At 40.5% G+C, this 144179-nt stretch overlaps 1 protein-coding gene across 1 annotated transcript; it reads right to left on the bottom strand.

The window, feature by feature from the left end:
- Positions 1–32751: 32751 nt before the first annotated feature.
- On the bottom strand, positions 32752–139175 carry LOC110578164 (proliferation-associated protein 2G4-like). The gene is given in 10 exon segments (XM_044914744.1): positions 32752–33252; positions 33254–33567; positions 33570–33621; positions 33624–34203; positions 58095–58183; positions 80058–80188; positions 132652–132762; positions 133900–134047; positions 135041–135172; positions 139086–139175. Coding segments are annotated over 10 exon segments (2085 nt in total). The 3' UTR covers positions 32752–32814.
- Positions 139176–144179: the final 5004 nt, after the last annotated feature.

Here is a 144179-nt window from a genome sequence, read left to right as displayed (position 1 = left end):
ATCTTCAAAGCTGGAAGTCAAAGAGGTGGCTGCATCTTTCCCCTCTTGAAAGCCACACTCGGTATCATCTTCTGCCTGACCACAAGGCCAACTCTGGTCATGAGACTGCCTGTTTGTTATTTCTGCCACAGTGTGTTCCTCAAGTACCATTTCTCCTCTTCTTCCTACAGTTGTTAAAGGGGCACTCTGAAAACAAAATTCAGTCTCAAAATCAAGTTCTTTTTCCTTGGTCTTCATCTAGAAAAGCCCTAGAAATATTCCTGGTTTCCTTTTAGAGCCAAAATAACAATGCTTGTTTCTTGTCTGTCTGGGGATTCAGCAGATCCCTCCCAAAAGAATGCCATCATTTTATTTAGTGTCACTGGAGAGAGAAGACTGGAAATGGTTTTTAGAAGGCCATGGCCATTGCATATGTTGGCAATTTTTAAAATGTATTTTTATATCAGGGACATTGTTAACAACTGTAGGGCCAGAGCAATTTAAAAGCTTATAAATTATGCTAGACTGAACTAACTCAACAGTGTTCCTTTAAAAACAGTCTTCTTAAGTAACTGACTTTAGAAGGGTACTTGGAGCTAGCGTTTTTAAATGGCTTTTTATGGCACACGTTTAAGATTCATTGGTTTCTCATTATCGTCTATGGAACACTAACTCCTGAATATAGTCTCAGAGATGGTACCAGATCCGGCCCAGGAACTCTCAAAGTAATATGCAGAGGCAGTGTAAGTCAAAGGGAAAGTCCATCAGGTAAGAAGGAGATGTGGTGAAGTTCCTACAGTTTTATTTATTCATTTAGCTACTTGGATAGAACCATCAGTGAAGGGTTCTCATATGAAGGTTAATTAAAGAAATCCATTTTAAAGAAAGATGGAGGTGGAAAGAGAAAAGATAACGCAAACCAAATCCAGTATGACACGGTAATAGCAGTCCAGGTGTTGCAGGTGGGGAAATCAGGACATGAAAAAGGCTCTTCCTGTAGGAGACATTTGTCTTGAAGGCATTGTGCCAGAGACATTTACTGAGTTCCTGAGTCCCTCAGACACACTCTAAGTCCTCCTCTTCCCTGCTCCCTGCCTTGAGAGTGCTATCACCAGGTGATATGGACTGGGGATATCACTGGGGTCCTGCACTCCCGGCTTCCAGCTGGGTTGGTCAGTGGTGAGTCCTGACAGGAGATGCAAGAAGTAGGGGTGCAAGAAGGGTGAGGTCAAGATATTTATTTCCCTGGTTCCTTGGCTGTAGGGTCTTCATAGGCTGAAACCAATCATTGATCTTTTCCTTGATCTCTTCAAACTTGGGGGTGTTAACAGAGTCACTGCTAGTAGCTCTGGGTTACTACACTGTATCTTTTGGTTCCCACATCCTACCCAAACCTTTTTTATAAAAAATTCCTCAAATTGATCTAATTTGCTAATTCGTGTCATCTACTTCCTGTTGGTACTCAGAGTAATTCCAGAATCTTTAGCAAATGAACACTTGTCTTAGTCCATAACAGAATGCAATAGACTAAGTGGCTTAAAAACAGCAAACATTAATTTCTCACAGTTCTGGTGGCTGGAAAGTCCAAGATCAAGGCACAGGCAGGCTGATGAGAGTCTGCTTCCTGTTTCATAGACAGACATACATCTTTTTGCTATGTCCTCACATGGCTAAAGGGGTGAGGAATTTCTCTGGGATCTCTCTTTTTTTTCTAGCTTTATTGAAAAATAAAATTATAATATATTTAAAATGTACAACATGATGACTTTGTTATATGTATATATTATGAAGGGAGTCCCACCATTGAGTTAATTAACACATCCATTCCTTACATATTTACCCCCTCATTTCTTTTCTTTCCTTTTTTTTTTTTTTTTTGGTGAGATCATTTAAGTTCTACACTCTTAGCAAATTTCAATTACACAATACAGTGTTATCAACTATAGTCACCATGTTATACATTAGAACCTCAGATCTCATCAATTTTATAACTGAAAGTATCCTTTTATCAACCTCTCCCTATTTCCCCCACTTCCCTGCCCCTGGCAACTACTTTCCTAGTCTCCATTTCTATCAGCTCAGCTTTTTCTTTTTTTAAGATTCCACATATAACTGATGCTAGGCAGTACAATATTTGTCTTTCTCTGTCTGGCTTATTTCACTTAGCGTAAGCCCTCCAGGTTCATCCATGCTGTCACAAATGAAAGAATTTCCTTCTTTTTTAAAGCTGAATAATATACCATTGTGTGTGTGTGTGTGTGTGTGTGTGTCACATTTTCTTAGTCCATTTATCCGTTGACTGACACTTAGGTTGTTTCCATACTTTGACTTTTGTGAATGATGCTGCAGTTAACATGGGAACACAGATATCTCTTTGAGATAATAATTTCATTTCCTTTGGATATATATCCAGAAGTGAGATTGCTGGGTCATATGGTAGTTCTATTTTTAATGTCTTGAGAAACCCCCATTCTGTTTTCCACAGTGGCTGTACCAGCTTACATTCCTACCAAGGGAGGACAAGGGTTTCCTTTTCTCCACATCTTCACCAGCACTTGCTATCTCTTATCTTTTTTTATAGTATCTGTGGGATAACTTTTATAAAGACACTAATTCCTTTCATGAGGATTCTACCTTCATGATCTAATAAACTCCCAAAGGCCCCCCTCCTAACACTATCACATTGAGGGTTAGGCTTTAACACATGAATTTCGGGAGGTACACAAGCATTCAGTCTCTGGCAACAGTTGACTCTTGATCATCTCATTTCTTGAGATTGTCTTCTATGAGAGTTGAATTTAAAAAAACTCTGCTTCAGAATAAGGAGTTATAGGGGAGATATTAAAGTCATCTAAAGAGAGGAGCACTAAGTGTAACCAATGGCACCTAAAAATAAGCAGAGAAGATGAGGAGGAGGTAGAAATCAGTAGGATTCATTGGAACTAAATATTGAAATACAAAGAATTGGTTAAGGTGCTAGGAAAGAAGAGGGAAGTTATCTGGATGTCTAAAAAATATTACATCGTGTGTGATTTATTACCAATATTAAAGCAAGTTACTCACTTCACATTATTGTGTGTCATTTTTAGAGACATATTCCTAACATGTTATTCCTTAAAAATAAGTCCAGTACTTTGGGACACTCTGATGCAGTGTTACTCATCCTGATGATGATAAAAATAAATACTATATCTGTGATCCCAGCTGCCAACCACTGAGCTCTTACCCTGCTCAAGATACTGGACTAAGCCCCTCACACTCCTTCGTCCTCCTTAGAAACAGGCCTTAGAAATGGGCATTGCTATTGTCCCCATTGTAAGGAAACTGGAACCAAGAAAAGCTGCAGACTATAGCTTGGAAGTGAAAAACTGGAATTCCAATCCAGAGCTCCTAGGTCCTTGCTAACAGTCATCTTCAGCCTCCTCATTCACTACCCTAGTGTGTGTGGCTAGAGCAAAACACAAACTGTGCTAACATTATTACCTTAAATGACCACCCAGCAAGCAATTAATTCACTCTCCCACTCTCCAGTACTCACACCCAACCTCAATGCACAAACCAGCCATAAACTAATTACTTCTAAATTTATATCTCTCGGCCTGACTCTTCCTAAAATTCCAGTCTCAGGTATCCAACTCCCTTCAAAACATCTCCACTTGGATCTTGAATAGACAAATCCAACATGTCCAAAATATCTCTAGATTTCACCACTTCCCAAAATCTGTTCCTTCTTAGTATTTCCCATCTCTGTGTCAACGTAGGAGCATTTATCCCATTGCTCAAGCTGAAACATAAAGCACATTCTTGATCCCTCTCTTTCCTCTGTAACCCCTACAACCCATAGCAAGTCCTGTCTTGAAGCTGACATCTTACCAGCTCTGTGACTCACTACCATAGTCCAAGTCATCATAACATTTTGTTTAGATTATTGCAGGAGTCATATGACTAGTCTTCCTGCTACCATTTTTACCTTCTCAAAGGCACTGAACCAAACACTGGGAAGAATGATCTTTTCAAAATACAAGTCAGATCAGAGTCGTTCTTTGATTGGAACTTCTGTACTTCTCAGAATCAATTCCATGGCTGCTGCTACCTCACTGTCCTCATCGCTTACCAAGTTCTGCTTCATTTACTCCATTCTAGACACACTGACCATATTGCTGTTTCTCAAAAATACCATCCGTTCTCATATTAGCCTTTGCATATGCCATTCTTTCTGCCTGGGATGCTCATCTCTGAGATCTCTCATTTCATGTAGGTTTTTTTCTCAATAGTCAGCTTTCCCTACGACTCTCAAAAATCACCTCATATTCCCTTCCCCTCACTACTCTCTATCCCGTCTCTTTACTTTCCTTCTCTTCAGGATACTATCTACTACCTGACATTTTTCCACAGGTGTATTCATTCATTTATTATTGATTTCCTTCACTAGAAATGTAAGCTCTGTGAGAACAGGAACTTAGTTGGTCAAGTTCTCTGCTGTATCCCCAGAACCTAGAAGCATGGTTCAACCATAGAGGGATGCATAAGTATTTGTATAGTTAATGAAAAAGAAAATAAGGAGGAAGGGAAGGAAGGAAGGAAGGAAGGAAGGAAGGAAGAAAGGAAGATGGACTCTGGAGCCTATTGTGGTAAGCAGAATTATTGCCTCTCAAAGATATCCATATCCTATTCCCTGGATTCTGTGAACATGTAAAGATGAAATCACAGTTGCTAATAAAACAACTTTAACATAAGTATATCATCCTGGATTGTGCAAGTGGGTTCAAAGCAACCACAAAAGTCTTTAAAAGTAGAAGGAGGCAGAAAGGGAGGTCAGAGTGATGTGATGTGAGAAGGACTGATGCAGTATTGCTGGCCTTGAAGATGAAGAAAGGGGGCCATGAGCCAAGGAAGACAGGCAGCCTCTAGAAACTGCAACAAGCAAGGAAACAGATTCTCCCCTCGAGCCTCCAGACGGGAACACAACCCTGTCAAAATCTTGATTTTAGCCAATAAAACCCATGTCAGACTTCTAACCAACAGAATACAAAAACGATAACTTGTGTTTTTTCAAGCCCCTAAGCTTGTAATAATTTGTTATAGCAGCTGTAGAAAACTAATACACCTATACACTGATGTTCTAGGCTATACCACCTCTCCAGACTTTCCATTACTCTCTTGGTGATTTGGGGCTATTCTTTGGTCAATATAATTATATAGTTATATTTTCCTCTCTCCAACACACAAAAGGCACATTCTCCATCTACTGTCTGGGTGTTAGCTATTAAATGTGATAAGCATATTTTTAAATAAAAAGAAGGACACTAAAATGAAAAATGTAGGTATATTTCCTAGCTATGTGAATTTGGGGAAATTGTTCAACCTTTCTGTGCTTCAGTTTCTCACCTATAAAATGTTCATTATAATGATAGTTCACTGTCTCCCAGACACGTAGAAGTAGATAACAAATGCTCAATAAATATTAACTACTAGTATTACTAATTAGTTGAATAGGAGAGATGTCAATCTTATTCTCGAAAACCCAAGAAGCATAGACTCTATACCATTCAGTCATATTACCATCAAATTCTATACTTTTCAGCATTTTTGTAGTCAATATCTTTCTCACGCTTTCAAGAATGATTTAACCTATCACCCAAGCAAAAATTTAAGTTTGACACTATTCAGTGTGAGCAAAGGTATGGGGGAAAGTGCACTCTCACACTCTTTTGGCCTGAGTGTTAGTTGTAAGCCAACTGACCTTCTATCTTACTTTTGCTCTTCTGTAAATTTTGTAATATAAATATAAATTATATTTATCATACAAAATTTAAAAGCTTTTTAAATTTTGTACAACACCAAAACAATTTAGCTTCACTAATGCAAGTTTAGTAATGGTCTATCAGCCTTCTCTGGAGTATACTTATGGCTGAGAAAATATAACCATGGCACAGTAGATGTTTTTGTCCTCAACCCAGACCAAGGACAAATAGTTAGACATTCCAAGGAGCACAACAAAAACAGCAAAAACAAAAAACAAAACAAAACAAAAAAGCCCTGAGAGCTTGAGGCTGTGAATATGTATAGAGAAGTAATAATCTCTATTGTATTTTTCCCGACACAAGATTGTTATAAAACTTAGTAATGAGATTCTTTCTTAAGTGGAACAAAGAGCCTATGGGTTACACTGTAACAATAAAAAAAATACAGCAATAAAAGGGAGCTAGACATTTGGTCCAGCTGTTTGAATCAGCTCGCCTCTTTTGAATAAACCAAATTCATTAGCATGTGTTCTAAGGATTTGTGAGTTCTGCAGCTGCTTCCCACATTTTGAGTTTAACACTGGATAGTGCTTCTGACAGGTTTCTGATGAGTTCTTCTGACTTTTGGAAATTAAAAAATCACCTTCCATGGGTAGTCTAATATCATTAGGGGGAATGGGACTAGGGTGTTGAATTGGTCAGCAGGAAGATTTTAAATACTTCACTCTCTATTGTTGAATTGAAAGGTAAAAAGCAACCCTTTTCTATTTGTAGATTTATTATTTTATTTACTCACTCATTCATTCACTTACCCATTCATTCATTCAATATTTATTTGTGGTCCAAACGCTACTAGGTGCTGGTGATGAAACCATAGGCAAGACAGACATAGTGGCTTCCTTACTTTTCATGTAAAAACGGAAAGGAAGAATCAAAACTAAAATTATCTTGTTGACAAGAACTAGTAAAACTTCCCAGTCTTCATTCTGTGGCTTCATATTCTTTCAATTTCATTTAAAAAACAAAATAAAAAAGATCTATACATATCTTCCAAAAAGGACATTATGGATATGTGACAAAGTATAGTAAAAAGAAACATAGGGTAGGTATTTTGTCCATTCATTAATTCATTCACTCTTTCAACAAAACTTTTTGAAGCATATACTATGTTCCAGGCACTTTTCTAGGTGGTAGGGATAGAGCAGTGAACATAACAGATAACATTCCTGTTCTACTAGAGCTTAACATTCTAAAGAAGAGTGCTAACTACTTACATTTGGGAAGATTAAATATTAATATTTAGAAAGAGAGTAAAAAATTTTAGGAAGACAGACCTCTGAGTACCCTTCCCTCTCTATTCTTACTTGTTGAAATATTGCCTTTTCATAAAGACTCAGCTCAAATACCAAGCTGGCCAGTTTCCCTCTTCTATATCCCCTTCATATCTTGCTGATTCAGAGTTCTTTATGCCTCATGTTGTGCTCATGTTTTATGGATTACAAACCTTGTCCATCTCCTAACACAGCACCCTTACATGGCATAGCCTCAATAAATTCTCCTTCAATTAAGCAGATGTAAATGATAAGATAAATTAATATCAAAATGGTTAAGCATATTTCTTCCCTTCCTAGAGGAAAGCTAAATTAGATTAATACTCCTTCAGTCCTTAAATAAAAGTATTTTTATGATAGAAGTTTCAACCTGCTTACTATGTAGTAATACTGATGTCAATTACATTTGACAAGTCTACCCAAACTCAAAAGAGTCAAAATTAAACTTTTTATCTTGTTTCTGAACCTCCTTCTATTGTTTTCCTTATATCACTTAATGACACTGAATGAAATCCTCCTGGTTTCTCAAATTAGACACTTCAGTCCCTCTTAATTCACCAAGCTCTTTTTTTGGTCTTTAGTTTTTGTATTTTATTCTGCAATACTCACCAATTCCATTTTATTATCCCTCATGAATATTAATCCATCACTTGAGTCTTTCTCTTCTCCATGGTCTCCATTGCCACTGACTTAGCAAACCTAATTATTTCTCGCTTGAACTGTTGAAGTTTCTTCCAATAATCTCCTTGTCAACATTCTTTACCATCTTTAATTTCACCTTTCACACATTTTAGGTCACTCTTATAAAAATCTTCAGTGACTCCCAAATTACATTATTAGAAGGTGTTTCATTGAGAAAGTGACCTATGGTTAAATAATCTGGGGCAACATTGGCTTAAACTCATTTAAACAGGTTTGCTGCAGGACTTCTTAGTGACTCTGATGCCTTGCTCTGTACGGTGAGTCTCCAAGAGGAAGCAAGCCTTCCCCAACATATTTGATTTGAGACTTTTTTCGTGGGGAACTAAGTCTGATATTGTAGGTTGGCTCACTCATCATCTACACCAACCCCTTTATTCTCTATATTCCTTTATTACAGAAGTAGGAAAAATTAAAATATTCCCTAGCCTTCTTGGCCGCCAGGTATGCCTAAGTGTCATTCTAGTCAAAATGATGTAGACAGAAGTCATGGAGAGTACTTCCTTTTGCCTCTTTCCCTATCTTCTCTTCCTGAGAAATGGCAGCCATCTTACACCTCTGCTAAGGATGGAAGAGCAGGAAGATGAGAGGAACCTGTTTCCCAAATGATTATCATTGCCCGTGAACCAACCCTGGATTTCTCATAGGAAAATTAAACTCCTTTATCATTTAAGCTACTCTGTTTTGGATGTTCTGTTACTTGTAGCTGAATTAAACTGTAACCAATACAAACATCTCAGAGCACTGTTTGGGAAATAATGAAAAATACAAAATCAAGTTTAGATTTCTAAGCATGGCATACAACCCACTATCTTCCATACATCTCCTTCACTTGCAACCCTTAAAAGACACTAAAATTTTTAAGTCTCTCTGACTTTATGTGATACATATAATACATATGTAATATATATAATATGTGTGTCATTTACCAGATCTGTCCACTATGGCACCAGAATCTTGACTGCAATCATTCCTTGTGTTGTTCTGCTTCAGATACTCTATCTGATAACACCTGTAAGTACTGTTTATTGAACTAACCATAGCCAGGTCTGTTGCTGTTAGTAACCTTACAGATCAGTGCACATATGGGAACTTTAGGGAATACATCTTTCCTCTACTGCTCACTCTGAAAACTATGCCTGCTACAAGTGCAAAGAAATGCCTTCTATTTCCTCCTGAGTTAAAAATTTTGTCACAGATTCTGTGGCAATAGACCCTTCTGGTCTGAGTAGTGTCTCAGAATGTTTTTCTGCCATTACCTCCATACACACAACCTCTGAGCTGTACTATCAAACCACTCTCCTGGATATGGTGGCCTAGCCTTTGTTTTTCAGTTATTTTATACCCATTAGCTTTCTCCCTCAGTCTGGCCTGCACTTTTCTTCAACCACCTCGTATATGACTCTTTGTCCTGAAAAAAAAAAAAAAAAAACCTGAGTTGCAATTTCATCTCCCTTGTGAAGCCCTTCCTACAACATCCACAGTTTCTCAAGCCTATCTCCTTCCTTAACATTTTGAACATATTGCTGTTCAAGCAATGACCACGAGTAATGTGATTTGTCATTCACGTGACTATCCATCCTAATAATCTGTAAACTTTTTAAGAAAATACATCACATCATCTGTGAAGAGAGAGAGTTTGACTTCTTCTTTGCCACTTTGAATTCCTTTTATTTCTTTTTGTTGTCTGATTGCTGAGGCTAGGACTTTTAGTGCTATGTTGAACAATAATGGTGCAAGTGGGTATCCCTGACCTTAAGGGAAAGCTCTCAGTTTTTCCCCACTGAAAATTATATTTGCTGTGGGCTTTTCATAGATGGCTTTTATGATATTGAGGTATGTTCCCTCTATCCCTACACTTTGAAGAGTTTTAATTAGGAAAGGATGCTGTATTTTGTCAAATACTTTTTCTGCATTAATTGAGAAGATCATATGGTTCTTGACTTTTATTAATGTGCTCTATCACATTGATGGATTTCTGAATGTTGAACCACCCTAGCATCCCAGGAATAAATCCCACCTGGTTGTGGTGAATAATCCTTTTAATATACTGTTGGATCCTATTGGCTAGGATCTTGTTGAGTATTTTGGCATCCATGTTCATGAGGGATATTGGTCTGTAATTCTCCTTTTTGATGGGGTCTTTGGTTTGGGGATCAGGGTAATGCTGGCTTCATAGAACAAGTTTGGAAGTTTTCCTTCTATTTCTATTTTTTGAAACAGCTTCAGTAGAATAGGTATTACTTCTTTCTTAAATGTTTGGTAGCCTGGGAAGCCATCTGGTCCTGGACTCCTTTTTGGGGGGAGAAGTTTTTGATTATTGCTTCAATTTCCTTGCTGGTTATTGGTCTGTTCAGATTATCTATTTCTTCCTTGTTCAGTCTTGGTAGTTTATAAGTTTCCAGGAATGCATCCATTTCTTCTAGATTGCTTAATTTGTTGGCATATAGTTGCTGGTAATAAATTCTAATAATTGTTTCTATTTCCTTGGAGTTAGTCATGATGTCTCCCCTCTCATTCATGATTTTATTATTTGGGTCCTTCCCTTTTTCTGTTGGATAAGTCTGGCCAGAGGTTTGTTGATCTTATTAATTCTTTCAAAGAATCAGCTTCTAGTTTCATTGATCTGTTCTACTGTTTTTCTGGTTTCTATTTCATTGATTTCTGCTCTAATCTTTATTATCACTCTTTTCCTCCTTCGTTTAGGTCTTATTTGCTGTTCTTTCTCCAGGTCCTTTAGGTGTAAGTTTAGCTTTGCATTTGGGATGTGGAAAACCCAAAAGACTCCACCCTGAAGTTACTAGAACTCATACAGCAATTCAACAACATGGCAGGATAAAAAATCAATGCACAGAAATCAGTTGCATTTCTATACACTAACAATGTGACTGAAGAAAGAGAAATTAAGGAATTGACTCCATTTACTATAGCACCAAAAACCATAAGATACCTAAGAATAAACCTAACCAAAGAGGTAAAGGATCTGTACTCTAGAAACTACAGGACACTTATGAAAGAAATGGAGGAAGACACAAAGTGATGGAAAGACATTCCATGCTCATGGATTAGAAGAATAAACATTGTTAAAATGTCTATGCTTCTGAGATCAATCTACACTTTCAATGCAATCCCTATCAAAATACCATTGACAGTTTTCACAGAGCTGGAACAAACCTAAAATTTGTATGGAACCAGAAAAGACCCTGAATCACCAGGGAAATGTTGAAGAAGAAAGCCAAAGCTGGGGACATCGCAATGCCTGACTTCAAGCTATATTACAAAGCTGTGATCATCAAGACATCATGGTATTGGCACAAAAACAGACACATCGATCAGTGGAACAGAATAGAGACCCCAGAAATGGACCCTCAACTCTATGGTCAACTAGTCTTTGACAAAGCAGTAAAGAATATCCAGTGGAAAAAAGACAGTCTCTTCAATAAATGGTGCTGGGAAAATTGGACAGCCACATGCAGAAGAATGAAACTGGATCATTCTCTTACACCATACACAAAGATAAACTCAAAATGGATGAGAGACCTAAATGTGAGACAGGAATCCATCAAAATCCTAGAGGAGAACATAGGCAGTAACCTCTTCAACGTTGGCCACAGTGACCTCTTTCAATGCATTTCTCTAAAGGCAAGGGAAACAAAAGCAAAAATGAACTTTTAGGACTTCATCAAGATAAAAAGCTTCTGCACAGCAAAGGAAACAGTCAACAAAACTAAGAGGCAACCCACGGAATGGGAGAAGATATTTGCAAATGACATTAAGGATAAAGAGCTGGTATCCAAGATCTATAAAGAACTTCTCAAACTCAACACCCAAAAAACAAATAATCCAGTCAATAAATGGGCAGAAGACATGAACAGACACTTCTCCAAAGAAGAGATACAAATGGCTAACAGACATATGAAAAAATGTTCAACATCACTAGCCATCAGGGAAATACAAATGAAAACCACAATAAGATACCACCTTACACCAGTTAGAATGGCAAAAATTAACAAGACAGGAAACAACAAATGTTGACGAGGATGTGGAAAAAGAGGAACCCTCTTACACTGTTGGTGGGAATGCAACCTGGTACAGCCACTCTGGAAAACAGTATCAAGGTTCCTCAAGATGTTAAAAATAGATCTACCCTATGACCAAAAATTGCACTACTAGGTATTTACCCCAAAGATACAGACATAGTAAAAAGAAGGGGCATATGCACCCCAATGTTCATAGCAGCAATGTCCACAATAGCCAAACTTTGGAAGGAGCCAAGATGCCCTTCAACAGATGAATGGATAAAGAAGATGTGGTTCATATATACAATGGAATATTACTCAGCCATCAGAAAAGATGAGCACCCACCATTTGCATCAACATGGATGGAACTGGAGGGGATTATGCTAAGTGAAATAAGTCAACCAGAGAAAGAGAATTATATGGTTTCACTCATATGTGGAACATCAGGAATAGTGCAGAGGACCACAGGGGAAGGGAGGGAAAACTGAATGGGGAGAAATCAGAGAGGGAGACAAACCATGAGAGACTCTGGACTCCAGGAACCAAACTGAGGGTTAAGAAGTGAGGGGAGTGGGGGGATGGGGTAACCAGGTGATCAGTATTAAGGAGGGCACATATGGTAATGAGCACTGGGTGTTATATGCAACTAATGAATCATTGAACATTACATCAAAAACTAATGATGTACTATATGTTGGTTAACTGAACAATAGAAAAGAAAAAACATCAAAACAAAAGAAAAGACATCACATCATCTTTATATTTGAAACTCCAGAATCCTATACAGTGCTTGATATATGTTAGGTCCTCAATAAATGTTTAGTCAATGAATGAATAAATGACTCAATCAATTAATGATTAGAGTTGGTAAGAATATGGTACTTGCAAAGGCCTCATTTGGCCAAGATTGAATTTCTTCTTTGCCAAAATTATGTTAATCACCAAAAAGGCTGGCAAAAGAACAAAACCTAATTCTAAAGTGACTACATAGGGGCCCCTGGGTGGCTCTGTCAGTTAAGCATCTGCCTTCAGCTCAAGTCATGATCCCAGAGTCCTGGGATCAATTCCCACGTCAGGTTCCCTGCTCAGCCAGGAGCCTCCTTCTTCCTCTCCCCGCTGCTCATGCTCTCTCTCTCTCTCAGATAAATAAATAAAATCTTTTAAAAAAATAAATAAAGTGACAGCATAGTCACAGCTTTATCACTACATATTAGGCAACACATATTATTTCATGAAATATTTATGTATGAATTATAGTATAATTGTTATAAAGATATAAAATTTTCTACCTATTTGAAAGAACATGTAAGGTAGCAGTTGCAATATAATTTCTAAATTTTTTTTTTAAGATTTTATTTATTTATTTGACAGAGAGAGAGAGAGAGAGAGCACGAGCAGGGGGAGTGGCAGGCAGAGGCAGAGGGAGAAGCAGGCTCCCCACAGAGCAGGGGGAGCCCGATGTGGGACTCGATCCCAGGACCCTGGGATCACGACCTGAACCAAAGGCAGTCACTTAACCAACTGAGCCAGCCAGGCGCCCTAATTTCTAAATGTTAAATGTCACTGGCATTTAAGTGTTCCAAAAATCAAAAATAAGAAAATACTTAGGAATAAAATTTAACTAAGGAAGTGAAAGGTCTCTATTCGGAAAACCACTAGACAATGGTGAAAGAATTTGAAGAAGATAAAAATAAATGGAAAGGTATCTCATGTTCATGGATTGAAAGAATTAATACTGTTAAAATGTTAATACTACCAAAAGTCATCTATAGATTCAGTGCAATCCTTATCAGGATTCCAATAACATTTTTTTTTTACAAAAGTAGAAGAAACACTCCCAAAATTTATATGGAACCATAAAATACCCCAAATAGACAAAAAAATAAGCTGAGAAAGAAGAACAAAGTAGGAAGCACCACATTTCAAGTTATACTATAAAGCTACAGTATCAAAATAGTACAGGTACTAAAACAGAAAAATAGACGAATAGAAGAGAATCATGAGCGCAGAAATAGACCCAAGCACATATGGTTAACTAATATTTGACAAGGGAACCAATGATACTCAATGGAGAAAAGTCAGTCTCTTTAAGTTATGGTGCTGGGATAACTGGATATTCACATATAAAAGAATGAAATTGAACCCATATCTTATACCACTCACAAAAATTAACTCAAATGGATTAATGATTTAAATGTAGGATCTGAACCCATAAAACTCCTAAAAGAAAACATAGGAATAAAGCTCCTTGACATGGTCTTGCTAATGGTGTTTTGGAGATCACACCTAAAGCACAAGCAACAAAATAAAAAAATAACCAAGTAAGACTACATCAAACTAAAAAGCTTCTGCACAGAAAAAAAAATCAATAAAATGAAAAGACAACCTATGGAATAGTAAAAAATATTTGCAAACCATATATCTGATAAGGAGTTGGTTTCCAAAATATATAAAGAACCCACATAACTCAATAGCAAAAAAACAAATTATCCAATTTTAAAATAGGCAAAGGACCTGAGTAGGCATTTCTCCAAAGAAGACATACAAAAGGTCAACAGGTGCAGAGAACATAATAAGATGTTTAACATCACTATTCATTAGGGAAATGTAAATAAAAACCACAATAAAATACCACCTCAGGCCTGTTAAAAGGGCCATCATCAAAAAGATGAGATAATAAATGCTGGCATGGATGTGGAGTAAAGGGAACCCTTATACACTGTTGGTGGGAATGTAAATTGGTACAGCCACTATGGAAAACAGCATGGAGGATACTCAAAAAATTAAAAGTAGAACTATCATATGATCGAAAAAGTACTTTTCTGGGAATATATTCAAAAGAAATGAAATCACTAACTTTTCAGATACCTGCATATACATCGACAGATGAATGGATAAAGAAAATGTGATATATATATATATATATATATATATATATATATATATATCCACTATATATATATATATAAATGGAATATTAGTCATCACAAAGAATGAAATCTTGCCATCTGCAACGACATGGATGGAACTAGAGGGGATCATGCTAAGCGAAATAAGTCAGTCAGAAAGACAAATACCATATGATTTCACTCATATGTGGAATTTAAGAAACAAAACAGATGAATACAGGGGAAGAGATGGAAAAATAAAATAAGATGAAAATTGAGAGGGAGGCAAACCATAAGAGACACTGAACTCTAGGAAACAAACTGAGGGTTGGATGGAGGGGAGGTGGGTGGTAGGATGGGGTAACAGGGTGATGGGCATTAAGGAAGGCACTTGATGTAATGAGCACTGGGTGTTATATGCAACTGATGAATCACTAAATTCTACCTCTGAAACTAATTTTAAAAAGATATCTGCATCCCTATATTAACAGCAGAATTATTTACAATAGCCAAGACATGGAAACAACCTAAGTATCCATCAATGGATGAATGGATAAAGAAATACACACACACAAAGGGATATTATCCAGTCATTAAAAATAGGAAATCCTACCATTTGCAACAACATGGATGGATCTTGAAGGCATATGCTAGGTGAAATAAGTTAGAGTAAGAAAAATACTGTATGATCTCATATGTAAAATCTTAAAAAAAGAAAGAGAGAGAGAACAAATTCATAGAAAAAGAGATCAGAGGTGGAGTTGGGAGGAGATTTGGGGAAGGTGTTCAAAAGTACAAATTTCCAGTTATAAAATAAATAAGTAGTAGTGATGTAATGTACAACATGATGATTATGGCCAACACTGCTATAAGATACATAAAGTTGTTAAGAGAGTAAATTCTAGGAGTTCTCATCTGAAAGAGAAATTTTTTCTTTTTTTCTTTCTTGTTATTGTAACTATATGAGGAGATGGATGTTAGCTTAACCTAACATGATAATCATTTCACAACATATGTAAATCAAACTATCCTGCTATACCCCTTAAATTGATGTATGTCAATTATTTCTCAATAAAACTGGGAAAAAATGCTAGAGGATATGATACTGAGTTGCCCTTTTTTATCTCTCTGTGATAATAAAGAAGACAAATTACAACATGTTAATTTGAATAGAAAAAAAGTTAATTGATTTTAGCATAAGAGAATAAAAATTGATGTCATTGATCACACACACAAAAGGAAATGGCCCCCCAAAATAACAATACAAGTAAAATCACATCTTTTATTGTTACAAATAATCACTTAAGTTCCCACCTGCCATACAAGCAGGAAGTCCAATATTCTCCTGTCAAGGCGTCCCTGCCAATTGTTCAAGAACTCCTGAGAGCTTCCAAAGGTAATTACCTTCTCTTCCCTTTCCAGGTGCACAGAGAACTCTGAAGGTCACCACCACCACTGCTCCTCACAACACATGGTGTCAGTGTCAGTGCTCATCCTCACACAGTGCCATAATCCATGGGCTCATGTCCACTCTAGGTGATGTGATGCCATGTCTAGGTTCTTTGGTCCCATCCCCTCAGTGCTCCAAGACTGTAACTCCAGTGGACATCTTTCTCAGTTCACATAATTCCCACTTCTTAGGGCACAAGTTGGCATAAGAGGACCTAAATCTATCCCTTCCCCCCAAGGAGGTAAGGCCTAAATCATCCCTACACCTAAAACCATCCCTACCTCTGTCAGAGGATGAAGCTTCCTCCCTGCTACCCAAAATAGAAAATGTCTCTTTACACCCTTTTTTCCTGATCATTCAGGTTACCTTATCCACGTTATAGAATGAATTTGTCTCCCCCACTCCCCAAATTCATATGTTGAAATCCTAACCCCCATCGTGGTAGTATCAGGAGGTGGGGCCTTTGGGAGGTAATATTAGGTCATGAGGATAGAGCCATCATGGATGGGATTAGTGACCTTATAAAGAGACCCCAGAGAGCTCTCTTGCCCCTTCTGCCAAATGAGGACACAGAGGAAAGACAGACATCTATGAGGAAGCTGGACCTTACTAGACACCAAATCTGCCAGCATCTTGCTCTTGGACTTCCTAGCCTCTAGAACTGAGAAATAATTATCTGTTGTTTATAAGCCACCTAGTAAAGCAGTCCTATCTATAGTATTGTGTTACAGCAGCCTGAAAGACTAAGACAGTGCCCAAAGCTACCTTTCTGAGAAAAGCTAAAATTAGTGATTACCATGTGATCATAGTCCTTGTATAATCTAGGTGCTAACAGGCAACTTCTGTAGGTAAAGAAATGGGAGGCAGGAGGTTTCAGGCATGATATTCCCCAGGCAGGACATCCAGCTACATAAAGAGGAACATCAGGCCTTTGAGGCAACTGTGTTTTATTTCCATAGAAGACAAGAGAAAGAGAAAGAAGTATATCAAGAGAAGGTATCCAGACTAAGAAGAGTCTTCTTAGGGCACAAGTTGGCATAAGAGGACCTAAATCTATCCCTTCCCCCCAAGGAGATAAGACCTAAATCATTTCACAACATATGTAAATCAATGAATATGAAAAGACAACCTATGGAATAGTAAAAAATATTTGCAAACCATATATCTGATAAGGAGTTGGTTTCCAAAATATATAAAGAACCCACATAACTCAATAGCAAAAAAACAAATTATCCAATTTGGTGCAGTATAGGTAGGCCCGGACACATGAGGCAAGAGAGTGATTTGGGGCAATGTTCCTGGCTAATTGTCCCTTAAAGACTATGCATCTTTAGAGAGATGAGGCCAAACTCGTTGTTTAAAATCACTGACTAATGTTCTTATCAGCATCTAGTTTTCCCTGCTCAAATCTGATTTAAATTGTCTAGAAACAGAGATTGTTCAGTGAGATCCTAAAATATATGTCATTATATGAGATTTGCTTGTTGGACATTTTTGCTTGAAAAATAGAATCTTTTCAGTTGGTAAAGTACAGAATGGACTTGCCAATATTTTACCCCCTGATAAACATTGGTAATTTTACTATCTACAAATAGAGTCATCAAGACAGATGCCTTTGGGTGATTGAAATCCCTCTGTATGAAATGTTATTTACTGGCTGAAGAGTCTTGAAACTGATTCTATTTTTCTAAGTCTCTCACAGGTGAGCCATCACCACAAGCTACAGGCTATGAATGTGTGTAAGGGGGTCTTTTCCATTCTTCTGAAATTGCTCTTCACAGTTGATGAGATGTATTGTGCCAGAGAGACCCTTTTCCCTACAAATCTTCCCAAAACAGATTCAGAACCAAAAATAAAAATTAAGACACATAACAACGTTCTCTCCCCCGCCCATCCCACTCTCCCTCATTTTCCCTTTCCCTCTTGCTCTTTCTTCTCTTTTTTTCCTTTGTTTTCTTCGGTGATTCTGTTAGGATCTTTCTCCTTTCAAGTTTACTTAACCCTGAAATCCTATAGAAATTGCCTGTGAAAGTAGGGAAGTTGAGATCTGTGTTTTAATACTTGTACCTGTAGAAATAATTCTAGCAAGACAAAAGCTCTCAGAACCCACTAGGAAGCTCCAGATGAACTGTATTCTCCTTGAGGGTTGTGACTGTACTTAGAGTACACTTTTCTTTGCTACCCAGAATCCATTTCTCCACTTCTGGTACTACTTTCACTTGGCAAGTTTCTTGGGTTGCAAGAAACGTAAACCAACTCTGCTAACTTAAGCAAAAAGAATTTTATTTGAAAAGTAAATGGAGGAATTCCCAGATGAAGCACTTGGCTTGAAAAGTCCAGAAACCAAGAAAACTCTGGGAGTGTACGTCCGGTATCCTGAGAACTAGCTCTTCAGGCCACCATTACTGAGGATGAATCAGCAATTCAGGTTTTTTGCAGTTTGGCTCAGGATTGAAATTCTAAAGAGAGAACATCCAACTGGTTGTGCTTGAGCCTGTGTGCAGTCTTTATAAGGGAAATCAGTTCACAATCCCTCCATATTTTACCTAATGTGTTCACAAGCCCTTGCAATTCACAATCCCTCCATATTCTACCTAATAGGTTCACTGTAGCTCCCCAACATAAAAGGGGCTGCTGTCGCTAGAAAAGAAAGGAACAGATGCTGAGGAGCAAAAGGGGGGGGAAAGGTAAAAGACACAAGCTCCAGGTGATCTAAATGCCTCTTAAAGAGGCTTCATTGTGTCATATTTTTCTGGCATTCCCCAGAGCACCTAGGCACGAAGTACAGAACACAGAGTAAGAACTCAACATATATTTAACTGATGGGTTTCCATCACCACTCACCAGACTATTACCTGCATGAGGTCAGGGACCGTGTCTTTTATGTATGACTCTTATGTATCCTCAATGCTTAGCCCAGTATTTTGAATAGAGGGCCCTTAATAAATATTCGGAAAATGAACGAATGAATAAATGAATTTTTTAAACTATCCCCAATAGCAAGATTCATTCACTTTCCTTCCTCTTTTCAACTTTTTGCCCCTTTCCCTACTCATTTTTCTCATTGATTCATCTCCTGCTCTCCTTAGCTTTAGCTGGAGCCAGTTTTTATACCAGAGACATAATACTCCAAATTTTAGGGACAAGAAAATCCACAAGACCCAAAGAGCTTTACAGGAGCACCGTGTTAGTGCCAGTCTGGATTATTCCAACATATTTCCTATCATCTGAGCAAGAGAATTTGGAATAATACGTTTTTTAAAAATCAGCTTGTAAGCAAATTGGAGACTCTTTACAAAAATTTGCTCTCAGCAATGCACCACAGGCAGATCACATTCTCCATATGCTTGCAACAATCTCAAGATTCAGAAAAGCTGCTTATTATGGGAGATAGCAACTTAGAAAACCCATTTTGTTGGAAAAAACTCCAAGCCAGAAATACCCTATAGATCTAATATCTGAATTTGGCCTTTAATGTAGCCCAACTTTGCTTTAAAAAGAAACGAGAGAGAGATAGAGACAGTAGTAATAATAATTGTGTTCTTGATAGTTCATTTAATAGTTCAAACCTTAATTATATTTTGTCATTTGGAAAGGTACACACTCCCAAGGAGCATTCTCTCCACAGAGCTGTTAGCTGGCCTTCCGGTCACAAGGAGCCTAACTAGCCCTTTTGTACGATTAACTGAGTTCAGTGGATACTGTTGCTGCTACTTGGCATGGCCCTGTGTTTTGACAATGCAATTTCGATTTATGACAAAATTTGCTAACATACAGGGTGAGGTCGTAGGGGAAAGGTCAAGCGAAAGCTTCATTAGAGGCCTCAGTCTTCCTCTCCTGTCTTTTGAAGGAAAGCATTTGCTGGACAATATGGGACTTAATTCTCTTTGCAAGTTTATTGTGTAGTGGATTTGGTAAATAAGTCGTGGGAGCAAAAGGTGAAAAACTTAATAGCTCTAGAGGACTAGTAGAAAGTACTAGACTATATCAGAAATTCTTGAACTTTAATGTGCATACATGTCACCTGGAGATTTTTCTTAAAAATTCAGATTTTGATTCGATGAGGAGGCCTGAGTGTTTGCATTTCTTTTTTTTTTTTTTTTTTAAGATTTTATTTATTTATTTGAGCCAGAGAGAATGAGAGAGAGAGAGAGAGCACATGAGAGGGGATAGGGTCAGAGGGAGAAGCAGGCTCCCTGCCGAGCAGGGAGCCCAATGCGGGACTCGATCCAGGGACTCCAGGATCATGACCTGAGCCGAAGGCAGTCGCTTAACCAACTGAGCCACCCAGGCGCCCGTGTTTGCATTTCTAACAAGCTCCGGCATGGAGCCGCTGCGAAGGAGGGAGAACCTGAATGATGAGTTCTGATCCACCCAAAGCGTTATAATTCAGTCTGCTTAGAACATTCTCCTTTCTTGCTAAAATTTTTGACACATTGTCCTCGCATGCCCCAATTTTCTTTCAGACTTCGGACTGTGAAAATTAGCCGATTCAAAGCATTTCCTCTTCAATCCATCATCCCTGCATTTTTTGATTTCCAGAGTTTCACATCCCACCCTCATTTTGTGTGAGCTATGAACCTAATATTATGTTAGTTGTTCTTTTCACAATTTCTTTCCTAATAAAATTATCTTCACCCTCAGATACACGTAAGGTATCCTTTAAAGCATTTGCTCTTCTATTTACACACACACAAAAAAAGGCGGGGTGGGGGGAAGTGGCGAATACAAGAATAGTCCACTTTTTCCATTAGAAGAGCCATAATAATTTGATTGTTTTTAAATTTCAACCCAAACCCACTGAGGACAAAAGAATCTCTGCTCAACCTCTATTTCTCCCCTCTTTGACAACTCACTATCATGCAGTGGCACTTTTTCATCTCTGTTCAGAAATGGAGATGACATTCCATCCACCGTGAACTTCTTTCCCCAGTGCGAAAGAGTCATTTCAAAGAGGCTCGTTAGCTACTGCCAGGCTCCTTGCGAATGCTGGGCAGAGACCAAACACTCGGCCAGAGCTGCTGCCATACCAGCTCGCAGCACATCCTTGGGAGATTTCCCCCAGTCCTCCTGGGACCAAAATAGTTAAGTTCATGGCTCCTCCTGCCCTCTGTACTAGAGTGGATTGATAGCACACTGCTTTTTTTCTCCTCCAAAGATGACGTCTGTCACCAGACAGGGGGATCAGAATTGTAATCCTTCTTAGATTCTGTTGAATTGGAGTTTACTGCTTTGACCTTTGCAACAATACATATTTTTTTGAATGACTGCATGTTCCATTTCTTCGGGGGATTTGAAGCGATGAGGGCCAAGGAGCTAGCGGTGGAGGGGGGTGGGGATGCTGGAGGAAGGATCTAGAGTGATGGTGATGTGGTTTTTGACCTTCTAGACCAGGGATTTGTAATCTTGTGACTGAAGATATCCTGTGGCTATACAGATTAACATTGCAGAGGTTAAAAGGCAAGCCTGAATTGCATGTAGCAGGGAATGAGGGAGTTTTTCAAGTCTAACCAAGTGCCATATTGAGGACAATGATATCATCCATAATGGCTGTCTCTGGCACGCCATGTCAGCCTAGACTATTTTTCCTCCATATTACACCCTCTGCCCACTAAAAATCTCACTGGGCTTATCCACATCCCAGGATGGAACATTATTCATCAGATAAGGAGCCATGGGATGCCAGCAGAGGTTGAACGAGGCGTAGACAGGCTGCCCATAGATGTTTTTGTTACTATGACTGGGTAACCATAAGCCAAGCTGGGGAACATAAAGCCACAACATAGCACTACTAATTGCCTGTGCTTCTTATACTTCGTGATTTTTCAGTTCCGACTTTGTGGAGAAAAATACCGGCATCCAAATTCAGAGTCAAGGTACATTTGTAGGTGCCTCTCTGTGCCTAGCACTGTTCGAGGCCCCAGGAGGCCTGACAAGCGCAAGAGTGGGTCAGCCCCGGGGAATTCACAAATCTGCCTCAGTGCAATTATCTCAGGCAATTACTGAGCAGGGTTTTCTTATCTGTTGCAGAGAAAATGATTTCTACCTCACAGGGTTGTTATGAGGATCAAATGATTACATAAATAGGTAGATAGACAGTGATATAGGTAGATATAAATATACCTTAGAATAGTAATGTGAGCTATTAATATTATGAATGCTGCATTTAATTCTTGAAGGCAGACTTTGTCGCGCTAATGTCTTGGTCTGTTCAGGCTGCTCTAACAAAACACCCCAGAGACTAGGTGGCTTGTAAACAACAGCAATCACAGTTCTGGGGGTTAGGAAGTCCAAGATCAAGGCACAGGCAGATTTGGGGTCAGGTGAAGACCTGCCTCCCGGAGGGCTATCTTTTTGCTGTAGCCTCTCCTGGCCAGGGTGGCTAGGAGCTCTGCAGGGCCACCAATCCCATTCATGAAGGCTCCACCCCCATGACCTAAGCACCTCCCTGAGGGCGGCTCCACCTCATAATACCATCACATTGGCCCTTAGGATTTCGACATGAATTTGGAAGGGACACAAACATTCAGACCATAACAGCCTTTTTCACAAATGAGAAAGCTGAGCCTGAGAGAGAGAGAGATTGCCGAAGAATTACATTAACTCTTTCAAGCCATTTGATGTCCTGGAGTTAGTAAGTCCAAAGGAAAAAAGGAGGGCCCCCAAAAGGAATAAAGGACTTTGCAGCAGTGCCAGTAGTCGCTGAATATTCCAGAATCCCAACTTAGCAGGGATTCCTTCCATTGGCCATGTGCAGCTTCTGCTACTCACTAAGGTTTGGTTAATTTGAAGAATACAGCAACTCAAAGGAAATTCCCATGTGTTAATACCTGGGGTATCATCCACCCAGTTTTTTGGGGGGGGAGTATTTTTACTTGTATGAATTTATTTCATAGAAAAACTCACGCAGATTTGCAAAGTTATGGGTACAGGATGCTCCTTACTACTTTCTGATCATTATCAAAACAAACATAGATACCAAGAAATAACCTAAATATCCATCAAAAGGTAGCAGTGTATATTCATTATGGTACTTTTTCTCTCCAGCTTTATTGAGATACTATTGTCATATAACATATGTAAGTTTAAGGTGTATGATATAATGATTTTTGTACACGAATATACTGCAAAATGATTACCACAATGATGTTAGTTAACACCTCAATCCCCTCACATAATTACCATTTTGTGTGTGTGTGTGTGTGGTGATAACATGAAAGACTGATTTTTTTAATCTCTTTTTTTCGACCCATCTTGATATCAGGTCCTATGTTCTCTGATGATCAAAATCTTGTGAAGAGAAGTTACTCGGGGAAATACATAAAATGTATTTCTGGACCCGGTCTAACTGGGCTTTGTTTTTTGTGTGTTTATTTATTTTCCTTACCCTGCTCAGTACCAACTCACAGACTAAGTGTCAGCTCTACTGAGGATTTCTATATTTGCGAAAGAAGTCCACAATTTCAAAATAAGTCCTGGAAAGATGGTGATATAAATAGGCCTTCAGAAACTTGGGGAAGTTAGAAAGGAGAGACACATTTGTGGCTAAAAATGTCCTCGTTGGAATGCTGGCAGCAAAGTAAGAGGTAAGGTTAGCAATGAAGGAATGAGCACTAGGTGGCCAGTCTGTGGTCGTTTCTCCTCTTTATTCAACAGATGATGGCTGAGCTCCTACTCTGGGACGCTGTGCTAGGATTGTATTGAGAATAAATGAGAGAAATAAGAAGCTGAAGGAGAATGGGTCTCCTTGAAGGGGGGAGGGAACCTCTTACCCATATAACTCTTATAATATAGGGTCCCATCCTTCCAGTTCAAAACCCAGTACTAGCCCACCATTTCTCCATTCCTCTCTAAGCTTTAACCATCCAAACCAAGCTTCTTACTCTCCTCTGTGATGCTGTTCAGCATGGGACACTGACTTTGGCATGCCCCTGGCTGGAGGGCTAGTTTGGCCAGCACTGAGTAGTTGTGTTACTTCGGGCAACTTGCTTACACTCACTGAACTTCTGTTTGTTCATCTGAAAAGTAGGGTTTATAATACTCACTTCTTCGGAAGATTATTAGGAGCGTTAAAGATGGTTGATGTCAAGAACTTAGAACAGAAATCAGGTATATACTACATGGTGTACACAGCACACTTGTTCATATATCCATCGTAGTCAGGCTTTTGGGTTATTAACAGTAACAAATACACTTACCTGGAATATTATTCAGCCACGAGAAAGGAGGATATCCTGCCATTTGGGACACGATGGATGGACCTTGAGCACATTTTGCTAAGTGAGAGAAGTCAGAGAAAGACAAGTACAATATCATTTATATGTGGAATCTAAAAAATTCAAAGCTGTAAAAAAGAGAGTAAAATGGTAGTCGCCAGGGGATGGAGGCTGATGGTGTTTAAAGGCACGAACATGTAACGAGTAGTAAATAAGCCATGCAGAGCTAATGCACAGTATCATGAATATAGACAATAATATTACAATTATGTAAATAGTGATAAATATCACTACTGCAGCGATCATTGCTTGGAAGTGAAAAGCTCCCACACGAAAGGACAAATCGAGTGCCCTTCAGAGTCAAAGATGGCAATGAATATGTGTGGCTGGCGAGACCAAGAAAAACTGTCATTTCTCTTTTCCTGCGTTAGCCTCACCGTCTGCAAATTAACAGACCAGCTGGAGAAGATAATAGTAGCTCAGCTTTGCTATGATTCTAAGAAACGCCCTGGAGGAGCATCTACTTCTCAGACTCAAGCTTAGGGAAATCCTGGTGAGGGTGGGTGGGGAGGAGGGTTAGGGGGAGGGTCAGGAAGAGGGGCCGTGTGTGGCCTCTCCCCTCGACAGGCCCCTCACAGCACAGCTCACACTAGCCAGGACCCTCACGGCAGTTCTGCTCAGTACTTTGCAGAAATGAGTTCAAAACATGGGCCAAGTAGAAAATCAGCAGATATAAGCCAACGCCGGGTCAAGTAAGACAAAAACTAACGGCTAAGCGTGGCGAGTCAGGCCCGCTCCCGAAGAACAGGGCCCTCAGAGAAGGGCAGTGGGAACGCGGGCCTTCCACGGCGCCCTTCCCGGCGTCGCAGGGCCAGCTCACACCCCATCACCCCTGCCTCTGCCACCCTTTCAGGCATTTGGGGATGCTCTCCCTTTTACTGTGATTTGAAATGATTCCGTGACTCAGTTCTATTGTTGTTCTGTGTCCGGTGAGTAATGAAACATTTTTAACAGCATCTTTTGGGCGCCTTTTCCTTTGATTTTTTCCAGCTTAATGACATTATTGGGAAGGCTTTGGGGACTCTTATGCAGATGTACTTCCTGGCGAAGTTGCTGCTTCAGGAGAAGTCATTACTTTTTGTGGGGCCCACAGGCACTGGAGAGGCTCTTACAAACAGCTTCCTGTGACAGTTACCTCATGAAAAATATGTTATATGTCAAATTAACTTCACAGTGCAGACCTCAGCTAAGCAGGCCCAGGACATCTCCCTAACGGAACTTGAAAGGTACCCAGAGTTTTAATTAAAATCAAGACTGTAATCGTGCTTAGTTTACTCCTCAGAGATTATCCACAAAATAATAGGAAGCGCTCGCCTTCGGTTTCTGACAGAATAAATGAAACTTGATTTGTTCCTCCCTGTAATGTTTATTACCGGGGAAACTACATTTTAATTGTTGTTGACAAATATTCTGATTTATGGGGTGCATAAAATGGAATGCAGTCTAGATAGCATGTGTCTACTTAACTTTTCCTTTGCAAAATTTTGCTTCGGGAGGCTGTGCTAGCTGTCTGTCATGGGTATTCTTTAGGCCAAAGCATATTAAAGTAAATCACCAGATTGGATCTTGACTAGTAAAAAGAACCATCTGTTAGGGAAAGATGTAAGCAGTGGGAGATAGAGGCGGTACTTGCCAACACAGGGAGGGCAAAAAGATCAACTGGAAGAATGGCAGTGTCCAGGGGATTCTATCCAGAAGCTGGTTAGCTTTCCAGCCTCCAAATCATGCATTTTTAATTCATCACATGGCAAAAAGACAGGTCAGACACTAATTGGCACCATAAAAGAAAATTTGTACCATACCAGGAACTGTTCAGTCAAGGGGACTTTGCGTCCCAGTCCACATGGGCCATTTTGTATTCTGTTTAAACTTTAGAACTGAAACTGGAGGATGCAGAGGTGGCTCGAGAATCTATTTAAGTCATAGATTCCATTCAGGATGCTAGTTCATCACAAGAAAAACATTTGGGGGTAAATATGCCCATGACCCTTTTCCAAATAGAGTTAGAATATAGTAAATACTGGCATGTATGGAATGTCCCAATTTACATATATGTATGTAAATTATGTTATACACATACACACACACATAAAATTTTTCAGGTGTTAATGACAAAGTATTTACTATCATCTCAACAACTGCTTCTGAGAATGGTCATTTTTTATGTGTGTCCTTAAGGAAACTAGAAGAACTATTGACTAATTTTAATGCTATGTGTTAAATGTACATTAATGTATTTGAGAACTATTAAGATGAAGAATCTTAAGGCTCACAGTATTTCTTCCCACTAGGGATAATTAAGCCTCAATAATACACAAAAGTATTGCTCTGTTCTTCCGGGTCCTTGTCCTAGAAAAAACAAAATGAATGTTAATGGAGGGTCCTCTTTGCCCTCGATATGGCTATGGATGATTACGTACTTTGCTTTCAAGATTTTTCTTATGGCTGCTTTCTCGAACTTTATATCCCAACACGCTTTGCTTTTGTTACATTTTTAGCTCGAGAAGCTCTTTCAAGCATAATTAAATCATTTAATGTTCCTGAGTGTTATTTTCCTCCTTAAGAAATGCAATTTCATGTCATTTCTTTAATTTGAACTCCTATTAGTGTTTCTGCCTTAGAATATACCTATCTTTATGAAGCTCCTGCAGGTACATTTCCAACACCTGGGATTTTAAGAAGTTAACCCAATACTGCCCCTCTGCAGGGCCAACCTTTGCTCCCACTAGTGTAGTTTCTTTGGTACATTTTGAGACAAATGTCACTGCAGAGACTCAGCATTACATCTCAGCCAGCTTCTCCATCCCCGTCTCCTGGGGAGAGAACAAGGTGACAATCAAGCCTTTCCTGAGGTGACTTTGGTGGAGTTCAAAGAGAAAAATGGATTTTTCTCTTCTTCTTTAGCCTTGAAATTTTTCAAATCTTATGGAAAATCTGGAACAGAAAACGAGAGCACTTTCATCATAGAGGCACGAGAAAATGGTTGGGGTTCAGAGGGGCCATTGCAGAACCTGGAGGAGAATTTGGGAATGACTGCTCAATTTGGCAACTTTACCAAAAATGGAGTGGTATCAAAAATAGTTGCTGTCTTAGTCAGCTCAGGCTGCCATAGCAAAATACCACAGACTGGGCAGCTTCAAGAGCAGAAATTTATTTCTTCCCCATTCTGGAGGCTAGACGTCCAAGATCAAGGTTTTAGCAGGTTCGGTTTCTCCTGAGATTTCTCTCTTGGCTTGCATATGGCCACTGCTCACTGTGTCCTCACACAGCCTTTCCTCTGAGTGTGTGCATCCCTAGTCCTCTTCCTCTTCTTCTGAGGACACCTGTCAGATTGGATCAGGGTCCACAAATATGACCTCACTTCACCTTAATTACCTCTTTAAACACTTTATCTCCAAATACAGTCACATTCTAAGGTATGATGTATTAGGACTTCAACATATGAATTTTAAGGGGACACAATTAAGTCCATAACAACTGCAAATACTCTTAAGTGTGGTGAGAGCAGTCAGTGTGTGGGAAATTGATTAAATATGCCCAAGATGCAGAGCACCCCACCAGACAACAGGAATAAAGGAGGGCCCATCCTTTGGACTTGAAGTATTTTATTTCTGAGCCCTGAATCTATGGGATTCACAGCCCAAGACATTATCCTTCAAGAAAGAAAAAGATTCAAGAAAAGGATAATCAAAGCTAAGTAACTGTTCATAGGTTGTTCCTGGTTAATCTAGCCTCAAATTCATTCTAAGCCCAGTATTAGAGCACTGGATAAATCTTCTCACGGCGGCTCTAGACCGTGAGCTCCTCTGAGGCAGGGACTCTGAGTCACACATCCCTTGCGTCTCTCATGCCCAACGAAGGACCTGACACATTGCGGGGGGTGGGGGGGGGAGATGTGTGAGAGTTTCCTGAATGGAGGCAAAGCCCTTGTTAGCAGAGCAAATGGAGGAGAGTGTGAAGAGCCTCAAGTCCTGCTGATTTCATTATATTACGTAGAACTACCTGGTATTTCTCTCAAATTAGAGCTTTTTCTGCCAGAGTGGTATTTGAAATAGAATGCATGACAACCGTGAATAAAATCAAGAATTCACTTTAAAATTCAATGTATTCATTCCTAGTGTTTACTCAGAAAATATTTGCAGAACATATTAAGGTATTAAAAGTTTCAGAGGGAATTAACAGCCCCTTGAGGATATCAGTGGCCTCATGGAAAGAATCTAAATATTCCTCCAAAACTCACAACCCTCATCAAACTTCAACATACTACTTCTTTTAAATTTACATCCTTTCTTAGAGTAATATACACTATGCACTTTATTCTCTTGCTCCTATACCTTTTTACAATTGTGCCAGATGGAAATTTCCATGAAGCTTCTAATCTTACCCCTATTGGTTTTATTAAATACTAACCATTTAGTCAACTCACCCTCAGACAAATAATTTTTTCTTGTTAATGATCTTTGATTTTTACATATTAATGTGGCAATAAAGGGAATCTTAGATGTTTTAGGTATACCATATTAGTTTTTCAGTTGAAGACTTCACTGGTAAGCATCCTATGGAACCCATGAGAGAATGAGGCCCATCCTTTCTTTCTTTCTTTCTTTTCTTTCTTTCTTTCTTTTTCTTTCTTTCCTTCCTTTCTTTCCTTTCTTTCTTTTTCCTTTTTTTTCTTTCTTTCTTTTCTTTTTTTCCTTCTAACATAAATTTTGTCCATTACTTTATTTCTATAATTCCATGAGGTCAAGCTTCTTGAGAGTTTGCAAAGTGAATAGACAATATAGATATCAAAATAAAAGTACTGGATTCCTTGACATTTACATCAAGGTCCTAGTTGATCAGAGGTTTGTCCTTTAGACTCAAAGTATTTTCTTAAAAGAATAGCTGACGTAAACCCTGGCTCTACTCTCCAAAGCTTCTTTTATTTCTCCTAAAAAGTCAAAACACCTTCACACAGATTTTCTTTTATCTTTACAGTATCCCTCTCAGGAAAACCAATTGCTGTGCCTCTGTTTTGTGAATGGAAACACTCAGGAGATATCCGCAGCTTTCTTACAAGACACAGTATGCACAAAGCTGGGCTCATGCTCCAGGTCTTTGTCACCTTCAGGGGCAGAGCTGACTTTAACTGCTTAGAATGGAATCTTACTGAAGGCACCTGTAACCTATAGAGCTCCTGGCACTTGGTGGGCACTCAGAGCAACACAACTTGATATGCAATAGATTTCAAATCAACTGAGCTTCAATTAAAAATTCTCTACAGTGGTTCAAGACCACTTGTAAGGAAAGCCCTCCTATGGATATTGTTTTCATGATAAAAAATTATCAGGCAGATGCCGAGAGATATTGAGCATGTTTTCATGCGTCTGTTGGCCATTTGGATGTCTTCTTTGGAAAAATGTCTGTTCATGTCTTCTACCCATTTCTTGATTGGATCATTTGTTCTTTGGGTGTTGAGTTTAAGAAGTTCTTTATAGATTTTGGGCACTAGCCCTTTATCTGATATGTCATTTGCAAATATCTTCTCCCATTCTGTTGGCTGTCTTTTGATTTTGTTGACTGTTTGTTTTTCTGTCCAAAAGCTTTTTATCTTGATGAAGGCCCAGTTCATTTTTGCCCTTGCTTCCCTTGCCTTTGGTGATGTTTCTAGGAAGAAGGTGCTGTGGCTGTGATCGAAGAGGTTGCTGCCTGTGTTCTCCTCTAGGATTTTGATGGACTCCTGTCTCACATTTAGGTCTTTCAACCATTTGGAGTCTGTTTTTGTGTGTGGTGTAAGGAAATGGTCCAGTTTCATTCTTCTGCATGTGGCTGTCCAGTTTTCCCAACACCATTTGTTGAAGAGACTGTCTTTTTTCCATTGGACATTCTTTCCTGCTTTGTTGAAGATTAGTTGACCATAGAGTTGAGGGTCCATTTCTGGGCTCTCTGTTCTGTTCCATTGATCTATGTGTCTGTTTTTGTGCCAGTACCATACTGTTTTGATGATGACAGCTTTGTAAGAGAGCTTGAAGTCCGGGATTGTGATGCTGCCAGCTTTGCTTTTCTTTTTCAACATTCCTCTGGCTATTCAGGGTCTTTTCTGGTTCCATACAAATTTTAGGATTATTTGTTCGATTTCTTTGAAAAAAGTTGATGGTATTTTGATAGCTCAGCATCAGGGAAATCCAAATCAAACCTCAATGAGATGTCACCTCACACCAGTCAGAATGGCTAAAATTAACAAGTCAGGAAATGACAGATGTTGGCGGGGATGTGGAGAAAGGGGAACCCTCCTACACTGTTGGTGGGAATGCAAGCTGGTGCAGCCACTCTGGAAAACAGTATGGAGGTTCCTCAAAAAGTTGAAAATAGAGCTACCATACGATCTAGCAATTGCACTACTGGGTATTTACCCCAAAGATACAAAAGTAGGGATCCAAAGGGGTACCTGCACCCCGATGTTTATAGCAGCAATGTCCACAATAGCCAAACTGTGGAAAGAGCCAAGATGTCCATCGACAGATGAATGGATAAAGAAGATGTGGTATATATATATAATGGAATATTATGCAGCCATCAAAAGGAATGAGATCTTGCCATTTGCAACGACGTGGATGGAACTGGAGGGTATTATGCTGAGTGAAATAAGTCAATCAGAGAAAGACATGTATCATATGACCTCACTGATATGAGGAATTCTGAATCTCAGGAAACAAACTGAGGGTTGGAGTGGTGGGGGGTGGGAAGGATGAGGTGGCTGGGTGATAGATATTGGGGAGGGTATGTGCTATGGTGAGCACTGTGAATTGTGTAAGACTGTTGAATCACAGACCTGTACCTCTGAAACAAATAATACATTATAAGTTAAAATTAAAAAAAAGAAGAAGAAAAAGAAGATAGCAGGAGGGGAAGAATGAAGGGGGGGGAAATCAGAGGGGGAGACGAACCATGAGAGATGATGGACTCTGAAAAACAAACTGAGGGTTCTAGGGGGAGGGGGGTGGGAGGATGAGTTAGCCTGGTGATGGGTATTAAAGAGGGCACGTTCTGCATGGAGCACTAGGTGTTATACGCAAACAATGAATCACGGAACACTACATCAAAAACTAATGATGTAATGTATGGTGATTAACATAACATAATAAAAATAATAATAATAATATAAAAAAAAGATTAAAAAAATTATCAGGCAGAGCCACATTTAGCAATCTGGAGAAGACAGTTGGGAAAAGTATTCATCATCTCTGCTCTACAAGGAACAAAATAGTACTACTATTTAAAAGATGAAAAAGACTTTTTCTCTCACTGTAGACAATTTAGGTGTGGCCCACCACAGGAGTCTCTATGTTCAGTGGCTTTTGTTGACACTATCTCTAGATGAAATTTATTTTAGAACCATGTGAACATAGAACCTTAAGGTTATAAGAGGTCTTAAGGTGCATCTTATCCAGGATTCCATTCAGTACTTGAATTTCTTCCATAATATCCCCCAACCGATGGTCACTCACTCTTTGCTTAAACACTTCAAATGCTGTTAGAGATTACTTCTTTGAACATCTCTGACTGATGAGGGACTTCCATAAGTTCCATCATCATACAATGAACAGAAATGTCTAACTTCAAGCTATTATTCCAGTTCCACCTGGTGGGCTCCCAGAGAACTGATCTAATACTTCTTCTACAAAATAGTACTTTTAATAGTTGGTGTTACAGATCCTGTCTCATTTTCTCCAGGCTGAATAATCTCAGCCTTAATAGGACATGGATTCAATTTACCACCTCTCTTGTGGTCATACCATTGAACGTATACATTTTAATATTTATTCATCGACAGATACTTACTGAATGTTTAGTGTATGCCAAGATATCTCCCAACGTGTCCATGTCTTGTGTGAAGCCAAGAACCTAAAAATCAGGCTGTGGTCTATAGCTCTACTAATAGAAAACAAAATCTTGGTCAAGTCATTAGTATCTTCCTGGACAATTTCTATCAGAATATCATTTCCCATTAAACTGGACACCATACTTCTATTAATATCACGAAAAACTAAAGTGGTTTTGTTTCATTTCTATTTTTGGTGGTTGTTGATTTTTTAGTGAGAAATAATGGTGGTCATTGTGGTACTAGTCCCCAAATCTCCATGGCTTAACCCATAATAGTTTGGGTTTTTTGTTTTGTTTTGTTTTTTTGACTCCTGATTTTATTATTCAATTTCTCTTTTCTATTTAAAGTAGTCTTTGGTGGCTGGGAAGCCTGGCCTCCCAAGACCAGAGTCAGTTGGAGCTGGTTGTTGTTGGAAGGGGTTGGGTGGGGACAGGGATGGGGGCAGGGAGACACTGCTCTGTTGGCAGTCCTGGGTGGAGAAGACAAACTGCACTTCACAGAGCCTGGGGTGTGGTGGGAGGGGGATGAGGCAGGAGCAGCAAGCTGGGGAGATGGGACCCACCTCAGTCCCCAGCTTCATTCTCTTTAATGTTTCCCCACTGGTGGCATTCTCTGCAGTCTTGGAGGCCTTCTTTTTTTTTCTTTTTCTGGGTTTTCTGACTTGCAGAACTCTGGAGGAGGGCCTTTAGCTCTGCATCCTGGACCTCCATCTCAGACTTGTAGAGGTCAGGTTCAAAGGGATCACTGGTTATCCGCATGGGGCCATTGGGCATGAGCAGGACTGTAAATTTAAACTGGGCAACAAATTCACCCTCCTTCTCATAGAGAACATTAAATGACTGCAGCAGTTCATGTTTGGCATACTCCACCACATCCATCCGGGCCTTCTTCTCATCTTCACATGCTCTTAAAGTAAATGGCATGGCATCAAAACGCCTTTCAACCTCACTGAAGAAGGCACGCGAAGTTTTCATTTTCAGGCCATACTGTTTAGAAGGGTCTCATTTTGTAAATGGTGGTTCTCTGCCCTGCATCCTTGGCCTTGCCCTCTCCTGAGCTGACAAGAACATCCACAGCATATACTTCATGTACCTCAAATTCAGCTTTTTCATGGTCCTTCTTCTGCTCGTCTGTGGGATTCTGGATAATGGTTTTCTCTCCATCGATGACATGCTGCTTCAATTGATGGGACAACATACCTTCTATTGGTGTGCAATTGAACGAGTGGGCAACTTTGTTCCAGGCTTCTGTCACTTGTGTGTTCTGGTTTCCAGGTTTGACCAGGCGTAGGGCAGCTTCAGCACAAAGGTAAGCTGCTTAATGACATCTGCTTTCCGCCCTGTTACTTGGGTCCCCTGAGCTACATCAACCACGAAACCACGAAAGTGTGAGCCACATTAGCGATGAATCCATCCAAATGGACCCCAAGGTCAATTTTTACCAAGTCACCTTCCTTGAGAATATAGTCCTGGTGGCTCTTCAAAGGAGAGAAGTGACATACACAATTATTTACTGAAATGCTGGTGGGAAAGGCAATACCTTTCTTCATTTCTTTTTCTTTCTTGAAAATTTTCCCTGTCTCTTCCATAATCATGGCATCACCTTTCTCACACAGGTTCAGTACCCACACACCTGCGCAGGATGCTTCCACCAAAGACCGAAGTACCTGGTTGGCGATGTCACCCCCCATCTTATACTTGGTCACGACCAGGTCCTTGGCGATAGTTTGCTCCTGCTGCTCGTCCTCGCCCGACACCTTCCCACCACCACCACTGCAGCCTCGTTCCCCCTGAGCCGCCGCCTCTGTCTCCCTTCCCAGCCAGAGGCTGTGGCTAGAGCCCCTTCGATCCGCGAGGAGAGCGCGAGCGAAAGCGCGAGTTAGCAAGGGAGTGGGCGGGCGAGCGAGAGTGAGAAGCTCCAGCGCGCAGGCTAGTTTGGGTTTTTTCTCACTTCTTAGGTGACATGAAGTTACAGATCAAGAGGTAAGGGCAGGGGAAAGACTCTCCTCAACATTCCTTCACGGACCCGGGCTTTGGCACTTCCTAGGTCCTCAGAGTGCCCCCACTGGGTCTAGCCCTAAGTCAAGGGAAAAGTGAAATTAGGGAGAAGACTTAGTGCTCTCCCTTAACTGCCTTGGCCCAGAGGAGAAACACATTTTCCTGTGTTCCATTGGCAAAAAACAGACACAAGGGAGGTTGGGAAATGTAGTTTAGATGAGGCCCCAAAAGAAGAGAGAAACTGAATTACGTTGATTACAGCAGTGTCTACACAGCTTTTGGGGGGCAGCTGTCTCCCATCATGGCCTTATATAGAACTCACTGTCCATTCAAAACCTAAATCTCTTACAAAAAAACCATATGAATTGTACTGTCCTGAATTTGTGCAGTTGGTTTATTAGACTCAATAGTTAATTTGTTAAATTTCTGTCTGATTTGATTCTGACCATTTGTTTTGTTTTGTTTTCAACCTTTATTCTGTCACAGGTTATATTTACTATCACTCTGCATTCATATCATCTTATCATCTGTACATTTCATAATATTGTTTTTACATCCTCATGAAAAACATTAACTGAAAAGGTAAATGACCTGGCCTGGAGCAAAGGACTATGGCACACTATTAGAAACCCCCTTCCATGGTAACAGAAATGAGCATTCTTTGTATTTAGTTATTGTTATTCTTCCAATTATGAAGCCATTTAGATAGATAGATGATAAATATTCTTCTAATTATGAAGCCATTTAAATAGATGATAGACAGATGATAGATGATATAGCCGTGTTGCTAAAATACGTATCGCTTCCTCATTCCCTGTTTGAAATCCATCATTCAGTTATTAAACAAACAACTGTTTTTTGTTTTGTTTTGTTTTTTAAAGATTTTATTTATTTATTTGACACAGAGAGAGAGAGAGAGACAGCTAGAGAGGGAACACAAGCAGAGGGAGTGGGAGAGGGAGAAGCAGGCTCCTGGCCGAGCAGGGAGCCCGATGCGGGGCTTGATCCCAGGACCCTGGGATCATGACCTGAGCCGAAGGCAGACGCTTAACGAGCCACCCAGGCACCCCCGAACAATTGTTTTTACCCTTTACTGTGGGCTAGGTACCTTGCTAAGCTTTTGGTCCATACCTGCTTAATCCTCACAAGTACCTGTAAGGTAGTTATGCTCATCTTACAGATTTAGGGAAATAAAGAAATCCAGCCAAGCTCAGTAGTTTGGAGTCAAAATGTAAACTTTGACGTCTGCCTCTGGAGCCTACTTTTGTATATGCTTCCCTACCTTTCATACCTCAGGGGGTCTTCTTCCCTGTTCTCCTCCCTCTCGGGCCGGAGATGGGTTCAGGTAGGGAGAGATGCATAACCTCAAGAGTACATATTGCAATTATTCTCAGGGACCACTGTTATGTTATCATCACTCATTGTTTTCCCAAGATCCAGTGTCAGACAAACCAAACCACGGGTTTCTCCATATCCGGTAGATGTTTTTGCTGGCCTTTTCTCTTGGCATGCTTTGGCTCTGTCGGCCACTCCTGCTCTCTTGAAATACTTCCTTTCCTCAGCTTCAGCGATACCTCACTCTCATTTCCTTCCCTGCCTCTGGCCATTCCTTCTCGTCTTCTCCTCTACTTAGCATTAAATGTATTCCTTCCTATTCCTTAAAGTAGGAATTCCTTCCTATTCCTTAAAGTAGGAATCTATGCCCCATCGTCTCATCCATGCCTGTAGATGCATCACCACATACATACAGATAAATATAAATGTACATATACTATTTCAGACTTTCCTCTGAGCTCCAGACCCACATATCCTGCCCTCCCTTGGCTCACCACACTCGACAGTCCAAAAGCAGACATGAGCTCCCTGGCAAAACTGGTTTTCTTCCAGGGGTCTCTTAACTTGCTGAACAGTACCCATATGCACACCAGAATCAGAGAATCACCTATTGCCCATCACCATCCTGTCATTATCTTTACATTCACTCCCTTCTCTCCATCTCTGCCACTTCTACCCCAATCCAGCCCTTTTGTGCTATCTCTTCTGAAATAGCCTGCTGGCTAGTCTGCCTACATTCATTCTGGTCTCCTGACAACCCCACGCCCCACACTGCAACCAGAGCGATCTTGCCAAAACCTAAATCTATTTACATCTTCCTCTGCTTTAAACTCCTTGATGGGCCATCATTGTTCCCTGACTCCTAGCCACACTGACCTGTCTCAGCCCCACTTAGATGCTATGCTCCCTCCTGCCACAGGACATTTGTACATGTTGTTCCATCTCTCTGAAGTACCCTTTCTCATGACCATCCTACCCCTTTTCCTGAAATAATCATACTCCTGCCTCACCTCAGAGGAAACACCACTTCCCAGGAAAGACCAGGTCAATTTCTCTGTCATATGCTCACACGTACCTTCTTCCCTTCTTTTATAACAGTTACTTACCATGGTTGTCATTTTACATTTATTCTGGTGATTCGTTGATTGTCTTCTTCACTAGACCATAAGGTCCTTAGGGGCAAAGCCCGTGTCTCCTTTCGTCCCCCATACTGCCAGTGCCTAACAGAGTGCCTAGCACATTTCAATGAAATAAATGAATGACCCAACCCATTCTGTAATTCTAATCATTTGATTCCCAGGAAACTGTCCTGATTTAATGAAAACTAAAATATCCACTTTGTTATTAAATTATATCTTCATGAGAATTCATTGTGCGTAGGCCAGGACCAAAATTTCACCTAACCACTAGAAGCATATTCATTCGTGTGCATGAAATCTACCATATTACTTCACGGCGCTTGATGAAATACAAACTCTGGAGCTGGAATGTTTTCCAATAGTGAGCTATTAATAATTTAACAAAATTAATTCAAAACACTTCACTCAACAGTGAAACAGAGATGAGGAGGAAATGATGCGTGTACCAGTCTTCCAGAGTTGAATTAAGTATGGCAAACAAGTAAAAAGGAAAAGCTGCAGACCTTTGTTTAGAGTGAAAGTCCCCATTTACAATTTAATATAAATTCTATGTTTTTCTAAAGATATTAAAGAGCAAACATCAGAGACATAAATAAAAATCTTTGCTTTACACAGGTGAATGATTTAACATGGTAATAGTCATTTGTCAGGCCTCAGAAAAGAAAAAAAAAAATTGAAGGGAGTTTTTTTTTTTTTCTTCAGCATGAAGCAGTAATCAAGTCAAAGAAAAGCTTTCAGTAATTATTATTATTAGGAATAATCATCAGGACTACAAAGTGAGGCAAACAATCCACAGAGCATAGAATCAGCTCCTACCCAGAGGGTCCCACGATTTCCACTAGAACAGCATGGGAAGCAGGCGACATTTATTAGAAAGACAGATGAGCCCCTAGTGGAGCAAAGTTTCCCAGTCGAAATCTTACTTTGAATAGGGAAGCCAGCTGAATCCTCTACCCCACACCAAGAGCGAAGAGGAGAAAGATGGTGAGCAAGCGGCCGTCATCATTATCCAAATGAGGAAGAGAGGAAGGGGAAAACAGGTGTCCAGCCATCAAAATGTAACTCTTGCCAAGGAGAAGCCTTGGAATGTAGGCCAGTGGTCCCCAAACATTAGAGCATCACAATCACATGAGGGCTTGTTAAAATGCAATAACTGGGACCCACACCCAGAAGTTCTGATTCAGTAGGTCTAGGGTGGGCCCAGGCATTTACACTTTAACATGTTCCCAGGCAATACCCCTGCTCCTGTTTGGAGGACCACCCTTTGAAAACGACCCTTGGAAAACTATATGCAAAACATCTAATAATAATGAGCGCATACGCTGCGCCGAAGGTTTTGTATATATCTCATTTAATCTTTCTAACAACGCTATGGAAAGGGGAATAAATATCCCCAACTTACAGTGAGGAATCTGAGGCTAAGGCATTAGGTGACTGGCCAGCCTAGTGAGTGGAAAGGCTCTTTCTAAAGCCCAGTGGTCTGTACAGTCTTCTTGGCTCTGGGATTTTAAGAATCTCTCTTCAACCTGGTCACTACCAACCCCAAATAAGTCATCATTGACAACCACGCCCCCAATAAAAAATTAGAAATCACTAAATTGACTTTCAAAGTCTCTAGCAGTGGTAAACCCACAAACACACTGTAGGGTGGTTTTGGGGAAACATTATCGGTGCGGCCGTAATACACTGTGAGAGGAGTAATAGATGATGTTGCAGACAGCAATTGGATGTATGTGCCAGGCCCATCGATTAGTCAGAAGAGAAATGGAATAAGAGAATAGAAGGCTCCCAAAGAATCATATTAGGCACTGATGAGAGAAGCATGGACCTTACCACAAATGAGTAACATATAGTGAAGGTAACCAGCAAGCCATCATGACCCTGGGGAGAAGTTTGGATGAGGAGAGTTTGGGAGAAAGGAGCTCAAAATCAGAGATCAGGACATGAACAACACTGCCCCAGGGAATATGGACCCAAGCAGGAGCCAGGGGACAGCACTAGAGAGGTTGCAGAGGTGTGGCTCTCCCATGTAAATGAATTCTTCTCATACTACCCCCACCGCCCTCCGAAGTAGCCTCCATCCTAGAGACAAGGCAGTAGTCAGGAGAACAGCTTTGGAGTGTAACAGACTATACCTGAGTGATAGTGGTTACAAGCATCCTCTATACCTCCATTCCTCATCTGTTTATAATGGACCTAATAACTCCTGCCTCCAAGGGTTGTAAGAATTAAATGAGATAATGTATGTAAAACATTTGGTCCCTGGGGCATCATACCAGCTCAGAATCTACTAGCTCTTTTATTATTGCTCTTCTTGCTTTGTTATCATCAGCATTAATATTGTCATCCTCGGCGTACCTGGGTGGCTCAGTCGGTTAAGCATCTGCCTTCGGCTCAGGTCATGATCCCAGGATCTGGGGATGGAGCCCCTCTTCAGGCTTCCAGCTCAGCGGGACATCTGCTTCTCCTTCTGCCACTCCCCCTGCTCGTGCTCGCTCTCTCACGCTCTCCCACTCAAATAAATAAATGAAATCTTTAAAAAAATTAAAAATTAAAAAAAATATATTGTCATCCTCAAGGGAAGAGTAGTTATGTCAAAGGGAAAATTTAATGGCCCAGATAATCTTCGGTGATCAGTTCATGGGTATTCCTCCTGTTAATCAAGAGCTTGACAGTCTGGGTCATGTGGTTCTAATGACAGAGGTGCTCCTGATAGAATTAGCAAAAAAGTAAAATAAAATAAATAAGGCAGCATTTGGTGCCCTACTTTTCTCCAGTACGGTTTACATGTTCTCCTAATTAAATTTTTGAGAAAACTTCGTTCCACAGCCGTGCTGGGTTTACTCAGATGTGCTACAGAATGATTCACAGCCTTGATAGAAACTTCTCTGTGCCGAGTGCCAAATTCCTTGATGTAGGTGCAATATGAGAATTCATTTATTATTTTACCCTAGCTTAATTAATTCCACTGCCAGCTACCTGTTGATGATGGAGGTGTATTGACAATGCTGAACCAAGTTCGAAGCCAAAGAGTTTTAATAACATGTTTACTGCTGGGTCGTCAGCCGCTTTTGATTAAACTTCAGGAGGATTTATAACCATCTCTCTCCCAACATGTCTGTAACCCTTAAGGGATGTCTGATACAAAGCAAAGGTCATGGGTTCCAAAAGCCCTTGTTCTAATAAATACGTTCGACAGCTGATCCTGAACATGCAGCTGCTTCTCATCCTTTCTCCACCCTCCCCTCACTTCCTTTTTTACAGCAATCTCCAACAAGGAGAAAAATTAACAGGAACAGAATTAATGGTTTAATCTTGCAAGAGAAAAGCGAGTGTTTAGGACGTCTCGCTGGGGTGAGGGGCTTTCGTCTTTGCTGATGACCCAAACGTGTCTGCCAAGGAGAAATACGGTGTCCAGTCTCCCATTGAACTGCCACAGGAATGGATTGGCTGTGGCTCCTGGCTTGACAGGTGCAATAAATATTAATTAGTGTGCTTGGCTACGGAGGGAGTGATGATATACACTCGTTCTTCTGAAGCGTTAAATTGTAGCGTTAGGCTTGATAATGCCTCATCTTCTCCATCACGGCGGGAAAACATTTTGAGTTACACGCGTCCCTATATAGGCAAAGGAATAAAGGTTTATCTGTTGTCTGGAATTTTCCATGTGCAAAGAGTGGGGCCTAAGACTGATCGTGAGTCAGGCACCAGGTATTCCATGTGTGCATGCATGGGTGTGTGTGTGTTTTAATCAGCATTTCATGTGGCACAAGCCAATTTCTATAATGTTGTTAAGGGATAAAGCTGAAACATTTTGCTATTGTCAAGATATTTGATTACATTGGGAATGGATTTGAAAACTCCTTGTCTAAAACAACTGCCAGAAATATGCATTAAATATTAGAGGAACCGTGTTTATTAGATTACAGAGGAGTTGGTAGGTTTATGGGATGTTCCCCAGTGTGTGTGAATAAATACCTGTAACAGCCTGGGAACTGGAGATGGCTGTATTCAGGAATTAAAGATAAAATGCTCTTAAAATTCAGCTCTAATCGGAAACAAATAAGACAAAACAAAACAAAAAGCAGGCGAGGAAGCCACAAGATAAGCAAATTAACATTAGCATTGATTCTAGGCTTGCAACAAAACATGTTTTCGAAATGGGTATGTTTAGTTGCTTACACCTGAAGTTAGAGCAACACAACAGCATTTCACCAAGAAAAGAGGTTCTAATTAAATACTGATATTTTCCGAATCCTTAATTATAGTGGCTTACAGTTCTGCCTAAGGGCTTCTCTAGGAGCTAATTTGCTGGAATATTACCATTTACACTTTTTCATTTGTTGAAGATCGCGTTCCCTTGCAAACTGCCTTTTTTAAGTTTGTCGTAACTTCGGGCACCTGGGTGGCTCAGTCGGTTAAGTTTGTCATAACTTCACTTGCCATCCTCTTCTGGGAATGTTTCCTACCCCCCGTATAGGAAAGACTAGCGAGAAACTTGGCAAACAAAGTTTCATTTGGGGTGGAATTCTTCCCCCTCCTGTATGGCTTAAATGTGTTGATATCTGTTTCTGTTCTGCAGCTGCAAAGAAGTGGTTTTTGGCAATGGGAATGCACGTGTGTTTCTTATTCTCTCCTGGGGTTCTGGGTCCTAGCCGCACATCCCCAAGCAAGCATTTCTGGAGCTACAGAGAGCACAGGGAAGCAGCGCTCGATAGGCACTGAAATATTAACTAATGATGAATTTCCCTGAATCAGCAGGCACCTGGGAACTGGGACTGGACCATTTCTGCAAAAATAGGCCCACCGGGCAATCTCCCAGGACACAGCTCCAATCAGTGGGACATACCTTCCCTGATTGCCTCTACTCCTGCAACATTTACACCTGCTTACCTAGAGAAGAACAGTCCATCCTCCCCCCAGGCCCTTGGAATGGCTTTGACTACCGCCTGGAGGTGGGCTCCACAACTCTAGTCCTCTGCATCTCCTGTCTACCAGACCCTTAAACGCAAGGGACCACTGTATGTAGACAGCTGATGGGGAGTAAGAACTAATATGTGACTAGTCACCTCTTGTCCCCAGCATGGAGTCAGACCTCTAGAACTTTATCCTTGGCAAGGTGGACCAAGAGGTGAATAGGGAAGCCAATGGGATAAGAGCAAGGCATATTCTTCAGCCTCAAGTAAAAATGTGCTCCCCTATAATCCCCAGGACTGCAAGATTCTGTCTAGCTGTTAGGAAAATTCATGAAAATGACCAGGTTTCTAACTGTCATCAAAATACAGATAATTAATGAGATTCTTCAAGAAGATTAGAATGTGGATGCCATGGCCCCATGATTGAACACTGCCTTACTGCCTTATAATGTGTCCTTCCTACGTTGAAAAATTTCCAAGTCCAATGCCCTCGACAAAAATCAAGGTATTTCCAAAGGCAAAGCAGGAGATAGTATTCAGACCCCTACTGGGCCCATGAAAATGAAAAGTCCACAAACTGAGTATTGAGAAAAGTATATCAAAATTTGAACAAGCTTTGATTCTTGGAGCTCTGGAGATTCTTTAAGACTTTTTCATACATAAGATGCCAAATCTGCTCTAGTCCTGGGCTACGATGTAATGATTAGAATCACTAGGGTTCCCCTAGGCCTGGCTAGGGGGCTCAAACAGAAAAACATCTAGTTAGATGCAATTATGCTTTTACCCAGAAGAACAGAAAAGTCCCTATTGAAACCTCTAAAAATATCTTTTTTCTTTTTTTTCTTTTATTATGTTATGTTAACCACCATATATTACATCATTAGTTTTTGATGTAGTGTTCCATGATTCATTGTTTGTGTATAACACCCAGTGCTCCATTCAGTACATGCCCTCTTTAATACCTATATATCTTAAACACATGTCTAAATAAGGAGGATTTAAAATAAAAATGATAATGGAATTTGGAACTAGACAGATCTGGGTTTAAGTAGGGATTCACCAGGAGTTATACAGTCTCAAATCACTTGAGCCTCAATTTCCTCATCTGTAAATTGAGTACAGTGGTACTTTTCTCAAAAGGCTATTAGGAGGATCCAATGAGATAATGTTTTGTAATGTTTGGCAAAGTGCTCAGTGCTAATAAATAGATGCTATACATAGTAGTTACATGATAATAATTATTATAATTATTGCCATTAAATTAGATTTCAAAATCTTCACCATGATCCATAAGGTCCTGCATCATCAGATTCCTCTCCACAGTCATAGAATGTGGTAGGCGAATTACAGCGGGTGAGAAGACTCCACACCCCAATCCCCAAGACTGTGAATCTGATGAGGTATCACGCCCGTGAATATGTTACAGTGAATATGTTTAAGGGGCTAAACAATGGACTCTAAAATAGGGAGAGTAGCATGGATTATCCAGGTGGGTCCAATAAAATCACATGAGCCCTTAAAGCAGAGGCAAGCAAGGCAGGCAGACCAAAACCTGAGAAGGACTTAATCTGCTGTTGCCAGCTTGAAAATGCAAAGAGCCACATGGGTAATGTGAAAAAGAAGTGCCAACCACCAATGAGGATCCTGAGCCTCAGACCCTTGACTGCTACCTTGATTTCTGCCTTGACAAACTCTTAGCAGAGAATTCAGCTTCTGACCCCCAGAAACTGTGAGATAATAAACAGATGTTGTTCTAGGCTGCTAAATTTGTGGTGATTTGTTATGGCAGCAATAGAAAACTACTATAGCCATCTACTCCTTACCCGAACAGACATTTCGAATATGCCATGTTCTTTCTACTTCAGGGCCTTGCATAGCCTCCTCCCTCTTTCCCCAGCTTTTCACCTCACTAACACTTATTCATCCTTTCGGTGTCAGCTCAAATTTCACCTCTTCACAGAAGCAGTCCTTGGATTTCTTATCTAAAGTGCGTCCCCCGCCTCCAGTGATCACCACCATTTACACTTTTTTTTCAAGACCCTATTGATCTCTTCCCAAGTCTTTGTCGGAATTATCTTAGTTGTCTTTTTTCTTGTTTATTTTTCCCTACTTAATTGTAAATGCAGCACATGCCATGACTCAATAAATAGTTGCTAAATGAACATGGATTAATGCTTTACCTCACTAAATCCTTATGGATTATATCAAGTGAGGAAGATACTATTATTACCCCATTTTACAGATGAGGAACCTAAAAAGTAAAGAGATTAACTCCAAAGATCACACAGGCCCTAAGTAACTGAGCTCATGGATGACAACAGAGTTCACATTCTCAATCTGAGTGTTCATGCCCCTCCAATGTAAGTTCGCCAAGTAGGAAAATGTCAACATCACAGTGAGCCCACAGATGTTATTCCCCCAAAGTCAGATATGTAGAGCACTCTAACAGGCACTTAAATTCAAAACTCTGACTCTTGACATGGCAGTTGAGGCCTGGTCTCTGTATTAGTGTCCCGGGGCTGTCAAAACAAAGCGGGTGGCTTAACGCAACAGGAATTTATTATATCGCAGTTCTGGAGGCTAGAAGTCTGAAATCAAGGTGCCCTCGGGGCCATGTTCCCTCTGAAGCCTGCAGGGGAGAATCTTTCCTTGTCTCTCCTTAAATTCTGGTGGTTTGCTGCAATCCTTGCTGTTCCTAGGCTTATAGACCCATCACTCCTGTCTCAGGCTCCGTCGTCATGTGACATGCTGCCTTTGTGCATCTGGGTCCAAATCTCCTCTTTGAATAAGGACGCCAGTCATTTGGATCAAAGGCCCACCCTACCCCAGCATGACCTCATGTTTACTTAACTAATTACACCTGCAATGCCCCTATTTCCCAACAAGGTCACATTCTCAGGCACTGGGGGGTTAGGATTTCACCATGAATTGGGGGAGGAGACACAGTTCAACCCCTAACAATCTCAAAACTACAGTATGTGATTTTGATGTTTATCAGAAGGAGGTATGTTCTCCAGGTCTGTGGTCCTGCTCCTCTCTCTGCTCATGCATGGCTGCCCATCACCCGGGGAGACCACGGCAGCCGAGGTCAGAGGCTGCCGCTGCTGCCATGGGGGCTGTGACAGGAGGGAGCAATTAGGGGAAAGGCTTGTTTGTGAAAGCCAAGCTGTTTCCTCATTACTTTCTCTCTGGCTCCCTGCTTCATCTTTGCTCTCTGCCCAGGCTCTTGGATAGTCATTTATGGGAAAGCCTGTGACGGGTGTGGAGACTGGTGAAAGTGTGAGCACTGTCTTGGACATCTGATTTGGCAAATGACATTTTTACAAAAGCATTTGCAGAAATCTGGTTGACTCCGTCCTCTCCTGACAGTTCTAACTGGAGACAAAAATAGAAAGATGTACAGCAACCACCAAAATTAATGGAGCCAGATGATTAAACCCTAAAATACCCGCTCCTGACTCTGCAGCCAGTCACAACTCATATATGTTTTACTGTACTAGCAAGAGACCACAGCACAGCTTGAAGTGTGACTTTGAGGTCACTGAACATGGGGAATTCTCCAACTGTTTCGCAGCTACTGCAGAGTATGTGTGTGGAACCTGCATATTTGCAGGGGGGAAAAATCTATGTTTTAAAATTAGCCAGTCAAAATTTTCCAATAATAGAAAAATGTAAGATGAAATATGCTTCAGGGCATCCACTACATATTGGGACTAGAACAAAGGACCTCTGGCTTTCAGTAAAATATGTGTCATGTTCCTTGAGCTGTTTGTTGCCACTCATCTCAGGCTTCCCACTAGGGCCCGTGGCTACTAGAAGGAAAGCAGTAAGAATAAAACATTCTAACATCCAAACTATGTTGCTTTTTAGGGAGTCCTGGCATTCTGGTTCAAGTGTTCCAAAATAATAATAAGATATTTTAAGTTGGTATGGCTAGGGGACTGACTAGCAAAGAGAACAGACTCTGCCCTTTGCAGTCCAGGGACATGTATTAACACTGTAGTGCCTGGATCTTCGGGGAGGTCTGAGGAGTCCAGGGCAAGGAACAGGGTGGCCACAGAAACAAAGGAGCATTCTGGGCACACAGGGCCATGGTTGTCTATCAACTGATCTGTTGTATCAATGTGAATAAGTAAAGAACAACACTCTACAAATGTATACTGTAAAGTTCACCTTGAATGTAATAACCTTTAGACACAATTTACCATGAAAGATATGAGTAGGGATTTTCTTTGGGGTAAGCTGTGAATTCTCCGAACTGTCCCTTGCTATAACTCCCCAAGGTCCTGTTAAGCCACTGCTCTGTGGCATTCTTTTACCTGGACTATAGCCAACCTCAACTGAGGCAGAGGATATGTCACTAAATAATTAGCCCCCCACTTGCAAAAGGAGGGGTTTTCCCAGCCATTTCCAATGCAAGGTACAGCACTTTTACTGGAAGCACTACTTTAACAGGAAACAAATATATTCAAAGACATACATATGAACAGATTTTCTGCTCGATAGATGATGCTTGCTCAGAACTTAGCTTTAGGTGTCCCGCAGTAATGTCCCATTACACTCTGTGATGTAGCTGTCACAGGTCAGAACGGAATAATGGTTAATTCCTAGGGTGAGGAAAGAACAATTGGAAAATCCATAAACTGTCTCTGGTTAGCTTAGAGGAAGCAAAATGATAGCCATGAGAATAATCCATATTCCTGAATTCGTTTTCAATAATTAAAACTCAAATATCACATTTAAATAGAATTTGACTTTTTGGATTGGCTTTAAAAATTGGATGACCTGGCCACCCTGGGCCTGCTTTCCCATTATAACAGTCACAGCAGTCCCAATTCATCACAATCCCCACCTACTTGACTCATTTCTATTACCTGTCTGACCAAGGGTATTTCAACTTCTGACCCTTGATTCTGTCCATTGCCAAGGCCAATTTCTTTCCGTAAGGAAAAGCCTCCATATTGATTAAAAGTTTTCAGGACATTAACCTGAATTTTCTTAGCCTTGGTCACTGCATGTGAAATTCAATACTCAAACTATCCCAAAACGTCTTCAATTGTTATTTAAGTCAGATGCATTTACTTAAACAAGCAATTAGCCTTGGCATAAAAGGCTGAAAAGAAATGAAGTTCATGAATCTGCTACTTGTTCTTCCCTAGATGATGCCATTACTCATTGTCCAAGTGTAGATGTGTAGAAATATTGTGCCAATTCTGGTACCAAGGAGATTGGAGATAGGAGTGTCTAATGTTTCAGAAAGCTCAACAGGACAGAAAGTGGGGTTGGCTAAGAAATGGCAAATTTTCTAAATGTCTACTGTGCATACAATGCTCTACCAGGCAGGTTGTGGGCTTGAGGGGATGGATAGAGACTGAGAGAATGGACCCCAAAATTATATAGTGTATACAGCTGACCCATGAACAACGTGGGGGTTAGGGGTGTTGACCCCCCGCACAGCTGAAAATCCACATATAACTTTGCCCCCAACCCAAGCTTAATTACTAATACCCTACTGTTGATTGGAAGCCTTACAGGTACATAAACAGTCGGTTAACACATATTTTATATGTTTTACGTGTTATATACGGTATTCTTAAAATAAGGTAAGCTAGAGAAAAAAAATGTTACTAAAAAATCCTTTTTTTGAGATTTTATGTATTTATTTGAGAGAGAGAGAATGAGCGGGGAGGGGCAGAGGGAGAAGGAGAAGTAGACTCCTTGCTGAGCAGGGAGCCTGAGGCAGGGCTTAATCCCAGGACCCCAGGATCATGACCTGAGCCAAAGGCAGATGCTTAACTGATTGAGCCACCCAGGTGCCCCACTAAGAAAACCTTAAGGAAGAGAAAATACATTTACAGTACTATACTGTATTTGCCTCCAAAAAATCTATGTATATATGTGGACCCACATAGCTCAAACCTATGTTGTTCAAGGGCCAACTGTATATTAGATATATGAATATGAGTAGACATATATGTAGCCTATTGGTTGGGAAATCAATGACTGGCATTTAATGTACAAGTATAATTTAGATATTTTACAGCTTAAATTTTAAATAAGAAAGGCAAATTCACTGTGTTATCTCAAGGCTCTTTATAAAAGATTCATAGATTGTAAAATATATGCACAAACACACTGAAAAAAATTCAAAAGTATTTAGTCATTTTCACCTCTCTGCATGGAAACAACAACCAGTGTTACTTGTATTCTCTACGAAATCTGATTTGAGTTTGCCAAAAGGGAAAAGATGTTAAATTAAAAGTCCATACGTATTTTACCATTGTCTATGGTGAAGGGGAAAGGAAGACTGTGTAGACATTGCTCACAGGCTTCCATCTCCCTTCTTTTCTCCAAAGCCCTATATTTTCCCTACCTTGCAGGGCACCCTCCCAAATCCAAGACCCAGCACATGTCCTCCCCTTGGGTGTCATAAGCCATGAATTGGAGCTGAAGTGACCGACTGCTTCTTCTCTTGGACAGAAGCCTTATCCAAATGCAAGGCGTAAAAGAAATAAATTTGTAAAAAACAAACACTAATATCCAAGCACTTACAGAGTAAGCCTTTTCTTTCATAACTTAAGCAAGGACTTGACTGAAACAGATATTCTTGCTAAATCTGAAAGAATGGCCAGAAAAAAAAAGAAAAGACATTTTGGCTCAGTTGTTTTGTAAAAGATTGGGGAGGGATAAGTTGCTGTACAAGTACATTCCTTAATTTATTAAATAAATATTTATTGAGTACCTACTGTGTGCTAGGTTATGTGCTAGATACTGGGGTTATAAAAATGTGGCCCCTGACATAAAGGACCCAGTCCAACAGGAGTCAGACATAATAAATGCTAAAATAACAATATGTACAATATGGAAGTATTTCAGAAAAAAAGCCAAAGTGGATATATTAATTAGCTACTGATGCATAACAAAGCACCCCCAAACTTAGACTCAAAACACCAACCGTTGATAATTGCTCAGACGTCTAAAGTTCAGCTGGATGATTCGGCTGATCTCAGCCTGGCTCAATTATGCATCTGTGATCAGATGTTGGCTATTTAGTCCAGGATAGCCTTGGCTGCAGCAACCTAGGCTGACTTGGTTCTGTTTCACGTGTCTCGCTTTCTAGTAGGATTCCCTGGACATGTCCTCAGAAAAAAATGCAGAGGATCAGGGGGGAAAGAAAGCAGAAACTGACCCATGCTTTTCTTTTCTTTTCTTTTCTTTTTTTTTTTTTTAAGCCTCTGCTTGAGACAAGTTTGTTACCGTCCCATTGGCCAAAGCAAGTCACATGAACATCAAGCCCAGTGTCAATTTGGGAAGAAATCATCAACTAACAGAACAAAAGATATAGACACAGGGAGGCCTTTTGATTAGGGTCATTGATGCAATCAAACTACCAGTGCGGAAAGAAGAAAGGGTATGTGGGACTGTTTTCCTAGGATGAATAGAATTTTTCAAAGCACAGACAAGGAAAGGGATTCCAGGCCTAAGAAGAACAGAAGCACAGTCTCTCCACCATAAAGAAGAGACAGGAAGAAAGAAAGGAACTGGAAACTAGGAGACCAGTTAGGAGCTATTGCAGTTGTACAAGTAATAAATAATAGTAATAGTAATGAGGACTTATAATAAGGTGGCAGCAGCAGGGAAGGCAAGAAGGGAAGGGATTCAGAGGCATCCAGAGCAGAATCGACAAGAATGAATAGCTGTCAGAGTTGGAAGAGAGAAGAATCAAGTGGGAGCTGAAGTATGTTGAGAATCTGAGTTGATGACAAGGCTAGTAAACAGGTCATGAAACAGGAGCAAGCCTGGGGGCAAAGAGACAGGACAAGTTCTGTTTTTGCTGTGTTGGTTTAGCAGTATCTGCTATGACAGTGAGATCGAGTAATCTGCCCTATAGGGAAGAAAATTTTCCAAGATTAATGACATGGCTCAGGGCAGTTGTGGTCAATTGGAAAGAGCCAAGAATATGGAGCTAGAACTGCTGGAGTCCCAGCTCTTCCCCTTATTAACTGTGTCAAAATATGAGGATAAAGCAGAGAAGAAAATGGCAACACAGGGGTTTACCAATTGTTCATTTACTGATATGTTCTGAATCCTTGTCTTTGCTTTTGCTTTAGTGCAGCCTCTTCCCTCAGTCTGCATCTCCTGTTCATTTTCAAAAACCAGCCATGCCTACAAAATTCTAGGGGAAATAAAAAAGATCGGTGCGTCCAGAGGGACATGCATTTCACCTACAGGTTTCAGAAACCATTTGGGATTTTTTTTTAATATCAGTGAGCTCTGTTCAGATAAGCTACTGCTGTAATTTTTTTTCTTTAAGCCTTTAAGTTACTGTAATTTTAAAAATAACCTCAGCTGTTTTGCATTTATATTAAGACTTATTTTTGCATTATTATTTCATCAGGAAAAACTTGACTCAAATAACTTTTAGATATGATTTAAAAAAAGGTTACTGAGTTTGTAAATGTGATTAGATTGGATTTGGATACTAAAAAGTTTTCCAGAGAAACATATGTACAATTTTATGTTGAAAGTGTACAGAAAAGCAGAGAGCCATTATACCAAAACTGACACCACAGACCACCTTCATCAGCATATCTATTACAAAAATTGAGGTTAACTCTGGAGCGAAGAGAGCACAGAATTACCGAGGAGCCTTTGGAATAACCACATTTAGTCAGGCCAAACACATTCCTGGACAGGACTGAATTTGAGCTGGGTTTGAGAGAACAGAGCATAAGAAAGAGAAAACAATGCAGAAGAACTGGCAAGGGAGATGGGCTGTCCTGGGCTGTACGACCAGCAAGCTTTTGCACCTGGAATAAAGAGTTGAGTTGAGGGCAGAATCCCGAGGCCACTGAAAACCCCTAAACCTGCATATGAAGACCAAACTCATTAGAGCTTGCCTTTATAGCCTTTCTAGACCTGTCCCTTTCTTCTCCAAGCTTCTCTGTCCCTACTCCAGTGAGATGGCTCCACCTCACTACCCTTCCAGCCTACCATACTTCAGAACTAGGGTTGGCATATGCCTATGATTGGGACTATGGCTCTCAATGGTGGCTATGTGGTAGTGTCACCTGTGAAGCTTTGTCAGCCCTGCTATTTGTTTTTAATATATCTGTCCTCCCTCTCCAAAAGACAGAAGACAGATATATTAAATTCCTTGGCATCAGAGTGTACGTTTAATGCAAGTTTGTGGAGAGAATGGTGAAGAAAATCAACATTGTTTTGAGCGTGATTTTAATGAACTCGATAATGATTGACACCTCCCTACAAAAACATGATACATAGGTCACAAAGAGAGACGTGCATTTCTCCTCCTTGTGGCAGATTAATGACTTTTTGAAGGCTGCCACCTTTTGGGAGGCTGCGCGAAGGATCACAGGGACAGACTATGTAAGATGATAGGTCAGTGATTCTCTCCCAGTCTTTCAGCATCTCTCAGAAAGGCTTGCTTGGTCTGTAACTCACTTACAGTCACTGTGAGGCCTTGCTCTAAAAGAGGGACATTAGGCTTCTGTTGTTCTCCCTTTTGAAGGGGCTAGCATAAGAATAGCCTTGTGAGCAGGGCCAAACTGCCCAAGTTTGGTCGCCAAATAATCTGTGTAGGTACTAGCTGTTGATAGTCGTTAGGAACAGAGGCTGCAAACATGAGCACAAAGACAGCCCTTCTCACTGGAAAGAGGGTGTTGCCCAGGGTCCCCAGAACCACTCTCAGGTTCAACAGTTCACTAGAAGGACTCATAGAATTCAGAAAAACTGTTATGCCCACTATATGGTTAACTACAGTGAAAGGATACAGATTAAAATCAGGCACAAACTCCCAGTTGTCCTCTCCCAATGGAGTTGCACAGACAGCACTTCATTCTCCCAGAAACAATATGTGACAACACACATAGAGCATTGCTAATCAGAGAAGTTCACCAAGCTTTAGAGTCCAGGCTTTTATGGGGAGTCACGTAGGCATGAAGGACCCTTGTGGCTGACCCTCGTTCCTCAGCTTCCGGGACCACCAGAGGTCAAACTGATATCACAAGGTCCAAGACACTCACCATAAATCACATTGGTGTAGTTCAAGGCTACAGGTAAACAAAGACACTCTTGTCAAGTAGAATATTCCAAAGTCTTAAAGGTTATCTCTCAGGAGACAATCAAGGGTCAGACCTTTCTTTGGAAAGTGCAGGGTTTGAACATCCCAGGCCTGCTGAGTCAAACCTTTACAGCACCCAAGGGGAACAGCTCAGGATATACCTTCAAGGTCACTCACTGGAAAAATCCTTGTCTTTCCAGGAAGGGAAGGGAGCTCTGCTCTGGAGACACCACATTCTTTATTCTTGCAGTGAAGGCCAAAACTGAAGTCCATATATACATATCTTTGAGTTCACAATTTTATGTCTGTAAAGCACAATACTTTGCAACCCCACACGTAATAGAAGAGCATCATGTTTATGCCAAAAAATAAGAATGAAAACCCAAGTCTTTCAACACTGTCTATGCTAACAGACCTTCTGCTAAACATTTTGAAAAGTCAAGAAATTATCTTTAGCCTTGAAATAGTCTTTGGCTTTCAGTATTTTTTTTCCTTCTTCCATACATGTGACCATCAGATCTTTTTTAATGTATACATCATAGAAATATACAGAATTGAACTTTTGGAAGGCCTCAAAGGCAAGTCAAAACATCTTAATACAATTCTTGAGAGAGAGACTAATATAATATACATAAGACAATTCATTCCCTCAGATTATAACCTAGTCTGTGAAATCTGTGTGGCTTTTTAATACAAAACTCTGAAGACCTTTATCCATTTTTTTGCTGCTTACTTTAAAGTGCTTACAAATTAGATCTGGTGCTCTTTGATCCACGCTGATTTCTTTGCTTTTGTGTTTAATACTTCTACCAAAGGGCAATGGCAGCTTCTAGATATGCTAAGAATCCTATCTTTTTATGGATTGAGAGGAACACAATCTGCAACAGAGAACTGAACAAAGACTGGAAGTTTGCTTTGAACCTGGGTCTCTCCTACACTGTACCCAAGCCCATGCCAAATGTGTACAGGTGTACACCACATGAACAGATGAACAAATGTGATTATAAGAGCTCTTAGGACGCACCTGAGCCCATAATGCATTTCTCCCAAAGTGGACTTGTGCATCTGTTATGAACTTGAAGTATTTGTTTACTTGCCAACAAAAAGCTACTTAAATTGCTAAGCTTGTATCCTAGTAGGTCTTACGGTTTTAGAAAGAAAAAAAAGAAAGAAAAAGGATAAGATGAGATGACATGACAGGAGGGTCACCATGTGCTCAATGCCTTCCTGGGAGTACAGAGCTCAGCAAAAGAGGCAGAGATTTGAGGTGTCCTAACTTCCAAAATATTACAGTGATCATATCACCATCCTTTTGTTCTGAGAAACGCATTGTTACTTAAGGAGAATGGCAAATTGTGAAGGCTGTTTAATGTAGCTTTTGTAATAAGGCTTACTGAAAGCAAAAAATACATATATATGTGTATTTGGAAAATAAATATGGGAAAGATGTTCCCCACTCCAGACCCTGGATCTTATTAAAGATATTCTGTTTATAGGGTCCTTCTCCTTCTCAGTAACACCTATGCCCTAGATTCTTGCTCCTCTACCCACTTTGCAGTCTCCCAAACTTGTTTTTCTATACACTCCTCCAATTTTTAATTCACTGAACAAATGGCTTTTAGTGCCCACTCAATCAGTCCCTGTCCCCCTGGAGCTTCAATTCAAGTGGGGCAAAACAGATCATTAACATAATATATGCAAATTAAGTATATTCAAAGGTGCGGATTGCTACAGAGAAAAATAAAACAGGTGAAGGGGATGAGAAAGTGCCAGAAGGTTGAACCAAAACTTTCCTGTACCCTGTCTGTTTTCCTTTGTGCTTCTTGGCTGTACTAGCTTGGCTTGATTTGTCACTGGGAGAAAGTAAATCCTTTTCCCTTCTTCCTTGCCTTTCCACTAGCGTGTACAATGTGCTAATAATAACTGAGATTTGTTGTATGATTTCTTTTAATCCTCAAAACAATCTATCTGAAGAAAATAAGCCTCAGAGAAGTGAGTAACTCAGTTAAGGTCAAGTAGCTACTTAGTAACAGAATAGGAATCTCCAACCCATGTTCTCTGAAACCAAGTTGCCTAGACTTTCGTACCCATTGTCACTCCCATGGTTTGACACCAGAAAGAAAAACTAAAGGTATGAATATCGGGCCAGGTAGGTGGAGGAGAGAATGTCCCAGGCAAAATGGCAAAGGTATCATTCATAAGGCAATAGGGAAACTGTTTTAGTGCCTACTGTGGGCACTCAAGCGATCCTTTCACAACTCCTTATTGAGTGTCTATGATGTGCAAGGTGCTAGGAGTCATCATCTACTTTGCTTGCAAATGAGATATGTTAATTCAAATAAATAGACAGTGGCAGGCTGAGGAACACATGTTTTAAATAAGAACAGGATATCATATTAATAATTATCTCTTGGATCTATTAACCTTAATGGAGTCTTGAAAAAAATATTAATATATGGAAAAGAAGAAGAAATAAAGGACACAGGAAGTGTAAATAAACTAAATTTAGAACTAAGGGTGGCATTAAGTTTTAAATCAGAGTGCTCACCATTACCTTAATAGTGAGTTCAGTAAGGTGAAGGAAGGCAATAGCATTAATCACTGTAAATTCCTCCTAAAAAAACTTAAGGAGAGAGCTTGTGGAAAGAGCTGTGGGATAATGAATCAAGCATAGGACTTAAGACTTTCCTACTGACTCTGTCATTTAGCAGTTTTGTGACCTTTATCTATAAAATGAAGTTAATAATCCTTACCCAGCGGGGCTGGAATTGCATAAGGTCACACATGTGAATGTGGCATCAAGTGAACATTTTCACCAGAACGCTTGCAACTGCAGGGGACAGAAATGCAACTCCAAAGGTTATTTATTGGCTTGCATGAGTTTAAAAAACGCAGTGCTAGTGCCTTAGGTATGCCTTGAGGCAAAAACTCAACTGATGCCACCAAGAGCCCAGCTCTCTCCATCTCTTGGCCATGCTCTCATTTGGGCTAACTTTATTCTCAGATTGGCTCTTCCCTTGAAGGACAAAATGGCAACTGGCAGCTGCAGACTCAAATCTTCAGTTACAGAGCTCTTTTGCCATAATTCAACCCCAGCTTTAATAGGGCTCTCCTTGGCCGGGACTGGGTCACGGAGCTATCTCTAAACCATCATTACGGACAAAGCAATTCTGCACTTTGATTTACCTGCTTTGGGTCATATGCCTTGCTTGGGAGCCAGAGATAAAGTCAGCCTCAATTGATCTACAAACACTAAGGGAGAGAAGGGTAACATCCCAGCGGAAAACCCAAAATGCTATTGTGCGAAGAAAGAATATAAGATCCCCAAAGCAAACTAAACCCACCAGTATGGAAGATAAGTTAGTATTGTTGCATCTGGATCCGCTGGACTTGGGTATCATGTCTCTGAATAGACCAGAAATAGAATATAGAACCCAGCTCCTGTGCTAATCATGTTTTCTAAATAATGTTTCTTTTGCGGGAAAATGTAAAAATAATACTGCTTTCTCCGAGCACAGAGAACCCACTCAAATAGCCTTGTGCTTCAGAAAAAAATCATCACTAAGCAAGAAAGATGCATTTCTTGCTTGGCTCATGAGCTGCGAAGAGGATATTGGAATATTAATATTTAGTGCATGCACCTAGAAATGACCCTGTACACATAAATATACCTTAGCATCTCCATTTATAGCTATATCAAGGAAAAAATTAAATTATGATGTACTGCTGTGAAGAAATGAAATGAAACACCAGACATATATTAAACTTAAAGAATAGAAATGAACCCACAACACAAGAAAATTTGGAACCCCACATACTCTGCTTTCCTTAATATGGATCTCTGTGTGTCCCTGTCTGTTTCTATTGACTAGTTATGAACTGGGTGATATATAAAATTAATAGCTTTTTACCTTTCCCTTTGCCTAAAGAACTTGATAATGCAAGTCTCCCCCATCTTAGATACAGCATCTTTCTCTTCCTATCACTCAATTCCTCCCTTGTTTCACAGCCAAAATTCTAGAAAAGGTAGACTGCACTAGCCCTTTCTACTTTCTTGCCCTTGCCCCCATTCAAGCTCATGAAAACCTAGTTTCTGTCTTTCTCAGTAATGAGCGTTTTCCAGGTTCAACAGGTCCTTTCCAGTCTTTACCTTATGTAATGTGTCTCTAGTGTTCTCCGCTTCTGGAAACTCTCCTTCCTTTATTTCCATCTCATCAGTCTCCCCTGGTTTCCCCTCTACTTTTTTGGGTGCCTCCTTCCCTCCAGCTGCCCTTTACATATGGCTTCTCTGGGCTGGTTCTTACTCTACACATTCTCCCCTAATCCCATGTTTTCACTTGCCCTGTATATGCCCCCAAATCTTTATCTCAACACAGAGCTCTACATCAAAGTGCCACTGGACATCTCCACCAAATTGTCCCACACTTGCATGGACTATTAAAAAAAAGAAGACCAGGAAAAGAGCCCTGGAAAACAGCCATATATAAAAGATGCAATGGAAGAGAAGAACACCTGAGACCGCTCAGAGAGGATAATGAAAACCAAGAGTGAGGGATGTCCCGACAGTCAAAGCAAGAGAGGTTTTCTTGAAAGGCAAAGAGGGCACAAAACTATTACATGCACGATAGAGTAACATAAGGACTGAAGACTATCCCTTCAAATTAACAGCTAGAAGCTCCTTGGTGATCTTGATGAGAGACATTTCAGTGGTTAGGGCAGCAACTAGACTGTGGTGGGTTAAGGAGCAAATAAGAATGTAGATACGGAGAACATCAGCCTTTCTTTGAAGAACTCAGCTGAGGGAGTAGAAATCGCTAAATGAAGATGAGGGGTAAGGGAGAAGTTGTCTATTTGGTTGGTCGAGTGGGTGGTAGTTTTTAAGCTGGGAGAAAGCTGAGACTGTTTACTAAAGGGAGTAAAAGCAGTATGGAATTAGATATTGGCAATCCAGGAATCAGAGAGAGGAGGGGGGATGGTGGTTAAGCTTCCCACCACTGCTGTGTTCTATCAAAAACACAGCTTTGTGTGGGCTTCGCCCCCTTCACTTCTAGTGCTTTCAGTAATTGCTTATTGTGCACAGGTTAAAATTTAATCTTCAGCTTTGCATTTAAATGATCTCCTCAAGGTCTGATTTCATCTCTCCCACATTACATCCCTCAAGTCCTACTCAGAATGATGTTGGGAGATTTTCCTTACTTCTTTCTCTTCTCTCTTAAGACCTAGCTCAAGTTCAGTTTCCTCTTACTTTTCCCCCAATTACCTCAGTTCTCAGCAGTTACCCCTTTTATGGTACTTCTGTAGGATTTATATGGTTCTTCACTTTTCCTGACTTGTGTCATTATTCACCCACTCACGTACACGTTCCTGCTCCCTAATCAGTTGTCAGTCCATGAAGGGCTTTGCGCATCCAACAGCCAGCAGAATCCCTCGCTTAGATTGCGAGGCCCTTGTCTTAGGGGCAACTGTGATAGAGGGGTCTTGTAAGCATTGGAAAAGGCTGAAATTGACTCTATGAAGGTCACCAGTGACCTTGTGGGAAGAATTGATGGGTAGAGTAGGAAGCAGCAGAAGCCAAATGAGACATAAGACACATTAAGATAGCGAAGGGGAATGCACAATCCTAAAAGGGTCTGAGTCTTTTGATAAATAGTTATTGAGCAACTACTGTGAACAGAGCACTGTCTTGAATATGAAGATAGAGCAGTGGACAAGGCAGAACATTTCTCTACCCTCAGGGAGCTTATAGTCCAGAAGAGCAGATAGACATTAAACATGTAATTTCAAATGTGACAAGTGGAAGAAAAAGGAAAGAGTCCTAGGAGACAGCACTGTAGCCTGTACATTCCTGGTGGCTTGAGCACAGCCTGATGTGCAGTGGATGCTTCCTGACTGAAAGGAGGGAGGGAAAAGAGAAAGTAAGGAGGGAGGGAGCGAAGAGAAAGGATGTAAGATAGAAGGACAGAAAGGATGGAGAAAGGATATTAATTATGAATCCAAATACCTCGTACATTATTGATGGTTGGGATAAAAACTTCCAAGCTAAAAACAGGTTCAACCCATGTGTTCACAAAACCGTCATTAGGTGCCTACTGCGAGTGAGGCACTGCGATGGGGTTATTTTCCATTTATTAAGGTGAGACATCTAACAATAAGATCTAGATTGTGGTGAAAACAAAAGGAGGGCTTTGAACAAAATAACTCCTAGAATCTCTTGCTTGCTTCTCTAAAATCCTGGACCTTGATCATCAACTCTATTTAACAGGGTCCCACTAACATTAGCTTGTTGCATTGAACTGCTGAATGCTGACGTGAAGGTAAGTTTTATCCCAAAGAATCCTAAGTGGAACAGATACACTGTAGCCACTCACTCACTTCAGATTTTCTGTTTGTGGGACACAGGGGTATACTTCCATCGTTTCTAAAGAAGACCCGAATTGGGGATACTTCCTGAATATCCACATCTGAGAGAAGAAAGGATGACAAGTGAGAGACACCTCCAATTGAGCAGCGGCTGGTAAACAGCTACCATATCAACATGTGACACTGGATCATGTGTCACATTATTTGTCATTTTAATGCAGTCATATAACCACAAGATTACAAAGTTAAATTTATGTAAATCATGTTTTGGAAATTACTGGAGCAGACTGTGGGGGCTGTTTGTACTCAATCTGCTAATGAAAGGACCCATCTCACCAACAGAAAATCAAATGAAGGAAATATTTTGCTGCACTTCCTTTGGTCTGTTTTGAAGATGTAAAGGATTCTGTTAAGAATGTTTCCCCCAAAGGCTTTAATTTGGAAGAGATGGGGAAGTGAGAGAAGTCTGTGTTCATCCATTGTTAAAGAGGCCACCTTGGGAGCTGGGGAATGTTCCCTTTGGTTTATGGTCTATTCGGCGAGGCTGGTGGTATTTCTGCTCCCAACTGATTAATCTATCAAACCCCCAATGTTTTCAAGGAACCACAGACTACTCAGGCAATCGTTATGAGAATGATGTCCCTGCATTATGAATCTAACATTCATTTTCATAGATGGCAGCATGACTAACGATGATGCTTTGCATTTCTATAACAATTTACCGTTTCCAGACCACTTCCATATTGATCATCTCATTTGATTCTCACGACAACCCTGTGAGGTGGTCTGGAGGGCAGGAATTATTGTTCTTATATTTCAAATGAGGAAGAGAACTCAAGGCTCAGAGGGGATGTCACCTCCCGGTCTAGTAAACAGTGAAGTCATAACTGTAATGTAGATCTTCAGATATTGATTTCAATGTTCTTTCCATAGACAATTCCCCAAAATTGTTTCTGAAGAACCATGGTCTTGAGAGTTATGCTCTGAAAACAAAACTATTTCTGAGTATATATATATATATATATACACACACACACACATATATGTACATACATATGTATTAATATACATAGTAATGTATGTAATAGACACACGTTATATTCCTTGTATCAGCCCAGGCTCATTGCAGGAGACAGAAACCACTCTGTTTCAAGCAGAAAAGGAATTTAATACAAGAAATTAGATGATTACAGGATTTTCAGAAGGGCGGGAGGAACAGAAGTTGGGGCTGCCCCAGGCTGCTCAGCTCAAGAACCCAAATGCAGTGTTGCTACAGTGCTCACGTCTGGAAGCTGTGACTGTCACATGACCAAGCCCAAACTGCCGGTAAGTAATCACATCCCTGTGACCTTGCTTATCAGCATCAACAACAGGAAAATAGCCTACCTCCACTTTCAATTTCCAGATTTCACAGGAAGGCAGGTGACTGGCAGAACTGAATTCTCATCCAGAACTTCAGTTGCAAGGGAGGCTGGAAAATGTCGTTTTTCAAATGGGGTTGAGAGCGCCAATCACAGTCTCTATCATACCCCCTTTAAAAATGTATGGTGCTCATTAACATTTTAAGGCTATAAGGAAAAATCCTGCAGTAAAGGAAACTATTAAACTTTAACCTTGCTAAACTCAGCTTTTCCCCAAATTATTTGACCATAGAGCTCTTTACCCGGCAGCCCTTCATTAAGCAGAACACATTCAGGGGAGACGGAGCATCTAGCTGCGGGCAAGCATCACGCGGCAACCGCGCGCACCAACAAGTCAGCCGAGCAACCAATCAACAGGAACCCAGCCAGTCTGTGTCCGCAGCAACCACTATGGTGGCTGATTCCAATCTGCACAACAAACAAACATGTCGGACAGAATCCCTTTCCTTGCAGTGATTACAATGTAGTTGAAGAAAACACCTATAGGCCTAAGCCCCAGAAATTTAAGACTCCAGAATTGATGCTAAGTAGGAAATGAGTTAACACTACAAAGTGCTGTAGACAGAAATCATTGTCTATCGTTGAGGGTCAAAGCCAGCCAACAATGCATTTTTTTAAAGATTTACCCATCTATTTTAGAGAGAGAAAGCTTGCGAATGCATGTGAGCCGGGGGGAGGGGCAGAGGGAGAGAAGCAGACTACCCACTGAGCTCAGAGGCCAGGGCCAGGACCCCAGGACCGGAGACCACAACCTAAGCCAAAACCAAGAGTGGGGGTCACCTGGGTGTCTCAGTGGGTTGAGTCTGCTTTGGTCATGATCCAGGGTCCTGGGATGGATCCCTGCATAGGACGTCCTCATCTGCTGGGAGTCTCTTTCTCCCTCTCCCTCAGCCCCTTACCCACACTCATGCTCTCTCTCTCTCAAATGAATGAATAAAATATTAAAAAAAAAAAAAACACAACCAAGAGTGGATGCTCAACCAACTGAGCCACATAGGCGTCCCAGGCAATGCAAATTTTTGAAAGCACCCCAGTATTGTTGGGTGAGCCAAGCACTCTCTGTTGACAGGCCCCACACCCTCTATTGTCTCCCATCTGCCCAAATCACAAGGTTCTGTTTCTCTCTGGCACCTGTGGGCATTTAAGTTTGACTCACACAGGTGGACACATGCAGGTGAGAGGACTATGGACCAGGTGGGGTCTGGACTGAGCTCTGAAGACTGAGGGGGATAGCACCCTCCACAGTACTTCTCCTGGACTTCTGCGAAAATATTTGTTACCTATGTGAGTGAACACAGTATGGTTAACAAGTAAGCCTGAATCAACCCTTTAGACCTCCCTGGGAGATCTGAAATGTGCCTCCTCATAGTGGAGAAATTTCAGATGAGAAAAGAGTATTTGAGGCAGGCCTCAACTGTGATTAAGGGGAGAGGGTGCATGCTCCCTTAAAGTGAAGAGGGCTTAGAAGGGGAACCCAGGATATCCCTTGTCGTTCATCATGGAAAGAGAGAACACAGGACATATAATGGCTATTGTGTCTCATTGTTCTAGTGGGGCTTCCACTATGAATAAAGCAATCTTTCCTGTATCCAGATTCCATTTTTAAGCAGTTTAAGTAAAATTCTTAAAACAGAATTCATCATGCACCCAGATTTGGAAATCTTATCCTGTAACAATTTGGGGATCTTTTTCTCCCCTCACACTGCCCCCACCCCCGCTTTCTTCTTTTGAGGAAACCTAATACTTGCAGTCCATTTTTTTATGCTTTCAAAAGAAATGCATGTTTAGGAAGCTTTTAAAAGCCCTAAGGAACATTAATTAGGGAACATAAAAATGAAGGTTTTCTTAAAGACAGTAGTATTACTCAGGGCCATAAGAACCATCTTCAGGAAACTGAAGAGAAATTGTGAATGAAAAACCCTTCAGTTACAATCTTTTTGTACCATGTTGTTAACATTATTTTCAAGGAAATCACCGTGTAATAAGAAACTACGCACTGTAAATGTTGTAATCTAGAGGTTTTATACCATAATCGCTAGTGAAATGACAACTATTTGAAAACCAACTATGCCATCCATTGTCTTTGTAATGGAGAGTTAGTGTGTATTCAGAAAACAAACAAAAAACCCCACATATTCATTCATCACCACCTTCCTGGAAGTTAATTAGTATTGCTTTCCCTCTAATAGCAAACACACGCATATCAATAGTAAAGGGTATCCCCGAGGGACTCAGAAAGTGAAGGGAAGAAGGGAAGACCTGGGCCCAGGATGTGGAGCTCTGGTGTCCAGAGCCTATGTGGAACACATCAAAACCAACAGCCCTCAGATGTCAGCTCTTTGTTCATTCAATAAATATTTACTGAGTACTTACTATGTCCCAGGCACAGAGGTAGGCACTGGGATACAATGGTGTATAAAAGAGATGTGTGCCTGCCATCTTGGAGTTTATAATCCAGTGGGCAAGTTGGACTATCAAATGATGAACAAATGGGGGTAAAAGAATTTTACCAAGAAAGGGTCAGAGGGACAGTCCGCTAAAGGAACTAACATGTGCACTAAGAGCTAAAGGACTGAACTTCCTGAGGAGAAGCCACAGTGAAGGCCAAGGCACTGCAGTGGAAAAGAGTGGCATGTTTTTTCAAGTCCTAAAATGAAGCCATTCTGAGCAAAGCAGATAAGAAAGGGAGATGATGAAGCCAGGGAGAGGACTCACGATAAAGAGCCTTGGTTCCATTTTTGGAAGGAATGGGAAGACACTAAAAAGCTTTGTATTAGTCAGCTCAGGCTGCCTTAATAAAATACCACACACTGGGTGGCTTACGCAACAGACATTTATTTCTCACAATTCTGGGACGGGAAATCCAAGATCAAGGTGCAGGCCAACTTGATTCCTGGTGAGAGCCTTCTTCCAGTCTTGGAGATGGCTACCTTCTCATGGTAGGCTCACATGTCCTTTCCTCAATGTGTGTGCATGGAGAAAGGACAAACTCTCTGATGTCTCTTCTTATAAGGACACTAATCCTATCAGATCAGAGACCCACCCTTATGACCCCATTGAATCTAAATTATTTCCATAAAGATCCTATCGCCAAATACAGTCACAATGGGGGTTAGGGTTTCAAAATATGAATTTGGAGGAGACATAAACATTCAGTCCATAACAAGTTTATAGCAGAGAAATAACATCATCTGATCATTTAACTTCATTTTTTAAAGGTCACTTTGACTACTATTTTGAGTGTGGCTCATTAGGAAAGAGAGAAGAAATAGGGACCAGGAGTCCTGAACAGAGACAACAATGGTGGTGGTGATGGTGTGTAGGAACAAAAAGAACTGATTCACAAGATGTAAAAAAAAAAAAAAAAAAACTTGCTTAGTATTTTTGAAAAAAATAAAATGTGGGGTATTAAGAAGGAAAATTGGAGCAGAAGGCAACTTATATTATCCACTTTTAAGTGACTTTTTAAAACAATACCAGTAAGTGATTTAAGGAGAGAGACAACCTGTCCCCATATGGTAATGCTGCAGAATTGTTTTGATCATTAGCCTGATTTCTTGTATTATCATTATGATACATAGTCATGGGGAAATCTAGGAAGGTTGCGAGGTTCAGTTAAGATCGGCAATTAAACATACAAATGTTTATTGAAATATGTACTAGGTTCCTATTGCTGCATAACAAATTTCCACAAAATTAGCAGCTTAAAACAACACAGCTTTATTATCTCACCATTTCTGGTAGATCAGAAGTCCAGGCATAGGTCAGCTGGGTCCTTTGCTTAGAATCTCATAAGGTTGAAACCAAGGTGTCAGCTGGACTGGGTACTTTTCTAGAGCTCAAGGTTCTAATTCAAACTCACATGGCTGTTGGCAGAATTCAGTTCTCTGTGGTCATATGGAGGCCCCTATTGTTTTGCTGGTTGTCAGCTAGGGGTCACTTGCATCTTCTAGAAGATGCCCTCCTTTTAAAGGCTCACCAAATTAGGTCAGGCCCACCTGATAATCTCCCTTTTGCTTAACTCAACTAATTAGGGACACTGATTGCATCTGCAAAACCCGTTTTGCCATATAACATAACATAATCACAGGAGTGATATCTCATCATAGTCACAGGTAACTATGGGATAGACATCGTTTCTACCTCATATGACTTCATCCCAGTGCACAGTCTTTGATGGCAGCATTCCTTATATCTCTCAATATCCCGGCAACATCAACTCCACAGGCCCTGGGTATTCCAACTGTCACACTGTCCTGCCTCCTTTGTCAGAAAGAGCAGATGTCCTCTACCCTCTAGCCCCAGCCATGCTGCAAGTCCTACCTCTCTGATATGGCTTCCAAACTCATACATCTGTGTGTTACTCCTAAGAGCTAACCCTGAAATTTCCACAGCCTGCTGTACATTTCCGTATTCTACAAATGTTTATTGAGCACCTACTATGTACCAGCTGGAAACACAAAACTGAACAATACATAAAAGACCCTGTTCTGATGGAGCTTACAATCTAGTGGGGAGAGGCAGGAAATAACCAGATAAATAAATAACAACCAAAAAACAAGATCAATTAGATAATAGTAAGTGCTAGAAGGAAAATAAAACAAGGTGAAAAGGTTGATGGTAACAGGAGAAAGAAGGTCTCTTTGGGGGAGATGATATTTGAACTAAAACCTGAATGCTGAGAGGTAGCCAACTTGGGGACAGCTGGTGGAGACGAGAAGGACAGGGCACAGGAAAGCATTCCTGCAGAGGTAAGAGAGGCTGCAGTGAACTTGGCATTGGAGTAAAGGAAAAACATCATAACTGCAGCACAGTGAATGAGGCAGAGAGTGGAGTGAGGAAGTCGCAGAACTAGGCAGAGGACAGATCAGGACGGATCTTATAGGCCATAGGAAGATTATGAATTTTAGTTCCTAAATTATATCAAAATTATCTCAAGCATAATCTGCCCTCAAATTATTCCTGTTAAATTTCCCATCTCTGCCAAAACAGATTTTGCCTCCATTCTGCCTATCACTTGGCTCAAAATTTAGGATTTAACTTGACTTCTTATGCCCCTTCATCGTTTATAATCAATCAATTGTGTTGATTCTCCTGTTATCCTTTCATCTCCTCATCATTTTCAGTCCTAACATGACCACTCTGCTATAGACTTTTGCCACCTCATGCTTGGACTATTGCAGTAGCACCCTAACTAGTCTTCTAATTTCTATTTCTCCTTGTACCAATCCATCAAACATGATTATCATGGTTATTGCCTTAAATCATCATATTCATAATGTTACTCCCCTATTTACAAGCTTCCAGTGGATGTCTATGATGTCAAGGTTCAAGACCACAGTCCTTGATAGGAGAGGGGAATTCAAGGCCCTAAGCCCCTCTATAACTTGAACTTAATGTAAATTCAAACCTTCTCTCTCCATATTCCCTTTTTGTCTCTCTTCCAAACACAGCTTGCTCACTTTCTCTTTCTTGCCTTTGCTCACACTGTCTTCTTTGCCCCATCTGTACAAATCCAAAGTCAATTCTGTAGAATTCAGTTCAGCATTCAGCTATTTCCTCCCTCTCCGTCTCTAGAAGAGCAGTTTTCAAAGTGTGCCCCTGGGGTCCTGACATCTTGTCGGGGGATCTGTGAGGTCCTCCTTTTCCAACTGCAGAGCTGGTGAGGCCAGATTTCCTCCACATACTTCAACCAAAGCCACATATCACAGCAGATGGACTGTAGAAGCAGAGAGTAAACCAGACATTAAGGAGGTTTGCAAAAATGTAAAACAATGTCACTTTTCCCATTAAAGATTTTCTTTTGAAAATGCCAAATAAAAACAAATAGAAGTGGACTTAGATAAGGTGAGACTTTATTCAGAAAGACTATTGCAATGAGGAGAATGGTTTGACCTCAGGAACTGTAAGTGTCTCAACATCACATGGAAAGAGGCTGCTCTTATGTAGGGAGGGGTAAGTAGGAACTTCAGCGGGGAGGAGGGTGAGAAGATGGGAAAATCGGGACACTTCAACAAGAAATGTTTCTTTTTGTACTTAGCCAGTCTCAGAATGAGCTGTTGGGGGGGGGGGGGATGGTGGTCCTCACTCTAGTGCATTAGTGCATACTCAAATGTGGGGAAAGCCAAAACTTAGGGTCCTGTAGGAAAGAGAGAAACCTGATTAAAATTTGGTCAAGCTGAAGTTCAGTGGATAAGTAATAGGTGATTGTGGGTGTTTGGTAAAAAAATATAGTTATTTCTCTCATGAAAATAATTTTATGTTTACATGTAATGGGTTTATTTTCTAATAAACTAATACATATTTTTAACATCTCATTTTTGTATTAAATGTCAATTTTGTATGGTAAATATCAGTAGATAAAACCCATATAAATAAAAGCTCTTTGGAATCCTCAAAATTTTTAAGAGTATTAAGGAGAAACTGAAACCATAATGTTCAAGGAACTCTGCTCTAGATCACTCATAACTGTGCCAATTAATCATAGAACAATGATACATGACTTAGAGATAGTTTAGTTCAATCCTTCCATGTTATACGTGGATTGACTTAGGGAGGCTATGTGACTTGCTCAAGACCACAGTTAATCAAAATCACCAGTAAGATAAAATACTGACCTCCTGATTCCTAATCCTATGTTGACCCTATATGGCTATTTACTAGTGGCAAATTCATTTTTCAGATGTGTGTCTATGTTGTACCCAACCTTTCAGAGCAAGTCTCCCTTGTACTTCTTTCATATACTTCAGAGCACCTGGCACACAGCCCTAATAACCACATGATAGGTGCTCAAAATTCTTGTTGGACAAATGGATCCAGGAAGGAAGGGAGGGAAGAAGGGAGAGGGAGGAAGAAAGGAGAGAGGGAGGGAGGGAGGGGCAGAGGGAGGAAGGAAGGAAGGGAGGGAGGGAGCCTTTCATAGACACACGGCCTTGAAACCATTGAAGTCTTCCAACACCCACACCTATACCAGTCCTATACACATTAATCTCCTAGTCATTATTTCCAGACTCTTGGGGCCACAGAAATATGATCTAAGAAAAATTTCCCAAATTTTCCTGAATCGTTTACTCTATAGCCTGAGCTATCCAAAGGAAGGCCCACAGAAGTAGCTGGCTTCTCATCATCTTGATGTGCACAGTCCACCACAGGCCATGGCAGGAATGTCGCTGATGCTTTGCTCTGTCCCACTTTGTTGCCCACACACCCTGTGACTTCACAGAGTCCTGAGTCCTGCAGAGGTTCAGTTGGAAAAGGGAGCCGGAGGAGTGTGTCAATGCAGACAAGAGCACCTTCAGTCCGGGGTTGCTGGAGCAGAGCTAGAGGGGGAGCCAGGGTCAGGAGAACAGATGGCAACTGCTAGAACAGCTTGCTTTGAAAAGGCAAAAGAAACAAGAAAGGCTATCGATCTTCTAAGAAAAGGAAAGAAAAGCTGAAAAAATAATTGGGGGGAAATCACTTCTAAATCATTCAATCACTTAAATGAAAAGAAAACCATCCCTTCTTTATTTTAAGGAACACAGTCTTGCATAGGCTGTAGTCAGACATTTTTCTGTGGTCCCAGGAAAGTTATCCAGACCTCCGCTCTAGAAATTAGATTGTGAAGGTCGGAGTCTGTGGGTGGAGTGGTATTAGCTTGGATCCAATTGTTGACCACTTCATGACCACTAATGAGGGCTTCAGGGCATATCCATAGTGTGTAGGAGGTGAGCCATTGGTTATTTGTTTTCCTCAGTCAAGTCTATGCCAACTTAATTTAGCTGGAGATTAATTAATCCTGCTCAGGGTGCTGGGAAACTCTACCCAGAGTTTGCAGATCTAACTCATTCCTCCACCATCTTCACTCAGGTCACACAGGATTCCAAAAGCTATCTCCAATCCATACAGGTGCCCCTCGTCCACTGCTGCCACCCGGGATCCAAGCTACCACTGTTGCTCACTGCATCAGTCAGGACCAGTCAGGAAAACAAAGTCCAGGCTCTGATTCAAGGGAATTTAAATCTAGAGGGCTAGTTATAAAGGGGCTGGAAGAGCTGAAGAGCCAAAGAGAGAAGGATGGTGCAACCCAGAGATTAGCAAGAGCAGGGAGGCACTGTTACCTCCAAGACTGAAGGAACCCAGCAAGAGAGGGCACTGCTACCATGTGAGAACTTGGGAAGCCAGGGAGAAAGATGGACCATGGGGAAGAATGCCTTGAAGGATCCAGGCCCAGAAACAATGGGACTATCCAGTGGGTCTGTGCAGGGGGGCTGTCCTAGAGGAGCTGACACCAAAAAGGACCAACATTGCTAGGGATGCCCCCACAAAGCAGGGAGAGACAAGAGGAACTGTCCTGGCTTCTCCCTTCCTGCAGCTCTGCAATCTCCTCCACCGCCCTGTGTTGGTTCACCCCACCCAAAAGCAAGTTTGCCAGAGAGTTTGGGAAATATACTTTGTTTTGCACGGGAAGGATGAAGAACAGATTTCAGAACAAATAGGCAAATGAGCAACACATTCACCATCCCCATGGAAATTCCCTCCCAACTGGTCTCCTGGCACTTATCCTTGCCTTTCTCCCATCCTTTCTCTACACTGAGATCTCTATAAATTGATTTTCATCACTTTTACCCTTCAGCAGCTTTCTATGGCTTGCAGAAACCCCCACTATGGTCTACAGGGCCCTGTGTGGGGCTCCCTCTGCCAATCTGCCCAGCCGCATTTCAAGCCACTTTCCCCCTCAATCACCAAGCTCCAACCCCAAGTGCTGTCTCTTAGTCCCTGCAGGGCCTCCACACCTGTCCTTCCATCTGCCTGGAAATATCTATTCCCCCTGCTTCAGCTAAATCCTCCTCATCCTATAGGTCTCAGCTTAAATGTCATTTCTTCAGAGAGGTTTCGCCAGGCTTTCCCCATTTCAATGAGATGCAACATTTTCGGTCTTAATCAATCCCCACGCTTTTCCTTCATGGCATTTCACATAATTTATAAGTATATATTTACTTATATCTCTGGTTTTTTAATATCTGCTCTCCACCTGTCTAGAAATGCAACAACAGGAGGTATCTTCCTGAGCACTGTCCCCGGGACAGCTGCTGCATCTAGCACCGTGCCTGGCACGGACAGGTGCCCGCTAAAGAATGGCAGAGGCTGAACGCAGAGGGACGCTATGATGAGGACACGTTATTTAATTCAGATGTTTTTCCAAGATCCATCCAATCTCCCTTCCAACCCTTCATTTAGAAACCCAGGAACTAACCACCTCCAAATAAATTCTCCCCAATGGTAAATAGATTCACAAACCCACTGTTGCTACGCTGAGCTTCAAGGATACAGTTTTTTGACTTCCGTGTTTAGAAGGACAAAAAGTTCATTGTGTCCTTTGGAGAATAACTCTTGCTGAGAAAACAGGAGAATTCTGAGGCCTCCAGTTACCTTTTCATGACAACATGTGAAAAAGCTTCTCCCTTTTTATTTCCAGTCAACACTAGCTTGTCCTTATTTTTTGGTGTGGCTGTGATTCTGTCATGCTTTGTAATGCTCATTTAATAACATAAGGATATCACAGTATGTTTATATTACTCACAAAAGACCGTACCATTCTTTCTGGATGTGTAGCATATTTTTTAAAAAAGCTCTTTTAAGTAGGTTTTGTTTTTCATGCAGGAAAGGCTACTGGTAGAATACGAGTCAAGGACACATCCATGGTTGTAACCATGGCCCCTCCTTGTGGCAAAACACATGCAATGACTCCAAACGCCATCTCTATTTTTTTCCTCTCCGTCTAACCTCTACCAGCAAACCCATAGAGGAGCATGAGACCCAGGCAATCTTTGTCTGGCATTTTAGCTATGGTTTTGTCCACATTCCTCAAAATTTCCCAACCACCCTACCCCAGACATTTCCTTCATGGGCCGGCCCTTGAATCTTTTCAGTTCCGTCTCATTATTTTTCATCCTACCAAGCTCAAGGTGTTATTAATAGCAACAACAAAAAAATTAAGTATGGTGTGCACACTAATCTAAAATTTTGAGTTGGCAATTAGTTGGAGCGAAATGCAATTAGATGTTTTCCTTCAAGTCCTAATTTACATGCTGGAAAATATGGGCAAGCTTTGCAAGTAATTGCAAAAATAAACCCTGCTTTCTGTGTTTGTGTGTAAATATAAAGCTTCCCAGCACACCTGCCTTTGCCTAAATAGAATAGAGTCCCAGGGGTCTTCTTGCTTTATGATCACTGAGATATACAGCAGAAAAGAAACTGATCAGCCTGTAGGTGAAAATGTGTTTTCTCTCCAATGCAGAAGCTCGTCGTTAATTGGCATTGACTTTACCATGGAGAGCTGGGGTGTATAAACTAAGTCTGACAGATCTTCATGTAACCCCATGAGGTGATTTAAGGCTCTTCAGAACTCTAGCACCCCTTTTTGTGCACTTAGAGTAATAGCTCATGCAGTTCAATCCATTAAACATTCCAGGAGCATCTACCGTGTGCAAGACTGTTAGGACCCTGGAGGGTACAAATTGAAAGAGATACTGTTGACATCTTCAAGAAGTTCCCATCTAGTAGAGGTGATAAGGCACAGACACAAATACCACCATGAGATGGGCTCCATGGGAGGTTGGGTATGGTGTACTGAAGCAGTAATGCCCCTGGCAGGTGCACCTCAGAGCTTGAGAAGCGATGAGGCAAAAGTGAGGGTGTCTCAGATACCATGTCTGTGCCCCAAGGGAGAACCTAGTTTCAGCTCAGGTCCCAATCAAGAAGCTACTCTTATGATACAAGGGTATGGCGGGGGACTTCCCACCTCTGCAGAAAAGCAAAGTACAGAAAGGGGAAAGGAGGGTAATTTTGCAGAACATGAGAGCAAATGAAAACTCAAGGACTACAGGTTTTCTGCAGATATCATTAAGGGCTCTGATAGAAGAAAGAAACATTTTAGTGCACATGAGGGACCAAAACAACAAGGGACACACAGAAAGAATCCAAGAGCCAGTAGAACTAGGATGATACACAAAGGAAAAAAAAAATATCCAGCACGGAACAGAAACCTTTCTGTTGGCTACACTACTGAGCAGTTTATCAATCCCTTAGTGAGGAGAAAATTGACCAACATGAGAATCCCCCTATATATAATGTATAATTCCTTATTTATAAATAATTTTGTCTCCTAACTCCACATAGCTCTCATTGCTTAGCATGGGTTCAGTTATTATCTACTTATTTATACCCCCCATATTGTTTCAAAAATAATTTTATACACATTTTTATTACCTTCATAAAGTCCTAAGATGAAGATCCCCTTTTAGATATTATCATATACACAGAAATTTAAACTGGGCAGACCCCACCCAACTGCAGTGATCAAGACTTTAAAGCTCAGAGCTTAAAAAACGGAACAAGTAGCCCACTGCCCTGAATTTTACGAAGTATCAAGACTTTGTTGTGCCTCAGCGTACTATAGATGACAAAAATGCGAAATGTTGCTAAATGTTGTGCCTAAGATAAACACAAAGCAAAGAAGCAATTCCAATTGGAGGAATCAGGGAGAGCCTCACTGGGGGAGACCACTTGAAAGATGGGCAGGAAAGGAAGAAGAGAGGACTTCCTGACATGAGGAATGGCATGTTCAAAGGATGGAAGTAAGAAGTTACCTGGCTGTATGCACAGTTTCTAGAAAAGAAGAAAACAGAGAAATGCTTCATCATTTATGTCCTCCCTTTTTTTTTTTTTAAGTCTTTGTTCTTTTTACATGTAGGGAATCTCCAGAGATGAAGGATAGCACAGTTATGTGCTATGATAATGTGCTGACAGATAATGAGATGCTAACGGAGCCAGCCTCACACTAGATGGAGAAGGTCCCCCTGCATAGAGTTATAGGTTATGAAAGGATTTCAGGGAAAACATTCTTCTTAAAAACATCCTCAACCCCCTCTCTACTCATTTCACCTTAAATTTCTCTAATGGGAGCACAATCTTTCATTTTGCAATGGGTAATAGTGCTTTAAAAGCAAATACTCTTAGAAGAGGCTACAGAATAGCCATCACTCCCATGGAAGTGTAGATGACTGTCATTGTCTGTCTATTGCATGTGGCCACATTAGCTAGAGAGAGAAGAAGGAGACAACATAATGCAACTTCAGGCTTGAAAGGTCCAGGTTCAAGATAGGACACAAGCAAGGGTCCAGAAGACGATCAGTAGTAAAAATGGTAAGTGTAGCCAACTCTGTGCTTATATGGGAAACAGTTCTAGGTGCAGAGATGTCCCCCAGATACCTGACTGAGGAGGGCAGGGAAATTTTAGTCATTGCATTTTGGCGTAGGCCTCTAATAATCACAAGCTTTCCTATAAAACCCAGCACAAAGGTGTCCATCCATGCACCTCAAAATCACTTCTATGATCTCTGGTTTCAATGGGATCTTTTTATTCTACAGGGAAGGCCAATGCTGTGGACTGCTGAAGAATTATTTAAAGGAGGACCTTATTTTTTAAACATGGGCTTATTTTAATTGTCTTTTTTTAATAGTTAATGGGAATGTGTGCTGAGGTTTGGAGGAGAGAGAGCTGGCGCAGAAATGAAGACAATGAAGCGTCGCTGCACAGGAGGGGCTTCGAAGCAAGAGTCGTGCGATCAAAGTGGGGCTTCCTTTTCGTGGGAGAGGGAATATAGGTTGAGAAAACCAAGAGCTGCTTTTACAAAGGGAGCATCACTAAACGGACAGGGGAGCTTGGGAGCTGTCAACTACAGTGCCACACTCTGCAGGAGACGTAAGGAGGGATCACAGGTGATTAGAAGTGTTTTGAGCTAACTGACTCTCCCAGGTAAGGTCAAGCTTAGCAAGAAGACCCCTGCCAGACTATCACTCCAGCTTTGATCTGTGCTCAGTAAGCAGCTGGCATTGTGACCCTTTATCAAAAGCATGCGTGAGTGGATGAAAAGATAAAGTGGAAGACGGTAGGTAGGAAGTATCCAGGTGTCCACAGTTAATTGCATTAAGCCTCACTTGTCCATCTGTGCATTGCAGGGGGTCCTTTTTTATTTTGTATACAGGCATCATCAGCACAGAGCAAAGGCTGGGGAGGTCTACGCTTCCTTCATCAGTGATCTGGAGACTTACTTATTTCCAGACATCAACTGTATTGTTACATGGTCACCACATTCTCTTATGTTCCCTGCTGGGAATGTCTTTTAATAATGACCCACTATTCTAATAGGATGCTTCCTGGTTTGTTTTAAGTTCATTCAAATCAACAAGCAGGTAAGAAATTGCAAGAGCCTCAATGGTTAAAAAAAAAAAAGATATTTCCAAGAAAAAATAAGGGAGTTAAAATCCACAGGAGTTAGTTATTAATTGGATTTGGCTGAGGACTAGGGGACTGTGAATTGGGTGACTAAAGAGAGGATGGTGCCACCAACCGAGGTGGAAAGTAGACTGCCTGCAGAGCTACGGTGCCTAGGGGACACCATCTTAATAAAGAAAGGTCAAGCTCTGCTATGGCAACAGATAACCCCCAAATTTCAGTGGCTTAACAGACTTTTAATCCTGGCTCATATTACAGCCCAGTGCAGTTTGGGTGGCTCTTCCAGGAAGCTCTTCTTCAAGGAGTGACTCAGGAATCCAGACTCCTCCTATATTATGACACTGCCATCTTGGAGAACTTTGCTTCCAGCCATGAAGACAGGAGAGAAAATGTATGGAATCGGTGCATATCATTTTCACTCACATCAGACCATGGGCTAGTGCTCATTCATTTGATCTCAAACTAAATGCAGAGGAAGCTAGCAACTATAGTCTAACTGTGTGCCCAGGAAGAGGAACACTTCCACAGATAAGCAACTAGCCTGTCTCTGCCACAGACATCCCAGTGACAGTAGAGTTGGTAGCTGAATACACCAGTCTAGGGTTCAGGGTAAGAGGCATGAGACTGAGCTGGAAATGGAGATTTGGACATGGTCAAGTCCTTAAACCTACAAAAATCTATGAGATCAGCCAATGAGAGTATATATCATAAGAAAGAAAATCTGAAGAACACCAGCTTTTAAGGAGCCAGAGAAGGAAGAGGCACAGAGAAAGATGGCCAATATGGAAAGTCACCAGGGACAAGGTGAGGAACACAGAAACTAGAGTAAATAATTTTCTTCTAGTAATTAAGAGATGTATTCAGCCTTCGTTGAAGGGAAGCTGGGTAATAGCGAAATGACCATATTTACGGAGCCAAAAACATTAGCTCATTCTCATTGAGAATTTTTATTCCTTCTTTGTAATAGAGGAGTGGCTAGAATCTCCAATTTACAAATGGGGAAACTGAAGCTGAGAGAAGTAAGTTGCCCCTGCTATACATCTAGATCACACATGAAATTCAGGTATAGACAGATAGAAACAAAGGTTCAGAAAGATCAGGATCCCTATTCCAGATGATGCTGCCAAGCTTCCTTCATTTATTCAGTAAATATATAATGAGTGCTTCAGAAACATTGTCCCTGCTCCCAAGGAGCATTTTTCCAAGAAATGGGAAGCCAAGCACAGAGGTCTTCACCCTCCAACACCAGGCTGGGGGAGCTAATTAGGAGCTATGCTCCCCTCGACACATACCTCCTCGGCCAGGCTCTAAAGTGGGAAAAGTTTCAAATCTGAATTTGATGGGCCTTCAATATACTTGAAAAGGTGCTTTTCCATTTTTGAGAAGGTGTTTCCCCCATCTTTGTTAGCTGAGTAGTTTAGTAATTAGGTTCTTTATCATTTGTCAAAATGGAGCAAGAAGAGCTAAACAAAGCCAGACGTCAGTGACCTGTATTCCATCAATATGAACAAAATGGATAAGGTGACCCAATTTTCAAATCCCTTCCAAGGTAAAGAGCTCCATCTTTTCACACACACAAAAGAAGTATTCTTCTTTTACATTTATCTATTTATCAACTTACATGGTATAATATTCTTATTATAATAAACCATAGAATTTAATGTATTCTATGAGATCATGAGCATGATCATGTAATGCAAATTATCAGGGGAAAACTACAATATTACAATGAACTTAACTGGTTTACTATTTTACTTTTTAATTTCAACTTAAGTGCACTCTTTATTCACCTATAATTGTCAGTAAAATTAAATTCTCCTTTCCAATTAGACTAAAATCAAAATGTTTAGCTGTTGAGCCTCTCTGAGCTCTCTATAAATCTCCTCTAACAGGTAAAATAACAGCCATATCTGGCACCCTCTCAGTCTCCAACAGTGTTATTACACATTGTACACAATAAAAAGATGGTGACTTTTTTTTTTAATTGTCAAAGCCCAACTATAGAAAAGATGTCTTGCTAATGATATTTTTTTCCCTGTTAATACTAATGAACCTCTGAAGCCAAGTCTTTCCACTGTTACACCCCCAAGCCCTAATCTAGTGTCGGGGATATAGTACCTATTCAATATTTAGTTACTGAATGATTTGAATAGATAAAAGCGTATTATTTACTAAAGATAAACTAAGACATATAAGGACCTTGCTATCAAGAAGCTTATGTTTATGTGGTGAGGGATGGGAAATGTAAACAAATAAATAAAATAATTTATTCTGGCATAGCTACTAGTATACCTTTGATTAAAAAAAAAAAAGTCCATATTTATACCACTGAAGGTCATTCTCTTTAACCAAATGAACAACTTCTAGAAGAATAAGCATGGTATGATAGAAGTGGGCATCCCACCAGCCAATTCTGTCTGCTCAAGCCTGGCGAACCAACTTGACCAGCCTTGCATTCTGTCCCTTTAAGAAACAGATGATCCAAACCACTCAGCTCCAGCAAAACAGCTACTAAAATAAATAGCCTGGGGACAGGGTGTTGCCTGTCTTCCACAAGAGGCTGAAGACTCTACCAGGACAAAGCTTAATTTCAAGTATTCTGCAGCGTAAAAACTAAAGACTAATGTTATCTAGGTCTATAGATGCAAAATTGTAATGGTTCACTTAAGAATGCTGTTCCGGGTCAGCTGTATGCATGCCCATCTCAAATGTCTTGCACACATAGTTTTAACTTGTCCCTATCTGATTGAAGGTAAACAGTAGCCCTGGGCAACACTGAAAATCAAGACAAGCCTGAGATGCCTAGCCTCCTCTTTCTGTACCCTGCTCTATTATGCTCACATACTCAGTGTATCAGAAAGGGTTTGTGCAGGAAAATGGAAACCACTCTAAGTATTTCAAGTAGATTGCATTTAAATTCAGAGAGCTAGGTGTTTTTTAAATCGTTGGAAGGGCTTGAAGAATGGTAAGCAATGAGATCAACTAGAACACCCAAAAAAATGATTTGGGGGATAACAGGGAGGTTTGGGTTTAGAAATTTAATTTTCAATACAGCCTGAATAAAGCAGACTTTATTTTCTCCAAGAACAAAAATTGCCTATCAAAAAGTCTATTCTAAAGCTCTTAACCCTTTTAAGGAATTGTGACCTCAAAAGCAAATTCCTAAAATTGAGCAAAGTCTGTTCCATGGGACTAAATATTATTTACTCTAAAAACTTTATTTGGAATTTGAAAATAAAAGACATAAAGTTAATATCCAGCATTGAGAGGACTTTTTGAAGTAGAAGAAGCTTTCCAAAGATCAAAGATAATATAATAATTAATCCCAGCCTTTGTCTTTTGTTACAGTATAGTGTAAGTCTAGGTACTTGGGGGCTGTACTGTCTCCTCCTACCTTTTCTAAGCCCTCAGAGTCTGTAAGTGGTTTACAGGCCACAGGTGGCAATATGACCCACTACAGTAGCCCTAGATCTATGGTCTGCTTTCTCACAATCAAGAATTTGACAGTCATTCAAGTATAGAATCACTCTATACTTTAAAGTTGGAAGGGAAATTTTTTAACTATAATAAAGTACAGTTTAGAGCTTACATGCTTCTAGCACCAAAACCTACTCTATTTCTCTATTTTTGTTTGTCCTAAGTACTGATGGTTTCCAATTCTCTTTGAAGCTCTGCCCATGCTGGCATTTCCCGCCATTACAGATGCCTATGGCCATCCTTTGCTTTCCAGAACGGCATAAAGAATCTGCTCCCTCTTCACATGGTGCTTGGCCCTGACTAGCTAAGACAGTGATCATCTCCACAGCTACAGAAGCAAATCATCCTTGGGGGCTTTGATGCTCTGTGCCTTTTTTTCTAAGTCAAAAAAAAAAAAAGACATCTTACTCCCTTGACTATTTATTGCCCCCAAAAGGATTGGTTACTCATTAAGCAGAGATTGGTTTTTATACCTATCACTTGGTTTTTCTGTTTTCCTTGCTTTGTCAATATTTGTATACAAAAATGGTGCAGTCCTTTGCTGCGTAAATATATTCCAGATCAACGTCCAAAGAACAGGAACATAGTGGACCATCCCTCTGACACAACAGTACTCTGAATTTTTGATCCAGGTTCTACTTTCACAGAGGAAACACCCCATGACCTTCTTATCCTTAGCATCTCCTCAAAAGAACAATGAGAATGAAGAATTAGAGCAGAACCAAATGACATTTAACATGATAATAATACAGGGATTTTCTAAAGTGACCAGTCAAAGTAAAACCTTTTTTAAAAATCTAATTATGTATTTATGTAACAGCAGCCACCAGATGCCGTGACTCATCCCAGACCACAGTAGGGAGGCACTGATAACAAAGCAGCTGGTCTACAAGTTCAGAAATTCTACCCACATGTAAATATGTAAGACTCGAGTTTTATGACAATGGTAAACAGCATGTAACTAGTCGAGTTGTTATCATTATTTAAAGCAACAGAAACAAATACTGGGTAACTTCAACAAAAATTATCCAGAGAGAGGAAGAGAGGGAATTCATTGAGAGGGAAATGACAGAGAAACCAATGTGTTTGGAAAGAACAGGAACCAGGCAACATCAGTGACAGGCAGCAGGAAAGAATGGACGGTGTGTTTAGTGAGCTATCAAGAGGTATCTTCTGATGCAGCCACTTGCTTTTGGCCCGCTACACTAACTAGTGAAATTTCAGGAAGATGTCTAACCAGCTTTGTTCAAGTCACATGCTTACCCCTTGGCCAGTGAAGGGCTGGCGCTATGATGGACAATGCCACCAAGGAGAAGGGGAATTGAGGCTATGCTGGCAAAAAACACAGATGCCACAGGTACATGAATATATGTGGCTACCAGGCTTCAGAGTAGAATGCAAACCCAACTCTGCCAAAACGTCAAGTAACATGATCACCTTGAACAAGTGGATTCATAGCTTGTTTGTAAGTAACTCTTACTAACCCTTTGTTGTGGACTGAACTGTATCCCCTCAAAGGTCCTATGTGAAAGTCCTCGTCCCCTATGTGCCTGTATTTCAAGATAGGGTCTTTAGAGAGGGAATTAAGGTTAAATGAAGTAGGAAGGGCAGTGCTGGAATTCAATAGGGCAAGAAAGGAAGAGGCACCAGGAATGCGCACACACATGAGGAAATGCCACATGCAGACACAGAGAGAAGACAGCCATCTTCATGCCAAGGAGAGGGGCCTTCAGAAAAACCAAACCTGCCGACACCTTGATCTTGGACTTCCAGCCTCCAGACTGTAAGAAATACATATCTGTTGTTTAAGTCTCTGGTATTTTGTTATGGTAGCCCTAGCAGATTAATATAGCTTGTAACATTTTTTTAATAAAGTCTAGAGATTTGTGTATCATTTTCAAAAAAAACTGATGAGAAGACAGACCTCCTTTGATCATGTCATGACCCCCACAGACCTCCGGGTGGTTTCAGACTGTACCTTGGAGACTGCTCCAAGAATGCACGTTCAGCCAAGTTGATTTTCTCCGAGAAACTGCTCCAACCTTACTTTCATTTAAACCACAACACATCTTATAAACTAAATAAAACGAACTGTTGACAATTATTACCAGAGTCATTTTCCTCAAAGATGCTCTTGGTCTAAATGAACTTTTCACAGCCCAAGTGTAAAGTATGCCTTAATTTAATTCCATTTTGCAAACAAATACCATATGCTATTGTTTGCAACACACTAAACTAACCTCTGATAATACAGAGAAAAATGAGATGCAGTCCCTGATCCCAAGGAACTCAGAATGTAATGGAGGAGACAATGTGCAAAAATAATTAAAGTGCATTGTAATAATATTTATATAAGGTGTTACAGTACCATGTTTTTCAAACTAGAGTATTATTATTCTACAAGGGTATAAGAAATGATGTCAGAAAATACCCAAATTCATAGTGTACATATGGTTTGTTATCCCACAACATCAATTGTAGTTGAAAACTTGGGGGCTAAAATTGTTACTTAACTGGTGATAGATAAATATTATTTTTATAATTGAGTCTACAATGCAAAATTCAAGTTGGGATAGCAGATCCTGGGATCTACCATCAATCACGTGACCTTGCTATTGAAGCTTTGTGGTTAGACATTTGTGAAAAACACTGAGAGGGACCCAAAGCTTTCATTCCTTCCTCCCCGAACTTCTCTGTATCAACTGATAATGTAAATTTTATGCCTTTTAATCTTTGTGGAATTAATGAGTACAATACTATGTTGGCTTTTAATGATGTTACCCTCAAGTGATTTTTTTTCTGTAATTCAATGTACCTTGAAAGAAGGAAAAAAATTCCCCTTGCCCTACTACATCGAGGTCCCCAAAAGAATATTAAGAATACATATACAGATGAACATTCAAATCCTATTGAAAATGTACAGACTTCTTTGCAGAGTTTAGTTTTTAACAGAGAAAAAAGTCTTCTCACTAGAAGAGATATCTATTATATTTATAAGGATACATATCTAATAAGCATCTTACCTACCAAGATAAAATGAATTTGGCTAGCATCTAAATGCATTTAGATACTTCCCCAGGCCAAGGACAAATAAAACATTATCTAAAAGGAAATGACTAACAGAATTTGCTATCTGAAGTCATACTTTCATCATACTTATAAATGTATTAAAATTACATATTAAATGAGATTGAAGTTAAAATAGTTTCATCTGAAACAAAAAACTTACTAAAAAATAAAACAAAGTGAAATTCTCATTTCTGAGCTGTTTCTCTCTTGTGCATGATCCCTTGTTGATCTCCTGATAGTCTACATTTCCAAGTCTGAAAGTCTGTCAATAGACAGGTATTTATTAAATACTAATTGGGTACAAAGGCCAGTTCCAAGAACAGTGGGGAAATAAGAAAAGCAATATAAGACCTGGTCTCAGCCCTATAAGAGGTTCAATTGGAAAAGCAAAACCCACCCTCTGCTTCTTACAGTCTCTAATGGCAAAATTCTGAGTTCAACAGCAGATCATGTCTTTGACTCTAGATGGAAAGCAGGTTAATGGAGTTCCAGAGAACCAATCAAGACAAACCTAGTAAACCAACAAGTTTACAGCTGACATGATCGCAATGCCCAACTTCCTTCTGCACAAAGAGAGTTGCATTAATTAATTTAAGGGAAAAGATGTATCATACAGTTTACAGTTTATATTTTTATAAACTGCCCATTATTTACTAAATTAACCAGCAAATTGTTCCAGGAATTCTCCTTTGTGGATGTAAGAGCAATGAGAATAACTTCTATACTTACATTATTCTTATTTGTTACTCTTGTTTTCTTCTTCGTTACTTCCTCAGCTTGCTTTACTGGCATCCTCAAACATTCAAACATCATTGTCTTCCTGCAGCTGAGTTCTAGAAATACCAAAGGAAGTGAACAATCTGAAAACACAAAGGAAAAACACAAGCTGAAAATACGGGAGTCTTCTCAAAAATGAACTCAATAATCTTGAGTACCATTAAGCCAGATGACGTAGATAGTGGTAAATTTTTTGCTGTGGTATACACTAGTAACCATAAATTGATCCTTTTTTTTTTTTTCCAGAAAAGTACTGCCACAAAACTTCCTAAATAATGGTCCAACCATTACTGATGCATTTAATGGGAAAAAATAAATTGTTGCATAAAGTTTTTTTAGTACATGCATGTTGTGTTGTTAGTTCTGTATGGATATAGGTGATGTTATAGATCATAAGGTTAAACCAAGACACAACCGTGGGACTAGGCAAGATGAAGAAGCACACAAAGAGAAGAGAAATAAGAAATGAGCCATGAAAGAGGGCACGTTCTGCATGGAGCACTGGGTGTTATATGCAAACAATGAATCATGGAACATTGCATCAAAAACTAATGATGTAATGTATGGTGATTAACATCACATAATAAAAAAAAATGAGCCATGATTTTCAGACCAGATGTTTATATTTGAGCTAGCATGTTCTTAGAACATAACACGTCATGAAAGATTCTCCTGGGAGGCCAGACATATTTGGAGGGGGAATATTATAACCTCGAGCAAACAATAAACTGTGATGTGGCAAATTTCCTTCCTCATCTATATTTTAGGTCATTTTTGTACAATGTGAGAATAAATTTAGTGGATCCTATCTGGGGGTACCCTTACTAGTGGATCCACAAAACACAACTTGTCACAAGGGTAGAATGAACATCAAAAATCTATTGTACAGACTGTAAACTTTCTTTCAGAATTCACTATCTTTCTCTAAAAGCATCCACCTCCTCCCTCTTACTTGGAGCACTTATAACAACAGTATCAACTCTCTAGATTTGACTCTTGACTTACCCAAGATTACTAATAATCTTAGGAAGTTTACTTAACGTCAAAGGTTTTTTGTGAAGATTAAATATGATGTGGTACTAATGTACTTAACATACAGTAACTGCTTACTAAATGTTACAGAAAGAGACAAGGAGTAAGAGGTATGTGATGATATAGATAGATAGATAGATAGATAGATAGATAGATAGATAAAAGATAGATGATAGATGAGAGGTAGGTGACAGGTAGATGATAGATGATAGATAGATAATAGATAGATAAGAGAGAAGGTGCTTTTATTCAATGTTTACTTTCAAAATAATGGTTTATATTACATGGAGTCACAAAGATGTTGTTACATGTGTGAAGTCATAGCTTAAATTTAGACATTTTATAGTTTTTTTTTAAAGATTTTATTTATTTATTTGACAGAGAGATACACAGCGAGAGAGGGAACACAAGCAGGGGGAGTGGGAGAGGGAGAAGCAGGCTTCCTGCTGAGCAGGAAGCCCGATGCGGGGCTCGATTCCAGGACCCTGGGATCATGACCTAAGCCGAAGGCAGACGCTTAATGACTGAGCCACTCAGGCGCCCCTATTAAATTTAGACATTTTAATTTGTTTTAAATTAAAACCTTAGAGGTGTTGGTTAATTTCATAATAATGCCTGAGAATCCTGTTGAGTAGAAATGCTGTCTGGTTGTCTTCTCTTTGTTCTTAGATAAGGGTTGTCTTCTCTTTGTTAGTTGAAACTTAACAATTTGAAATCAACATCTTGCATTGTTTTGAGCATTTATTTTTCAAATCAAATTCACTTCTTGGTTGGGTAGGTTCTAACAGTGATATTAGACAAATCTCAATGTATTAAAACTGCCAGGAATAAATAATTCATGTACAATTTAGAGCAAAATAATCTAGATAAATACTTTTGCTTGCAGTTATTACAGAATAACTAGTACCAGATTCGCTTCCTGCTAAAGACAATTCTGTACCTAGACAAAGTATATAAAAATACCCCAGCACAGGGGTATTTTCCTTGAGAGGAGGGAAACACACAAAGTGAGGCCCAGTGGAGATTGGCAATCTCCCTGAGCCGAGGAAGCAAGGATAGAGTTCCAGGTGGCTAAAGTGACTGAAATCGGTAGGGCTAGGGAATGGAAAGAGGAAGTCACACAGATAAAGTGAGGCTCACAAGTAAGGTGAGGATTCATTGTAGGCTCTTGGCCCAGAAATTATATTTTACCAGCTACATGGGCATCCTTTAACCCAGTTAAGTTGACACATAAAATTAACCATCACAGGCCTCCTCTGTGACTCCTCTACTTAGAGATAAACTTACTCCAGGTCAGGAAATCATCCAGAGACTACGGAGGCAAACAGTTTAGAAAGTGCTTTTACCAACATTTCACCTCATACCTCAGCAATCTCGTAACCTCCGTTTTAGGAATGAGGGAACTGAGGCTGAGAGAGATTGATAGGGCTTTCGGCATGGTCCTAACTCTGCTGGTTCTGATTCTGGTCTCTCTTCATGACACCACAGCTTTGAGATGAGGAAAACAATGAGATTAGTGACCTGGGCTGGTAAAGAAGGAGGAGACTTGGGGCAGATCATGACAAGGCAGCTGTGAGCAGTTATGGGAATTCCCGACGGGAACCGTGTCAGGGAAGACAGTAGATGTGGTATTTCAGATAGAGGACAGGAACCTGCATCTGCAACCATCCGGTCTCTTCTCTTTTAAAGTTCACTTAAACTTTTCTACTCACTAACAACAGAAGTGATGTGGGTTCATTTTATTAACTTGCATAAATTGAGGAAAACCTTATAATAGTCTTTCTACTAAACTCCAGGATCATCCTACACCAGAGCAAGGTATTCAAAAGTTCATCATATCTGGCTGAGTTTTAAAGATTTCAAGAGCATGTTCCCTGGGATTTGCTTGGCTATGCACTACCATGCTTCTCTAATATACTTGTGTAATTATTATACAAATTATTGATTTTGCAGGATTCATATTCTCTGCAATTTCTCATTGATTAGTCCAGGGTTGATTTTATTGAAGACTAAACAAGGACTTCCAGGAATTGAAGAAGCCCAAAAATGAATGCAATTCTGGATTTCATTGTATCTACTGAGCCTGATGTGGTAACTTTGCTAGCATTTGTTAGTAGAAATTCCTAAGTACCAGCACAAAGCTGGGAAGCTTCTGGCAATTTTAAGAAAGATTTTTAAGTTCCATAATAACAGTTTATTGAAAGCACCTCTGATTTTCTTGTCCTGCCCTTTTTTATGGGGTTGGTTGTTTTGCTAAATTAGGTTTGAGGTTCACTCGCTTTGTTATAGCACAATGTTAATGAGGCCAAAATGCCAGGCTCTGTCTCTGTAGTGACAAACTGTGCCCCTAACCTCCAGGAGTTTCCCTGGTAGATGAAAGCAGGGAGGATATTTCTACAAAACTGGAAAAACAACATTAGGGCCTGAGCACTGAGATGGGCATCACTTTCATTTATATAAAATAGCAAATTGTTCCCCTCCATTAAAATAGAAAAACCCAAAGGAAATTATTAGTGTCACAGAAGAAATGAAGTTGCAAAAAAAAAAAAAAAAAAAGAAAGAAAATTAGAAGGTCCAAAAATGATTAACAGAGAACCATACCCATAATTTAAAAGATGGAAATTTTCAGCCATTTGGCTTGAGATGCCCCAGTGATTACTCGGCATAAATGTGCTAAACAGTCCAGGTTGCACATTGAGTAATTAAAATCTGATTAGTTCTTATCGGGTTAGCAAAGGGTGCTGCTTTTTACCCCCCAAACAAATTGGCAATGCACCTGAACATTAAATTTAATTTGTCATTTTGCACATTTCACTGGCTCTATTATAACATACTTAAAAGCACATTTGCCGCTCTGTCCTTCTTTGACATCAGTTCTTTCCACACTATGTACACTAGGTAAATACTAAAATGTAGACAGGACAACGTACTTTTAAAATTCTCTCATTTAAGCACATCACAATGAGCTCATTGTAATTCATGATATCAACATTGCTTCTTCTTGGCAGTCACTACCAGCAAAAAATAATAAAATCTGAATGAACAAATTACTGTTTAAACTGCAGTATTTTTGATAATTAGCAGATAAATATGGGGGGAATCTAAAAAGGGAAAAAGGGGATTCAAATTTAAATAGGGTTTTTTAATGTTTCCCCCATTGTGCAAAAGTCCATCTTTAATTCATATTACAGTGAGTAATTTGTAATGCTGTGTCAAAATAGATATGCAAAAAGGATATGCATTTGAATTTTAAATCTGATCCCTAAGTTTGAATTTAATATAGCACCCTAACTGAGTCCTGTATGTGGAAGAGGAATTTTGAATCTGTTTTGAATGTCACAAGGATCAGCAATCATGCATAGTGTTATCATTGTTCATTATCTACCATGACTTGTGAAAGGAACATGAAATGGCATTAATCATTATTTTCTACTACTAATAATATACTTTTGATGCAAATTTCACCATTTTTTAACTATCTGGCAGGAGGAACTTCTCCTTCATTGCACCTACAAACCACCCCTTCTCCTTTATTCTTGATTTGCAGCTGGAGGCTTTGGTGACTGATATTTGTGATAAAATGCATCCCCCAAAGGAAAGATTTAGACCTGCTGACATTAAAGAAAAATTGAACTCCTGATCCCAAGCCCAACCTAGAATCATAAAATCACTGAACCTCAAGGGACCTCAGGAGTTATCTAATCCAGCCCTCATTTGTCAGATAGGGCAATAAAGGCCCATTTGGTAGACTGACTTGTCCAAGGTCACCTGGCTTATTAAGGGCAGATAGGGAAATGGAAGCCAGAGCTCCTGACTTCAGGCTGAGTGTTCTTCCCACAGCACAAAATGAGCAGAATAACATCACCTTTAGAAGCAAAGGCTTTGGGATCAAACAGACATAGGTTTGAATCCTGATTCTGCCAATTATTGCTTTAATTTCGACATCTGAAAAATGTGTAAGCTAATGGTACAGACTATGTCATGTCATTGTGAGGATTAAAATGATATAATGCACATAAAGCACTTAGCCCTAGGCCTGGCAGAAAAGTAAATATTCAATAGATATTAACAATGGATATTGTCCAGATAAATAACTTAATGTCTCCCACTCTCCCTCCCCATATAAATATATATATAAGCACGACAGTGGAATAGGACCTTGTTGACTTACCTCTTGAACCCTGGTGATAACAAAACAAGACCCAGGGGCACCTGGGTGGCTCAGTCATTAAGCGTCTGCCTTCGGCTCAGGTCATGGTCCCGGGGTCCTGGGATTGAGCCCTGCATCAGCCTCCCTGCTCAACGGGAAGCCTGCTTCTCCCTCTCCCACTCCCCCTGCTTGTATTTCCTTTCTCATTGTGTCTCTCTCTGTCAAATAAATAAAATCTTTAAAAAATAAAAAATAAAATAAAAATTAAAAAAATAAGACTCCATGTGAGATGTGAGGAAAACTGCCATAGCATGACAACAGTTTTCAGTTCCCCTGCATTGACAAAGCAGCTTATGAACCACAATGGAATGCATCATCGTGTTTCAACACTAAGAGACAGGCAGAGAAGACACTCTTAAATCCAATTAATAGTGAAGCAAATGGAAGCTCAGAGAGGTAATGAGTGACTTGTCTAAAGGTTATACAGTCAGGAAGGATGAAGTTTGGCTCTGCCTCTGATATCTCTTTGGATGCTTCATCAACAAGGAAAAACAAGAGATTCAAAGAAGTCCAACATCACATCAGATGTAAGTTAGATCTTCACCCATGTGTCTTCTACTGCCTAAAATGATCCCAGTGATCTTATTTGTCTACCCATCCAACTCCCAACACAAACCTGTCCCCTTTAGCACCACTGGAAAATGAACAAACATGGTGATGGGATATGAGAAGGGAGCTGGTGGTCTTTACCCAATCCAATGTTGCATGTGCATATATGTGTGTGTGTGCACACATGTATGAGTAGTCAAGGGGGAAGGAGAGGAGACGAGGAGAGAGACAGATTGACTAGGAAGGCTAATTGCTTAACTGGAAAAGTTCAACTTGTCAGTACCAGGATAAGAGTCCTAAGTACTATTAAGTAGCTAGAGCCTAAAAGTCAGAAATGGAATAAGGAGGCCACTGTGGCAGCTGCCATCTAGAAGGGGCCCTAAACCCTCATTAGGGATACAGACGAGTGTATCCACCAGAACTCTCCCTAGTGAGAACACAGTATGTGCTGTGTAATTTGAGAAGGTCTTGGGACATGGGACTCCACAAGAGCCTTGCTCCAGTGTTGCTGTATTAATCTGGACTTTTTGGGTTCAAATAAGATGGCCATATAATTTATCCTCTCAATCAGGACTCTTCTGAGAGTGAAATAAAGCACTATTCATAATTATGCTGAGACAATAGGTACAAACCAGGGCTGTCCCAAACAAATGAGGACGTATGCTCACCCTAATTTGTCAGAAATTAAATCAAACTAGCTTAATCAAAAGGGCATTTATTGGTGCCAATGTATGAAAAGTCCAGTGATAAGTCTGGCTTCAAAGATGCCAGAACCCAGTGATTTTGTCAAGATTCAGCCTCTCTCTCACTCCATCTCCTACCTCACAGTGGTCCCTAGCACCTCTAGGCTTACATTGTGCATTCTACCAACATCAGCTTTTCCTTCCCAACACTCTACCAAAGTCCCTGGACAGGGTTTCATTGGTCCCCTTGGATCACAAGCCCATCCTGATCCAGTCCCAGTGGCCATGAGGAAATGGAATAGACTGATCAGTTAAATCCAGACCATAAAGCCACCTCTGGAACTGGGGCTAAGGGAGAAGAAGAGTCATCCACCCAAACCACATGGACAAAGCTCAGGCAGGAGATGATTCCCCAAAAGAAAAGCAAGGCATAAATTTGCAAGAAGGGGGATTCCACTGGGCAGGACTTTTGTTTGGCTAATAATAATACACAATATTTTTTGTAGGATCCCTATGCACTAGGACTCATGTTAATGTTGCTATATGGATTATCAAATTCGTTAAACTAAATACTCTTATTATAGATGAGGTAACTGTGATACACAGAAATTACGTAACTTGCCCAAAGTCACAAATCAAGACATTAAGAGGCCAAGATTGAAAACTAGGCAGTTGGATTCTAGAGTCTATGCTCTTAGCTCTTACCCAGGGTGCCATCCCCTGCAGACTGTGGAAAGTACATTGGGTCAGGTCTTGGAACAAGAGAGAAAATGTTCAGAGCTACCACCAGTGGCCCTCTGCTTCCAACATTTTTACAACTCTAGAAAAATGTTGAACAATTATTTGATATTACTAGGGTGAAGTTATGCTCAAAAATGCTCCTGCCCAGAGCCTTGTATGTTTGGTTCAACTTTGAGTAGATTAGAAGAAAGAACCTAATACTGAGACAAAAACAGACACATAGACCAATGGAACAGAATAGAAAACCCAGAAATGGACCCTCAACTCTATGGTCAACTAATCTTCGACAAAGCAGGAAAGAATATCCAATGGAAAAAAGACAGTCTCTTCAACAAATGGTGTTGGGAAAATTGGACAGCCACATGCAGAAGAATGAAACTGGACCACTTTCTTACACCATACACAAAAATAAACTCAAAATGGATGAAAGACCTCAGTGTGAGACAGGAATCCATCAAAATCCTAGAGGAGAACACAGGCAGCAAGCTCTTTGACCTTGGCCACAGCAAATTCTTGCAAGACACATCTCCAAAGGCCAGGGAAACAAAAGCTAAAATGAACTATTGGGACTTCATCAAGATAATAAGCTTTTGTATGCAGAGAAAACAGTCAACAAAACTAAAGGTAACCTATAGAATGGGAGAAGATATTTGCAAATGTCTTATCAGGTAAAGGGCTAGTATCCAAACTGTATAAAGAACTTATCAAACTCAACACTCAAAAGACAAGAATCCAGGGGCGTCTGAGTGGCTCAGTCGGTTGAGTGTCTGCCTTCGCTCAGGTCATGATCCCAGGGTCCTGGGATCGAGCCCCGCATCAGGCTCCCTGCTCCGTGGGAAGCCTGCTTCTCCCTCTCCCACTCCCCCTGCTTGTCTCGCTGTCTCTCTCTCTCTCTCTCTGTCAAGTGAATGAATAAAATCTTAAAAAAAAGAAAAACCAAAATGAAGAATTCAGTCAAGAAATGGGCAGAAGACATGAACAGACATTTCTCCAAAGAAGAAATACAAATGCCAATAGACACATGAGAAAAATGTTGAACATCACTCAGCATCAGGGAAATACAAATCAAAACCACAATGAGATATCAGTTCACATCTGTCAGAATGACTAAAATGAACAAATCAGGAAACAACAGATATTGGCAAGGATGTGGAGAAAGGGGGACCCTCTTACACTGTTGGTGGGGATGCAACCTGGTGCAGCCACTCTGGAAAACAGTATGGAGGTTCCTCAAAAAGTTAAAAATTGAGCTACCCTATGACCCAGCAATTGCACTACTAGATATTTATCCAAAGGATACAAACACAGGGGTTCGAAGGGACACATGCATCCCAATGTTTATAGCAGCAATGTCCACAATAGCCAAACTATGGAAAGAGCCCAGATGTCCATCAACAGATAAATAGATAAAGAAGATGTAGTGTAAACACACACACACACACACACACACACACAGGAATATTACTAAGCCATCAAAAAGAATGAAACCTTGCCATTTGCAATGATGTGGTTGGAACTAGAGGGTATTATGCTAAGTGAAATAAGTCAGTCAGAGAAAGATAAATATCATGATTTCACTCATACGTGGAATTTAAGAAACAAAACAGATGAACATAGGGGAAGGGAAGGAAAAATAAGATGAAATCAGAGAGAGAGACAAACCATAAGACTCAACTATAGGAAAAAAATCTCAGGGTTGATGGAGGGAAGGTGGGTGGGTGGATGGGGTAACTGGGTGATAGACATTAAGAAGGGCACTTGATGTAATGAGCACTGGGTGTTATATGCAAGTGATGAATCACTAAATTCTACCTCTGAAACTAATAATAAACTATATGTTAATTAAATTGAATTTAAATTAAAATTAGAAAAAAAATAAGAAGAAAGAACCTAAGAGTGCCTGGGTGGCTAAATCAGTTAAGCATCTGACTCTTGATTTCAGCTCAGGTCATGATCTCATGTCCTGGTATCCAGCTCTGCACTCAGTGGAGAGTCTGCTTGAGATTCTCTGTCTCCTCTCCCTCCCCTCTCTTCCCCTCCCCCCCAACTTGTGTGTAATCACTCTCTCGCTCTCTTTTTCTCTCTCTGTCTCAAATAAATAAATAAATCTTTTTTAAAAAGAGGAAGAAGAGGGGCGCCTGGGTGGCTCAGTTGTTAAGCGTCTGCCTTCGGCTCAGGTCATGATCCCAGGGTCCTGGGATCGAGTCCCACATCGGGCTCCCTGCTCGGCAGGAAGCCTGCTTCTCCCTCTCCCACTCCCCCTGCTTGTGTTCCTGCTCTCGCTGTCTCTCTCTCTGTCAAATAAATAAATAAAAAATCTTTAAAAAAATAAAAAATAAAATAAAAAGAGGAAGAAGAACGAGAATGAGAACAAGAACAAGAACAAGAAGAAAGAACCTAGAACCAGTCAAGAGAAGCATCCTTTCTATTGATTTACGGCCCCAAAGTCCTGATATAAATTACCTCAGTACCTTACAGAGTCCCAAGGCCCTGCAGTCAACCAGCTTCTTGGAATAAGGGAAACTGGAAGCAGCTTTATGTCTGGCTTCAGCTGTATCTCTAGACTCCCAGCAGGGAAGTCACTCAACACAACTGAGAAGGTATGCTCCAGTAGTGGGTCCAAAGAATTCAAAACGTCTTCTAATGACAAACAACAACAAAAATTTACCTCAAAGAATGGGGGGGGGGGGAATGGGGGGTGGTCCTTGCAGACTACTTTTTTACAGCAAAGAATTTCTAATTACAGTTATGCAAAAGGCATTTTAAAGATTCCAGAAATAATTTGGTTGTGTTAATGCGGAGCATTATTTGGCAACTTGTAATGCAAGTGTATTTAAATATATTTGGCCATGTTTACTTACACATTCCTAAATTAGACCTGAATAACTAGCTGATAGATACATAGTACAAAACAGCTTGTTTGTAACAGGAAAATTGTTCAATCTATCTTCCTTTATAACTGAGCTTCCACAGCCTTGATTTATTGGTATGGTGGTTCAGGAAATTTGTCCCACATAGAGTTATAGGGAATCACTCTCATTTGTATGCTAACTGCTTTTGATTTTTTTTTTTTTTTTTTTAGCCTCATCAGTGGCCTTGATGATTGATTTTTAGTCTAGCTAAACCAGTTCGTATTATACATATTCCCCAGTAGGAAAGAGATTAGCTTAGCAGACAGTACACTTCATGGCACAAAGAAAGTTCTGGTTCATTCCATTGACATTTGAAAGTTTCCAAGGAATACACCACATGAGCAAAGCTTCAGGACTTTTGAAGGAAATATTATAACAACAACCAAAAAGAAAAGGATGGCAATTTGAAAGGATAAGTATATTCACAGTAAAGGTACACACAATAGCTACACAATTATTCAAGAATTTAGGCTCTGGGGTCAAGACTCTGGAATTTGAATCCTGGTACCACCACTCACCAGTTATGTGACCCTAGGTAAGTACATAACCTCCTTAAATCTGTTTTCACACCCAAAAGTCGGAGCCACTAACAATATGAACAACATTGAATTGTTTGAGGAATAAATAAAATGATGCATGTGTAACATTTTTATCATGGTTCTTGGCTCATAGGAAGCCCTCAGTAAATACCAGTTGTTAATTGTTAGAGTTGCAAAGTAAATAAACACAAAGATATCTCTCTGGCCACCAAATACCTAAGAATATAAAGGGAATGGAATGCAGAATCACCCAAACAAGATCGACAATTTCCATTTAGCTCTCTGTGATTTCCCTGCACACAGGTTAGAATTTATTCTGTTGACTATGTTCAACCCACATTTGTCACAGTGTCCCACTCAAGGAAGGAGGTGGGATCATTATTCCAAGCTCCTTTCAATTGATACAGTAGTCAATTTTCGTTCATTTCAGAGATTACCTTCCTGACCCATATCATATCAAACCCTGACCATGTAAACAAAGCCTTTGTCCTATGCATTGCCTTCTGTATCTTTTGTTATCAACAACACCACTGATTCTCCTCCAAAAGACTATTAACTAGTTGCAAAATCTGATGGTGGGCTTCACATTTTACTTGAGGCAAGAGCTAGACAGTGCATTTCCCATTCTTGTCCCCCAGGGAAAATAGGAATTTAGGTTTATGGTATATAATAGACATTCCTGTGGTTTCTGTCCACTTATCCATGCTCTTTTCCTTGAGGACAACCACTGGATTTCTTTTTGGGAAGTCCTTCTAGCCCTTTGCAAATAGTTACGAGGACGCTGTCAATCAAGGTGCCTACCTCTCTGGACATATGATCTGTACTAGTTTCCTAAAGTTATTGAAACAAATTATCACAAACTTGGTGGCTTAAAACAAGAAAAACTTATTTTTATAGTTTAGGCAGACCTAGCTCAAAATCAAGCTGTCAGTAGGGTTGGTTCTTTCTGGGGACTCTGAGAGAGAAACTGTCCCATGCCTCTCTCCCAACTTACGGTGGTTTCTGGCAATCCTTAGCATTCCTAGGCTTGTAGACACATCACTCCAATAACTGCCTCTGTGGCACATCACCTCCTTCTTTGTGTGTCCATGTCTTCTCCTTTTCTGCCTCATATAAGAACACTCTCATTTGATGCAGAGCTCACCCCAAACCAGTATGGCCTCATCTCTACCCTACCCTAATTACATCTGCAAAGACCCTTGTTCCAAATAAGGTCATACATTCTGAGGTTCTGGATGGACATGAACTTTGAAGGGATACTACTGAACCCATTCCATGACCTAGGTCAACCCAACTCTCTTTCTCTGGAAAATCAAAAGATTTGAAACAATTTGCAAGACATTCATTCCACCAGCAGAATCCTGAAGAGACTGCCCACTACTAGTTCTTATTACCTACCTCCCAGAAACTTCCCTAATCCCCTTGTTGCATGGCTGAGCTATTCCAAGTCTCCTTCATTCTGCACATTACCCAAGATGCAACCAATCAACTGTCATGTAGCTTAGCCAGGTAGAATCAGTTTCTTCTACTAGAATCCAAAGGAGTCTAAATCCAAGACTGCAACATCTAAACCACCTAAGTCCTGCAATGTAGAAATAAGAACAATGGGATGTCAAGGCCTGTGTTTTACACTTTCCACTAACTAAATATTCCTTTGGTCACAACTCCTCCACCCATATAATTTAGATTTTATTTCTGGGAACTTTACCTGCTCTTCATAGTAATTTTTCTAGAAGTCTTAAAAGTTTATGCAAGTGTGTAGGTGATAGTTCCTGGCATCCTCCCAAAACCTGAAAATGCTGACAGACTGACTAAGCTAAGAAGTTATCTTGTAATCCTAGGGCAGACTAATTAAATCCTACACATTGACATTTTTGGCTTAAAAAAATGATAACTGCACTAATTAGCCTGTTAGAAAATATTCATATTTCATTGTGCCAAATGAGAGGGGATTCCTTATAATTGTTCCTACAGGATTGCAAGTGACTGCTATGGACATGATTTAATTGCAGGAAACGTCATTACCTTCTAAGTCCCATCACCCACTTAAGTACCATAGAAGTCCCCACCCGAACCTGAGGAGGAATCAGAGCCGGATGGGCTTTCAGGAATCAGGGCTCATTACCAGTGTGCTTCAAAGATTCTAGGAATATAATGAGTCTTTGCAAGTCAAAAGAATGTGGCCTCTGACCTCCTACTGGATCCCACCCTGTCTTGGGACACAAGGAAGCCAAAATGCAAACAAACTAGTACAAAGAGTGAACAATTAAAACATTGCAAACTTTGGAAGACACCAACAAAGTTGTATCACGTGTTTATGAAGAACATTTGGAGCTTTTGGAAAAACATTTATTGAAATAAAATCCCTAAGGATTTACTAAATGTCAGGCAGTGAAATTAAAATATCAGTATAGCACAGAGAGGTCAAAATAGAATTAATAACATGGAGGCAAATTACTCAATTCAACAACAATTTGACCCATCTTTGGGGATGCCTACTATGTGCGAGGCACTGTTGTAGGCCCAGCAGGGGCTACAAACACGAAAAAGAGGCTCTGGCCCCCAAAGAGTTTATAATCCAGTAAGAAGGGTAGGAGAAGAATACAAATTCCAGAAACACAAGAGGGGAAAAGTAAATTCTGTAAGAAAACAATAAATAAAAATGCTAAAAGAAAAAGGATTTCATCAGCTGCAAAGATTAGGGAAGGTTTTCATAGGAGTAAGTAAAAATAGGGCTGGTCCCTGACTGACACATATGTAGAAAAGATTAAACAGATGGAGAGTTAACCCAAGCAAAATCATACAGATAGGAAATCCCACATTGTATTCAGAGAACAGAAATTAGCTTATTTTCCCTAATATATAGGGCTCCATCAAGAGGGAGACATGGCTGGAAAAGAGTGGAGCTACCCCAAGGAGGGCCTTAGAGGATAAATACAAGGTCTTTTTGATTCATGGAGGGCAAGGGGGAGCCATGGACAGTTTCTGCAAGAGAGCAATCTGTTCAGAACGGGTTTAGAAAGATTACTCTGCAGGCAACATAAATGATAAATGAGAGATCAATCAGTTGAGAATGTGACTCAGTTTTAAGCAGAAGGGTTGGAAAGAAACCAGGAAGGAGGGTGGGAGGACCCACGTGCAAAAGATGAAACAATGTCCACACCCAGAGGAGAAGTTCTCAACCCTGGAGGCATGGTAGAATCTCAGGAGCACTTTATTAAAATACCGAAAACCAGGTTTACCGCAAACCAATTAAATCAGAACCTCTGTGGTGGGGCCCAGGCATTGGGATGCTTGAAAAGCTCACCAGGTCATTCCAATATGCAGACAGTCCTGACACTGACTTCAAGGCATAGTCCAGGAACCTGCAGGCCCAGCATCACCTGGGATCGTGTTGGCAATGTAGATCCCCTGACCACTCCACTCAGAATACACCACAAGATGCCCAAGTGATGGGCCCATGCACATATAAGTTAGAGAGGCACAGGCAAGTGCTTCTGGGGGAGGCCCTGAGATGCTGCTGCTCTAACCAGCACACAGGTAAAGCCAAATCAGTCCACAGACCACACTTGAGAACATATGAGCCATGCCAACTCTGTGTATGGCCAAGCCACTCACTAGGGCTTCTGCTGTGTTCCTGTGGTCCATTTTCCTCCCCTTCGCTCTACTTCCTAGTGTCAGACCTCATCCCCACCTCTGCACACCTGTCACCACCAGCTTCACAGATGTCAAGAACAACTCCAGGAAAACAGTGTTGGCTGTTCCTCAAAAAGCTAAACAGAATTACAATATGACCCAGCAATTCCACTCCTGGGTATATGCCCAAAAGAATTAAAAGCTGAGACTCAGACACTTGTATGCTGATATTCTTGCAGCATGATTCACAATAGACAAAAAAAAAAGGTAGAAGCAACCTAAATGTCCATTGACAGATATATACATGTGAGTGGGACTCCTGCCCTTCGGCTGGACCACAGGCAGCCGACTGAGGACCTTGTTAATCCGGAGTCCTGTCCACCCTGCCTGCCAGGGGCTTTGTTCTCCCCACTCACACTGTTCACACTGCTTCCAATGCTAGGAATCATCCTCCTTTCCTGTATCAATGTTTTTTTCAGAAAAGGAAAGCACCGTCTAAGCAGCTAAAGTTCTCCACTGTCCGGCCAGAGAAAAACACATTGTTTCCCCAGACTCAACCGTACCGGCTCCGTGTGTTTCCAGATCCTCCTGCTGCAGTGAGACAGGCTAATAGAGAACACCACTGAATCGTTCCCTTTCTGTTTTCCTTGATAATTTACTAAAATAAAGGATCGATTAGTGTCTGATCTGATCATGTAAAATGAGGGGCGCCTGGGTGGCTCAGTCGGTGAAGCATCCAGCTCTTGATTTCGGCTCAGATCATGATCTCAGGGTTGTGAGATCGAGCCCCACATCCGGGTCTGCCCTGGGCGTGGAGCCTGCTTAAGATTCTCTCTCTTTTGGGCGCCTGGGTGGCTCAGTCGTTAAGCGTCTGCCTTCAGCTCAGGTCATGATCCCAGGGTCCTGGGATCGAGTCCCACATCGGGCTCCCTGCTCAGCGGGAAGCCTGCTTCTCCCTCTCCCCCTCCCCCTGCTTGTGTTCCTACTCTCGCTGTCTCTCTCTCTGTCAAATAAATAAATAAAATCTTAAAAAAAAAAAAAAAAGATTCTCTCTCTTTCCCTCTGCCCCTCCCCACCCCACCCCCCCTAAAAAAATAAAAATGTAAAACAATTCTGTATCAATGTAAATAAGATTATCTACTACAAATAGATATTCAAAACATATATATATATATATATATATATGATGGGTTACTATTTAGCCTTAAAAAGCAAAGAAATGGGGCGCCTGGGTGGCTCAGTTGGTTAAGCGACTGCCTTCGGCTCAGGTCATGATCCTGGAGTCCCTGGATCGAGTCCCGCATCGGGCTCCCTGCTCCGCAGGGAGCCTGCTTCTCCCTCTGCCTCTGTCTCTCTCTCTCTCTCTGTCTCTCATGAATAAATAAATAAAATCTTAAAAAAAAAGCAAAGAAATTCTGACACATGCTACAACATGAATGAACCTTGAAAACATTACGCTGTGTGAAATAACCCAGACACAAAAAGGCAAATATTGTATGATTCCACCTACATGAAATATCTAAAATATGCAAACTCACAGAGACAGAAAGCAGATTAGAGGTTATCAAAGGCTAAAGGAGGAGAGAATGGAGAGTTATGGCATAATGGTTACACTTTCTGTTTGGGGTGATAAAAAGGTTTTAGAAACAGCAGTGATGATTGCATAATGCTATAAATGTGATTAATGACACTGAATTATACACTTAAAATGGTTAAAATGGCAAATTTCAGGTTATATATATTTTTTTGCACAACTAAAAAGAAGACAAATTCCATCCCTACCATTTACCTGGGGATTCTGAGGCCCCTACTCCTGGTTCCTGGCCCTACTCCTTACTCCTGGACTGCTCCCATCCTCCCAAATGGGCAACTCTCTGGTCTCCAACCTAAACTCACACTGACACCAAAGAAACCTTGATACCTCAAATCAAAACATGTGGCATTTATCCCCAGTCTCCAGGTATGTGGGTTGTCACATTCCCTTTGGTTTATGGTAGGATCAGCACTCTCTGCCAGGCCTGCTGCACTGTCCCTTCTACTCCCAAACAATCCCAAATAGGTCCAAGCTCTTCACTCCACCTTCCCAGAGGGTACTTAGAACACTCAGCATCCCAGCTTTTATGATACTGCCAAAAAGACTCACATTCAATAAACTCACTCCTAGGGGCAGGAAATTAAAATTCTATTTCAAACAACATTAGAGCACTCTTAATACCCCGAACCCATGAGACCTAAAATGACCAATATGAATGGAGTGAAAATATGAGTCCTCCCAAGTACATTTTCCCCTTGAAACTGAAAGGATCCAGCTCGATGTTTGGTACAATGACAAATTGTTCCGGGCAGATTTTCCAGAGTAATCCAAGATCCCTGAGTCCCTCTACACAAATTGTCTACTGTGGTGACTTAATTTCATGTTTTTAGTTTTAAGGAGAAGGGATTTGGATAAATGTTCTAATGCAGTAATTAGCAGTTACATTAATAGCATTGATTTCCCATTATGTTGTCCCATTATTCTAATTATATTTCTCTTTAAACAATTTTTCAGACTGTAATATTCTACTTGGATGAGCCTGATACCCTGGATAACCTCCCCTCTCCATTGTGCACCCAAACTGATAATGAGTCCTGTGCTATTTAACCTCACATCACACTTTTTTTTAAAAAATCACTCCAAAGAGCCCTGGGTAAATATTCTCTCTTGAGCAATTTCCTCCAGGACCCAGAACCAACATTGCAATAATCAGAGCAGGTGGTCATTTGGCAGAGCTCTCTACACAAAGCTCCTTGACATCCCACTAATATGCCTGAAATCCCACCCTTGAAGAGCCCTTTTGGGGGATCTTCAGGGGTTTTTTCATCTTCAATAGTTGCTGAAAAGAATAAGCCATATCAAGCAACAACTTGGAGAGAATACCATTTATCCAAAGCATATGAGATGCACCAGATGCTCCCATTGAGCTAACAGTCACACACTACTTACTCTATGTTTGTGGCCACTATTCTAAGGGACTTACATATATTAACTCATTTGCTTCCCCAAACCTCTGGGTGGTAGATACCGTCGTGATTCATATCTTACAGATGAGGAAACTGAAGCTCATACAAGATCATCTAGCAAATAAGGAATACAGCCAGGATTCAAACACAAACAGGCTGGCTTCAGAATGTGTGCTTATAACATCTGCTCTTCTGCTCTTTGATATATTTATTATTCAGTCAGCTCATGAGGCAGGTATTTTATACCTGTTTGGACAGATGAAGGAACTATTGATCAGAGAGGTTACATAATTTACCCAAAGGCTCACAGTTCAAAAGTACCCCAGTTATGATGTAAACTCGGGAGTGTCTGACTCCAGAGACTTGTTCTTTCCCTTTTGCTGCCAAGAATATATCACAACATCCAAGTATGATGTCTATTTAAGAGCCAGACCTAAACAACTGAGAAATGAGAAACAAGGAAATAGGTCACATGGTCTACTAACTAAGGGTTAAAGTATGGCAGAGCCTACTAGCTAATTGACAAACCTATATGCTCCTCTTCCTAGGCACACACTGCATTTCTTAGCATCCTTTGTTGTCAATGTGACCAAATGACTGAGTTTTGGCCAGTAGCATTTGGGTAGAAAATCTTGTAGCGCCATTCTACCTCTTTTCTCAGACCCCAGCTGAATGGAGAGGCTCTGAGAACCTAGAGGGAGGAGGAGCCCTAAGAGTGAAGAAGCCTGGGTTCCTGCCTGGCCATGTGGAAGGCTGCCCAGCTAGGAATAGACCCAAAGGATTGTGGCATCAAGAAGTAAACTTGTATTGTTTTAAGCCATGGAGATTTCAGATTGATCTCTTCTAGCAACTAGTGTCAAATTAACTAATATAATAGAGAAGTTGAATGCTGTCATCAAAATCTTAAAATGTGTGTTCTTGATTTACAGTTGGGTTTTGGATAGAAGAGGAAAAAAAATAACAACTCCGATCGCAAAGCTCGAGATCATGTGATATATATCCACAAAACTTTTGGTTAATTTGTCCCTGCAGTAACTTGGAAGGCAGCTCACATGCCTCCTGGCTTTCACTCCAAATGAAATAAGCTGCCGTTGGAGGTTTTGAGAGCAGAGTAACAGACTCTGACCTTAGTAGGCGAATCACTATGTCTGTGGTGTTGAAAACAGACTGGGGGTCAAGAATAGGAGCAGGAAAACCAGTCAGGGGCTGCTTCCACTGATCACAAAGAGTGAATTCTTGGGACAAAGGCTTTCCTCCTACAGCCCAAAGATGCTGGGTTCTCCTGAAGAATGTTTCTGAGCCACCAGGCCAGACAAAGTTATTACCACTGGTTCTGAGAACACTATTGTTTTAAATCGATGACTAATTTCAAAAAATAAATTGAATATGAATAAAGAACATGTACAAAAGTATTCAAATTCTGTCTTTGTTAAAATTTTTTCTCATATTGCTTTAACATTATGTTCACGTTAAGAAAAATTCTGCTGATGCCCCATCTACGTTAGGGGTTCTTAAATACCTAATTTTTTGCCTGTAGAATTGTGACTTCTCTAAATCTTGGATGCATAAAAATATAAATATTCCTTAGAGGTCTGTCAACTACAACAGGGACTGAGAGATTTACAGTTGACCTTCTTGAGTTCCCTTCTACCACCAAAACTCCCCAGGGTATTAGCATGATGCCCATCAAACCAGGTAGTAGGAAAAACTACCTTTAATACTTCAGTTTAACCTTTCTCTGTCCCAGCCCTCATGTAAGCCCAGAAAACACATTCCTGCATGGGCACGCTACATTTATTTTTCAGTTACAAATGGCTGAACCAAGTTTATTGTCTCTCCGCCTATAGTTCTTATCATATACTAGAAAAATCCTAAAAGATTCACAGGCCAAATTCTGATTTAACCAGTGGTTAGGACCACAGCCCCCCATGCACTGGGTCTGCTTAATTGCCTAAGCCAGGGAGGTAGGCTACTTTGTCCACAACTTGTTTCTGATCCATGTCATTACTGATATTTACATCTTAGAAGCTGAGGCTCTTGTGGTAGGAGTTGTTTGAAAACTTTTTAAAAACTAGAGTGGATGGCCCAGGAGCCACAGTTCTCCTCAAATGGAGGGAGGAAGGACTCTCTTCCAAGTCAGTATTCAGATGCCGCTCACACTCGCCACTGCTGACATGATCCTTTGAAGGTACTGAGAAGGAAAATGCAAAAATGGGACACCCACTGTTTTCCTGTTTGCTGAGCATCATTCAAAGGTAGAGTCAGTCGTTACTGAAATAACTTAAACTGTGGAGAAAATATCAAAACAAGCCTATTATGCTGGGACCCAACCATTACAGCCAAGGAAATAATACAATAAATCCTTTGAAATGAAGAAATATAGCAAGAGGTACTTGAAAACTGAAAGGTGTTTTGTCACCAAATTGCAGCATTAATAGTGCTTTGATGCTCCTTGCTGAACTGTATATTTCTACACTCAAAATGATTATTAGGAAAATCATACTTATTTTATACAACTCGTTAACAAAAAGGAAGAAAATAAGATGACGTTTTAAAACCACAAATCTCCTTTATAACTAACTGTGAATCTGAGGATATTGGAAGAGGGAAGCAAATGGAAAGGGAAAGAATAATTCTAAACCGTGTTACAATCTTGGGTGTAAATGAACTATTATCTCATCAGTAGAGGATAAGTACTATTTGGAATATGATGCTGCAGGCTGGCAATATTCCCTTCCTGATAATGAAAGGAAACTAGGAATCATAGAAGAAGTTATTTCTTTTTTCATTATCAGCAGGACCCTGGTGTCATTTCTATATACCTATGGTATTTCCTTTTTTTTTTTTAACCAACTTTTCTTCCCTACAGATATACCCATTTATCCCAACTAATGAAATGCCACTTGAATTTACTCTATTTAATAAATACAACACGTTCAAAGAATCAGAAGGAAATTGGATACTCACAGGCACACTGCTCCCTAGGTAAGGCCTAGCTGATCACCTGCACCATTTTCAGACCCTCGTAAATGCTTGCCTGCTGTTCTACATGTCTGTTTACCCAATCTTATTTTAATTTGTTAAAGGAAGTTGGAAGTCATGACTCAGCTATAACGTGGCAGCATTTGAGTATTTAAAAAATGCAAATCTAACAGCACACCCCTAATGAGATGTAGCAAGCTCATTTTTCTTCATATCATTTCTAATTCAGTCCTGTTGGTTTAGGGGAGCATTTATGTGGTACATGGTCATGTTTAAACTTTATTTTATTACTCCTAAGCTACTCCCACATTACTAGTGAACTTAAGGACTAATTCTGAAATCTGTTGGCTTAGAGACATATGTAAACACTTGGGAAAATATATTTTTTCTACATAACCACTGCACTGAAAAGGGAGAAATGTCTATGCCTGTGCTGTTCTTTTTTTTTTTTTTTTTTTAAAGATTTTATTTATTTATTCATGACAGACAGAGAGAGAGAGAGAGGCAGAGGGAGAAGCAGGCTCCCGAGGAGCAGGGAGCCCGATGCGGGACTCGATCCCAGGACCCTGAGATCATGACCTGAGCCGAAGGCAGACGCTTAACCATCTGAGCCACCCAGGTGCCCTGCCTGTGCTGTTCTAAAACTCCCTGTTCTGCCTGTGCACACAAGTGACAGCTAGGTTTCAGAGTTCCCAGTGTCTTCAGACATATGCGATGCATCTTTCTCATCTAAGTTTTCTTTCTAAATAATGCATAATTCCATCATTAATCATCAGGTGGAAGACCTCCCAAAGGGTACATAGTTGTCTTAATTTGGATCTCAGGTAGAGGTAGTGTTGGGGAGGTGATCTCAGGAAACACCATGAGCAAATGAGGAGAGCAAGAGAGGAAAGGAAGGAAGGAAGGTGGGTAAAAGTTGGGTTAATGAGGGATTACTCTGTGGGCAACTGGGACTCTGTCCCATAGGGGAGTCTCTGAGAGATTGTGTAGAAAACACCTCAGAATTGATGAAGGGCAAGGAAATAGGTTATTAATCTTTCTAAACCTCAGTGGTTGAGAATTGAGGGTTGCTCCTCATTAACTCCTTAGTGCTTCCAGCCTGCCCTGTGTTCTAATGGAACACACCTCAGTAGCCAGAGAACACCCTAGGGCAGAGAGATGCAGGAAGCCACCAGTAAGTAAAAGAACTTCTGTGCTGCTGACATCCAAGAAAGGCAAGGGAATATGGACCAGGAGAGCCAACAAAGGTTACCATGCTCTGAAGCAGGATGATGGCAGACTTGCTTTGAATCCCTGCTTCCCTTTACTCATGGGGTGACTTAGATCCATGACTCAAGATCTCTGAAGCTCACTTTTCTACAAAATGAGGTCTCTGATGCTGATGTCTCAGAGTTATACTAAGGATTCAGTATAATGATGTGATACTTTATGTAAACTCCCAGCACAAGACTCAGCATACAGTAGGTGCTCAATAAACACTAATGATGATGATTATAAGCTTTATTAATTATGATGCACAATAAATACCCTCTCAACTGCTGCACCTCCTTGCAGAGGGGAAGAAACTCCAGCTGCAGAGCAGGGTGTATAACAGAGAAATAAGTTCTCATTGAAACTCCTCATCTAAACTTACTTCTTACACTTGAAAGAAAAAAAAATCATGCCATGGAGTCTGTGGGCTTCAGATATCCATGTTATTCTGAGGGAGATGTTGACTCTGATTTCTATTAACCTTAACCCTGAGACCTACTTTTGCTCCTATCCCTCGAGCAAAGTTATGATCCTCTTGGGCTAATGGTCCCACAAGACTGAATCACACCAGTCACCTTCGTCCCAACCCCTCGACCGTCCTTCCTGTGAGGTGAAAGAGACAGAACATAGCTGTGATCAGGTAGTCTTAACTGTTCATTAAACAAAAGAATAGAGCCCTTAAGTTCTAGCAAATGTCTGTTGATTTTGTATAATGCCTAGCTTTTCATATTGTAGTCCTACTTACTTTGTTTCCCATCTCTATTAAGAGAAAACAGTAGAAAAAAAACAAGTTCATGCTCCCAAGGTTATTCTAGTAAAACAATGTCTCCCCGAATCTGGGTGCTATTAACACTTTGCAATGTCAGTAAAGCCCTCATCTGTATAGACGAGAGGGAGATCCAGCCCTTTCTCCTCTTTGAATACATAGCTAAATATCCCTAAACTCTTCCTCCCAATTCTGTACTCACAAATAAACGTCCCAGGGAAGATTCAGAAATGAGAGCAATATGTCATCTTTTATCCCTGTAAGCCCCACTCCTGACATTTCAGAGAAACCATAGATTGCAGGAAAGAGAGAAAGAGGGCAAGGAAGGGAGAATCATATCATCTATGAGTTTATTGTATTATACATTTATTTGCATTGGAGTCAATCATCTTTCTATTACATCTGGTACCTGAATAGTACTCTTACTTATGCATATTATTTTACGTAGGAAGACCAAGGTGAGAGAATTATTCGTATGGCCCTCCATTTTACAAAAGGAAATGGAATGGTTAATGAAAATCTACACACTTGGTGAACTTTCATATCTCATTCTGATGTGGCCGCATGTCTGAATGGCAGCTGCATTATAAATAGTTGGTGCTCTGTTCAGATGCTGCAGCATCTAATGAATTGTTGCCTCCATAAACTTTTTATGTGTTGCGCTGTAGAAATGAACCAATTAAAAAGTTTTGCCAATTTGAATCTTCCACATAAAGTATCTTCTGCAAGGAGATAAATGTCTTTGATGCCTTTGACTGCTTGGTGAGCTCAAACTTTATTCATATCGGCCTTGTGATATCTTTAAACATGCATTCCTGTGATGTTTTGCTGTTACATTTGTACTAAATGAGTATTTGGACATCATTAAACAAGAACACTTGCTGAACTTTTTCGCTCCCCCTTTTGTAAAATAAAATTTCAGGACATACTTTTTAATTTGTTTGGGGCCTCCTTTTTATTAAATTTGTTTGTATCTCTAACTCTTCCATTCTGACCTCTCTGGCATCATTGTGGAGAAATGCTTTGAGAAAAAGCTGATAGTTATGTCTCGTGGAAGCCAAAGTTCTCCTTGCAAATTAAAATTACATTCCACTTTGCTGAACACTAAGAAAATCAGCTTTGGAAAATTACCTCGGCCCTAAAGATTGGGCTGCCACTTACCAGTCAGACCCTGTTCCTTAATGTGCATCTGTGAGCAAACATGTTTGGCTCTGACTCACGCTGGACTAAACAAAATCTCATTAATAGACTTGGCCTAAAGAAGCACTTGAAAAGACAGCTAATCATGTTCTACATGATGGGAAATGTCACGCAAAATCAGAACAGAGGTGAATTTTTGGACCAGTACTTCCATCAGAGGACTGTCCCCTCTTCCAAAAAAAGAGTTTAGAATGTGTCAGAGCTGGTTTCCAACTGTTCCCGGCACTCAACTGAAATTATGAACAAGCCATTTTTAAGATGAGGACCAAAAGAAGAAAGAAAGAGGGGAAGGTGGCAGCTTGCATGCAACAGACAGAAAAGGGGCAGTAGCTAGGGTCCAGGCACTGTGGCAGGCACTGGAGTTAGAGATGTGAAGGGGAAACCAATCCCACCTTCCAGGGGCTTGCAGATGAGGGGAGAGACAGATCAACAAAATGAAACAAAACAAAAAAAGCAATTAAAAACAGCAAAAATGTTGCTTGAGTTCGGACTGAAGCAAGCAAAGCTCTAAAGTCAGCTAGGGGGAGGCAATGTCTTCAGAGGATTGACATTTGTTTCAAGAATGACTAATTCAGTGACAAGTGTGGCAAGGGCATGGCAGTCTGAAGGAATACTGCTTACAGTTTCAGTATTACCAGAGTGGAGGTTTAAGATGCTGGGGGGGCTATGGTGAGGGAAGAGGTGAGGCTAGGTAAGTAACATGAGGCCACTTCAAGAAGGACCTGAAGGCTTTGAAAAGAAACTTGGATTTCATTCTGCAGTTAGTCTAGAGCCAGTTGAGATTATTGTGTAGGCAAATAGCTTGATTATACCTAATTATTAGAAAAATCTCAAAAAAAAAAGAAAAAGAAAAATCTTTCTGTTCTTAGTATAGAGGAAAGATTTAAGAATCTCAAGAATATAATCAAGAGGGCCTCTGGGAAGGACAGGATCCCTACCACAAATACAGTGATGCACTTCCTGGGCTGTGCCTTTTAACATTCCCCAATAAAGGTCTATGGCGAGAGGCTCTACCTAGATCACTGAAAGCAAACATTATGAGGTGGCCAATTGGTTCAAGTTAAGGCTCTCTGATGGTCCAACTTAAACCCGAGAATAAGCTGTAGATTTAGACTTTCAACCAATTCTCATAAATATTATTTCCTAACTTAAGTTTTTGATAAATTTTGGACAGCTGTGAATCAAAAGTTATACTCCCTGACACCTTCCTGGCACTCACAGTTTCCTTGTAGCTGATTAAGGACTTACACATGCTCTAACTCCAGTGCCATACTATCTGTGACCGATGTAACCTTCCCAGTCATTTCAGACTGTAATTCAGTGTGCCTCAATACATTTAAAATGGTGAACTCTGGATTTCCTTCCCTACCAAATCCTGATCATCCAGGATTGTCTTGCCTTTATCTAATCTCAACTTCTCAACAACCCAGTCAGTCCAAATTGTTTTCCTTGAGCACGTCTGGCAGGAAAAATCGAGAAAAAAACACAAGGAGACAAAGCTCAGACTAGTACATGTCCCTATTTATCCATGCTGAAAGAAAGTCAGGTGAGGAAGAATTTAGAACCTCCATGGCACTTAGACATGGACGTTACATTGGCTAGGTCTTTATTACTCAGGCTATATTGTTGGTCTGTCTAGTAACATAATGCCTAAGACATTGGGTAGTTTACATGCAGTAGCTAGGTAGTAGAAACAGAAGCTCAGAGAGATTAATTAGCACCTTGTAAGCAGCAAAGTCAGAATTATTGCCCAGGTCTTCCTGAAGCTAAAGCCTGAGACATTCCCTTATGCCATTACACCATCTTGAAAGTAATGTTCCATCCTAATTTAGTTTCAGCTTTCATTCAGGACTATAACTGAATTTCATCAAAAATAAAATATATATATAATGTAAGCAAAAAATGGATTCAAACTTCTCAGGTGTATCCCCACACCCAAGTTCCCAATGCTTGGGAACATGCTAAGCTTTTTGGTATTCACATTTTTTAATGTTTTTCCCCCAAACTCTTTTTCCATTTTTCTAGATAATAAGTCAATTCCTATACCACTTTCTTATTTAAAGAGTTGGGCTTTATGTGTGTTATGACAGTTAAATATTCCATCTTCTTATAACTAAGTATAAAAACCAATAAATGGAGGTATGAATTTTCACAATTTCACATGAGAATGCATCTGCCTCTGGTTTCATCAATTTATATGTGGTTATTTCCTATCACAAATAGGTTCTGAGCTGTCAGGATGATCCTTTCTTCACACATCCCCCAAACAAAAATTTTGCACAGAGCTATAGATACCCCCCAAGAAGCATGAAAAATACAGGTTTCCTGACAAGGAAGAAAACATGATAATTGATGACTGAGATAGGCTGCCCTTCTCTGGAGGTTTTTAATTACCACCTTTCATTTACATAACACTTGAAACTTTTCCAAGAGCTTTCAGGTACATTATCACATTGTTTTCTCAGCACAACCCTGCAAGGAGAGAGCAAATATTACAATCATCACTTTCAAGAATAAGCCACCAAGAATGAGAGAGGTGAAGTGATTTGATGAGCACACAGCTTGCTGTGGATGGAGCTGGTGCTAGAACTCAGGACATCTAACTCCCAATGTTATTTTTTCTACCACGCTTCCATTATCCTACTGGCTAAAAAGATCTGGTGTGACTTCTCCTAAAGGCCTAAGAAGTATGCAGCTAATATCAAAATCAGTATTATAAGCATTTCTATCATAAGCATTTGTCATTTTTCCATTAGACATGTCAAAAAAACTAGTTTTTGCTAGAAAAGATACAAGGGGTGGGATTGTGGGTATCCATTCCAGCAAAGCCTGCTGGCTTTGGAGTCAACTCAATCACTTGCTAGCTAAGCATCCATAAACCTCATTTTCCTTATCTATAAAATACGCATGATAATAGAACCTTTCTCATGGGAGTTATTGTGAAGATTAGAAGAAGTGATGCATGTAAATAAAGCATTTAGCATCATGCCTGGCACATAGTAAGTGCTCAATAAATGGTTGCTGCTATTTTTAGAGTTGTTGGTATTGTCACCATCATCATCATCATCATTATTATTATTATAGATCATGGTGAGCGTAATTCTGAACTCTGTGGGTAAGAAGCTCCAAATACTGCCAAGATGTCATTTGGGGGTTATATTGGCCTGTACTTTTCTGGCCCTGACTCAAATAATGAGGTTTGCAATTTCATTGACTGGGTGTGCTAATTAGAAGCTTTTTAAAGATTTTTCTTGTCCATTGAGGCCACTAAATAATCTCCATATGGGTCAAGCTCTGTAATCACCCCGTTGCCTCATTGATTATACAAGTCAGCAGTTGGAGCCATGATGGAAGATCTATGGTGAACAGAAGGAAAAGAGTCTAAAGACCCAAAATTGAGCTTGTCTGTGGACTGGTTCATTCTTTCATCACACTCAAAACTCAACTTTTATCTACATGATAATTAAATAATAGGACATTTTCTTAACCAGCATCTTGCCCATTTTTAAATATATCTTTTATTAGATGGTAGAACTTATAAAATATTCATCAACACAAGCTACTGCAGTTTTTTTTATTTCTGCTGACCTAACCTCAGAGCTGCTCAAGTGGAAATTAGATTTTTTTTGTTGTTGTTAAGTCGCTGAAACTGTCTGCATTTGCTAGATTTCCTAAGGAGCAGGAAAAAAAGTAATTCCGTAGGTTTAATAAGGGCAACATACATTCTTATTCCAAAAAGACACACAGAAAGGGGGCAGAAATGCTATTCAGTGAGGATAATTGATATTGCAGCACAGCGTTCTGCCTAAGCTCATTGTATTTTGAATGGGTGCACAGGTTCTTTGAATCCCTACCGAGAATAGCTTGTGTGTCTTTCACATCTTACCTTGAATTAAGGAAGACTTTTAGGGACCTTGTGAAATGTAAGATGCTTGTGATGTTAATCAGCAAAAACAGACATCTGATTGCACTTTCAAAAAGAATAAGAGAGAGATTTTGTGGTTTTATAGATTTGGTTCCTAACTTAAAAGTAGGAAAACCTAATAACTGTGCTTTATCTGTACTGTTTTCAATTCATGCACATATTCCCTCTTCTTTTCTTTCTTCTTCCCTTGCAACCTTTTGCTCCTTTATTTCTCTCTTAATTAAAAAATTCAAGTTTCCAGAAGGTTATTGGTTTGTTATTGAAAGCTTTGCTTGTTCTTTTATGATGATTGTAATGCCAGGACCTCAAAGTACCCTCTCCATAAGCCCATGTCTCCCCTCGGTATCCTCGTTTTGAGGTAAGCTTTGCTGCAGATCCTTGGAGACCCTTTGGATGAGTGTGTTCATCAAAACACTAAAAATAGACTAACACACTCAACTTCACCAAGCAAGTCTCTGACTCCTCTACAGTGAAAGAGCAGGCCGCTCACCTCCATGACACTCCTCAAACCCGCCCAGACCCTCAACCACGATACGAGCCCAAGCTTGGTTTCCCTATTTTAATTGGGGTTTTAATTTCTCTCAAGAAAGAAGAAGGAAATCAGCATAGCATTTATGTCACTGAAGGGAAGGCAACTTCTAGCTACACAGAAGAGCTTGAAACTCCCCCTTATGTTAACAATTACTGCACCAAGTTTTCTTGCAAAGAGAGGTGTTTCCTGCCCACCCAGACACTGATTTTATGATAACTGAAATTTATATTATTGATTTTAAGAAAGCTGAACCATGTGAAAATAAAATGTAATACATTGGTATCCTAATGGTTAAGTCTTCTGTTTGTAGTTTAAGGTCCTCAGGGCCACATACCAATAATCTGCTTGAAACTTTTCTATCTCTGAAGTAACCTTAGCAACGGGGTAGTGTCAGAGTGATCTTTCCACTGACATACTTTCCATTGATTGGAAGGTTTATCTTGGGTTTGAGACAAAACAGAAGTGGTGGTAACTGCCACACCCTATTGGTAAAGCTTCCCTTTACCTGTTCAGTCACCTGTTCTCATGTCACTTTCTCTCCCTCTCCCCTCCAGAACCTTCCGAAATGGAGAATCCATGCACGTGATTCCCACTCAGAGAGCTACAAGCATTTCGAACAGGTTCAGACTTACTACACTGGGTCAAAAACCCAGATGCCCTCCAAGCATTAGCTCGGTTTTATCACCAAAAACAATGGGCCTGCAGTGATTATGCCCTCCCATTGTCTGAGTGGGATTGAGGGGATAACCCCACTTCTGTTCTACAAAACCTCTGAACTTGACACACCAAGACTAAATTTGGTTCAGACTTTGTTCAGATGACCTGGGACCATTCATCTTCATGTCCAAGAGGAAATCCTCCATCCTATGTACCGTGTACACTGATAGTCATATTTCTTTCTTTTCTAAAATGCTTCTAAATCAATGGATGCCTTATAATCTGTGCCATCTTAAAATCCCTGAAATTGGGTCCTTCTTCTGGTTAACTTCAGAGCCACCTGGATCAACACCCAAAGGTCTCATTGTCTCCCAGGATTTTTAAGCCCTTCATGCTCCTATGATGAAGACACTCAACCACTCTGTAAATTCAGTCTCACTTTTGGACTCTGTGGCCAATCCAGTTTCCCCCAAAAGCTCCCAGCAAATAGAAGCCATCCTTATTACATTCAATTATGGTAACTGAATTCTTATTTGTCTTATTCCCTTTGGCAACATGGTCCCACCATCACCTGCTTGTTCTGCAGTTCCTGTAAGTCAATAAATGTACCTCATCTCTACTGAGTAGCCATCAGGTGTTAGGTGTTTTCAGGCACAGGAAGAAAAAAGAGAACTTCATTGAACTTTTTTACATTTATTTTTAAATGTTTCTCTTATTTTTATTTTGAATTGATATGGCAGAGGGTATTAGAATCTTTTCAGCACTTATGTCCTCTTAATAACATAAGTCTTATCCCTCTCTTTTGCCTATTATCAGATCTTCATGGCATCCCAAGCTACTGGTCTCTTGCGGCACTCGCTATTACCTACATCTTGGCCACAGCAGCCCTCACTGTACTTGGTTTGGGCTTTCTCCTATTTCCTGCTGATGACCACTGTCCCATCCTTTGCTTCACTCTTGGAGGTCTGTTGGATTTTCAGGACCCACACTGGCCATCTTACCTTGGGCAGCCTTCGTTTTGAGGGTTATTCATTGTTTCCTGATGAGGCTGAGGGAGGGGGCTCAGTGTAAAACTTAAAAGTACAGATGTAGAGGTGCCTGGGGTGGCTCAGTCATTAAGTGTCTGCTTTTGGCTCAGGTCAAGATCCCAGGGTCCTGGGATCAAGTCCCACATCAGGCTCCCTGCTCAGCGGGAAGCCTGCTTCTCCCTCTCCCACTCTCCCTGTTTGTGTTTCTGCTCTTGCTAACTCTCTCTATATATATATCAAATAAATAAATAAAATCTTTAAAAAAAAATACAGATGTAATGTCACAGAGACTTTGGGTAGGCTATTTCGTTTCTCTGAACTTCAGTTTTATCATAAAATGAGGATAATAGTAGTAACTACCATTACTGTTCTATGAGGATTAAATAAGAAAATGCACATAAATATCTGAACACAGTTTCTATCATATAAAGTATCCTAACCAGTAGCAATTATTAACTAGTATTAAGTGACTTGCCGTAAGACAGAGAGTAAGTTGGTACAAAATTCTAAGCACTAACCTGCGCTGCTATATTTCCAGAGATGACCTAATGGTGTGGATCTGTTGTCTAAAGTAGGAAGTTCTCTGTTCTGAAGCTCTCTGGTCACTGAAAGGGCACAAAAGGGATTTTGGAAGGGCCAACTCTGGGTCTCCCTTCCCTTTCTCAGGACAAAGTTGTCATGGGAGAGAGTAATTAAACTTCCTTTGTATTGGTCACACTGAGGAAAACTTGGATCTGTTAGAGAAAAACAAAGTGGCTCAAGGAAATAAAACTGTTCTAATCATCTACGCTCTGTGACAATGAACCAGATCACTGCATAAAATGACATGCCCCCCATCACTGAAAGTGTTCAAGCTAGGATCAATGCTGTAGAGCCTGATCTTTAAGCTTCTTGCCAACCCTGAGATTCTAACAATCAGGAAACAAGGCAGCCTCTCAGAGTTCATTCATTCATTCAACATTAACTATCAAAGAATATAGCATGACTCCAAGTTTTGTTTTGGTTTGGAGATGTCAAAAACATTTCTTTAACCACAGCAGAAAAGAAACCATGGAGAGAGTCTCTATCTCAAGCACCAGAAATTAAACTATAATTTGTATAGTTTTAGAGAACAAAGGAGCTCTTCTCTGGATGGCCAAATAATTAAAATCTAGTAAGTTCACCATTGATTTATTTACTTCTGAGGTGATTGACAATAAGTTCAATTTACGAACTACAACTATTTGCTACAGTAGCCTTGTTTTATGAGTTTCCATCGTTATCGAAGTCAGACATGCTTTACACAACTTAGTGTCTGCACAAGTCTTTAGCTGGGTAAAGACAGATTCTTTAGTAAAACAGCTTAACAGTGGAATTCATATATTTTTACATTGTGTAGCAGGAAATATAAAAAAGAAAATTGTCACTTATGATAGAGGAGAAAAATAGTTCAACTTAATCCTACCTGGGTATTTCTCCTTAGTTAACTGGTAGCCCAACAAGGCTTTTGTTTAGTGCGCTGGGTCATAAATAGAGCTTCCACAACAAAACAAGAAAGGATTCTCAGCACGTTTCCCAAAAATAAAGTACTTTTATGGCTAAAATATTTGCACTAAATTTTCCTTTAATGGAAAGCTGATTTCATTATTAAAGGGATAATCAGATTCCTAATTTCATATTTTCTTTTTCCAAAGAAAGAGTTTGTGGCAGAGGTGATTACTATCTTTACTATCTTCAAAGATCCCTCACCCCTTCTTTCGTAAGTAGTAGAATCCCTGACCTTTATCTGCATCCTTGGCCACTGAGGATGAGACCCACTTCCCAGCCTTCATTCCAGCTAGGTTTCCAAGTGACTAATTCTTTCCAATGGAATGTGAAGGAAAATGATGTGTTCAACTTCCAGCTTGTGCTTTAAAGGAAAGGGTTATGCCCACCTGTTCTCCTTCTCTTATTGCCACTGGCTAGAATGCCAGAAGCTCATGCAACCATCTTGGACCACAAGATACAGTCATGAGTGAGCAGAACAGAGCAATAAGCCGAAGTCCCTACAATGACCTATAAGGCCCTGTGTGATCCAGTCTTGCATAACGTCTCTGGCCTCAGCTCCCACTGCTCTCCCATTGATCACTCCTGTATAGCCACACTGCCATCTTTGCTGGTCCCAACAAGCCAGACACTCTCTTGCCACAGGGCCTTTGTATTTGCTAAACACTGTCCCCAGGTATCCTCGTGGCTTGCTCCTTCACTCTCTCCAGGTCTTTACTCAAATATCCCCTTTCCAGTGAGATATTCCTGGACCACCTTGTCTAGAATTCCAACAGCATCCACACCCCCAAATCTTGCCCCTGGCCCGCCCCTTGCTTTATTTTCCCTTATAGCCTTATATAGCATGCTATACATGTTATTTTTCATCATGTTCAGGTACTTGTTGATCCCACTAGAATATCAACTCTCTGAGAACAGGGATTTCTTCTGTTGTGTTCATTACTGGTTCCTCGGTATATGGAACAGTGCCTGGAATATAGTAGGTGTCTAATGAATCTGTGTTGAATAAATGAAAGGGATAGAAGGGGTCCAGATCCCTGACACTGTGGAGCAGCCATATGACCTTAAGCCCAGACAGAAGTAAACCGCTGTTTGTTTGTTTGTTTGTTTTTTAAGATTTTATTTATTTATTTGACAGAGAGAGACACAGCGAGAGCAGGAACACAAGCAGGGGGAGTGGGAGAGGGAGAAGCAGGCTTCCTGCCGAGCAGGGAGCCCGATGTGGGACTCGATCCCAGGACCCTGGGATCATGACCTGAGCCGAAGGCAGACGCTTAACGACTGAGCCACCCAGGCGCCCGTAAACCGCTGTTTTAAGTTCACTGTTACCTTCTCCTTTTTTATAACAGCCAAACCAATACTCAGTTAATACAGAGACAGTCATGCCCTCCTTCAGCAGAGATGAGATGATGCCCCACTATGGCATCATGCTCAACCTCCTGGTGACACTCTTCCCAAAGGGTAAACTGGTGAGCTAAGACAGATGAGGCCCCTACCCTCAAGGACTTCACATTTTCATAAAGGGAAGACTTTTGTCACATAATCACACCAACAAATATCAAGTGACAAGTGAGCGGTGGCAACGAGAACCAATAAAATCTGACGTCTTAGAGGAGCCATGACAGAAAGATCCAGGGGAGGGCTGATAGTCGGAGGGGGAAAAAGCCTCTCCTTGGGCAGGTGGAGTGGGGACGATCTTGCAGGCAGGGGAAGAGCAAATGCCAAATCCTTGTGGTGGGAGGAAGTGAGGCAAATATTACAGACTGGGGGAGGCCTGCTGGCTGGAGCAGACAGTGAGGGTGCGATGTCTGAAGGACCGTGAGAGGTAAGAGCTGAAGAGTTTTTATTTTTTCTTACAAACAACATAAGCTCAAGACATGTTTCAGGCAGGAGAGCAACATGAATGATACCCTCCTCCTGGCTTTCACAAACAGCCCCAGAACCACAGTGCCTCTCCCCAGCAGAGTCCCCCCAGCGTCCTCTGAGATGAGGAAAGACTAGAAACCTCCAGAATGGCAGCCTTGCTCCAGTCACAGCTCTTTTATTCAGCGCCTCACAAATGAGTTGCAAGAACTTGCCCTGGAGACAACGGGATGCAAATGCAGATGACATGGAATTATAATAACAGAAACATTATGAACAATGCAAACCAGTTGGGCACCCCGTGGAGAAATAATCCCCGCGCTCCTTTCCGAATTGTCTTTATGGAAATTTCATAAAATTTGCCATTATTAAAACTGAGTAGCAATTATTTCTTTCTTTGGTTCATCAGTTGTGGGAGGAAAATTAATTGTGTTCTCCTTCTTTTCTGGAGTTCATCACATGGGAAGGAGGCAACAAGGACTGACAGTCCTGGGGCCTCTGTTGACGGAAAGAAGGCGAGCGAACTTGGGGGACATTCTCACTGATGTGGCATCAGAGGTGGGAGCGGTTAAGAGAGTGGTGGCAGCAGATGTGGCCACGCTAACAAGTGCGCTCAGGAAGCCCAAGTCATTACGGCATGTTGACATAACATTTGCCAGCTTCACAGGGGCCATCATCGTAAATTAGATTTAATATTGATCAGGCCGTTCACAATCAGGGCCAGGAGAAAATTGGACTCGGAGTTCTTAGTCAAAATTGGCTCTTAAGATTCTGCTTTCTAATTAACATAGAAAAACAGAAATCCAGGGCCTGTCTGGCTGACCCAGTGTGACAATAACTGTTCTCCTGTTCCGTGAGGGCAGTGTGGAAGTGACAGCCGTTGCCACTCTTTCTATTTTCCCTCCCAGGTCACTGCTGCTCCGCGGGAGGTGGGGCGGTGGGGGGTGGTGGGAGGGAAAGGGTGAGGGTGGGCTCTGGGAAGGAGACCCGGGTTTCAGAGTACAGATGGTTGTGTTTCTCTTCTCAGTCTTCCTCAGAAAGCTGAGAAACTTTTTTAAGGAAATTCGGTTTGCCCTTGTCTAGTTTTTAAAACAAGCCATGTTTTAAAGTTCTTTCAGGGTTAGGAATTTGGAGAAGTAGTTCGTAGTACCTCCCACTACCACTGGCCTAGGTTCACCCTTTGAGGCAGCATGGTGGGCGAGCCTGGGTTCGAATCCTGACATTGGCAGTTGGCACTCTCTGACCTTGGACAAATGATTTGACATCTCTGAACTTCAACTGGTTCTTCTATAAAATAAAAATAATAACAATAGCTCCCTCAAAACGTTGCTGTGAGGACTAAACGGAATAATGCATTTATTATACATTCAGCATCAGCTCTATTTTGCAGTATTATTGTTATATGCTAATTATTACCATTATTATGACATGATTTGTCCTGTTAGACAATATTAATACTACCACTAATAACAATAAGAATATGACATCTAATTTTTTACTTTAAAAACAACTGGCCAGCCCCGTATCAGTCTCCCTGCTCAGTGGGGAGTCTGCTTCTCCCTCTCCCTCTGTGCGTTCACTCGTGCTCTCTCTCTCAAATAAATAAATAAATATTTTTAAAAAACAAAAACAGCTGGCCAGGACAATTCCAAAGCAAGTATCAGAAAGCAGCCTCCAGGCCTGCGCTTCCCTCTCTGGACTCCAGCTCTAATCCAGAGGCTTGAAGAGTCCTTGAGCTTCAAGGTTCTCTTTTTTCGCACCTTTCTCCTATGAACTTCAGGCGGACCTCACACTTCTCAAGGCTTTAACATCCCCCTTCATGGACTTCCTGGGCAGGAACTTAATGGAATCAGAGATTCATCTCATTTATCTTTGGATCTCTGACGTCTTATGCAGAACTGAGCCAGACCACAGACGAGGCAAGGGAGGGTCCTGGGGCATAAATCCTACGGTGGCAATTGCTCTTGGGCACCAACTGCACACCTTCACCAACCCAAGAGGGAGCAACACCTCCTTAACTTTTGTGCCCCTACGAATCTCACTTGTGTCCCCTGGCTTCTGGCATTGCTAGTTGCTTCATCAAGATGACATGAATGAACAAATGAAGACAAGGATCACCCAATGGTTCTCTTGTCCAAACTGCCCAGCCCTGGGCCCCTAGATGCTGCTGCGCCTTTGCCCTCCTGGATACACATGGGAAGGGAAGATTTTGAGACAAAAAAGATTTTAGGACTCTACCGTGCCAACAATAAATGCAAAAATACCCATTTCTTAAAACCTAAACAGCAATTGCAGGTTTATCTCCCTTGCTCAGAGTTCCTACTCTAAGCTTCATGGAGTTGTTGGTCTTCAGAATTAACTGTAAAACTCAAGTCCAGCCAGAAACATCTGCTGCCATTAAGTAAAAGGCTAACCAGGGAACTGAAAGAAAAAACAGGTCCCAGGGCTCGGCTCCCCATTTATTAATTCACAAAGTCTGCTTCCTCCTGGTCCCTCAAATGATTTTCAAGAAGACGCAGGCAGGTTTACATTCCTGTGGGATTTTGTTTTCTGTCCCCCAGGACTATAACTTGCACAAGAGACACCCTTCTGGAGGGAAAAAAAAATTTATTTCCTCTTGACTGTAACCCCTCATTCACTTCCAGCCTCTGCCTTCAACTTGAAGAGCTTTCTCTCCTTGGAGAAATAAGGCACCCAATCCATCTCTTGCATTTCCCATTTTAGTGAGTTTTTCTACTCTTGGGCACCAAACTACAGCTATGAAATCTGTTTATGGAGTAAGACCATGCATTAAAAATTTTCGGAATTTTATCGTTAAGTATAATGCACATGATAAAATATGCATATATGAAAAGGTAGCTAGAGGATGATAAACCACCAAAATCTCAACTGTTTATTGTGCATTTACTATGTGCCAAACATTATTTCATTTTGTCCTGCTACCAATTAACTCCATTCTCTCTCCTATAAAATGTGCTATGTGAACTGCTTTTATGCTATCTTCTTTAAATTGGAAGGTATCCATTGCAGTGCTATTTGGGTTATGGGTGCTCTGAGAAGCCCAGGGCCTGACTTAGCTACACACAGGGATGGACAGCTGTCATTTTTTTCTTACTCAACATCCATCCCCATTTCTGGAAACACCGCCCTAATTTTCTTTTGAAAACCACCTCTCCCCCTCTCGCAGAACACGTGCACCTGGTGGGACTGACCCTTCAGTGGTTTCAGAGAGTGGGTATGGATTTCTGGTCTGGCCCATCAGCATGGCGCCATGTTTTCTTAGCCCCTGTGGGCATGCCATCTGTGGGCATGTGGTTGAAGCTCAAATGATGAAATTTAGACCCAGACTACCAGCTGGAATTACAGGAGAAGAAATTCCTTTTCTGCCCAGGATGGCTACCAGCTGGAAATTACTGAGCAGCCACTTTGCCTTCATGCAGGAAGGCTCTGCCTGCAGAAAGCTGACCTGGAGCTGGGGAGAAAGATTCCTTAACACCTTGTGTGCCCTTCTGGAGCCATTTATGCAAGAAGTTGGACTTTAGAGTTACATAAACCAATTTGTTCTCACTCAAGCCAATATGTGATATATGAGACACTCATCCACAGTAGTCACTAAAGCAATGATTTAAATCAATTGGGGAGTAGTGACTTCCATAATAATGCAACAACTTGGCCCAGACCAGCTACTGCCACTGCCCTCACGAGCAGATCTGTCAAGCACGCACTCAGGAGATCAGTCCAAATTGACCCCCACACAGGCTACTGCACATCTCCTCATTCATTATCCCTGAGTATGTCAGGGTAGGGTGGAGTAGATCCTGTCCCCTTTCAGAGAGAGGAATGTCAGCTCAGAGAATATCAGGTTTTTGATGATTCCCTCCTGATGGGACTGACCTGCACATAAAAGAAAAAACAAAAACAAAAAACCCCACACAAGTTTTTTGGCCTCTAGTTAAAAACTTGAGTGGCAAGAGCAGGACCCCAAATCTGGGGATGTTTGATTTTGCCCTCCAGAATGGTGGAGATTGGGTGAGCTGCACCTTCACAACCAGGAGCCTCAGAGGCTAATGAAAGTTGAAATGAGCCAGGAGCCAGCGTGCTGGGCAAGGGGAAGCAGAGTGACTGGGGAGAGTGGCGGCAGTGGGGAGCCTCTCCCAGGCAGCCATCTCTAATTGTATGAGCAATAAAGCTGACACTGCGGGGGACGGGAGGCTTGGCACTAGTCGAATGTTGCCTAAATGAGACTGCTCTGAGTTTTTAAACTTCTCACTTGATCAATAAGACAGAGTCCAAAGACAGAGGTGATGCTGAAACGGCATTTACATAAATCCTTAGCCCATACAGCAGATCTGTGAGAAAGTTCCAGAAGCACAGTGATAGTAAAGGGCACAATCGCACCCCCTAAAGGACCTGCAGGCAGACGTAGCTCAGCCTCCTCTGATGTGTTTAGCAAATCTCTGGTTCTATTTAGGTCTTCCTTTAACTGGGTGTCTTTTCTTTCTCTCTGCTTCTTCAAACTGAGGCATCTCCTGATGAACGGTGTTAGGGAGAGGCAATGCTGGATCAAGTAACACATTTTTAATGATGTGAAACAAAGCTTTAATCACCACAGTTATTTACAAAATAATGTCTTCCTTGCATTTGGTTTAATAGCACTTTGTCCACAGCTTTCATCAAAACAGCTACCCATCTGACTTATTGGAAGATTATATTAAATGTCAGAAGAGCTCCCCAGACTCATAAAGTGCTTCCTCGCCAATGAGGATTTTAATTTTGGATGGGGAAATAATAAATACAATAATTATTGAACACAGTGACATTAACTGATAAAGATTCCTGCTTCCCTTGAATTATCAATTTCACATTGGCATAAAAAACAGATTACTGACAATTTAATCCCACATCTGGTGACCTTTAAGTAATGTTGTAACACTTCACAGCTTTGTCATTAGAATGTCATCAGCCTTCTCTCTAAAGGAAATGATACCTAAATGCTTCATGTTAGAACTGTCTCCAAAGTTTGCTAACGTTTAATATCTGGTAACAAGACCCAAATGCACCAGGCAACTTTGTCAGTAGTAATTTTTAAAATAGTCCTATTATAATTTACCATATGACAGAGATTACGTAGAGTCAAAAACTCATAGAACCATAATATCCATTGTGTCCGCCGGGAGACAGGCTCACTGCCGTACCCTCCTGGTGGGGAGGAATATTGGTATCAGCGTTGGGGGTGTCAGCTGGCCAAATCCATCAAGACTTTAAATACCGGGCGCCTGGGTGGCTCAGTTGGTTAAGCGACTGCCTTCGGCTCAGGTCATGATCCTGGAGTCCCGGGATCGAGTCCCGCATCGGGCTCCCTGCTCAGCAGGGAGTCTGCTTCTCCCTCTGACCCTCCCCCCTCTCATGCTCTCTGTCTCTCATTCTCTCTCTCACAAATGGGTAAAATCTTAAAAAAAAACAAAAAAGACTTTAAATACCCATCCGTTTCCACTCAAAATCCCACTTCTAGAATCCCAATCTATAAAAGTATGTACACATGGGCACAAAAGACTGTTCATTACAGTATTGTTTGTAGGATCAACCATATACAAAACTACTAAAAAACTAAATCTCCATTAAAAGAGGAATGCTTAAATAAATTAGTACACCTGCACAACGAGGTATGGTATAGCCACTAAAAAAGAATGAGCTGCCAAACGTACTGACGTGGTAAGTTCTTCATGCCATACGGTTAACACTCCACATATGACGTGTCAGGAAATCTTCTTGGACTCATTTCAGACTATGGCCAGATTCCAGCCACTTCTCACCACCTCTCATGCTACCAGCCCTGATTCAAGCCACCACCACCTCTCACCTGAATGATTGCAACCACCTCCTAACAGGTCTCCTGCTTCCACATTTTCTCCAGAAAAATCTACTGCGGACATAGCAGCCAAAGTGATCTTTTCTAGTGTAATTCAAATCAAGTCTCTGCTTGACGTCCAAACCTTAGAGGGACTTCCCATTTCACTCAACATAAAAGCTGAAGTTCTCACAGTGGCATGCAGGCCCTATATGATCGACTCCTTCCACCCCAACCATTACCTCTCTGTCTTCATAGCCTCTATCTGCCTCCCTCCAATCTTTGCTCACTCTGCTTTAATCTGACTTTCTCTCTATTCCTCAGTCAGGCAGAATCCTCAGGACCTTTGCACTGGCTGTACCCTCTGCCTAGAACACACTTCCCTAGATACACACATGCTTACTCCCTCATCTCCTTCAAATCTTGGTTCAAATGCCACCTTCTTAATAAGGCCCATCTTGACCACTATATATAAATTTGCAAAGCGTCATCTCCCTGGCATTTCTAATCCCATTTTCCTTGCTATCCTTTTTCTTTCTTCATAGCACTTATTATGTTCTAATCTACTGCATAATTTACTTATCTGCTATACCAGTTCCTTATTGTCCACATCCTCCCACCCCCACTAGAATGTAAACACCATATTGGGCAGGGATCTTTGTTTTGCTCAGCAGGAGTACCCGGCATACAGCAGATGTTCAATAAATATTTGCTGAACAAATGCATGAATGACATAATAAATAATTTAATAATAAATAATTTACTAAGCACTATCTCCTTATAAGCACTAAATTAAGTGCTTTACATCTACTAACTCATTTAACCCTTCTATCAATGCCAGGTAAAGCAAGAAGAACAGGAGGGGGAGGTGAGGTATTGTAATTCCCATTCTGTAGCTGAAGCAAACTGAAAACCAGAAGGTTAATTATTCACCAAGGTCACATTCTAATAAGCAGCAGAATGAATGGAGGAGGGGGAGAAGAGTGAGCGCAGATCTGTCCACCTACCAAAATCTTAACCACTTTGCCCTAAAGCAGCCCAACCAATTAAAAAGCTACCTATCCACTCAACCTCATGCCCCACTCACTTCTGGATTACTACAACACCAACTATTTAGATGAATGTCACCAAATTGAGGAGTGTTTTAACTTATATACATAAAAATTAAGTGTGGCCCTGGGTAAAATGATGGATGAGGTCATAAGTCTTTAAGTTTCCTTTAAGCTTTGTGACTTTATGATTAAGTTCCAAATCACATTTTGCTTCTGGGAATGGTGTATTGGTTTGTTTATTTTCACTGTGAGGCACTGTATGTCTCCCCCTTGCCCAACTTATTAGCTTTAGTCATAAACAGCAATCAGTGAAACGTGAGGTTTTTTTATGAGATAGTTAAATCCAGTGTGGGACTCTTTGGTATTTTGGAAATTTTTTAATGTCAGCATATTTGCTTTCAGATCTGTGAATACGATTTTGTTCTGGAGGCTCCTGTTTTATGAGTGAGATTAATTTTAGTTAGGTCATTGCTAAAAGAATAGACCATCTTAAATTTAGTATAATATGTGAGGAAATAATTTCTCTTCCATAAACTAAACAGGCTCTCATTTAAAAAAAAAAAAAACTGATAAATTATCTAGGACCTAGGTGGTAAAATTAAATCGGAATATTTTAAAGAGAAAAACCCTCCCTGATTTTTATAATTTTTATAGGATCAGCAATGGTAATGTTACCCTCACAGTTCTCAATACTGATTTGGAGACTTCATCGTGTGGGTAACAAAGCAGATCCTGTGGGTGCCTCGCCCGTATCTTTCTGAGCCATACCACTTCCTACCCGTCAGCCTGATTTCTAGTGGCTAGCATCTACATCCTTTGCCTGAGAAGTTTCTTTGGCCTCCTGAGCCTCTTCTGTCCAAGCACACAGGCTTGACTTGCCTGACAATACATTATTTATCAGCTGCCTTCCTTTTCCTATCTTAATTCTCCACTCAACAACCAGTGTTTCGTGGGATCACCTCCCAAGTAATCTACTTGCATTTGAATCCTTATTTCAGGATCTGCTTCTGGGGGAACCCAAACCAAGACAGTTGCCTTTATTTGGGCCTTAGCTGTAAGTCTAGTGAATTTTTATTATTATTATTATTAATTCCTTCTTCAGTGAATATTTTTTGAGCACCTACTATCTTCTAGGCATTGTTCCTACTATTGGGTTTTCGGCAGTGATGATATAAACAAAGACCTCTGTCTTCGTGGTGTTTAATTCTTGTAGGGGAAAAATAATACCCAAAATAAAAATGTACTGTAAGGCAGATTATGATGAGTGGTATGGAGGAACATGAAGAGAAGGACTGTGACAGGGAATGCCAGCCACTGAGGTGTGCAGTGAGAATAGGAGGGCAGTGAAGGGCCAAACAAGAGGGTAAAATGTAGACAAAGACCTGAGGAGAGTGGAGAGCAAACCAGGGAGGAAAAGCATTAGCCTAGGCAGGAGGAAACAGGTGCAGAGGAGACCAGGCCTGGAATGTTCCAGAACCAGCAGGGCTACTGGAACAGAGTCTGGAAGGGAGAAGATGACAGAAGATGAGTCATCTCTGCTACCGTTATTGTTTACCATTGTTATTATTGTCTGTAGTGCTGCTTACTAGGTTTCTTTTGTTTCCACATTTTATCATGAAAATTACAGAAAAGTTGGAAGATTTTACAGTGAACACCCATATACTCACCACCTGAATTCTACCATTTTGCTATCCTTGATTTTTCACACATCTATCCTTCTATCCACCTATCAAGCCATCTTTTTAATGCATGTCAAAGGAAGTTGCAGACATTTAACATCTGGTCATTATATAGATATCATTTGTAAATCCAACAACACCCTTGCAAGGTGAATGTTATATCCCCACTTTACAGATGAGGAAACTGAGCCTCAGAGAGGTTGGGTAGCTCACTGGAGGCAGTACCACAAACATGGGGCTGAGTGGAGATTCCAATCCAGGTTTGTTCAATGTCGATGCTCCTATTCTTTCCATTGTTAACACGTGCTGCTCTTGGCCAACAGATTCATGTTGAAGAACAGACAAAGAGTAGACAAGTAGCTCTGCTCTTCTCTAAAGGGGGTTGTTTCCCTTCACTATTTCCTCTTCATCTGAATGGCGGAGAGCCAGTGATATGCTGGTAAATATCTGCTGGTTTACCAATCAGCTCTGCGGCTGGGGGTGGAAAGAAGGAGGAAGCCTGGTTTGCAACATCTGCCAATTCCTGTGGTATAAATACTCCCACCGATTTCAAGCCACCTACTGATTTCAAGCTACCAAACTGACATCAGGTTGCAAGATCTTGTGAGCTAATACAAGATGGCTCCAGCACAACACTGCGGACTTTAAAAAGTCTTATTCTGTAGATGACAAACATCACTGGCCCTTAGGACCAGCACCAGATTCAGGATCAACACCTGATGCCTGTCCCCACTGAGTACTCAGTAAATACAGGTGGTGGTGGTAAGGTTAAAGATCTACAGCTTTCTACCCATGCCCACACACAGAATCAAACCTCTGCACACATGCACATGTGCACGCACGCACACACACACACACATACACACATGCACACACACACTTTCTTCCCAGGTGGATAGTGATGCATTTAAATAATGAATACATACACACTTGTATAAAGCAAACATCCCCACAAAAAGTAAGCACACCCCTGTCTCCATGTCATTTCTAGCATTGGTCCATTGTTCTTGCTTTTCTTTTTGTCACATCCCTCCTGCACCTCCCTGCACTGTTGACCATGCTTTTCTTTGGCAGGAGCAATCACGGTGTGCCCTGATGTCAAAGAATACCTTTTTAGGGGCGCCTGGGTGGCTCAGTTGGTTAAGCGACTGCCTTCGGCTCAGGTCATTATCCTGGAGTCCCGGGATCGAGTCCCGCATCGGGCTCCCTGCTCGGCGAGGAGCCTGCTTCTCTCTCTGACCCTCCCCCCTCTCATGTACTCTCTCTCATTCTCGCTCTCTCAAATAAATAAATAAAAAATCTTTAAAAAAAAAAAAAAAAAAAAGAATACCTTTTTACATGGATTGAGGTTATAAATCACATAACAAACACTCTACCCTTGGAAGCTTGCCTTTTCTCCTCCTTCCTGAGCTTCCCCTTCAGTTAAAACCAAAAGGTCTCTTACCTTCAGAGCATTTCCCCCGCTGCCCTGATGAGGTTCTGTGTGTTTGTTTCCATCATGCCCTCATGCCACCTGAAAGTTGACTACTCTCCACCTTCTTCACCCAAATTTCCCTCTGCACCTTTCCCCAGGGGCCCCACACCCCTAAAATAACATTGCAGAACCTCAGAACCAGGTGAAGGCATTTGCATCGACTTTGGTAGGTGGTTCCAGGTTGAGTTTTGCAAAGACAGGCTTTTCTGTATGGAATCCTTGTCATCTCCTCCCTTCCCCACCACACCCCCCTCTCACCCCTACCCCACACATACATACTTATTCCTGCCCACTGCAGGCCACATCCCCAGCAGGCTGTAGAGCAAATAACAATCATCTCTAAGAGAACTGGCACGAACAAGGTCTGACACTTAACAACTTCAAAGCATTTTTTATAGTATGGCAAATCCCATTACCATGCAACAAAGAACAGCTAATTGTTAAGAATTAATAATAAGAAATAAGTATAGATAATGGTTTAGCTGACACTGTCACATTTTAGTACAATATGTTCTGAAATATTTGCTCCTTTGGGTTGTGAATGTGCTATTTTTGTCACTAATAGGCCTATAGAAGCCTAGTGGAAATGAGTTTTCTCAAAGAAAGTTGTGCATTCTGAGATTTCTCTGATAAGGGGAAGGGGTCAATGTGCCTGTAGTTTCGGTGCTTCATTAAAATTCTGCTTCCGTATAGCACAATGTGAGTAATATTAATTTTCTAAACATTTGTGTACAGCAGCTGCTAACTAATTTCCATAACAGTGTTCCTATTCTACAGACATTTTAAAAAGGGGAAAAGAGATGACTACTGACTTTCTGCCAAAAGGAAAGGCTCATCCAAATCCACTTCTGAGTCATTCCAGACCAAAAGAAGGATGCCATTAGGAAAGCTACTTCTCGTTCACGAGGGTGTCTGGAATTGAACATCCCCACCTTAGAGCCAGGGCTGGCGCACCTGGAATGAACTATGAGCTCATTCGCTGGGTTCATCTTGCCTCTAGACACCTTTGGATGGCCCAGTTCATGTGACCTAGACTAGCTAACAACCTGGGCTTGTCCGCAGCCCCAGTCACCATGGGCACCAGATGCTTCCCCTTTCCTCTGGTCCATTCCACGGAAGTCCCAGTGAGACAGGGTGTAGCTCAAGCTGTCCACACTGCTTCTGGAGGGGCAGCATAGCTGGGCACTGTGGACCACGTGTGCTTCAGAGGCTTGCTCTTAGACTATTCTCCCCCCACCCTCCTCCAGAAAACCCTGGGAACGGTTCTGACTCACGGTCAGGATATAATTAAAATGTTTTAGTTATATACATTCTCAGGCTGGAAGTTCCCCTCATCTGCCCTCTGCCAAGAGGAAGAGCTAGGGCTAACCTTATCTTCCACCTCTCCTTCCCAAGTGCCCAGCAATCCCACCACACCGGTCTACTTGGCCACTCTCCGAATAAACCATGTTGAGTCACTCTTCAAAGTCTTTACCCAAACTGTCACCTCTGACTGGATGGCCCACCCACTTCAATAGTGGGAAAATTTTACTCTTCATCCCTTTCTAATCTCATAGACTGAATTAAACCCTCCTCAGCTTTTGCCCAAACCATCAACTTAGCACTTGTCTTGTTGGTTGGTTGGTCAGTTGGTTGGTTACATACAGATTTGTTTCATTTGTAACTCTTGGAATGCAAGAGACTGGGTTCACTCATCTTTATATATGCTGTGCTCATGACATTGAAGGCACTCAATAAATCTTTGAGCGGAAGTTACCTTCAAAATGTACCCGCACAAGGATATATAAAAATATGTGACCATAAATTTTGTCAAGTCATATACACTCAAAGTTAGAGTCACCATGGGTAAAACTAAGTAAACTGCAGAAAGGAACAGAGGTTCATACAAGGATGGGTCAGAAATGGCATCTAACTTCATGCTTGTCACTTTCCCCTACACTGTCCTCTCCTCAGCCTTTCTGATTTCTTCTCCCCACAACTGAGTTGGCTCCACTATTCTCATTCTGTTCCCTTATCATGAAATCATTCCTTCCCTCTTTCATATTAAAGCTCACACAGCTGGTCCCCAGAGACACTGCTTTCTTAAAAACTGTCAAAATCATCCTAGATACAAAATTGAAACAATAAACCAAAGTAAATGTGACCCAATGGTGAAAACTCCACATGTGACAATAGTCAGAAATGCAAAATTATGGTTCTCAGGTCTGCTATCATTGAAGATTCCTTGACTAAATTTTTTTTTGCCTTAACTCTTAATATGTTACTAGCCTTAATACACACTAAAATTGGCAGGGACACTCTGCAAATAATGTCCCTTGGAAGCCAACTAAGTAACTGGGGACATGTTAATATTAATATCAGAGCTTCAAATTCATCAATAGAGTCATGACAAAACTAGGTCCCAAGTAATAAAAGTAAGCGATGTACTTCATAATTCATTTGGTGAAATCTCCATCAGTGTTGACTGTTAATTGAGAGGTGATGGATTATTTTGTTTTTTAATTGACTGCCTTTTTGGAATACATAGAATGTAAACACCCATCTTAAAAGCACTCACAGCGTGAGTGAGAAAGAGTGGAGAGCTGAAGAATGGGGGTCCCAAAGAGCTATATTCAAAGGACCAGGCATTCACTTGGCCAAGAAGGTGCCTGAAGGAGAGATGGGTCAGCTTCATGTAGACTATGAAGGAAATGAGCCCAGAGACTGTGGAAAGAATGTCCTCAACCCAAAGTGCTTCTCCCAGCCGCTGGCATAGGGTAGACAACATGCATTTGCTGAATGAACAAATGAATTTAGGGTTAAAAAAATTAAAATTTTTCAGGGTATAAAATGTAGTTACTTTAGTAATAATTTTTCAAAATTTTGCAAGAAAAGTTTATTAAGCATTCATAAATACCTAGACAGAAACAATATTAAGATGACAACTAAATACATTCTTTAAATTCTGTTCAACAAAAGACTGTTGAGAACTTACTGTGTCCCCAGGGCTGTACACAAGACTCTGAAGGATACTAAAGTAAACTGGGGGCAGCCCCTGCCTTCTGGATGACTGTCTAATGACAATCCCTCAAGCAGGCATGGCAGTAATACATCTTGGGTGATAAGAGGAACAGTCCCTGCCCAACATTTTATCCCCAATACCCCTCACAGGGCCTTAAATTACACTATTAAAGATTGATTCCTTTGGGTCTTGAAGGTTAATTGAGTCTCTTAGCAAAAAGTCAAACACTGGGATGAGTACCTTCTTAATCCATTACCACCTGAGATTAGACCCAAGCATCAGGCTGAAGATGGAGGAGCAATGAGGAAGGATTTTCAGAACTGAAGAAATGAAAAAAGGAGGCACCTAAAAGCATCACTAATTCACTTTATTTGTAGTTTTCCTCATTTTTTCCCCCATCTCCTAACCAATGGAGACTGGTACAGAAAATTCATACCAGACTGTATCAACATCAGCAAATGCCTTTTCCACTTCCTTATAGCTGGGTTTCTGGGCTCAACACCTGCATTTTCTATCCTAAACCAGATCTAATAATAACAGGCAGTGCTACATGGGTGCTTAGCTTGGACCAGCCAGTATTCTAAGAGCTTTACAAGCATTATCTTAGTTAGACCCTATTATGATTCTATTCCCATCATACAGGTGAAAACTAAGGGTCAGAGAAGTTAACTAACTGGTTCCAATCACCTAACTTTAAATTGCAGAGCCGGGATTTTAATTTATTTAAATTCAACTCCAGAGCCAAAATTCTTAAGCTCAATACTATAATGCCCACAATTCAGGCTGAAATCTTACAATAACCCTATAAGACTGACCTAAGAAGCAACGGTCCCATACTACCCTGGGTTCAAGGTCCAGTTCAAATTTGGTCCAGTGGAAACTTGGACCGTAGTGTCTTCGTTGAAAAATAAAGTTAATAAAATGTAAGATCATGTGAAATAGAGTTAATAAAATATGTAAGATCATGTGAAAATCAGATAAGTTTATGAAGGAAGTGTTTGGCACAGAGTAAGGATGCCATAAATAGTAACTATAAGCTATAAACTGCCCCTGGGTGCAGCTTTGTTCTGGTCGTGCTACTGTTGGCCTGTAGGGGTCACTCAAGCCTCCACTCCCTTCATTTCACATCATGTAGTTGTCAATGGTTCTCAACCTGTACATTTAAATCTCCTGGGGAGGGGCGCCTGGGTAGCTCAGTCGTTAAGCCTCTGCCTCGGGCTCATGATCCCAGGGACCTGGGATCGAGTGCCCCTCACCAAGCGTCCCGCATTGGGCTCTCTGCTCAGCGGGAAGCCTGCCCCACTCCCCCTGCTTGTGTTCCCTCTCTTGCTGTCTCTGTCAAATAAATAAATAAAATCTTTTAAAAAAATAAATAAAATAAAATAAAATAAATAAATAAATAAATAAATAAATAAATAAATCTCCTGGGAATATATACATACATACATATATGCGTATGTGAGTGTAATTTATATATACTAAATGTATGTATGTCTGTGTGTGTGTGTCTATATATACACACATATATATGTTTGTGTGCCTGCATATATGTATATTTGTATATGTGTACTGTGTGTGTATGTATATAAATATATACATACATGTCCAGGGGTAGAGCCTGGACATTTATTGTTTACAGCTTCCCAAGTGCCACTGCAAATGAAAAACTTCTAGAAAGGGCAAAGGCCAAGGATCCTTGGAGTTGAAACAGCAAGGAAATGGATGTTTCTTGGTAAGAAATAAAACAGTTAAAAGTTCTAGTGCCCAAGTGACATGGGATCCAACACTGGGATTTGAATAGGAGCCCTCTCTTGGCTTGTCTTTTTTATGTAGGCTCCACACCCAGCATGGAGCCCAACATGGGGCTTGAACCCAGGACCCTGAGATCAAGACCTGAGCTAAAAATCAAGAGTTAGCTGCTTAACCAATTGAACCACCCAGGCTCAACCCATCCCCCACTCCTCGGCTTATGACTAAAAAAATCCCAGCCATACTCAGGCCCTGGACTCTGAGTTTGACTCTGCCCTCAGTCACCACCTTCCCACAATCTAGATTCCCTGACAGGAGGCCTTGATTACCACTGGGACATGTCCCTGTCCCTCATGCTTTCACTAGCCGTGGTTAGAGGCTGAGGTAATCATCAGATGCCATGCCTTCACCCCCATAGCTGACCTTCCAGCATCAGCCCCAACATGCAGGACAGATGTCCCACTTCTACCCATCCCACAAGCATGACAAGGACTGGCAGCTCAGTCTTGCTTCAAGTAAAGTCCCCTTTAAATTCTGGGCTGAGACAAGATTCTTAGAACAAGAGTCTCTTTCTCCAAAAGCAAAGATAAACTCATATTAGGTTCTGTTGAGGACTATTACAGCTTGATCATGCACTCACAATTCAAAATCCTGACCTTGTCCACCCTGAGTTCAGTTGACAAGGCCATTAGACTCCCCAGAAGGGCCTGCTGCCCTCATAATGTAGGAGTCAAATATTCCCTCCCCTCGTCCCTCTCCAGGTTCTTCAGTTCCTCATTCATTATTTTCCTAAACTATGAAAGACCCACAGAGAAAAGCATGCTCACCACCCACCCCCTGCCTTGTATTGGTAATCCAAACAGTTAACAAATTGTCCAGATGCAAAGAGGAAGTTTACATTTTTTTCATAAGATGGCCCCATTTATACACTTGTCACTCAAAAGAGGCTGAGCATATATATTCACCAAACTTGGCAGCATTTCACTCTGTGACTGAAAACAAACATGATACATTTCTCCTCCAGAGATAATCTTGGTGATGTGTGTAGGCCACTGAAAATGAGAATGTTATGACTTTAGTACTGTGATAATATATGGTAGTAATTATATTAACAAGGGAAATTACATCCTTTTTCAGCAATTTTGGCTCATACTACCCACATGAATAGTGGGGAACAGCAAAAAAATGCTGAAATGGTGCTAGTAATAAGATGGGGGAGCAAGATTTGCTGAATTTAGAACCTACTTTAATCACTTTTTAAAAATGTACTGAGCTCCTACTATGTGCCAGGCACCATGTGAGCCCAATGGGTAATGCATCTGACACGGCTCAGAACTTAAGGTGCTTACCACATAATAAAGGAAATAAGACATGCACATAAATCACTGTAATACCAGGTGGAAAGTGAGAGGTGATAAAAGAGGTATAGAGTTCTATGAGGATTGAAAGAGGAAGCTATCACTTCTGGTTGGGGAAGCAGAACTCCACAGTTTTCCAGCATTGAGATAAACAACAGCCAATTAACACTGAAAATTCTGCCCAGTGACCCAGCTCCAGAGAACAGCCACCAGAATGCTCCACAGCTGAGTAACCATGAAAACAAAGCCCATATTCCATGACTCCAGAAATCCTTCTGTAGAGTCTTTTTGCCAGAACTTATAAATGTATGGATTGATGAACTACAAAAGAGATTAAATGCATGAGTAAAACTCCATAATTCATTTTGAAATTTTATTGGAACCATATTCAAGATATGCACTCTGCTCCACCAATTCGATCGGCTTTTGTTTCGTTCCTCCCATGTGCAAGAAGATATAGGGGATTCCAAGAGAATGAAGACACAGACAAGACCCTGAAGGAAATCAGAATTTCATAGAGGAAAGGGAAACATACAACATAATTGTAAAGATGATCTGCTGCTTTATCAACATGATTTGCTGGAAGGAGTATGTGGTTTCAAATCACAGACTTGAGCTGAATTCCTACTTTGCAGCCTACCAGCTCTGTAACCTAAAAAAGAATTATTGACTCTCCACGTTCACATTGTTTTATTTGTATGGTATTTAAATCAAAGGACTGTGATAGGGATTAAACAATATAATATCATGAAAGCATTTTGCATAATGCCTACAAATGTCTAATGAATCTGTTGAATAATGTACGTCAGAAAACTGGGAAGGGTCAGAAGACAATTATAAAGAAAAACTTAGTTATCCTTAAAGAAAGAGCTTGTCTCTGAGTTGGAGGGACTAGGAAGTCTTCATGAAGAAGGTGTCATTTGAACAGGACCCTAGAGGGAGTGATTTGTCACTCTAGAGTCTACTTTGGCTGGTATGGATGGGGTGAGTATGGCTATACTGAGATATGACATTAGATTTTTAGAAGATTAAAAATGTATGTGAAGCGGTGCCTGGGTGGCTCAGTCGTTAAGCGTCTGCCTTCGGCTTAGGTCATGATCCCAGCGTCCTGGGATGGAGCCCCATATCGGGCTCCCTGCTCGGTGGGAAGCCTGCTTCTCCCTCTCCCACTCCCCCTGCTTGTGTTCCCTCTCTTGCTGTGTCTCTGTCAAATAAATAAATAAAATTCTTGGCTGATTGATTCATTCTAGGCAAATCAGGAATTGAACACATATAGTCCCCCAAATACCAGACCACATCACTGAAAATGCAATGGTGCACATAAAAAGATAGAGAGGTTGAGGGCGCCTGGGTGGCTCAGTTGGTTAAGCGACTGCCTTCGGCTCAGGTCATGATCCTGGAGTCCCGGGATCGAGTTCCGCATCGGGCTCCCTGCTCAGCGGGGGGTCTGCTTCTCCCTCTGACCCTCCTCCCTCTCATGCTCTCTGTCTCTCATTCTCTCTCTCTCTCAAATAAATAAATAAAATCTTAAAAAAAAAAAAGAGAGAGGTTGAAAAAGCTGGCATAAAATTTATAACATAATTTTTTTTTTACATTTCAAACAAAAAACCAACCCTTCCTATAAATATTGAAGGAAGAATGCTATGACACATCGGGAAACAGAATTCAGAAGCATAATGAAGGAATAAAATACCACAATCAAGTGGAGTTTACTCTGGAATTGCAAGGACTGCTAGGATTAAATATTAGGAAGTCTATTTTTAAAACAATGGATCGTGGATCACCACATCAAAAACCAATGATGTATTGTATGGTGACTAACATAACATAATAAAATTTTAAAAATAAATTAATTAAATTAAATGAAATGAAAAAAGGACGTCTATTTTTAAAATTCCGTTTAGTTAAGAGGATTAAAGAAGAAGCATATTATCATCTCTATGGGTGCTAAAAAGTCATTTGATAAAATGTAATACCTATTCCTATTTTTAAAAGAAAAATATGATGGAACATGAATAGATGCTTCATTAATATGGTAAATATATAAGTATATACTTTAACCCAAAAGTTGATATCACAATTAATGGAGAAATACTAGAAGATCCCCATTAAAGTCGGCAACAAATTCACTTGTACCACTTGTATTTCATATTATCCTGGAGCACCTGGTTAGTCAATGAATGTTGGTTCAAAACCTCAGGAGTTCCCTGGATGAAATTGGAAACTGGCCCCAAGGGCAAGGAGAGACCAAAGAAAGAAGCAGACCACTCCAGACTGGAAGGTGGCAGGTGTAATAAGGAAGGGAAGTTATATATAAGGCTTGTCTTGGGGGGGCCATAAGACGGGTAGATCCCTGCACCTGTCCACCAAATCTTAAAAGTTTCTATAGAGGCCTTACCTAGGTTCAATCACGTATACCATCTAGATGGTCTCAACACATTACTATCTCAAGGCCGTGTCTTTGGGGGAGCTTCTAGTGCCTGCAGGGGAGGGGGTGAGGAGTCTCTGACTGTCTGGGTCCAGCTCTAAGTCAACTGGCAGTCATGTCCTCTCAGTGGTTCCTCCAACAATAAAATTAGATAACTGAAAGAAATAAGAGATAAAAATTATAAAAGAAAGAGTAAAATTATCATGATTTGCAAATAAGATGATTGCCTAGAAACCCAAGAAAATCAACTGAGAATAGTTGACAGAATAGTGTTTGTAACTAAGAGAATGCAATAAAGTCATGCTCCAAAAAATTAATTCATTTTGGCTCAGATCATGATCTCAGGGTGGTAGTGCTGAGATTCACTCTCTCTCCTTCTCCCTCTGCCCCTCCTCCCTGTTTGTGCTCTCTCTCTCTCCCTCTCTCTCTCTTCAATAAATAAATACATACAGAAAGACAGACAGAAATAAAGACATAAATAAAGGTGGAAAATAAAACCTTAAAAGAAATAGAAGAGAAGATGAGAGGTATTTTATTTCTTAGTTTTTATTATCTTCAAGCAGGGAAGGTGTTTTTAAAGTATGATTTTTAAAATCCCAAGGGTCACAAATAAATGATTAATAAGCTTGACTACATAAGAATACTTAAAAATCTTTGTATGGAATAGTGCAAAAAGAAAAGTAAAAAACAACCTGGGAAAAACTTTTACAACTCATAACAGAACAAAAGATAATTTTCCTAACATACGAAAAGCATCAACAAATCAATAAGAAAAAGATGAATAACCCAAAAGAAAAATGGACAAAAGATATGAGATAGTTTACTAGACAGAAAATATGGATAGTAATGTAAATATATCAAAAGCTGTTTATCTTACCCATAATAAAAGGAATGTAAATACTAACTACAAGTAGATATATTTTTTACCTAACAGATCGGCAAAGATCAGTAATGTTCGGTAAAATACTCTGTTAACAAGGATGTGAGGGAACAGCCATTTTCTTACATTTCTGATGACATCGTAAATTGCCATGATCACTAAGGAGAGGAATTCGGCAATCTCTATCAAAAATTAAAATGCCTATACCCTTTGATACAACAACTGGATCTCTAAAGAATTGATCCAGCAGACAGTATAAAGAAAGGGCCATATGCTCAGAGATATGCACTACAGTATGAAATCTTTAGCATGAACAAAAGGGGTCCCTTTTGACTGCTTGAGAAATCTCTATTTATCACATCCACACAATGGATTTCTTAAAGAGCATGAAAGCCCCTTTGTCACACAGGACCTGACACTCAGCACAGCAAGTATCAATTGTAACCCTAAGCATCTGTTCATATGCTTAACACAGTTCAGGTCCCAGGGAAGAGCTTCTCCATCTTTTTTGCCCTATATCCTCAAAATAAAAGGCAAGTCTATCCAAATACAGTGGAAATGTGTAGATGGTCCAGCTGCCAGCCTCAGAAATGACCACTGCTTTGGAGAACAGGAAAGATGTGGCCACGGAAGCATTTACACAAAATCAAAGACAAATCAACTTGTCAAACACTCCCCTCAGATAGCAGGAATGCGGAAGATTCTTGCTTTCCTTTTTTACAAAAAAGCTGAGCATACATTTTCTTACTTTGTGGGTTTTGCTTTCTTTATTTTAATGTTCAAATGATGACAGTACCCAAAGAGTTTCTGAGTAACGGTTGAGGAACATTGTCCAATATAAACAATCAATATTATTTCTAATTGTGGTGTGATATGGATTCCTTACAGTCAATAAATATGCGCCAAATGACTGAATAAACCAATCATAAAGGGGAAATTAGCTGATGAGCATTTCACTAATTATCCTTTTGTATATATTGTATTTTGAACCATACACATGTTCTCCTAACTTGGGGGGGGGGGTCCAATGACAGATAAATTTTAACATTTCAAGTAGTCCTAATATTATCATCTTAGAACCAAACACCATCCAATTTTTATGTCTGGTTCATTATAGTTAATCACATATTCTATCATATGCACAGTGTAGCTCATTCAAGGTAAGTAGAGAAAATGTCATTATCTCTAATTTATATATTAAAAACCTGCCCAAGTCAAACAACTGATGTAAAATCTGTTCACTTTTCAGAGCCCACATGGCTGTTGTAAAAACACTTTCATGGGTAACCCTTTACATTGCTCAGGACAGACAGCTTTGTTCTCTGGGACAGACAGCAGACTTACTGCTCTAAATGGTTGGTATCCGTTAATATTATGAAATCCACCAATGTTGAGCTTGTGGCCAGTTCCAAATTCACAGATTATGAAGATGAAATTAGGTAACTGAAAGAAATAAGAGATAAAAATTATAAAAAGGGGAAATGTAACTTGTCTCTTCTATTGTTTATTTTTACAGTGTCCTGTGTTTAGTAATAAACCTGGTTATATAATTATAGTGAAATGTAATAGGATTTGCCTGAAAATTCTCCCTTTCGGTAACGAAACTTTCTGAAAAAAACTTTGTTTTAGTTTCATTTTTTTAACTTTTTAATCCACTTACCTATGGCTTTTTTTTTTTTTTCAGAGTTTCTGGTGTATCACATGGTGATTCAACAAGTCTTATGTGTTTATCCACAAGCGTAGATACCATCTACCATACAACACTATTACAATACCATTGACTATATTCCCCATGCTGTACCTTTCATCCCTGTGACTTATTCATTCCCTATCTGGAAGCCTGTACCTCCCACTCCCTATGACTTTTCATTTTAAACATTTCACTTTTTTTAAGATTACATTATCACATTTTCCTTAATTCCATAATCTTTTCAACAACCTCATCCTTCACGCACTGTGCTTTTGTATCCTTTTATTTTCAAGTCCTTTTCATGTTTTCTCCCTTTTGTTTTATTTCCCTGGGAGCTCTTATTGTCATCTTAGACTTTATTTTTAGGATTCTATGCTGAAGCCTGAACCAACAGTGAGGAAATAAAAAGAGAAAGGACTGCAGCCATGCTGAGTGGAAGTGTTAGACAGGTGCGAAGAGGAGGAAAAGGAAAAAGACTGGACAAAGTCCTGATTGTCTTTTTGGTCTCCAAGATATAATATCTTTGAAAATGAAAAATAGAACATTTACACCTATACAGGCACCTATATAAAAATGTGACATGCAGAACATAGAAATGCCAAGAAAACAGGTTCCTTTAATTAGAATCTTGGTTCAATGTCCAATAGACTGGGTCAAATTTACTTTGAAGGCATAAGTGAGATTATCTCCTTGTAGGAGGCCAAACTTGACAAATTAACTCCATCTTTATCTTGAAACCAACTCACCAGTAAGTAAAATTCAGAATTCTGCTTGAAGTTTGTTAATGTTGATTTAGATGAAGCAAGCCCACCCTCCTTAAAGATCTCCAAAGCAAGGTATCTATTTGATAAATCAGTAAGAATGGCCACAGTATGACTCTCAGGCAGAAAGATCAACAAACAATCAATATTAAAAATTTTGACAAATAGCTGTTCCTATCTCTATTTAATAGGCATTTTCATGTTTCAGATCGAGCTATTTACTTGCCCTCTTTGCTTGGAGCTCATCCTGGTTTGATTTATCTTTCTCTTTCTGTCTCTATTCTATCTATAATTCTACCTCAACTATCCCATAACCCTCAGAGCATCTACAGATCAAAAATAAACAATTAAGAGAATGAATTTCTACTGAATGGGAACAAGTATATTTTATAAAGTCTTTATTGGCTTCGCAGCAAACTAAACTAAATCAGAAAAGTTTCATCTCCCAAAAACATTAAGAGAAAAAGTGATGAAGTTGTGTGTATGTGTGTGGGTGTCTGTGCATGTGTGGATGTGACTGTGTGTGTTTGTGTGCATGTGTGTGTATGTGTGCCATGAAGAAAGAAAAAGGAGGAAAATCAGTGAAACAGGCAATTTTCTACCTGGCACTAAATGCCAGGTTACTTGTAAATATGTATAATTAATTTTTTCATTTAAAAAATGACAATCTGGGGTGCTGGGTGGCTCAGTCGTTAAGCGTCTGCCTTCGGCTCAGCTCATGATCCCGGGGTCCTGGGATCGAGTCCCACATCAGGCTCCCTGCTCAGCAGGAAGCCTGCTTCTCCCTCTCCCACTCCCCCTGCTTGTGTTCCCTCTCTCGCTGTGTCTCTCTCTGTCAAATAAATAAATAAATTCTTTTAAAAAAAAAAAAAGGTAAAAAATGAAAATCTGAATGTAATATACAGCAAATGTGAGTGACTTCCCCTTGGCCTGAAACTCTCTGTTTTCATTTAGTCCTTTTCCTTTTCTTGCCTGCCAGTTTTTGCCTTCATTTTGCTTTTCCTATCTGCTATTTCCTAGATGTCTGTTCAGTTTAATTTATCCAAATGTCATACCCAATAAGTTGTTGAATTTCCACTCCATTTCTGCTGAATTATTGTATTACTTTTAAATAACTTGCATCTGCTCTTGATTCTCCCATCTGCTTCTCTTCCTCTTCAATTTCTCATCAGGAGGCCTGGCTCTAGGTTAAGGATGTTGACCAGGAACTCCTGATTTTCCAATTTTGAACCACTGACACAAAGTTAGTCATCCGTTCTGAATCTTTCTGAAAAAAGCTGGCCCTAGGCAAATCGGTAAAGTAGGTCAGATATATGAATGCTACCACACACACTTTGAGTACTTTCTCATTCATGCTCATCAGTCTCCTGCAGAGGCACCCCACACTCTGGACCTTCTGGTTTTTTCCTTTTAACTCCCATCCTTCAAAAAGTAATGCCCAGTGTCCCTTTCCCCATTGTGTCATTTCTAGGAGAAATCCGGTAGGAAAATTCCAACCAACATGTAACTCCTGGGCAGTAAAAATGTAATATTTCATCCTCCACAGAATGAGTTTCAAGATTTATGTTTCTGTGTTCTGTTGTTAATACATGTATGTGGGGTGGGACCAGAAAAGTAACCAGCTGTAACTGATTTGAGGCACTTATCAGCAGAGTTGGCTGCTCTCTTAAACTCTAGAATTTGATGGAATTTTTTAAAAAGAAAGAAAACTACCATCTCCCAAGTTTTTACTATGTGCCAGATAGCTAAATTTCATGCCCATTTTAACCAATGAAAAAGCTAGGATACTTGCCCAAGGTGAAAAAATCATATGGCTATAAGAAGTAGAGATGGGATATATGGCTGCAGGAAGTACAGATACTGGGTATAACCAAGCAGCAGAGCCCAATGCTCTGCCCACTATACCATGCCACTGCTTGGGTTTAGGGGTCATAGACTGTTAGCTCTCCTCTGTTTGGGGGCTCCAACCATGCAACATATATTAAGTGAATGCTTTTTATGTGTCAAGACAAAGCTGGAAAGGAGAAACAGCTTGGCATGGATGATGAACTATTGCAAGAGCATAAAGTCTGGATCACAGATATGACCCAAGAATGATCACCTGGAACACCCTTTTGAAGGCTTTGAAGTATATGCTATGGAACTCAGACTTGACATCAAAGACATTGGGGAGCCCTTAAGGGTTCTAAGGAAGAGAATGAGATGGGCAGAGTTGAATTCTGGAGTCATCCTTCTAGAACAGGATACATTCAGCTTTTGTGAGGGATGAACCTGAAGAAGGGTGACTAGCTGGGAGGCTACATTGCTGTTACCTAGGCAAGAGATGACAGTGGGCTCAACTATGGCAATGGAGAGAGGAAAACTATAGTCGAAAGGTAAAATTGTAGGACACGGTGATCATTTGATATAAGGAAGAGAGGAGAGAAAGTAATCAAAGTTGTCCAATTTTCCTTTATATTTGTTCTGAAGTCCCACATTCTTTTTCTAACTCAAATGAAACTGTTGTAATAAACTGGGGTGCCTTAGAGCAGATTCCCAAGCTGAACTTATAAATGTTTGAGGCTGGCAAAATTATGCCTAACTTGACCGGTAATGCATTTGGTAAGTATTGTTTATGACCACAAAATATTGCACCCACACAATTAAAGTATAGTTTAGCCTTAAGAAAGGGCTAAGAATCTCTTATTTGGAAAACTGTCTTTTCCCACCTCAAGAGGTGTTCTTTATGGAGACAGTCTTCATAATTTTTGGTTATGTTTACAGCAATTTGATTTTAGAAATCATTCTAAATACAGATATTTCCATAGTAAATATTCCCAGCTGCTGTCTTCGGAAGGAGTAATTTGATCAGCGGTACTGTGTTGAATTGCATTACAATTGGTTTCTTCAAATAATGTATATTACCTACATAAAGAAAAAAAAGAAATCATCAACTAATGTCTAGTTGATCTGTTTGGCACAAAAGTGATGGCAGGACGGGGTTAACAAGTTGTTTGCGGAGAAATAACAGGGACTGATGAGCTCTCAAGTTTTGATGTTTATTAAAGAGTTTATTGGAATCTCATAGAGCGGTAAAAAATGATCTAATAAAACAAATAAGATTAAGCAGTTCCAGTAAACAAAATTATAATAAAATTCCAGAAGCGTAGATGCAAACCATTTTTATTTTTTTAATTCTTGCAAAAAAAATCATATTAATATTTCCAAATCTTATAAAGAGTTTTAGAATTAGGATCCCATTTGAAAATCGGCCTAACTGCTCAAATCATGATCATGTCATTAATGAATTTGTTTAATGGACTACTTAGCCACGTTAGCAAACTTTTTAAAGGAAAATAACTTTTCCTGGCCTGAGATAAGGGGAAAACTACTGAAAATCGATCAACAAATAAACGGTGTATGCCGGCACAGTTTTGTTGGAAAATGAAAACCAAGTAAACAAGTTGGAGTCGAAGAGAAGAGGTAGGGGTTGGGTTGGGGGGGGCTGGTGGGGAAACTTTCTGAAGGAAGAAAGGCTTGCTGAACCAACTTATTAGATCTTGGGAGATGTTACCAACAGCCTCCTTTCTTGCCAATCTTTCTAAAGGGAGCAAAAGGTTGCAGAGCAATTATAGGCAGACAGGGCCATGAACAGCCTCCAGGGATTCTCCGATCTAACATGGCCCAGAAGCAGAAAAATGATTATTTTGGCCAAAACAAGGTCCTAGGTAACAGAGCAACCAGCCTGAAAGAGCTAAATGGACAGAAACAAAGTGCATTGCAGCAGCAAATGTATGTAGCCATGTCCCCACAGGACAACACACATGTCAGTAGAATCTTCTAGGCACAGATAAAATGAGAGGTCAAATATTCCCTCAATGCTCTGATGTTACGTGAAGCCTCCCATCCCAGAACCTAGAAGGTGATAATATATTGACTAATATTGAGTTTCTACAACCCTGGGGATATTAGGGGCACTAAAATAAGTCGGGATAGAGGAAAATAAAAGTTCTATTTCTTGCCCACCTAAATAGTGGACCAGGGTTCATACCTGATACATATGGGAATCTTTGTGCAAAGAGATCTGCACCAAGGATTTAAGGCCAAGTTGTTTTGAGTTGTTCAGCCAGATGTGCAGCATGAGGCCCACTAGAGGCAACTATTAATTGTAAAACTACTGTGGGGCTCTGATGAGATTGAGTTTGAAAGTGTGCTACAGAATGCTTGAACACTCCCGGGCAGATACGGACAGATTGGTAGAAGGAAAGAAGAGAAGGAGACTGCAGCCTGGTAAGAGATCAAGGCAATTTCTTGAGACCCAGGGAAGGACCTGGAGAGGCAACACCACTGACAGTGATTTTTTAAATCTCACCTATGTCCCTAAATTTCTGAATCTCTTTCTGGATGGGGAAGGTTGTTACAAATTAGATGTTGGTTTCCCCACACCCACCATCTAAATATATTGAAAGCCTAACCCCCAATGGGATAGTATTCAAAGGTGGAGCCTTAGAGGGGTAATCAGTTTTAGATGAAGTCCTGAGATGAGCCCCAGAATGGGATTAGTGCCCTCATAAGAGGAGAAAGAGACTAGCATGTGCTTTTTCTCTCTCTACCATGTGAGTATACAGCAAGAAAGCATCCATCAATCAACCATGGAGGGGATCTTCACCAAGAACCCAATCTTGCTGGAACCTCGATCTTAGACTTCTAGCCTCCAAAACTGTGAGAAATAAATATCTGTTATTTAAGCTACCCATTCCATGATGATATTCTGTGATAGCGGCCTGAACTGAGACAAAGGGCAGTTCCAGGGATGGCAGGTCTTACAGTTGGTGCAGATAAAGATTTAGACTCAGGTTCCTACCTGCTTTTCTGAAATTGAGCTTAGAATTCTTATCTCTGGGCTTCCTGGCACCCAAAATAATGAGAAATGTGAGTAAATTATGTAATTCATGTGGTGTTTGTTTTTTTTTTTTAAAAAAAAGACATATTTTAGAAATTATGGCAGTTTTTCTAGATACCAATAAAAAATTAAAGAAATATTTATATCCCCATTCCATTGATACTGCTCAACCTAAGACACAGTCCTCCCTATGACAGTTTTGCAGAAAATATAGGTGGGATTTCCATGATTTTTTTCTCATTTCAACCCTTAATAAAACCATAGATCTTAGTATTGTCACTCATCTTCACTATGCTTATGTACCAGTTTTTTCTGCCAAGATAGGGTCTGTGACTTAGTCTAGACAAGTTACTAGCACAGTGCACACAAGAAGGTTTCACTAATGTGTACTCAACTGAAAGTAAGTACTGCAGTGAAATTCTACTGCAGTAGACAGGATACCAGCCTAAACTAAGAAGCTCCAGAGATGTAAAATTTAGGGATCTGTCCCAGTCAGCTCGGGCTGCTATAACAAAATACCATAGATTGGGGGGCTTAAACAGCAGGTATTTAATTCTCAGCATTCTGGAGGCTGAAAGTCCAAGATCAAGGTGACAGCAGACTCAGTTCTTGAAGAGGGCCCTCTTCCTGGCTTGTAGATGGCCACATTCTCACTTGATGGAGAGAGGAATCCCTGGGATCGCTTCCTTTTCTTAATAAGGGCACTAATCCCATCACAGGGGCTCCATCCTCATGACCTTATCTAAACCTAATCACCTCCCAAAGGCCCACCTCCCAATACTATCCACTGGGGGTCAAGCCCTCAACATACAAATGTTGAGCAGATACAACATACAGTCCATAATGGGATCTAACTTGAACTAGGGACAAAACCTAAACCACCTAGAGTTTTCTGAGCACCTAGTATCCTTCACATACACTAAACAGAAGCTTATTACATCTACAATTTCTTTTCTAGATATGTAGGAATGTTTCCTTATTTTGCACTAGGGCTATGAGAGTCTCCTTACCTTTCTAGATTTTTTTTTTTTTTAATTGTGGCTCTTTGGTTCATTTACAAAATAAGATTTGTGGAGTCAGGGCAAAAGCATCTACATATCTTAGAAATGAAGCCCAATCTCCAAAGCAACGTTTGAATGTGTAAAGGAATCTGTCTTCAAACTTCTAGCAGTTACACGGCATGGCCCCTGACGAGCCAGAATGGATGTCAGCTGCAAACAAGTGCTATAATCATCTGGGGGTGTGTCAGGGAAATATCTGTGGCTTACCAAAGGGTTTCAAACCCAAAGTGCTTGGGCGCCTGGGTGGCTCAGTCACTTAAGCGTCCGACTCTTGATTTCAGCTCAGGTCATGACTTGGAGTTGTGGAATTGAGCCCTGCCCTGCGTTGGACTCCTCACTCGGTGTGGAGTCTACTTGAGATTCTCTCTCTCCCTCTGCTTCTGCCCCTCCCCCCAAAAAATAAATAAAATCTTAAAAACAAAAAAACCAAAGTGCTCAATAGATGATGAATAAATAAATTAATAGTTAACTAATTGTGATTTTATTCATCCAGAGCTTTTTAAAAATGGCAGCTCTAAGAACACTACATGATAATTTAAGGTCTTTGCTCAGGTAAAAATTGATTTTTTTTTTTTTTACAACTGAAACCGCCTAGCCAATAAATTTATATGTGTAATTTGAACCTCAAAAAGGTGTTCAGATTTCCCCAATACAATTAAATGTTGGGACTAATGAGGCAGTGACAATATTTCCTTTATACAAACAATTTTTCAATTATACAGGACAGTGGCATCTAATGACTACCACCAACACAAGATCACTGGGCAGCCAGCTTCTATTTTATGCAGCAAGGTTAGCAATTATTCTGTAACACTTAATTTCCTGTTACTAATGCTTTCCCAGAAGCACTTAAGCATGATGGCCTTATGAATATAGTTATTAGTGGAACTGCGTTTGGTGTTTGGATTCTTTTGGAAATCTGATAAAGATAATATTCCTCCAAAGATTACTGTCCAGATTACAAGTCATTTTATCAGCAGGACTGAGTTCCAGCCAGCTGTCATTAAGGGTGTCTCGTTAGCCAGTGAAGGACTTTGTAGCTGGGTCAGGGCTGTTAAGTCTGGGGCAAGGTTGCTAAGGTAACGAATCTGTCCAAAGACTTCTCTCAGCATCAACCTTTCATCTTGTTAAATTTATATAAGCAAAGCACTGTGAGGAGAATGCTAATAGACCAAATGACAGAAACAGTTGCACGAAGATATTTTTAAGCTTGATAGGTGTGTGTTTAAGCTCCTTTATAAAGATACAACAATATGCGTGGGTTTAGAGATGTTCATGGAAATGAGCTAAAACACCCTGAGTCCATATATTGTTTACATTAGCATGTGAAATATGAGGTTCTACAAAGCGGAATTTAACTCAACAATGCACACGGATTGAGAGCCTGCTTGGTACCTGAATTTATTTTCCAGTGTAATGTTTTGAGTCTGAGAAGAATTAAATTCTAAGGAAAGTGAAGCTTACCATGTCTTCTAAGGAGTCTGGACTCAGTGAGGTAGAGAAACTTCAATTCTTGCAACAGGGAGTGATGACTAGGTAGAGGGAGGCTGTTATATTAAAAATATATAGGATATCAAAGACTAATGGGGTCATGTCAAAAGGATATAAGAGCCAACTTAAAGGGCTCCCTCTGGCCTAAGGTGGGACAATTCAAACATCAAAAAGAATAATAATAGCAATGGATTGAAACACATTCAATATATAAAATTCCATGAGTTCATAATGATACTGGGGGGAAAAAAACAAACCTCATTGTGTGTATTTAGGGGTTGCTAAGGCCACCAACTCATTACTGAAGATGGACAAATAATAGGAAAGAATGAAACATATATCTCACCTTTCCTGCATGAATTGTATTTCTATATAACCAAATAGCTGATGAGAATGTTTTTAAAAATAATTCTGGGGGCACCTGGGTGGCTCAGCTGGTTAAGTGTCTTGACTCTTGATTTCAGCTCAGGTCATGATCTCAAGGTCCTGAGATTGAGCCCCGAAGTCAGGCTCCTGGTGTGAAACGAGTTTAAGATTTTCTCGCTCCCTCTCCCTTTGCCCCTCCCCCACCCAATTCGTGCATGCTCTCTCTCTAAAAAATACATACATACATACATACATACATAATTCCAGAAAAAATAATAGGATTAAAAATCACCACTTTGTAACTCTTAATGAAATGATGGAGATTGACAACATATATCAATGGATGCCAAAACTATTAGGTGAAATGTTGGTGGAGAACTTAACGATGGAAGGATTATGTTGACAACTCCTGAACTCACTAATCAGTCACATCATTAGAGGTGAGACAATCAGACATGAGGTACCTCATAATGTCATGTAATGGGAAGTATATATATAACCTATGAAATAGTCTTGCCTAAGAATATTGAACCTGAATCTAATCAGGTTCTAAGTACAAGGAATAGAGAAAGAAGTTTAAAAAAAAAAAAAAACGCACAATTCAAAATTTGGAACATTTTAAAGAAAAATGACCCAGTTTCTCCAACCAATCAACAATGTGAAAAGGAAGTGGGGAGGATAGCCACTTTAGAATAAAAGAGCCTTAAGAGGGGCATCTAGGTGGTACATTTGGTTAAGCAACCTACTCTTGGTTTTAGCTCAGGTCGTGATCTCAGGGTCGTGAGATCAAGCCCCCCATGGGACTCTGCACTCAGCACAGAGTCTGCTTGAGTTTCTCTGCCCCTTCCCCTCATACTCTCTCTCTCTCTAAAATAATAAACAAATAAATAAACAAGCAAACAAATAAATAGCTTTAAGAGACACAACAGTCAAAGGTAGATCTTCCTTTTTAAATTCTGAGTTGAACCAATCAAACATAAAACCACATCTTTGATAGACATTGGGGAGGGTATGTGCTATGGTGAGCGCTGTGAATTGTGTAAGACTGTTGAATCACAGACCTGTACCTCTGAAACAAATAATACTTTGTATATTAAAAAAAGAAGAAGAAGAAGATAGCAGGAGGGGAAGAATGAAGGGGGGGAATCGGAGGGGTAGACGAACCATGAGAGACAATGGACTCTGAGAAGCGAACTGAGGGTTCTAGAGGGGAGGGGGGTGGGGGATGGGTTAGCCTGGTAATGGGTATTAAAGAGGGCACGTACTGAATGGAGCACTGGTTGTTATATGCAAACAATGAATCATGGAACACTACATCAAAAAC

Source organism: Neomonachus schauinslandi, chromosome 5, assembly GCF_002201575.2.
Source record: "Neomonachus schauinslandi chromosome 5, ASM220157v2, whole genome shotgun sequence".
Lineage (NCBI taxonomy): Eukaryota > Metazoa > Chordata > Mammalia > Carnivora > Phocidae > Neomonachus > Neomonachus schauinslandi.
The sequence above is the reverse complement of the archived record's forward strand: the minus strand, read 5'-3'. Positions and strand labels throughout refer to the sequence as shown.